This window comes from Rhinatrema bivittatum, unplaced genomic scaffold (assembly GCF_901001135.1).
Source record: "Rhinatrema bivittatum unplaced genomic scaffold, aRhiBiv1.1, whole genome shotgun sequence".
In the NCBI taxonomy this organism is placed as follows: Eukaryota; Metazoa; Chordata; class Amphibia; order Gymnophiona; family Rhinatrematidae; genus Rhinatrema; species Rhinatrema bivittatum.
The window spans coordinates 59001-203179 of record NW_021820749.1 but is presented as its reverse complement, the minus strand read 5'-3'; the positions used below and the strand labels follow the sequence as shown (position 1 = coordinate 203179).

Sequence of the window (144179 nt, the reverse complement as noted above, 5' to 3'; positions counted from 1 at the left end):
CTCTTCTCCTTTCTAACCTGCCTTCCCCTATCCAGCAGCTCCACGCCCGCCTCCAGCACAAACTAAAAGATAAAAAATACCTAAATCACCCTCAGCAGTGACAGCCGCAGGAGGCCAGCAGCTTCTTCTCTTCTCCTTTCTAACCTGCCTTCCCCTATCCAGCAGCTCCACGCCAGCCTCCAGAACAAACTAAGAGATAAAAATACCTAAATCACCCTCAGCAGTGACAGCCGCAGGAGGCCAGCAGCTTCTTCTCTTCTCCTTTCTAACCTGCCTTCCCCTATCCAGCAGCTCCACGCCAGCCTCCAGCACAAACTAAGAGATAAAAATACCTAAATCACCCTCAGCAGTGACAGCCGCAGGAGGCCAGCAGCTTCTTCTCTTCTCCTTTCTAACCTGCCTTCCCCTATCCAGCAGCTCCACGCCCGCCTCCAGCACAAACTAAGAGATAAAAATACCTAAATCACCCTCAGCAGTGACAGCCGCAGGAGGCCAGCAGCTTCTTCTCTTCTCCTTTCTAACCTGCCTTCCCCTATCCAGCAGCTCCACGCCAGCCTCCAGCACAAACTAAGAGATAAAAATACCTAAATCACCCTCAGCAGTGACAGCAGCAGGAGGGCAGCAGCTTCTTCTCTTCTCCTTTCTAACCTGCCTTCCCCTATCCAGCAGCTCCACGCCAGCCTCCAGCACAAACTAAGAGATAAAAATACCTAAATCACCCTCAGCAGTGACAGCAGCAGGAGGGCAGCAGCTTCTTCTCCTTTCTAACCTGCCTTCTCCTATCCAGCAGCTCCACGCCAGCCTCCAGCACAAACTAAGAGATAAAAATACCTAAATCACCCTCAGCAGTGACAGCAGCAGGAGGGCAGCAGCTTCTTCTCCTTTCTAACCTGCCTTCTCCTATCCAGCAGCTCCACGCCAGCCTCCAGCACAAACTAAGAGATAAAAATACCTAAATCACCCTCAGCAGTGACAGCAGCAGGAGGGCTGCAGCTTCTTCTCTTCTCCTTTCTAACCTGCCTTCCCCTATCCAGCAGCTCCACGCCAGCCTCCAGCACAAACTAAGAGATAAAAATACCTAAATCACCCTCAGCAGTGACAGCAGCAGGAGGGCAGCAGCTTCTTCTCCTTTCTAACCTGCCTTCTCCTATCCAGCAGCTCCACGCCAGCCTCCAGCACAAACTAAGAGATAAAAATACCTAAATCACACTCAGCAGTGACAGCAGCAGGAAGGCAGCAGCTTCTTCTCTTCTCCTTTCTAATCTGCCTTCCCCTATCCAGCAGCTCCACGCCAGCCTCCAGCACAAACTAAGAGATAAAAATACCTAAATCACCCTCAGCAGTGACAGCAGCAGGAGGGCAGCAGCTTCTTCTCTTCTCCTTTCTAACCTGCCTTCCCCTATCCAGCAGCTCCACGCCAGCCTCCAGCACAAACTAAGAGATAAAAAAGACCTAAATCACCCTCAGCAGTGACAGCAGCAGGAGGGCAGCAGCTTCTTCTCTTCTCCTTTCTAACCTGCCTTCCCCTATCCAGCAGCTCCACGCCAGCCTCCAGCACAAACTAAGAGTTAAAAATACCTAAATCTCCCTCAGCAGTGACAGCAGCAGGAGGGCAGCAGCTTCTTCTCCTTTCTAACCTGCCTTCTCCTATCCAGCAGCTCCACGCCAGCCTCCAGCACAAACTAAGAGATAAAAATACCTAAATCACCCTCAGCAGTGACAGCCGCAGGAGGGCAGCAGCTTCTTCTCTTCTCCTTTCTAACCTGCCTTCCCCTATCCAGCAGCTCCACGCCAGCCTCCAGCACAAACTAAGAGATAAAAATACCTAAATCACCCTCAGCAGTGACAGCAGCAGGAGGGCAGCAGCTTCTTCTCTTCTCCTTTCTAACCTGCCTTCCCCTATCCAGCAGCTCCACGCCAGCCTCCAGCACAAACTAAGAGATAAAAATACCTAAATCACCCTCAGCAGTGACAGCAGCAGGAGGGCAGCAGCTTCTTCTCTTCTACTTTCTAACCTGCCTTCCCCTATCCAGCAGCTCCACGCCAGCCTCCAGCACAAACTAAGAGATAAAAATACCTAAATCACCCTCAGCAGTGACAGCAGCAGGAGGGCAGCAGCTTCTTCTCCTTTCTAACCTGCCTTCTCCTATCCAGCAGCTCCACGCCAGCCTCCAGCACAAACTAAGAGATAAAAATACCTAAATCACCCTCAGCAGTGACAGCAGCAGGAGGGCAGCAGCTTCTTCTCTTCTCCTTTCTAACCTGCCTTCCCCTATCCAGCAGCTCCACGCCAGCCTCCAGCACAAACTAAGAGATAAAAATACCTAAATCACCCTCAGCAGTGACAGCAGCAGGAGGGCAGCAGCTTCTTCTCTTCTCCTTTCTAATCTGCCTTCCCCTATCCAGCAGCTCCACGCCAGCCTCCAGCACAAACTAAGAGATAAAAATTCCTAAATCACCCTCAGCAGTGACAGCAGCAGGAGGGCAGCAGCTTCTTCTCTTCTCCTTTCTAACCTGCCTTCCCCTATCCAGCAGCTCCACGCCAGCCTCCAGCACAAACTAAGAGATAAAAATACCTAAATCACCCTCAGCAGTGACAGCAGCAGGAGGGCAGCAGCTTCTTCTCCTTTCTAACCTGCCTTCTCCTATCCAGCAGCTCCACGCCAGCCTCCAGCACAAACTAAGAGATAAAAATACCTAAATCACCCTCAGCAGTGACAGCAGCAGGAGGGCAGCAGCTTCTTCTCTTCTCCTTTCTAACCTGCCTTCCCCTATCCAGCAGCTCCACGCCAGCCTCCAGCACAAACTAAGAGATAAAAATACCTAAATCACCCTCAGCAGTGACAGCAGCAGGAGGGCAGCAGCTTCTTCTCCTTTCTAACCTGCCTTCTCCTATCCAGCAGCTCCACGCCAGCCTCCAGCACAAACTAAGAGATAAAAATACCTAAATCACACTCAGCAGTGACAGCAGCAGGAGGGCAGCAGCTTCTTCTCTTCTCCTTTCTAACCTGCCTTCCCCTATCCAGCAGCTCCACGCCAGCCTCCAGCACAAACTAAGAGATAAAAATACCTAAATCACCCTCAGCAGTGACAGCAGCAGGAGGGCAGCAGCTTCTTCTCCTTTCTAACCTGCCTTCTCCTATCCAGCAGCTCCACGCCAGCCTCCAGCACAAACTAAGAGATAAAAATACCTAAATCACCCTCAGCAGTGACAGCAGCAGGAGGGCAGCAGCTTCTTCTCTTCTCCTTTCTAATCTGCCTTCCCCTATCCAGCAGCTCCACGCCAGCCTCCAGCACAAACTAAGAGATAAAAATACCTAAATCACCCTCAGCAGTGACAGCAGCAGGAGGGCAGCAGCTTCTTCTCTTCTCCTTTCTAACCTGCCTTCCCCTATCCAACAGCTCCACGCCAGCCTCCAGAACAAACTAAGAGATAAAAATACCTAAATCACCCTCAGCAGTGACAGCAGCAGGAGGGCTGCAGCTTCTTCTCTTCTCCTTTCTAACCTGCCTTCCCCTATTCAGCAGCTCCACGCCAGCCTCCAGCACAAACTAAGAGATAAAAATACCTAAATCACCCTCAGCAGTGACAGCAGCAGGAGGGCTGCAGCTTCTTCTCTTCTCCTTTCTAACCTGCCTTCCCCTATCCAGCAGCTCCACGCCAGCCTCCAGCACAAACTAAGAGATAAAAATACCTAAATCACCCTCAGCAGTGACAGCAGCAGGAGGGCAGCAGCTTCTTCTCTTCTCCTTTCTAACCTGCCTTCCCCTATCCAGCAGCTCCACGCCAGCCTCCAGCACAAACTAAGAGATAAAAATACCTAAATCACCCTCAGCAGTGACAGCCGCAGGAGGGCAGCAGCTTCTTCTCTTCTCCTTTCTAACCTGCCTTCCCCTATCCAGCAGCTCCACGCCAGCCTCCAGCACAAACTAAGAGATAAAAATACCTAAATCACCCTCAGCAGTGACAGCAGCAGGAGGGCAGCAGCTTCTTCTCTTCTACTTTCTAACCTGCCTTCCCCCATCCAGCAGCTCCACGCCAGCCTCCAGAACAAACTAAGAGATAAAAAAGACCTAAATCACCCCCAGCAGTGACAGCAGCAGCTTCTTCTCTTCTCCTTTCTAACAGGCCTTCCCCTATCCAGCAGCTCCACGCCAGCCTCCAGCAGAAACTAAGAGATAAAAATACCTAAATCACCCTCAGCAGTGACAGCAGCAGGAGGGCAGCAGCTTCTTCTCTTCTCCTTACTAACCTGCCTTCCCCTATCCAGCAGCTCCACGCCAGCCTCCGGAACAAACTAAGAGATAAAAATTAGGGATGTGAATCGTGTCCTCGATCGTCTTAACGATCGATTTCGGCTGGGAGGGGGAGGGAATCGTATTGTTGCCGTTTGGGGGGGTAAAATATCGTGAAAAATCGTGAAAAATCGTGAAAAATCGTGAAAAATCTAAAAATCTAAAAATCGCAAAACCGGCACATTAAAACCCCCTAAAACCCACCCCCGACCCTTTAAATTAAATCCCCCACCCTCCCGAACCCCCCCCAAATGACTTAAATAACCTGCGGGTCCAGCGGCGGTCCGGAACGGCAGCGGTCCGGAACGGGCTCCTGCTCCTCAATCTTGTTGTCTTCAGCCGGCGCCATTTTCCAAAATGGCGGCGAAAAATGGCGGCGGCCATAGACGAACACGATTGGACGGCAGGAGGTCCTTCCGGACCCCCGCTGGACTTTTGGCAAGTCTCGTGGGGGTCCGGAGGCCCCCCACAAGCTGGCCAAAAGTTCCTGGAGGTCCAGCGGGGGTGAGGGAGCGATTTCCCGCCGCGAATCGTTTTCGTACGGAAAATGGCGCCGGCAGGAGATCGACTGCAGGAGGTCGTTCAGCGAGGCGCCGGAACCCTCGCTGAACGACCTCCTGCAGTCGATCTCCTGCCGGCGCCATTTTCCGTACGAAAACGATTCGCGGCGGGAAATCGCTCCCTCACCCCCGCTGGACCTCCAGGAACTTTTGGCCAGCTTGTGGGGGGCCTCCGGACCCCCACGAGACTTGCCAAAAGTCCAGCGGGGGTCCGGAAGGACCTCCTGCCGTCCAATCGTGTTCGTCTATGGCCGCCGCCATTTTTCGCCGCCATTTTGGAAAATGGCGCCGGCTGAAGACAACAAGATTGAGGAGCAGGAGCCCGTTCCGGACCGCTGCCGTTCCGGACCGCCGCTGGACCCGCAGGTTATTTAACTCATTTGGGGGGGGTTCGGGAGGGTGGGGGATTTAATTTAAAGGGTCGGGGGTGGGTTTTAGGGGGTTTTAGTGTGCCGGCTCACGATTCTAACGATTTATAACGATAAATCGTTAGAATCTCTATTGTATTGTGTTCCATAACGGTTTAAGACGATATTAAAATTATCGGACGATAATTTTAATCGTCCTAAAACGATTCACATCCCTAATAAAAATACCTAAATCACCCTCAGCAGTGATAGCAGCAGGAGGGCAGCAGCTTCTTCTCTTCTCCTTTCTAACAGGCCTTCCCCTATCCAGCAGCTCCACGCCAGCCTCCAGCACAAACTAAGAGATAAAAATACCTAAATCACCCTCAGCAGTGACAGCAGCAGGAGGGCAGCAGCTTCTTCTCTTCTCCTTTCTAACCTGCCTTGCCCTATCCAGCAGCTCCACGCCAGCCTCCAGAACAAACTAAAAGATAAAAAATACCTAAATCACCCTCAGCAGTGACAGCAGCAGGAGGGCAGCATCTTCTTCTCTTCTCCTTTCTAACCTGCCTTCCCCCATCCAGCAGCTCCACGCCAGCCTCCAGCACAAACTAAGAGATAAAAAATACCTAAATCACCCTCAGCAGTGACAGCAGCAGGAGGGCAGCAGCTTCTTCTCTTCTCCTTTCTAACCTGCCTTCCCCTATCCAGCAGCTCCACGCCAGCCTCCAGAACAAACTAAGAGATAAAAATAGCTAAATCACCCCCAGCAGTGACAGCAGCAGCTTCTTCTCTTCTCCTTTCTAACAGGCTTTCCCCTATCCAGCAGCTCCACGCCAGCCTCCAGAACAAACTAAGAGATAAAAATACCTAAATCACCCACAGAAGTGACAGCCGCAGGAGGGCAGCAGCTTCTTCTCTTCTCCTTTCTAACCTGCCTTCCCCTATCCAGCAGCTCCACGCCAGCCTCCAGAACAAACTAAGAGATAAAAATACCTAAATCACCCTCAGCAGTGACAGCAGCAGGAGGGCAGCAACTTCTTCTCTTCTCCTTTCTAACCTGCCTTCCCCTATCCAGCAGCTCCACGCCAGCCTCCAGCACAAACTAAGAGATAAAAATACCTAAATCACCCTCAGCAGTGACAGCAGCAGGAGGGCAGCAGCTTCTTCTCTTCTCCTTTCTAACAGGCCTTCCACTATCCAGCAGCTCCACGCCAGCCTCCAGAACAAATTAAAAGATAAAAAATATCAAAATCAGCCTTAAGACACCCTCAGCAATACAGCTCTTATCTCAGGAGGAGATCTCTGTCAGCAGTGTCAGTCTTTCTTTCTTTTTAATTATTTAAGCTGACCATTGATAGTAGCTCAATCCTCATGGTTTATCTCTTCATCTGTTTATTCCTCCTCTGCCTTGTTCTCTCCAGTGCTTGTTGTCACTTCCTGAAATGTTTTCCATCATTAGCTCTGATCCACCTTGGTCCGGAGGCCTTTGCATTCTGGGTGCACGTCCTGCTCATTGCCACAAGCACTAATCAGTAGCTGATCACCGGCAACACAGCGCTGCTTCTGGGTAGCTGCAGTCCTCATCTTCTCTCACGTGCCCTCTCTCTCTCCTCAGTTCCGCATGGCCTCTGCCTCTGGCTGTCCCCCATAGCAGGACTGGGTGCTGTCTTCAGTCTCTGTCCTGCTATTGTCACTGCCTCTGGCACAACTCTGGCCACTAGAACATCTGAACCTTCTGGACTCTACTTGTGGAACTACAGGACAGGTAAGTCTTCTAACTATTATTTTATTTTATGTATTTATTTATTTTGCTCTGTTTATCCCTTTACACATGCCATAAATAATTATATCCATCCCAAAAGAAAACTACAATAAAAAAAACATTTCCTTATACACAATGGGGCGGATTTTCAAAGGCGCGCGAATAGCCTACTTTTGTTTGCGCTCCAGGCGCAAACAAAAGTATGCTGGATTTTAGTAGATACGCGCGGAGCCGCGCGTATCCACTAAAATCCTGGATCGGCGCGCGCAAGGCTATGAATTTTGTATAGCCGGCGCGCGCCGAGCCGCGCAGCCTACCCCGTTCCCTCCAAGGCCGCTCCGAAATCGGAGCAGCCTCGGAGGGAACTTTCCTTTGCCCTCCCCTCACCTTCCCCTCCCTTCCCCTACCTAACCCACCCGCCCGGCCCTGTCTAAACCCCCCCCTTACCTTTGTCGGGAGATTTATGCCTCCCAGAGGGAGGCGTAAATCCCCGCGCACCAGCGGGCCTCCTGCGCGCCGGGCCGCGACCTGGGGGCGGGTACGGAGGGCGCGGCCACGCCCCCGGGCCATAGCCACGCCCCCGTACCCGCCCCGACACGCCCCCCTCCGAGAACCCCGGGACTTACGCGAGTCCCGGGGCTCTGCGCGCGCCGGGAGGCCTATGTAAAATAGGCTTCCCGGCGCGCAGGGCCCTGCTCGCGTAAATCCGCCCAGTTTTGGGCGGATTTACGCGAGCAGGGCTCTGAAAATCCGCCCCAATATATATATATATATATATATATATATATATAATTCCTTTTCAATCCTCAGAGGGTAAATCTAGTTGAGAAAAAAGGAAAATGAAGAAACTTATTAGGAATATGAAGAAAAGAAAAGCTTAACCACAGCGTATAAAACTGACTACATTGACTAGTAGCATGCTTTCAAAATTAAATGCTGCATCTACCATCTGACAGATGTAACTAAGAAATCAGAAGCCAGAAATGCTCATTTCTCTTACACTAAAAACAGCTTTAATATTTAGGAAACCTCAGTTATAGTTAATGTATCTATTACTATAATATTTAACCATATATTCCCATGAGAAATGCTGAAAAAATTCCACACTCTAGATATGTGAACAAAAAAATCTTTTCTCCTATATTATGTCTTATAAAACTACGTCATAGACAATTAAATTCTATGCCCCCCCAAAAACAGAACTTTCCCTTAATGAAAAGTGGCTTCAAGGACCATTTGTTGTCTGGTTGCAATATAAAGAAACCAGCAATGTGGACCTTGATTCTGTGACTGTGTAGACTGGCAGAGCTATGACCCTAAAATCAGGAGCAGGTAGTGCACAGACAGGATGAGATTGATGGGTCCTAACTGCATCTCCAACAGGATGTCTTCTGCTTTCTCCTAGGATTAAGCCCTCAGATGCAGGTGGCCAGCAGGACTTGGGACAGGAAACACAAGGCACACATGGAGACAATGTAGAACCCAGAGCTGGAGGAATGAGGGCACCCAGAGAAGTAGTGTAGGATCATTGCAGAAACATAGGATACATGATGTAAATTAGGAAAAAACAAAAACAAGCACAAAGGTTTAAGAATAGGCCTAAATGTAAGACTGGAATCTAGGACCAAGTTATGGTGAATTACTGACTGTGACCTGGAATGTAACTGTATGCTAGACAGGAACAAGATGGCTGCCAGCAAGAAGTGTGGGCCACTGGAAGACTAACCAGAGTGTCCAAGGGGCCCTCCAAGGCCTTCTGTTGATGGAAGGTAAGAACTGGCCAACAGGGCCTCACATTACCCCTTCTAAAAGGGAAGACTCTGGATGTCCCCAAGAACTTCCAAGATCACAGACCCAACTCAAGGAGGCAAAGTCCCATATAAAGATGGGGTGAAAATCAGGCCCAGACATGGCTAGCTCAAAGACAGGAACAGATGCAATTAAAGTCTCTAGAATAGCTGTCAGTGGAAAAACTAGAATTACTAACGTGGCACTGAAGTCTGAAACACAACTGGGACTGGACTTTCCAGTGAATGATATGGAGTGAGAGAGATGAATAGAACTGGAATCTTTGGGTATGGGATCCGGATTTGCCGAGACTGGTACTGGACCAGGACTTTCTGATGCAGGATTTGGAGTTCCTGAGACTGGAACTGGATTCACACTTTCTGCTACAGGATCTGGAATCACTAAAACAACTGGAGTTGGAGAGATAGCTGGAGTCAGATTCTTTGATACAGGAACTGGAGTTGCTGAAATGGCCAGATCGCGATTCTTTAAAATAGGAACTGAAGTTGAATGGATAGCCAGGGCTGGCAGGAGGCAAGAACTGCCCAACAAGACCTCACAGATACCTGGATCCTCCTCTAGAAACTTAGATAATTGATCACCTCCAGATTCCTCTTCAATGCACTGAATTTATTCAATGGGAAATAGTAAATCCTGGTAGTGAAGGGGAGCACTTTGAATGGAATTTTCTTAATATATTAGAAAACTCTGGGAAATTTATAAACCTCATATTAAGTGACCAGGCTTGATTTTCCATGATCTCAAGCTTAAGTGTATTTCCATATTATCTTTGGCCCACTATTACCAGCTCTCTTCTCCATTGCTCTTTCTTAGTGCTTCCGTCTCTCCTCAGACTTGGCTGATTTCTCCATCAGTTTTTTTGCTATTTGGTTCTCTTCTCCCCCAAGAACCACTCCTTCTCTGGCTTTCTTACCACTTCCCATTATTCTCAAACTAACTCTCTCTCTTCCAACCATTTATTTTTATTTACTCTCTCTCATGTTCTCCCATCTCCTCCCTTCCAGTCTCACCCACTTATCCTCAATTATCCCCTGCAATGTGCTCCCCATCACCTGCTCTCATTCACTCTCATAGAAACAAATAAACAAGAAATGACAGCAGAAAAGGACCAAGTGGCCCATCCAGTCTGCCCAGCAAGCTTTCACACTTACTTTTCTCATGCTTATCTGTTACTCTGACCACTGAAGTCAGGGCCATTATTGGTAACTTTTTGGTTCTAATTTCCTTCCACCCCCACCTTTGATGTAGAGAGCAGTGCTGGAGCTACATCAAAGTGAAGAATCAAGCCTAATTGGTTATGGGTAGTAACTGCCGCAATAAGCAAGCTACTCCCATGCTTATTTGTTTACCCAGCCTGTGCAATTTAGTCCTTGTTGGTTGTTGTCTGAATATAAATCCTCCTTTCTTCATTCCCCTGCCGTTTAAGCAGTGAGCTGTGCTGTATATGTATTCAAAGTGAAGTATCACTCTTGACTGGTTCAGGGTAGTAACCGCCACAACAAGCAAGCTACTCCTATGCTTATTTGTTTATCCATCCTGTGCAATTTAGTCCTTGGTTGTTGTCTGAATATAAATCCTCTTTTCTTCATTCACCCCTGCCATTGAAGTAGAGAGCTGCTTGGATATGCATTGAAAGTGAAGTATCTGGCTAATTTGGTTTGGGGTAGTAACTGCTGCAACAAGCAAGCTACTCCCATGCTTAATTGTGAATGCATTTTCCCACATTTCCTCTTGCCATTGAAGCATAGAGCAATGTTGGAGTCGTATTAACCATGTGTATGTTTATTGAATAAGGTTATTAATTACCAAGTAGTAGCCGTCATTCCCACAAGCCACCCCTATGCCTCTACTCAAGCTCAATCCAGATGCACTGAACTTGCACAATTCTTAAAAAATAAAATCCTCAAGCTAATAGCACCTCTGGACTCGCATAATATAGAACCGCCTCCTCTCTACTCTCCCCCTTTCAGCCAGAAAGCAAACCTAGAATCCTTTGAACTCACTTCCTCACTCGAAATTGAATCGATACTCATCCGATAGATGCCATTCCATCTAAATTACTACTCACCATCCCAAACATCATAGTGAAGCCCTTAGCAGAGATCATCAACCACTCGCTAACCCAAGGATTAGTACCAGACAGGTTGAAACTAGCCACCCTCAAACCTCTCCTCAAGAAACCCAACCTGAACCCTGCTGACCCGGCCAATTTTCGCCCCATCGCTAACCTACCGTTTGTCGCCAAACTTATGGAGAGAATAGTTAACAAACAGTTGTTGGAATTCCTTGAAGACCACAAGATTCTCACAACAGCCCAATTCGGATTCCGCAAATCCCTCAGTATGTAATCCCTCTTAATCTCATTGACGGACAGAGTCCTCTCCGGCCTGGAGAAAAAGACCCCCTACCTCCTGGCACTTCTCGATATATCTGCAGCATTTGACACCATAAAGCACTCCATCCTCATCAATCAGCTCTCAGACATAGGCATCTCAGGATCAGCCCTTGAATGGTTCAGATCATTCCTTAACAACAGGACATACAAGGTCAGAATAAGCAACAAGGATTCGCACCTGATCAAGTCCACTCTCGGAGTCCCTCAAGGATCCTCCCTCTCCCCAACCCTGTTTAACATTTATCTTCTCCCTCTATGTCATCTGCTCTCAAGTCTAAAGATCACATACTTCATATACGCCGACGACGTCCAGATCCTGTTGCCCATCACTGAATCCATCTCCAACACCATCAACTTCTGGAACAAGTATCTACAGTCCATAAACTCCCTTCTCACTAGCCTTAACTTAGTTCTTCAAAAACGGAACTTATGCTGATCACCCTGGATGACAACATTCAGGCTGCCAACAATCTAATCACACCAATAACGATTTCCCGCACACACGTAAGAGACCTTGGCGTTACTATCGACAATAAACTGAATCTCAAAAAATTTGTCACAAACACTTCAAAAGAATGCTTTCACAAGCTACACATATTGAAAAAGCTAAAACCTCTCCTCCATTTCCAGGACTTTAGAACAGTCCTCCAAACAATTCTATTTTCAAAAATTGATTATTGTAACTCTCTACTAATTGGCCTCTAAGCTATCACCACCAAACCACTACAAATGTTGCAGAACTCGGATGCCAGGATTCTAACCAATTCTAATAGAGGAGAACATATCACACCTATACTAAAAAACCTACACTGGCTACCTATTAAATCTAGAATCATTTTCAAAGTACTAACTATAACCCACAAGACCATTCATTCCCAAACTTCGCTAGATCTAAGTGACCCTCTTCGTCCTCACGCTTCATTGAGACCAATCAGAACCAGCTACTTAGGCACCTTATATGCACCTCCAGCCAAGTCATCGCTCAAGAAATGTGCATTCTCAACTGCCAGCCCCTCTCACTGGAATGCCCTCCCCACGGACCTTCGTCTAGAAACTTGTAGTCGAACATTCAAAAAGAAACTCAGAACTTGGCTTTTCACAAAAGCCTTCACTTAAAGGTCTCTCACTTACAGATAGAATCAAGCATTTCATATTACAATACGATAGATGCCCGATGCCATAACCATTTAATCTTATAATTTAATCTCATTCTTCCCCTTTTAGCTGTATGTTATAATGCATTGATGCTTATCAAGTCTGCTGTAAATCCAAGTTTGTTGACTGTTATTTGTAATAATTTTAATTTTAATTTGTAATAATTTTAATTTTAAGTTTAATCTTAAGTCGCTCACTGTTTGATCCATAAGTTCTTACGAAGTTACCCTGTTATCTGTACCCACTTGTTTGATGTAATTTCCAACTTTGGTTCTATGTAAACCGATGCTATATGTACTAGTACATGAACACCGGTATATAAAAGCATTTAAATACTCTTCATTCACATCCTCAAGACTTTATGGATACACAGTGTTTATGCCATGCCTCTTTGAAATCCTTCACAGTTTTGGTCCTCACCACTTCCTCCGGAAGGGCTTTCCAGGCATCCACCACCCTCTCCGTGAAGAAATACTATAGCAAAATCAACCAGAGGTTGGTTGCCTTGCTTCAGGTCCACCAATGCAGAACCAGCAACAGTATACCGGGCAGGAAAATCAAAAACGGAGTTAAACAAGTCCATAAATCCGTCAATATCCTGAAGTATAGAGTCCTTGCGTTCCCACAGCGCGGAAGCCCAAGTCAAAGCCCTTCCATCCAGGTAGGATAGAATATAAGTAGTCCTGGCGTAGGCTGTGGGGAAATGAGTAGGTTGCAATGCAAAATGCATCAACACTGGTTTAAGAAGCCTCTAGTTCTGTGAATCTCTCCAGAAAAACGTACTGGAGCAGCAAGAGGCACAGTAGTCTTTATAGTTACTTCAGGTAACTGACTTTCATTACTGGATATAGAACCTTGATCTTCTGCGCGTACAGCTGATGAAATGCAGTAGTCAATTTCTCCAATGCGTTTTGTTGTTCAGCAACGCACAAGGCCAGGCCTGGAATGGCCTGCAAGGCGTTGAGCTGAGCCGGATCCATAGAGTTAGCAATCTGTTATGGTTAGTAGTGTTTGGGTGGCTCCTTGGACACTGTGGCAGCTGACCACGCCCATGGGGGGCAGTCCTGTGAGGGATCACAGTGTCAGGCTAAACTATGGACAGACAAACACAGATTTGAATCTTTTATTAAACAGTATATGGAACCACCAGAGGTGGCAGTAGTGAGTAGTGGTTGTAGAGCCCGGCTGGGCGTGACTCTCACAGGGCACTGGAACAGCGGATCCTAGGTAGGCAGTGCTGTAGTGGAAAGAGACTGAGAGTTATGAGCACACAATAAGGTTGGCATTCAGAGTCCCAAGAAAAAATAAAAGAGCTCCGAGACAGGGAGAGCAGGCCCTTGATGAGCGAGTACCTGATCCCTTAGAGCAGAGAGACTCAGTAGCATTGTACTCACTAGCAGTAGCAGAGATTCCACTAGAGAGGTCTGGCACCGGAGCAGAAAGCAGACCCTCGAGGAGTGAGTACCTGATTCCAGTGAAGCAGTACTGTGGAGAGAGATGGTGTCTGTACTCACTGATGGAAACTGTAGTTAGTTCTTCCAAGTAGAAGGTAGAGGTAGCAGGCAGCGACAAAGGGGACATAGGCCCTCGAGGAGCGAGTACCGGTTTCCTGATAGCACCTGAAAGAAGCAGAGAGGCCTCCGAGGAGCGGGTACCCCATTAGAGGCCCCGAAGAGTAGTAAGATTTCCAGTTAGTGCTGGAGTGGCAAAGTAGCTTAGGAACAGAGAGCGAATCCCATCCGTACGAAATCTGATCGTAAGAGTCCTGTTCGTAAGAGTCTTGATCTTAAGAATCCTGTTGCTAACTTAACGAGCTAGCAAATACTGTAGGCAGATATACCCTGGAATCATGACGTCAGAACAGGGGGATGTCCCTGAGGTTCGTGTCAACGTGGAAATAAAGATGAAGGCGGCATGCGCGTGCACGCCCTAGAGGTATCTTGAAGGAGAATGGCGAGAGGCAGCACCAAAGCTGGTCCGGGGACGCCAGAGAGGACGGCAAGCAGACGCCGCGGCGGCCATCAGTCCAAGGTGAGCGGGAGGAGCCGCAAGTAGAGAGAGATAGGCGGGGCGAAGCCATCGAAGACCAATGGACACAACACTGTCTAGTTTGTCTAATGCTTAAACGAGCCTCGAGAGAGATGGGGGACCAATAGAATTGCTGATCAGTAAGACAGGAGAGAAAAAAATCAAAGGTGAGACACCACATTCATTCCATTCATGCAGCAAACAAGTGAGAATATAATCCTTTTCACTGGTGTTGCTTTGCAAATAGTGTTAGGCAGATGTTAACAGATTCCTACAGTGAAGAATATATAGGTGAATTTAAATTGGATAGCTACAATAGAAAAGACACTGAAGCAATCTCTGTGTACACCATCACAGACCCCATAGAGATGGACTGGTGTGCTGAATCTCTGTGCTGTTATGTACTGTATATAAGATAAGTATTTTTATTGGTTTTTTTGGTATTATTAAGTTTTTTAAAGTAGTATGTTTAATTGACGTATTTATATTGCATTGTAACCTGCTTAGCACAATTGGTTTGATATCATTTTTAAATAAAAAAATAAATATAACACAGGTGGGTTTTGCGGCTGCACCACTGCTGATTCTGAATACCCATGAGATTTTCAAATTTTTTTTCTGACTGTGGAATTCAATCCCTGGTTAGTGCAGTTAGTATAGCTGGGTTCAAAAAAGTTTGGAGAAGTCCATTAATGGCTATTAATCAAGTTTACTTAGGGAATAGCCACTGCTATTAATTGCATCAGTAGCATGGGATCTTCTTAGTATTTGGTTAATTGCCAGATTCTTGTGGCCTGGTTTGGCCTCTGTTGGAAACAGGATGCTGGGCTTGATGGGCCCTTGGTCTGACCCAGCATGGCAATTTCTTATGTTCTTATGACTTTGTGCTATTGTTCGATGTGTTATATAAGAACATAAGATTTGCCTTATTGGGTCAGAACAAAGATCCATCAAGCCCTGTATCCTGTTTCTAACAGTGGCCAATCCAGATCACAAGTACCTGGAAGGATCCCAAGGGAAAGATAGATTCCATGCTGCTTACCTCGGAGATAAGCAGTGGATTTGCCTATCTTAATAATAGTTTATAGGCTTTTCTTCCAGGAGCTTGTCCAAACCTTTTCTAAAACCCAGCTATACTAACAGCTTTTACGAGGTCCTCCGACAACAAATTCCAGAGTATAATTATGTATTAATAAAATATTTTATTAAATATCTCAATCTAACTTGTATCTCTTTGTATATATTTGTAAATATGTGATCTTATTTATCCAATGTATACGCACAGTTATACGCTCCAGAATGCAGCGGCGAGAATTTTAACAAATACTAATCGGAGAGCGCATATCTCCCCCATCCTAAAAGATCTTCACTGGCTCCCAGGAAACTTCAGGATCCTCCATAAATCACTGACAATTATCCACAAAAATATTCACCATCAGACTCCATTAGATCTTTCACACCCTCTCAAATTGCACTCGACGACCAGACCCTTAAGAGATGCCTACAAGGGATCCCTACATGTTCCCCCAATCAAAATTGTTCACCACTCTAACATCAGAGACAGGACATTCTCTACCACAGGACCTGCCATCTGGAACGCCATACCTCCGGACCTCAGGCAGGAACCCTGTCTACTAACTTTCAAAAAGAATCTAAAGACATGGCTGTTCTGCCGAGCCGTCCCAACCGCTAGCCCAACAGCCTGATTTAAAATTATCATATCGCTTATGTAAATAAACAAACGCTAATCTTGCCTACAAGTCATCATGAGGCCCCTGCCTCCCCCCCATACTCCTTTGTATATAGTAATTTATTGTATTTAGTAATTTATTTTTTTTCGTTCTCCCCCTCTTTTTTTCCTTCTCCCAGTTAAGGCAACCTTGTTATAATGTAACTTTTATGCTCCTTCAAAATGTCAATTGTTGAATTGTTGGTTATAATTTCTGCTTAGTTCAATGTAAACCGAGTTGATTTGATCTGTATCAAGAAAGTCGGTATATAAAAGCCTTAAATAAATAAATAAATACATATCCTATTTACCCCTTTCCACCCTCCCTATAGTTAATTTGTTATCTCCCCTAAGTTAATTTTATCTGAAAAGCTCCGTTGCCTACTTCTTGTTTTGAGGCTCGGTTGCAAGTTTATGTTCTATGTAAACCGATGTGAAGTTACTAAACAAATGTCAGTATATAAAAACTGCAAATAAATAAATAAATAAATAAAATTTTCTCCAGTTTGTCATAAGAACATAAGACAAGCGATACTGGGACACACCAAGGGTCCATCAAGCCCAGCATCCTGTTTCCAACAGTGGCCAATTCAAGTCTCAAGTACCTGGAAAGTATCCAAACATTAAATAGATCCCAAACTATTTCTTATTGATTATATAGCAGTTCATGGACATTTTCTCTAGGAACTTTTTAAAACCTTTTTTAAACCCAGTTACGCCAACTGCCACAACCATATCCCCTGGCAATGAATTCCAGAGTTTACTTATGTATTGAGTGAAAAAGAATTTCTAACCTCTTTATCCTTTCCTCATTAGGGTGACCAACTGCCTGGTTTTCAACTGGACAGCCTGGTTTTGCAGCCTGTTGTACAGTGTCCGGTTACAAGGGTAACCAGATACTGTAAAACCCGGTCAGGCAAGGCCAAGGGCCAATCAGTGGTGGCAGCAGTGGTGTACCGAGGGGGGGGGGGGCAGGGGGCAGGAATGGCCAATGCCCCCAGGTGCAGGGCCATAAGAGGGCACTGATGACTGAATGGAGGCCCATGCGGCCGCCAGTGGACCTCATCCCACCGGCAGCTGAGCAGAGACTTACTGCTATGCTGTGTGTCAACCGTGCATGGCAGGAATGTCGGCAGGGTCTGGTGGAGCTCATCCCATCATGGTCTGAAGAAAAAGGTCACGTCCAAACCTCCAGGTGCTCCTCCTCCTTCCTGCCTGCATGGCCCCAGAAGAAAAATGTTGCTGGAGTCACACAGGCAGGAAGGAAGAGGAGCATCAACCACGTACAGAAGAGGAGCAGCATTTGTGGCAGGGCCACCATGAATTCCACCTTGCGATGGCCCGAGAAGAGGAGGCCTGGCAGCAGGGCTGCCGCAGATCCCATGTCACGGCGGTCCTAGAAGATCAGGGCTGCCATAGAGCCCATCCTGCACTGACCCTTAAAAAAGAGGCCCAGAGGAGAGAGAGAGGCTGAGGGCCTGTAGATGTGTATGAGAGTGTGGGTGTGTGTGAAAGTGTGGTGTGTATGAGAGTGAGTTGGGAGATTGTGTGTGTCTGAGAATGAGTTGAATGACCTCTGTGTGGGAGTGAGAGCCTGAATGTTTGGAGAGATAGCATGTAAAAGCTTCTATCTGTGTGTGAGAGACAGCATGTGACAGTGAGAGCCTGTGTATTTCAGTGAGAGTGAGACAGCAAGTGAAAGAGAGAGTTGGCATATATGTATGTACGGTATGTATGAGAGAGAGCATGTGAGAGTGAGAGCTGTGTGGGTGTGAGAGAGAGTGAGACAGAATGTGAAAGAGATAGTGTGTATGTATGTATGAGAGAGAGAGCATGTGAGAGTGAGAGCTGTATGTGCATGAGACAGCATGTGAGTGTGAGAGCCTGTGCCTGTGTGTATGTGTAAGAGAGACAACTTGTGAGAATGAGAACCTGTGTGTGTGTAAGAGAGACAGCGTGTGAGAATGAGAGCCTGAATGTGTGTTGTGTGAGAGAGAGAGAAAGCATGTGAGAATGAGAACCTGAGTGTGTGTTTGAGGGACGAAGGAAAGAAGCAGATGGAGAGAGATGAAATAGAAAAAAAGACCCTGTATAAGGAATTGGCAAAAAAACAAGAAAGGGAAGGTGGGAAATAAAGCCTGTGACCACCGATTAGAAAGCTAACATCAGATGGCAAAGGTAAAAAAAAAGAATTTTGAAATTTTTGTGTTTGTCAAATGTTAACTTTGGGAACATGGAAGAGTAGCACTTTCTCTATGCCGATCTTGCAGTTTACGAGATCAGCAGGGAGGAAGTGGAAACCCGCAAATTTTTACCATCGCAGGGCCTGCACAGAGGAGGCAGCAAAACAAGCTTCAGTGCCAGTAGCAGCAATTGGTGCATCCCCAATAGCCACACGGCAGCAGTGATAGGAGTACCAGAGGAGTGAGAGAGGCTCAGAGGTTGCTGGCAAAAGGAAGAGAGGGGGGTCTGCCTTCAGTGTGTGCATGTGAATGAATGGGAGTCTGCCTAGCAGTGTATGTGTGTGAATGAAAGGGAGTATGCCTAGCAGTGTGTGCATGTGAATGAATGGGAGTATGCCTAGCAGTGTGTGCATGTGAATGAATGGGAGTATGCCTAGCAGTGTGTGCATGTGAATGAATGGGAGTCTGCCTAGCAGTGTATGTGTGTGAATGAAAGGGAGTATGCCTAGCAGTGTGTGCATGTGAATGAATGGGAGTATGCCTAGCAGTGTATGTGTGTGAATGAAAGGGAGTATGCCTAGCAGTGTGTGCATGTGAATGAATGGGAGTATGCCTAGCAGTGTATGTGTGTGAATGAAAGGGAGTATGCCTAGCAGTGTGTGCATGTGAATGAATGGGAGTATGCCTAGCAGTGTGTGCATGTGAATGAATGGGAGTATGCCTAGCAGTGTGTGCATGTGAATGAATGGGAGTCTGCCTAGCAGTGTATGTGTGTGAATGAAAGGGAGTATGCCTAGCAGTGTGTGCATGTGAATGAATGGGAGTATGCCTAGCAGTGTATGTGTGTGAATGAAAGGGAGTATGCCTAGCAGTGTGTGCATGTGAATGAATGGGAGTCTGCCTAGCAGTGTATGTGTGTGAATGAAAGGGAGTATGCCTAGCAGTGTGTGCATGTGAATGAATGGGAGTATGCCTAGCAGTGTGTGCATGTGAATGAATGGGAGTATGCCTAGCAGTGTGTGCATGTGAATGAAAGGGAGTATGCCTAGCAGTGTGTGCATGTGAATGAATGGGAGTCTGCCTAGCAGTGTGTGCATGTGAATGAATGGGAGTCTGCCTAGCAGTGTGTGCATGTGAATGAATGGGAGTATGCCTAGCAGTGTGTGCATGTGAATGAATGGGAGTATGCCTAGCAGTGTGTGCATGTGAATGAATGGGAGTCTGCCTAGCAGTGTGTGCATGTGAATGAATGGGAGTATGCCTAGCAGTGTGTGCATGTGAATGAATGGGAGTCTGCCTAGCAGTGTGTGCATGTGAATGAATGGGAGTCTGCCTAGCAGTGTGTGCATGTGAATGAAAGGGAGTATGCCTAGCAGTGTGTGCATGTGAATGAATGGGAGTCTGCCTAGCAGTGTGTGCATGTGAATGAATGGGAGTCTGCCTAGCAGTGTGTGCATGTGAATGAATGGGAGTCTGCCTAGCAGTGTGTGCATGTGAATGAATGGGAGTCTGCCTAGCAGTGTGTGCATGTGAATGAATGGGAGTATGCCTAGCAGTGTGTGCATGTGAATGAATGGGAGTATGCCTAGCAGTGTGTGCATGTGAATGAATGGGAGTATGCCTAGCAGTGTGTGCATGTGAATGAATGGGAGTATGCCTAGCAGTGTGTGCATGTGAATGAATGGGAGTATGCCTTCAGTGTGTGCATGTGAATGAATGGGAGTATGCCTAGCAGTGTGTGCATGTGAATGAAAGGGAGTATGCCTAGCAGTGTGTGCATGTGAATGAAAGGGAGTATGCCTAGCAGTGTGTGCATGTGAATGAATGGGAGTATGCCTAGCAGTGTGTGCATGTGAATGAATGGGAGTCTGCCTAGCAGTGTGTGCATGTGAATGAATGGGAGTATGCCTAGCAGTGTGTGCATGTGAATGAATGGGAGTATGCCTAGCAGTGTGTGCATGTGAATGAATGGGAGTATGCCTAGCAGTGTGTGCATGTGAATGAATGGGAGTATGCCTAGCAGTGTGTGCATGTGAATGAATGGGAGTATGCCTTCAGTGTGTGCATGTGAATGAATGGGAGTATGCCTAGCAGTGTGTGCATGTGAATGAAAGGGAGTATGCCTAGCAGTGTGTGCATGTGAATGAAAGGGAGTCTGCCTAGCAGTGTGTGCATGTGAATGAAAGGGAGTATGCCTAGCAGTGTGTGCATGTGAATGAAAGGGAGTATGCCTAGCAGTGTATGTGTGTGAATGAAAGGGAGTATGCCTAGCAGTGTATGTGTGTGAATGAATGGGAGTATGCCTTCAGTGTGTGCATGTGAATGAATGGGAGTATGCCTAGCAGTGTGTGCATGTGAATGAATGGGAGTATGCCTAGCAGTGTGTGCATGTGAATGAATGGGAGTCTGCCTAGCAGTGTATGTGTGTGAATGAATGGGAGTATGCCTAGCAGTGTGTGCATGTGAATGAATGGGAGTATGCCTAGCAGTGTGTGCATGTGAATGAATGGGAGTCTGCCTAGCAGTGTATGTGTGTGAATGAATGGGAGTATGCCTAGCAGTGTGTGCATGTGAATGAATGGGAGTATGCCTAGCAGTGTGTGCATGTGAATGAAAGGGAGTATGCCTAGCAGTGTGTGCATGTGAATGAATGGGAGTCTGCCTAGCAGTGTATGTGTGTGAATGAATGGGAGTCTGCCTAGCAGTGTGTGCGTGTGAATGAATGGGAGTCTGCCTAGCAGTGTATGTGTGTGAATGAATGGGAGTATGCCTAGCAGTGTGTGCATGTGAATGAATGGGAGTATGCCTAGCAGTGTGTGCATGTGAATGAAAGGGAGTCTGCCTAGCAGTGTGTGCATGTGAATGAAAGGGAGTATGCCTAGCAGTGTGTGCATGTGAATGAAAGGGAGTATGCCTAGCAGTGTGTGCATGTGAATGAATGGGAGTCTGCCTAGCAGTGTATGTGTGTGAATGAAAGGGAGTATGCCTAGCAGTGTGTGCATGTGAATGAAAGGGAGTATGCCTAGCAGTGTGTGCATGTGAATGAAAGGGAGTATGCCTAGCAGTGTGTGCATGTGAATGAATGGGAGTCTGCCTAGCAGTGTATGTGTGTGAATGAAAGGGAGTCTGCCTAGCAGTGTGTGCATGTGAATGAAAGGGAGTATGCCTAGCAGTGTGTGCATGTGAATGAAAGGGAGTATGCCTAGCAGTGTGTGCATGTGAATGAAAGGGAGTCTGCCTAGCAGTGTGTGCATGTGAATGAAAGGGAGTATGCCTAGCAGTGTGTGCATGTGAATGAAAGGGAGTATGCCTAGCAGTGTATGTGTGTGAATGAAAGGGAGTATGCCTAGCAGTGTGTGCATGTGAATGAAAGGGAGTATGCCTAGCAGTGTGTGCATGTGAATGAAAGGGAGTATGCCTAGCAGTGTGTGCATGTGAATGAAAGGGAGTATGCCTAGCAGTGTATGTGTGTGAATGAAAGGGAGTATGCCTAGCAGTGTGTGCATGTGAATGAAAGGGAGTATGCCTAGCAGTGTGTGCATGTGAATGAATGGGAGTCTGCCTAGCAGTGTATGTGTGTGAATGAATGGGAGTCTGCCTAGCAGTGTATGTGTGTGAATGAATGGGAGTCTGCCTAGCAGTGTATGTGTGTGAATGAAAGGGAGTCTGCCTAGCAGTGTATGTGTGTGAATGAATGGGAGTATGCCTAGCAGTGTGTGCATGTGAATGAATGGGAGTCTGCCTAGCAGTGTGTGCATGTGAATGAATGGGAGTCTGCCTAGCAGTGTATGTGTGTGAATGAATGGGAGTATGCCTAGCAGTGTATGTGTGTGAATGAATGGGAGTATGCCTAGCAGTGTGTGCATGTGAATGAATGGGAGTCTGCCTAGCAGTGTATGTGTGTGAATGAAAGGGAGTCTGCCTAGCAGTGTATGTGTGTGAATGAATGGGAGTATGCCTAGCAGTGTGTGCATGTGAATGAATGGGAGTATGCCTAGCAGTGTATGTGTGTGAATGAAAGGGTGCATTCCTGATGCCTAGGCAAAGTCCTGGACTTGGCCTAGGTCTAGGCCAAGGTGCTGGAGTCACGCTTGGGCATAGGCCAGCATCCCTGTTTTTGGTTCTCGGCCTACTCCCTAGGTGAGGCCCCAGCTTCAGGCTAGGCCTAGTCTCGACAGATGACTTTTTTTTTTTTTGCAGTTTTCTAAACAAAACTTGAAAACAAATTAAATTTTGTTGGATTTTCAATTGTTTTGCTTTGAGAAAGAAATGACATGAAATAGGAAATTTCATCTATTTTCCTATTTTGTTTCTCCTGAATCACCCATCCCTATTATCTATCCCTCATCTAAGATGGGGCAGATGGAGAAAGAGACCTTCAAGATGAAGTGGCCTGGTGTGGCCTGGAGTGGTCAGCCTGCAGGGGCTCTTCCCCTCAAGGGGTAAGGAGATGAGGCTTTCCTCCTCTACTCATCTTAGCCACAAGTCTCTGCTTCTGTCAGCCGTGTGTATGATTTGCTCTGCTCATGGCCTGCCGAGTCTCTAGTCCTCTCGGCTGCAAGCTTGATTGACTCTGCTCATGGCCCCACATGGCTACTCTTTGCTGTCCCCTACTGGTTGGCGCCCTAGGTGACTGCCTAGTTCGCCTACTGGACGCACTGGCCCTGACTGCATCAGGAACAAAGAAATATTGAAATCAACTAACTGTGTGTAAAAGACCAAACATAACATCTTTGAAGACACTCATCCATTGCTTTCAAACCCCTGAGGAGAGAGAGTTTCTCTCTCTGAGCAGAGACTGTAACATTGTATCCTTGCCAGTTAGAGGGGTATCCTACCCATCTAAACAGCGACCCAAACATCTTGAGTAACTATAGACCTGTTTCAAACCTACCCATGCTCGCTAAATTAATAGAAAAAACGATACAAAAACAACTAGCCGAACATCTAGACAACAACAGCATACTTTACCCCTCACAACACGGCTTTAGAAAACACTATAGTACTGAAACATTACTTATCTCTCTAACAGACAATGTATTACGTGGGTTTGACAGTGGGAAACACTACATCATGATATTATTAGACCTATCAGCAGCATTCGACACAGTAAATCATAATATACTACTAAACAGGCTTGAAGAAATAGGACTTCAAAACAAAACAATTGAATGGTTCAGGTCCTACCTAAACAATAGATTCTTTCAGGTACAGATAAAAAACACTATTTCAGACAAAATCCAGCTAAAAACCGGAGTCCCCCAGGGATCAGCACTTTCGGCGACTCTATTTAACATTTACATGCTGCCCCTATGCCACCTCTTAGCCGGTCTAGGTATCATACATTACATATATGCGGACGACATCCAGCTAATTTTACCAGTAGACGAAACAATTGAAAAAACGTTGAACCTAGCAATGTTATACCTAGGCATAATTAAACAACTGCTGTGCCAAATGGAACTAGTAATTAACATTGAAAAAAAACAGAATTCATACACCTTGAACGAAAAACAACTGAATTAATCCAGAATCCCATCAAACTCAGAAACAATCAGATAGTGGAACTAACCGAAAAAACTCGAAACCTAGGAGTAATAATTGACAATGAAATCAACCTCAAACAACACATATCAATGAAAGTCAGAGAGGGGTACGCGAAACTAATGATCCTTAGAAGGCTAAAACCACTACTAACCCAAGCGCACTTTCGAACCGTTCTCAAAGCACTTATTTTCGCTAGCACAGACTATTGTAACACACTCTTCCTTGGATTACCACATTCAACACTAAGACCACTCCAAATCTTACAGAACTCTGCAGCCAGAATCCTAACTGGAAAAAGCAGAAGGGACCACATCACTCAAACTCTTGCCGAATTACACTGGCTGCCAATCGAACAAAGAGTACAATTTAAAACACTTTGCACAATCCACAAGTTAATTAATGAAGAAAATACTGATTGGTTAAACACTGCATTAAGACGACATGTTCCCCAAAGAAATCTCAGATCAGCAAATAAAGCCTTACTAACAATACCCTCTGTAAAGACAGCTAAACTGACACAAGTAAGGGAGAGAGCACTGTCATTAGCCAGCCCTATATTATGGAACTCAATGCCACCCGAAATAAGACTAATGAGAGATCAAAAACTTCAAAAAAAGCTTAAAAGCATGGCTTTTCAAAAAGGCCTTTCAAAGTGAGAATGGGAAATAGGTAGTACTAAGAAACAAGAAAAGGACTTATACACCCAGGCAAAAGTCACCTGAGAACATATGTGTGTTTTTATTTTTATTTTATCACACTTAAGTATTAAGTTAAAGAATTACAGTAAACCGCATCTACGGTTAGCCCATAAAGGGAATTTTAATACATTTTACATATAGCTTATAATATTGAATCATGTATCTGAATAACTGTGGCACCCCCTGGTTAAAGTACAATCCATCTCGAATTTATTTATGTGCCTATTTGTAAACCGTTGTGATGGTATATCACTAAATGACGGTATAGAAAAATTTTTAAATAAATAAATGATGACCCACTCACCTGGGGACTCTATTTCTCCAAGCCTTGGAGGGTAGAATTTTCCTTGGCTCCGGCAGCCGATATTTCTGCACGGATTAAAGAGGAGAATGTAAAAGAACATATTCTTTGGTACTGTGGATCAGTGTTGAACATATTCTTTCGTGCTGTGGATCAGTGATGAACATATTCTGTGGTGCTGTGGATCAGTGTTGAACATATTCTGTGATACTGTGCATTAGTGTTGAACATATTCTGTGGTGCTGTGGATCAGTGTTGAACATATTCTGTGGTACTGTGGATCATTGTTGAACATATTCTGTGGTGCTGTGGATCAGTGTTGAACATATTCTCTGGTGCTGTGGATCAATGTTGAACATATTCTGTGGTACTGTGGATCAGTGTTGAACATATTCTCTGATACTATAGATCAGTGTTGAACATATTCTATGATGCTGTGGATCAGTGTTGAACATATTCTATGATGCTGTGGATCAATGTTGAACATATTCTGTGGTACTGTGGATCAGTGTTGAACATATTCTGTGGTGCTGTGGATCAGTGTTGAACATATTCTGTGGTACTGTGGATCATTGTTGAACATATTCTGTGGTGCTGTGGATCAGTGTTGAACATATTCTCTGGTGCTGTGGATCAGTGTTGAACATATTCTGTGGTGCTGTGGATCAATGTTGAACATATTCTGTGGTACTGTGGATCAGTGTTGAACATATTCTCTGATACTATAGATCAGTGTTGAACATATTCTATGATGCTGTGGATCAGTGTTGAACATATTCTATGATGCTGTGGATCAATGTTGAACATATTCTGTGGTACTGTGGATCATTGTTGAACATATTCTCTGGTAATATAGATCAATGTTGAACATATTCTGTGGTACTGTGGATCAGTGTTGAACATATTCTGTGGTACTGTGGATCATTGTTGAACATATTCTCTGGTAATATAGATCAGTGTTGAACATATTCTGTGGTACTGTGGATCATTGTTGAACATATTCTCTGGTAATATAGATCAATGTTGAACATATTCTGTGGTACTGTGGATCATTGTTGAACATATTCTCTGATACTATAGATCAGTGTTGAACATATTCTGTGGTACTGTGGATCAGTGTTGAACATATTCTGTGGTACTGTGGATCATTGTTGAACATATTCTCTGATACTATAGATCAGTGTTGAACATATTCTCTGGTGCTGTGGATCAGTGTTGAACATATTCTGTGGTGCTATGGATCAGTGTTGAACATATTCTCTGGTGCTGTGGATCAGTGTTGAACATATTCTGTGGTGCTGTGGATCAATGTTGAACATATTCTGTGGTACTGTGGATCAGTGTTGAACATATTCTCTGGTGCTGTGGATCAGTGTTGAACATATTCTCTGGTGCTGTGGATCAGTGTTGAACATATTCTGTGGTGCTGTGGATCAATGTTGAACATATTCTGTGGTACTGTGGATCAGTGTTGAACATATTCTATGATGCTGTGGATCAATGTTGAACATATTCTGTGGTACTGTGGATCAGTGTTGAACATATTCTCTGGTGCTGTGGATCAGTGTTGAACATATTCTCTGGTGCTGTGGATCAGTGTTGAACATATTCTGTGGTGCTGTGGATCAATGTTGAACATATTCTGTGGTGCTGTGGATCAATGTTGAACATATTCTCTGGTACTATAGATCAGTGTTGAACATATTCTGTGGTGCTATGGATCAGTGTTGAACATATTCTCTGGTGCTGTGGATCAGTGTTGAACATATTCTGTGGTGCTGTGGATCAATGTTGAACATATTCTGTGGTACTGTGGATCAGTGTTGAACATATTCTCTGGTGCTGTGGATCAGTGTTGAACATATTCTGTGGTGCTGTGGATCAATGTTGAACATATTCTGTGGTGCTGTGGATCAATGTTGAACATATTCTCTGGTACTATAGATCAGTGTTGAACATATTCTATGATGCTGTGGATCAGTGTTGAACATATTCTGTGGTGCTGTGGATCAATGTTGAACATATTCTGTGGTGCTATGGATCAGTGTTGAACATATTCTGTGGTACTGTGGATCATTGTTGAACATATTCTCTGGTAATATAGATCAATGTTGAACATATTCTCTGGTACTATAGATCAGTGTTGAACATATTCTATGATGCTGTGGATCAGTGTTGAACATATTCTGTGGTGCTGTGGATCAATGTTGAACATATTCTGTGGTGCTATGGATCAGTGTTGAACATATTCTGTGGTACTGTGGATCAGTGTTGAACATATTCTGTGGTGCTGTGGATCATTGTTGAACATATTCTCTGGTACTATAGATCAATGTTGAACATATTCTGTGGTGCTGTGGATCAATGTTGAACATATTCTGTGGTACTGTGGATCAGTGTTGAACATATTCTCTGGTGCTGTGGATCAGTGTTGAACATATTCTGTGGTACTGTGGATCAGTGTTGAACATATTCTGTGGTGCTAGGGATCAATGTTGAACATATTCTGTGGTGCTAGGGATCAGTGTTGAACATATTCTCTGGTGCTGTGGATCAGTGTTGAACATATTCTGTGGTGCTAGGGATCAGTGTTGAACATATTCTGTGGTACTGTGGATCAGTGTTGAACATATTCTCTGGTGCTGTGGATCAGTGTTGAACATATTCTGTGGTACTGTGGATCAGTGTTGAACATATTCTGTGGTGCTAGGGATCAATGTTGAACATATTCTGTGGTGCTAGGGATCAGTGTTGAACATATTCTCTGGTGCTGTGGATCAGTGTTGAACATATTCTCTGGTGCTGTGGATCAGTGTTGAACATATTCTGTGGTACTGTGGATCAGTGTTGAACATATTCTCTGGTGCTGTGGATCAGTGTTGAACATATTCTGTGGTGCTAGGGATCAGTGTTGAACATATTCTGTGGTGCTAGGGATCAATGTTGAACATATTCTGTGGTGCTAGGGATCAGTGTTGAACATATTCTATGATGCTGTGGATCAGTGTTGAACATATTCTGTGGTGCTAGGGATCAATGTTGAACATATTCTGTGGTACTGTGGATCAGTGTTGAACATATTCTCTGGTGCTGTGGATCAATGTTGAACATATTCTGTGGTACTGTGGATCATTGTTGAACATATTCTCTGGTAATATAGATCAGTGTTGAACATATTCTATGATGCTGTGGATCAGTGTTGAACATATTCTGTGGTGCTAGGGATCAATGTTGAACATATTCTGTGGTACTGTGGATCAGTGTTGAACATATTCTGTGGTACTGTGGATCAATGTTGAACATATTCTCTGGTAATATAGATCAGTGTTGAACATATTCTGTTGTACTGTGTATCAGTTTTGAAATTCTGTGGTACTGTGGATCAGTGTTGAACATATTCTGTGGTACTGTGGATCAGTGTTGAACATATTCTCTGGTGCTGTGGATCAGTGTTGAACATATTCTCTGGTAATATAGATCAGTGTTGAACATATTCTGTTGTACTGTGTATCAGTTTTGAAATTCTGTGGTACTGTGGATCAGTGTTGTGCCATTTTCACACAGTCGCAACAGTAATGAATTATTTGGACACGAACATAGTGGGTCCATTGACTTTGGCACCTTCAGCACACATTGGGACACACAACTACCTCCTTTCCCCAGGATAAGATCAAAGGACACACAGGGCTACCCTTAGCACTCGGAGTCTTGGGAGTAATCTCCCCCTGCACTCAGCAAAGAATCCAAGCCCTGAAAAGAAGAGACTGTGCAAGAGCTGGCCTGGGAAGAGTAATACAAATACTCTTATTGCCTCATCAGGTAGAAATCGCACCCCTGTCTGCAGAAGCAGGGCCAGTGCAAGGGAATTAGATGTGGCATGCCCTAGGTGAGTCTCCAACCCTTTACACCATCCCCCCAACACACAGGTGCACAATATGCCAACTTATATAAAAGTATTTTAAAAAATCCTCAAAACCCAATAAAATATTTCAAATCAGCAGACATTAAATAAGATGAATAATATGCAATAATTAAAAATAATGATGAAAAAAATTCCTGGATCTCTGTTTCTCATCGCCGTCTGTCCAGTATCCCCCTCTCTCTTTCCTCCTGAACAACAATTATCCCCTTGCCCAGTAAAAACCTTTGTGCCACCAGCTGCAGTATCCTCCTTCTCTCCTTTCTTCTTACCACCTCATGTCTCCAGAATCTGCCTCACTATCTGCCCCAGAATCTGCCTCACTATCTGCCCCAGATTCTGCCTATCTCCAGCAGCATTCAGATTCCACTCTCATTCACTACCACCTCTGCAGCATCTTCCTCATCACCACCACTGCAGCATCTCCCCCCTCTCCCCCTGCCCAGCCACAGCAGCTTCCAGCTATCCCTCTCTCCCACAGCCCCAGCAGTGGCTGGAAGCCTTTCCTGCACCACACACAGCTCCTACAGCTCATAGCATACATGTGACTCTCAGGCTCCTCTGCTGCTATCATTTGCATCTGTGCCCCCATCTGGTCTAGAGAGTGGAGCATTGATGCAGCCTGACGCCGGGACTTGGGGGCGATAGGAGAGGATATGGAGATAAATGCTTCATTGATTCATTGATGTCAGACTCAGCATTGCCTTTGTGGCAGCTCCTTTTTCTTGGGCTGCAGGGTAAGGCCGGTGGATGGCCTGACCAATGCCAGCCCGGTTCTGCTTCTGATACCCCTCAAATTGTGGTGTGCTAGGTGCTTCCACCAGCCCTGTGCAGGAGGGACTCCATCACCTTGCATAGGTTTTACCTTGTGATCCAGTGAGAAGTATCACAGTCTACAAACAATCAAACAAAAAACCCTTTTCAATGTACTTGCTGTAAATAAAATACAATTGCAAAGATAAGTAATTCTAAAAGCAAAGACAACAACACTGGTTCCACTGTTGAAAAATGATTTAATGGCAGAAGCTTAATTCAAAACATGCTAGTAGGTACTACATTGATTGATCCAATGGAAGTATAGTTTGATGATTTGGCTTGGTGCAGTGTTTGAAAAGGAAATTTTCCAGCATCAAACTGATAATTAACACTGAAATGCAAGCAGATTTCTGCCCTTACAGTTCTGAATCCAGGATGTCCTTGAATAGAAACAGAAACAATATGTTGAAAAAACGCATGGGTGAAGCATGGCATAAAGGTACATTTTAGGTTTGGCCCTGTTCTCCTACTACATCTATCGGGAGCCCTCTCTGAACAGATTTGAAAACATTTGCTAGGAAAGCTGGAACCTCAGCAAGAGAGGTTCCTACAAAGGAGAAGCGTACCACACTTTTTCCCACACACCCACTGAAGCCTAATTTCATCTTAACTCATTGTACTTCACATTTCCATCTCAGGTCCCCAAAGCTCTGGGTCTATACTCGCAGCCTCTACCTAGCTTGATTGAACACATCAAGCTAGGTAGAGAATACATTGTACAAATCAACTCCTCTTTTACCTTTCATTGCTCCAAATGACAGAAAATCTTCACTGATGTCAACTTTGCTGTTCGTACCTCTGACTGTGTATGTAAAACTGCCCCTACAAACCAACCCCACCCCAAGTTAAAAGTGCCCTCTCTTACAGTGGTATAAATAGAAAAGGTACAGATCTCTCTCTCTCTCTCTCTCTCTCTCTCTCTCTCTCTCTCTCTCTCTCTCTCTCTCTCTCTCTCTCTCTCTCTCTCTCTCTCTCTCTCTCTCTCTCTCTCTCTCTCTCTCTCTCTCTCTCTCTCTCTCTCTCTCTCTCTCTCTCCCCCCATTTGTGATTAAAAACAGTAATGTGCCTGCGGTGGATTCATCAGCATGTGATGGAAAATTAGCACTGGTACAATAAATGTATCAGCAGTTTTCAAAAATTACCTGTGCAGTGAGTAGCAGGGGAATTAGCCTAAGCATGCACCCCCCCCCCCCCTTTTTTTTTATCACAGGTGTTATTTTCCCAATATTTATAGTTTTTTTTTATGAATCTAGGTCTGAGAACTCTAAATTTAAACCTACAATTCATTTACTAAAATTTAGGATACTAAGGGGTATATTTACTAAGCTAAGTTAAGCATTTACTGTGCAAAAAAAGCCTTAATGCAGTGATAACACACTGTAATTTCAATTGCACATTACTTTACCCTAAATATTGCAGGATGGTAAATACTTTGCAAATGCATCCAAAGCAGCTCCTTATTAGTACATTTTATAAAATAAAATTGCAAGTTGCATTTTTCTCCTGAAAATTAGCTAGCTACAACTCAAGACTTGTATCTAACTTTCCCTGGGTACATCAGGGCATTAATGCATATCCCAATGCTCCTGGGTAGCTTCTTAAAGGGCCAGATCAACCAGATTGATTCCCCCCACCCCCCTTCCTAGGGATCTTGTGAGACCCCTGCCCACTCCTGCCACCTCTAGAGGCAGGCCTGATAAAACAAATTTAAATTCATGCAGCAAATGCCCCTCCCTCTACCCAACCCTGTCTGTTTACAAAGAAAATAGCTCCCAGCTCCTAATATCCCTGACCCCTGACCCACTCTAGCCAATCTCCCTGGGTTTTCCTTTAAAACCTGGTGGTCTAGTGTGGCCCGGAGCATCCCCTAGCCTCTGGGCCCAGAATCATTTCAATTCAAAATGCTGCCATCCATGCATATGAAATGGGCATAACTAATATCGTGCTTGGCCAGTTCCATTTTGAATTTAAAAGGTACTGGGCCCTAAACCTAGAGGGCGCTTTGGGTCCCTCTAGACCAACAAGTCTTAAAGATATGCCTGGGAAGGGGGTGGGCTAGGGTAGGTCAGAGCTCTTAAAGGTATGCTGGGTGGGAGGAAGAGGTTGGGGGGTTGGAAGTAGCCTAAAGCTGAGAGAGTTTTAAGCTGGGGGCTTTTTTCTTGAAAAGGGACAGAGCTGAAGAGGGGGAAAGGGCATTTACCGAGGAAACTTAAATTTCTTTTGATGTTTTTAACATTAGGTCTTCCTCTAGAAGAAGTGGAGATCTCACAAGATCCCCAAGATACATTGGGAGGGGGGCTGCTGTCACAAGATCCCCAAGATCCCCAAGATACATTGGGAGGGGGGCTGCTGTCACAAGACGTTTGGGGCCTTTAATCCTTGGTATTTTAACACTGGGAAAAATACTGCAGGGGTTTACTAGTAAATCCCCGTGCTATTAGTCCCCCTGGGGAAAATATTGTGGCTTAGTAAATGACCCCCTAGGTTAGATACCTAGTGCTGAACGTCTAACTTTCCTCCGGCCCTATAGCTGCCCACTTCTTAGCATCCTGAATTTAGGTGCTCAGCCCTAGTCAGTTTTCAAAGAGGCCAGTTTAGGTGCCTAATTCCCAAAGTTAAACCTTTTGGAGATAGATCCCTGAATGTTCAAGTTTCAAGTAGATTTTGCTCATATTAACAGTCTCTGTATGAAATAGAAATGAAGTCCTTTACCAAGCACTGAGGGCGTTAGGATCCTGGACAATTCTTTTCACACACTTCAAGTCATCGGAAATGTTACTATCCAACAAGGCTGAAAAATTTGAAGAGATTAAAGATAGATTTAATTATTGTTGTGATTATTTTCTATTTCCATTATAGTGAACAATTAGATGACAGCAGAAAAAGACCAACTAATGCAGCATGTCTGCCCAGTTATCCCTGTCCATACTGCCAAAGATATATCCCAACTTCCAGCCAAAAAGCACGACTGCCTGCACAAGATGACTCCTTATCCAACTCAGGCTTTATGGTCTTCCTCCATTGTACTCTACCCTTCTGGCAAGATTTCCTTTCCAGTTTATACCCAGCACTCAACCTTCCCGATTCCAATCATAAACACTCACAATAATCCAAAAAGTGACCAACACTAGACTGCTGGTACTCAAATAAACATAAGAACATAGAACATAAGAAATGCCATACTGGATCAGACCAAGGGTCCATCAAGCCCAGCATCCTGTTTCCAACAGTGGCCAATCCAGGCCATAAGTACCTGGCAAGTACCCAAACATTAAACAGATCTCAAGCTACTATTGCTTATTAATTAATAACAGTGTATGTATGTTTCCTCTAGGAACATATCCAAACCATTTTTAAACCCACTTACACTAATTGTCATAACTACATACTCTGGCAATGAATTACAGAGCTTAATTATGCACTGAATGAAATTTAATTTTCTTCGATTTGTTTTATATGAGTTACTTGCTAACTTCATGGAGTGCCCCCCTAGTCCTTCTATTATCTGAGAGTAAATAACCGATTTACATTAACCTGGTCAAGTCCTTTTATGATTTTGTAGACCTCTATCATATTATATATTTTTTAACCTCCTAGATCTGGATGGCTTTTGCAGATGGTTTCCTGTCACCACTAGCCTGCCGCATGGACACGAGGAGTGAATAGCCTTCCAGACAGACTCAACTATTTGAGCGCCTATGTTTAAACTAGGACTTCTAGTTATTACTAGGGATGTGAATCGTGTGATCGATTGTCTTAACGATCGATTTTGGCTGGGGGAGAGGGAAATCTGATCGTCATGGTTTTTTTTGTTAAAAAATCGTAAATCGGGGGAGGGCGGGAAAACCGGCACACCAAAACAACCCTAAAACCCACCCCGACCCTTTAAAACAAATCCCCCACCCTCCCGAACCCCCCCCCCAAAATGTTTTAAATTACCTGGGGTCCAGTGGGGGGTCTCGGTGCGATCTCCCGCTCTCGGGCCATCTTTACTCATCAGCCCCTATTATAGAGTATAGTATAAGGAGCACTGGATGGCCGGCGCCATCTTTAAAGATGGCGCCGGCCATCCAGTGCTCCCACCATGTGACAGGGGCCGGCCAATGGCACGGATACCCTGTCACATGGTAAGGGCAAAGGGGCATCGGCGCCATTTTTTTTTAGAACAGCTGATGCCTGGGAACGGGAAATCTCTCCCCGAGAACCCCCTGGATCTCTCCTCTCCCCCAGGCCCCCCTGTATCTCTCCCCGAGGCCCCCCGAGGCCCCCCTGGACCACCAAGTAATTTTAAAAGGTTTTGGGGGGGTCGGGAGGGGGGGTCGATTTAAAGGGTCGGGTGGTTTGTTTTTTTTAGCGGCGCAGGCCTCCCTAAAAAAAAAGGGTCGGGAGGGTGGGGTGGGTTTTTTTTTTTTTATTGGGCCATCGGTGCCATTTTAATTAGTGGCAGCCAAAATGGCGCCGATGGCCTGAGAGTGGGAGATCGCGCCGGGACCCCCCCCCCCCCCCCACTGGACCACCAGGTAACAACATTTTGGGGGGTTCGGGAGGGTGGGGGAGGGTAAGGAATTGGTTTTAAAGGGTCGGGGTGGGTTTAGGGGTTGTTTTGGTGTGCCGGTTTTCCCGCCCTCCCCCAAATAATTCCCGTGCCCTATTTAACGATACAATACAAATGCCCCTGACGATAAATTGGGGGCATTTGTATTGTATTGTGCACTCTAATGATTTAGGACGATTTTAAAATTATTTGACGATAATTTTAATCATTCAAAAACGATTCACATCCCTATTATTGACTGTTCAGAATCAGACCAATGAGACAATCCGTAGAGTAAATGAAAATGAAGAGAATATACAATCATTACAACAAGTTAATGTTTGTTTAATTAAAGACCAGATTGCCAGTGCTAGACATTTGGAATTATTGGAGAATAGAGTACTGTTATGAATTGCGCTGCCCGCGAGTTCCCCCGCAAGCAGGTCACTTACCCTCGCTGTCTGTCTTCGCCGACGCGGCAGGACGCCGCCATCGGCTTGCCCACGCGGCCCGGAGGCCGCCCACCATCATCCTGGCTTCCGCGGCCGGAGCTGTGGCTGTCTTCGGGGCTGGGACCGCCCCCGACATCGATTCCACCTTTGCGGCTGGAGGCCACAAAAGCCCCAGGCTGGAGTAGTGGCAGGAGCCGCTCCCGGGGCCTCCGGCAGTGGCTGGAGCCGCTGCTCAAGTTGGAGCCTGCTCCCAGGCTCAGCCCTGCCTCTTCTGGCGTCTGCCACACAGACGCTGTGCAGGCCGCTGGCCATGGTCCTGCACAGCCTCTGCTTCCTGCTACTAGGTGCGTGGCCGCGTCTCCTTAAAAAACCTAACCTTCCACCCATGGACCCAGCTAACTTCAGACCAATTGCCAACCTCCCAATGATTGCTAAAATCATGGAGAAGGTTGGAAATAGACAACTATCTGAATTCTTACAAGAAAATGACATTCTTACTTCAAACCAATTCGGTTTTTGAAAATCCCTGAACATGGAATCGCTACTAGCCTCGCTTTCTGATAACATCCTCATCAATCTGGAAAAAGGTCAACCTTTCCTTCTCGTCTTACTGGACCTCTCCTCAGCGTTCGACACCGTGAACCATTCCTGCCTCCTTCAGCGTCTAGCAGATATTGGTATAACAGGTACAGCTCTCAACTGGTTCAATTCTTTCCTTGAAAACAGGCAATACAAGGTCAGGATTAACAACAAAGAGTCACTCCCCATCAGATCAAAGCTGGGGGTACCCCAAGGATCTTCCCTTTCTCCTACACTATTCAATATTTATCTCCTCCCACTCTGCCATCTACTAGTTAACCTCAAACTAACACACTACCTATACGCGGATGACATTCAGATCCTCATCCCGATAGTGGAATCCCTCCACAAAACGTGGTCGTACTGGAACAGCTGCCTTGCAGCAATCAAAAACTTACTAACAAGCCTCAACCTAGTGTTAAATACTAGCAAAACCGAAATCCTCATAATAGCGCCAGATAATTGCACTCTGCTCAACCCCCCTAGTTCTTCCCAACCCTCCTTCACATCAATCGACCACACGCCGCAAGCAAGAGATCTGGGGGTGCTTCTAGACAACCAACTCAACTTCACCAAATTCATAAATAATACTACCAAAGACTGCTTCTTCAAATTGCAAGTCTTAAAAAAATTAAAACCTCTTCTACACTTCCGAGACTTCCGCCTGGTACTTCAATCTATCATCCTCCCTAAACTGGACTATTGCAACTCACTCCTCCTGGGTCTGCCCGCCAGCACCATCAAACCACTTCAGATGGTACAGAATGCGACGGCCAGAATACTCACTAACACCAAAAAATGGGACCACATCACCCCGATCCTCCAATATCTTCACCGGCTGCCGATAAAATTTAGGATACAATTTAAATCCCTCATGATGATTCACAAGGATCTGTACAACATCTCCCCCCTCAACCTATCCTTCCAACTACAGCAACACATTTCCAAGAGACCAATCAGAAGGGCATACCAGAATATGCTTCACACCCAACCGGCGAAAACCTCACTGAGGAAACGAGTCCTGTCCACTGCAGGTCCCCCTCTTTGGAACCTGCTCCCACCGGACCTCCACCAAGAACCGTGCCTTCTGACATTCAAAAAGAAGCTAAAGACTTGGCTATTCACCCAAGCTTTCCCTGAGAGCTAAAACCGGTTGAAGTGATAGACAATATACTTACCTCTGTATTGTTTTCGAGTTTGAAACCCAGTTACATTTAATCGAGTTTACGAATGTCTCCCTAAAGGTTTTCCTGTCCTCCTGTGTTAATGTATACCGCCCCTGAGGCAACTGTTAATGTATTCCGCCAACTGTTTTAATGTATTCCGCCCCTGAGGCGACTGTTTATTGTATCCCGTCCCTGAGGCGACTGTTCAGTTCCTTGTAAACCGGTGCGATATGTATGCTATACAGGAACATCGGTATATAAAAATTAAAAATAAATAAATAAATATTTAAAGGGCCAGAAACAGGAAGTGTCTGGGCCCCACCTTGATGACTGTTTCCTGCTCAGCCCTATAAAGGGCTGCTCCGTCCATTGTTCCTGGCCTTGCATCATGGTCGAGTCTTCGCTCTGGAGGCCCCGGCCTTCCAGAGTCCATGTAAGGTCTTCTTCTCTTCGTGGAGCTCCTCGTCATGTTCATTGTTCCATGTTCAAGTCTTCGTGCCTGAGGTCCATGTCCAGGTGTCTTCGTTCTCCTACGTCCTGGTGTTCCTGCCTTCCGTGATGTTCCTTCCTACTCCATGCCTCGTCAACGCTCTCGAGCCTTCTGGTACTGGTAGGCTGGGGGTCCCTCAGATGCAGTACTCCTGGGTGGACTGCCTGCCGGTGGACGGTTGTCCTGTGCTCCTGAGCCGTCAAGTCCTGATGTGTGTTCCTGTGCTGTCCCGCTCCCGTCGTGATCCGTGACCAGTCTGCAAGGGCTGTGTAGAGCGCGTAACGGACAGGGTGGTCCGCGACTCAGTCCCGCAGGTGGCCTGAGTAGGGCACCCTGAGAAAGAGTGCCAATGTCCATGCCTTGTGTTGCCCCTGTGGATTTATTTATTTATTTAAAAACTTTTCTATACCGTCGCTAAGTTATATACCATCGCAACGGTTTACAAATAGGCACATAGACTAAGGTAAGTAAATGTAGGATATCTTACATTCTAACAGGTGCCAATAAAGTTCGGTTACAATTTCATAAATAAAATCATTATTTGAGTAATGTTGGTCAAGTCCAGGTATGGAGTCTCGTCTGGATGCCGTCCGCATCGATCCCAAGTGTCTACATCATGGATCCATTGCATCAGCCTTGTGTCCTCGCCATGGATGCCGTTGCATCAACCCCGAGTCTTCGTGCCTTGTGATGCCGTCGCATCTATCCACAGTCATGTCTTCATGTCAAGGCCCATCTGCCCTCAACCTCAGGCCAGGCCTGCTGCTCCATGCTGTTGGCAGCAGGTCCGAAAGGGCCCGGAATGGTTGGAGGACCATTCACCTTCCAACATCATCGGATGTTTGGCCATGGGAGCTTGCCAGCCTGGCCGAGGGCACAATTGTTCAGCCATGCAGAGCCACCGTCAACCCTTGGCTCGGTCCTGAAGGTTGGGGTCGGGCTGAGGCCCATGGGCACACGCAAACCACCCAAACACAACAGAATGCAAGGCCATGTGCCCGATGGTGTTTCGCCAATGGATCCGCCTTGTTTCCTTGTCTTGTTCCTGGACTGTTATGGGACCGGGAAAAGTTTTTCAGGATATTTTTGTGTGTACGACCTACTGGAGGCGCCAGTTTTGCCATAGTCACGACCTGCTGGAGGCAGGTCTCTTGGTGTTTCTGGGTGCTTCTTGTTGGTCCTTGCTTGTTGCTCGTTTGTCTGTCTTGTATTGTCCGTGTTGTGTGCTGCTTGCTTGTTTGTTTCCTCTTGTTTTCTTTCCTGCTTGTTGGGTTCTGCTTGGGTGTCCCCCATCCTCGTTCCCGCATTCCCGTTCCCTCGTTTCCCTTCCTTGCTCCTCGCTTTTCGCTTTTTCGCCCTTCGCTCCTTCATTTCTGCTCTCTCGCTCTTGGCTCTTTCGCTCTTGGCTCTTTCGCTCTTTGAGCTCCTTCGCTCTCTGCTCCCTTGCTCTCTGCTCCTTCGCTCTCTGCTCCCTTGCTCTCTGCTCCTTCGCTCTCTGTTCCCTTGCTCACTGGTCCTTCGCTTTCTGTTCCCTTGCTCTCCGCTCCCTCGCTCTCCGTTCCCTTGCTCCCTCTTTTGTGTTTTTGTGTTGTCGGTCACGCGGTCACCGTTCGTTCGGTCGCTGCTCGTGCGGTCACCGTTCGCTCGGTCGCTGCTCGCGCGGTCTCCGTTCGCTCGGTCGCTGCTCACGCGGTCTCCGTTCGCTCGGACGCTGCTCCCTCGGTCCTGTGTTCGCTTCGTCCCATGTTCCCTCGGTCTCATCTACCTCTCGGTCTCGTGTCCTTGGTCTCTCATCGTGTCTCTTGTGTCTGTGTGGTGTGTTCTGTTTTGTCTTGTTTTTGTCTGGTTTTCTGTGGTATGTCTTCTATTTTTCTGCTGCTTTGCCTTGTTTTGTTCATACTGTCCCCGGAGTTACCAGCTTCCATTTTTTGGACCCTCAAATACCTCCATCCGGTATGGACTGTTACCCTTATCCTCGAGCTGTTGACAGGAGGCTTGAGGAAGGGGGGCTTTGAGGAGGGGGTACTGTAATGAATTGCGCTGCCCGCGGGTTCCCCCAAGAGCAGGCCACTTACCCTCGCTGTCTGTCTTCGCCGACACAGCAGGACGCCGCCGTCGGCCTGCCCACGCGGCCCGGAGGCCGCCCACCATCATCCTGGCTTCCGCGGCCAGAGACGCGGCTGTCTTCAGGGCTGGGACTGCCCCCAACGTCGATTCTACCTTCGCGGCTGGAGGCTGCAAAAGCCCTGGGCTGGAGTAGCGGCAGGAGCCGCCTCCGGGGCCTCTGGCAGTAGCTGGAGCCGCTGCTCACGTTGGAGCCTGCTCCCAGGCTCAGCCCTGCCTCTTCTGGCGTCTGACGCACAGACGCTGTGCAGGCTGCTGGCCATGGTCCTGCACAGCCTCTGCTTCCTGCTACTAGGTGTGCGGCCACGTCTCTTTGCAATATTTAAAGGGCCAGACACAGGAAGTGTCTGGGCCCCACCTTGATGACTGTTTCCTGCTCAGCCCTATAAAGGGCTGCTCCGTCCATTGTTCCTGGCCTTGCATCGTCGTCGAGTCTTCGCTCTGGAGGCTCCGGCCTTCCAGAGTCCATGTAAGGTCTTCTTCTCTTCGTGGAGCTCCTCGTCGTGTTCATTGTTCCATGTTCAAGTCTTCGTGCCTGAGGTCCATGTCCAGGTGTCTTCGTTCTCCTACGTCCTGGTGTTCCTGCCTTCCGTGATGTTCCTTCCTACTCCATGCCTCATCAACGCTCTCGAGCCTTCTGGTACCGGTAGGCCGGGGGTCCCTCAGATGCAGTACTCCTGGGTGGACTGCCTGCCGGTGGACGGTTGTCCTGTGCTCCTGAGCCGTCAAGTCCTGATGTGTGTTCCTGTGCTGTCCCGCTCCCGTCGTGGTCCGTGACCAGTCAGCAAGGGCTGTGTAGGGCGCATAACGGACAGGGTGGTCCACGACTCAGTCCCACGGGTGGCCTGAGTAGGGCGCCCTGAGAGACAATGCCAATGTCTATGCCTTGTGTTGCCCCTGTGGATGTCAAGAGTCTCGTCTGGATGCCGTCTGCATCGAACCCAAGTGTCTACATCATGGATGCCGTTGCATCAGCCTTGTGTCCTCGCCATGGATGCCGTTGCATCAACCCCGAGTCTTTGTTCCTTTTGATGCCGTTGCATCTATCCACAGTCATGTCTTCATGTCAAGGCCCATCTGCCCTCAACCTCAGGCCAGGCCTGCTGCTCCATGCTGCTCGCAGCAGGTCCGAAAGGGCCCGGAATGGTCAGAGGACCATTCACCTTCCAACATCCTCGGATGTTTGGCCATGGGAGCTTGCCAGCCTGGCCGAGGGCATGATTGTTCAGCCATGCAGAGCCACCGTTAACCCTTGGCTTGGTCCTGAAGGTTGGGGTCGGGCTGAGGCCCATGGGCACACGAAAACCACCCGAACACAACAAGTACGACATCTAAATATAAGGATAACGAATTTTCCGCAGGTTCTGGGAGAGATACCTTATATATCTCTGAAAAGATATTTTAGAGAAAATTTATCTTATGCGGAGGAAGCAATTCCTCCAATTAATACTTGCTATTTTCTGTCTCAAAAATCTCCAATCCCTCAAACTTGACGAATTTCTTGGAAGATTCCACTTTAGATGTCGAACACAGAAATACACTAGTTGTATCCTTCATTACAACTCAGGATGTAAGCAGTGTTATGAAAATATATTTTAAGAAATTCCCTACGGTCTTTCACGGGCAGGTGGTCAAGTTATATCCAGATTTACCACCAATTACTACAACTTTACTAGATGTAGAGAATTTCTTGCTTTACGACAACAGATTGTCTCTTTGGGGTTTGCTTTCTTCTTACGTTATCCATGCAGATGCGAACTTAAGAAAGGAGAACATGTATATGTCTTCCATCAAATAGATCAGTTACAACAATTTGTGGAAGCCCAGCAATCTAGTGTAGGTGCAATAGAAGCGCCTATAGCAGAATCATCTCCCTCAAGTGCTTTACCGATAAGTGAGTAACTATGATAGGGCATAGAATTATAAACAGTTGGATTATGTAAGCCTAATGTTTTTTAGTTACTTTAAATATCTCCTTAATTCTCCTTAGTTCCTTAGTTCAGCCCTCCTTTTCTTCCTTTGTTTATAGTTATTATTTATAGTTTTTCCCTTCTTTTTGTTTAGAATTGTTGATTTTTGATATATGATAACAAGTACAGAAAGCTCCTTAAATCATTTTTTTTAAATAATTGTTATTGAATCTTGTTTTCATATATATAAGGATTATTATATGTTAGATCAATTGTGTTTCTTGTAAATTGTATGAAAAATGATAAATAAAGATATATAAAAAAAAAAAGAACTGAGAAATGAAATTGCGGATCTGATATTGGAAATTTGTAAACTTCCACTAACATCATCTGTGGTACTTGAAGACTGGAGGGATGCCAATATAACACCAATTTTTAAAAAGGGATCAAGGAGTAATCCAGTGAGTCTGATTTCCATGCCAGGCAAAATGGTAGAAACTATCATAAAGAAAAAAATTGCTGAACATATAGATAAGCATAGTTTAATGGGAAAAAGCCAAGGGAAGTCTTGCTTTACAATTTGCTACATTTTTTTGATGGCATAAATAAACATGTGGATACAGGTGAGCCAGTTGATACAATGTAGCTGGATTTCCAGAAAGTGTTTGACAAAGTTCCTCACGAGAGGAAACTTAAAAGTCATGGGATAAGGGGCAGTGTCCTAATGTGGATTGCCAACTGGTTAAAAGATAGAAAACAGAGAGTAGGGCTACATGGTGAATTTTTCCAAAGGAAAAAGGTGAATGCTCAGGAATCTATTCTGGGACCACTGCTTTTTAATATATTTATAAATGACCTGGAAATGAGAACAACAAATGATGTGATCAAATTTGCTGATGACACAAAATTATTCAAAGTTGTTAAATCGCATGATGATTGTGAGAAATTGCAGGAAGACATTGCAAAACTGGGAGACTGGGTATGCAAATGGAAAATGAAATTTAATGTGGATAAGTGCAAAGTGATATATTTAGGGAAGAACAGAAACCATGGTATACTCCTCAACTCAAAACCCAGAAACAAGATCTTAGAAGACTCGAACATGCATGGCGAAAAAATCCAGCCCTTTCAAACCTGGAAGCCTACAAATCTACCATGCATCACTACCGGTTATCCATCCTACAAACTAAGAGAGATTTTTTCTCACAGAAAATACACCACTTCATATTCGATCCTAAAGCTTTATTCTCCCTCGTCTCGTCTCTCACCAAATCTCCCCCCACGACCATCCCGGACGATCAAGCAGCCAGCAAAGCCTCAGAGTTAGCCACACACTTCAAGAATAAAATCTCTGACCTGCTCAGACCTTTAAACACAAATAACGCTCTCCCACCTCCACCAGCATACTACTCAAATACTCAACAGAAGACTAGTCTAGAAACCTTCGAGCAGACTTCCTCCTTAGAGGTTGAAACAGTCCTAAAGAAACTCAAACCTGCCTCTCACCCCACAGATGCGATCCCTGCCAACGTACTCATCGCCATTTATTTATTTATTTATTTTAGGTTTTTTATATACCGGCATTCATGATACAATCACATCATGCTGGTTTACAGTATAACAGGGGTGCAAAAAATTTCAAAAACAGTCTCCAAACCTATTGCCGACATCATTAATTGCTCACTAATGCAAGGTTCAGTCCCTGACCCTTTGAAACTCGCAATTCTAAAACCACTCTTGAAAAAACCCAACATGTTTCCAGATGACCCAGCCAACTATTGCCCGATTGCTAAACTCCCCTTCATCTCCAAAATCTTAGAAAAAATAGTCAATAAGCAACTCACGGAGTAATTAGAGGATAACAAAATACTATCCCCTACAACAACAGCAAGCGTGCCTCGATACCCTGACGACAACGGTACAAGCCTTAGCCGACCGCGTCAGTGGAGCCACGGCTGCCAGTTCCACAGCACCCAGAGCTGGGGCCTCCCCTGCAGCTACAGTTCCTATCCAGATGCTGGCACCTTCGCCATTTTCAGGAGACGTGATGCTCTGCCGAGGTTTCCTGAACCAGTGCTATATTCGGTTCGACCTTCTCCCACTTCAGTTTCCAACTGACAGGGTCAAGACCAGTTTTATTATTTCCCTACTGGATGGGAAACCTTTGGCCTGGGCCTCCAATCTTCTGGAGCGCCAGGATCCCCACCTGAACAATCTGGTCCACTCTGTTTCTGCATTTAGGCAGGTCTTTGACGAGGCCGCTTGCAAACCCACTGCTGCCTCCGAGTTGCTCCAGCTGCGGCAGGGCAACCAGTCCCTAGCGGAACATGCCATGGACTTTCAGACCCTTGCTGCTGAATTAAACTGGGGAAGTGACAGCTTAGATGGTATCTTCCTGGAGAGTCTGTCCCCGAGATTGCAAGATGAATTGGCAGCCCGAGACCTCCCTGATGATCTGAACGATCTTATTGATTTGGCCGGCCGGGTGGACCGCCTCATCCAGCTTCGCTTCCGAGAGAGGAGGGCAGCTCATAGGCCTGCTACCTCTGGATCTGCTCCATCCCACCATGGGAGTTCCCCGCCAGCCTCTTCTGGGACCCAAGATGTTGAACCCATGCAGGTGGGCCGAGGACACCTCTCCCAAGAGGAAAGAAGGAGATGTCGCTCGCTGGGCCTTTGCCTGTACTGCGGTAGAAGAGGTCACTTCCTTGCCTGTTGTAGCGAGCGCCCGGGAAACGCTCGGACCTAGGGATAGTTGGGGAGCTCACCCTAGGTCACACCACTACCGACTCCCCATGCTTCGTTCCAGTAACCTTACTTCTCCCGGAGGGAGAGTTTGAGACTCAGGCCCTGATCAACTCTGGGGCTGGAGAGAATTTCATCCTTCAGGCGCTAGCTCTGCAACTCCGGATTGGGGTGCAACCCCAAAATCCTCCACTCCGCATTTCCTCCATCCAGGGGAGACTTCTTCCAGGCACCATTGCTACATGCACCCAACCGCTCACCTTACGTACTGGCGTTCTGCACCAGGAGGAGATTTCCTTTCTCATTTTAGAGAGATCTATGCATCCAGTCATCTTAGGGCTGCTCTGGCTCCGGAAACACTTGCCTGTCATCACATGGGATTCCCTCCAAGTGGCTTCCTGGGGGCCTGCCTGCTTTAGCTCCTGTCTGACTAAGGTGCTTCGAGCCCCGGTGCCTCTCCTGATGACTCCCTTGGCGTTACCTCCGCATTATCAGGAGTTCTACGATGTTGTCTCCAAGGAGAAAGCCGAGATTTTCCCCGAACATCGCCCATTCGATTGTGTGATTAATCTTCTGCCCGGTACCACACCCCCATGAGGTCGGGTATATCCCTTGTCCCTTCCTGAGACCCAAGCTATGTCTGCATACATCCAGGAGAACCTGGATCGAGGGTTCATTCGGCCATCTAAGTCCCCGGCAGGAGCAGGCTTCTTCTTTGTGGCCAAGAAAGATGGGTCACTCCGCCCCTGCATAGACTACCGTGGCTTGAACAGCATTACCCGCCGTGATCGGTACCCTCTGCCTTTGATACCAGAGCTCCTGGACAGGTTACAAGGGGCCAAGATATTTACTAAATTGGATCTCCGAGGAGCCTACAACCTGGTGCGGATTCGTCTCGGGGATGATTGGAAAACCACATTCAACAAAAGGGATGGCCATTATGAATACCTGGTTATGCCCTTCGGCCTCTGTAACGCCCTGGCGGTTTTTCAAAACCTCATGAATGAGGTCCTCAGAGACATGCTACACTCTTCGGTCATAGTCTACCTAGATGATGTCCTTATCTATTCCAAAGACTTGGAAACACACCGTCAAGACGTCCGGCGAGTACTGCTCCGACTGCGAGAAAATCGGCTTTACGCCAAATTGGAAAAATCATTAGTGTTGCTACCTGTGCTCATTGTAGATCCTTTAGATTGAAAAGCCCTCCTTCTTTCTTTACCTTTGTTACTATTAGTGCCGTATCTACCTTTTGCTTCCTGTGGCATAATGGAATTTGATACAGTCTCTCATTCACTAGTAGTGGATAGGAGGTATTAGTGTTACAGTGAATGTACTGTACACCAGCACTAGAATGGTGTAGATACAAAGAAATAGTAGGAAAGAAAGAACACAGCGTCTCCTTGACTATGTAAACTTCCATTACGAAATGACAGTGGTTGTAAAGGAAGAGTCACACATGCACTCTGGTCAGGGTAAAGTGACTCCTTTTTCCAAAGAAGAGAAATGCTGATTTTCTAGCTGTTCATTGCAGTGGTCATTGGTCAGAGACACTGCAGCTGTTGAAATAGAAACACTGCAAGTCATACAGACACAATCTGACTTCTGCCTGTTCAATGATACATTAACTCTATAACAGATTAAATTGTAGTATCTCCTCTCTTAAAGTAACACTGTGACAACAGCGAACAGCACAATCCACCTTTTTTGATTTATATTCCTCCTTTCAGGCACTTGAACTCAGATTACATTTAGGTATTACAGGTATTTCCTTGCTTTAAGTTTCTCCTTCTGTGAAATTAGAATAGAAAATACCCTGGGGTATCTTAGAGTCTTTATTATTAGGTCAGTTCCACAAAGAGTAACGTTGGGGATCAAAAAGCAGAGCTAATCAATTTGTTTTTGCATGTGTTTAAAGTCTTATGATCTGATTAAGGATTAAGTCATATCTGAAATCAATCAATATTTTAAACCCGCACCTGGAGTATTAGATCATAAATGAAACTATAATTGTTTCCCATTTCGTAGGAGATAAACATGGTTTTCAGTTGAAAAAGTAAAAAAAATCACATGATGCTCCATCTAAGATGGAGGAAAAAAGGTTATCTTGTCCTTGTACCTAAAATGGTGGATAAGATCTAAGATGGAGGAAAGGAGCATATTATAGCTTACATCATACTGTTACGGGACCGGGCCGTGCCCCGGCCCCTCCACTCACCTCGGGGCCGGCCCGGCCCGCACGACGTTCTCTTCGGCCTCCAGGGCCTGTTCTGCAGGCTGCCGCGGCGTCTCCACCATGAGGGACACGCCGCCGACTCCCGTCGCTGGCCCCGCCCCCTAGACGCACACGTGCGCGCGGGGACTCCCTCTTAAAGGGGCCAGAGCGGGAAACCAAGGACAGCCCAGAAGATGATGTCAGACGCTGCAGGGTATATTACCCTGCAGCTGAGAGAAGATCTTCGCCTAACAACGAGGTTCCTCAGGTTTCCTGATCTCTAGTTGCTGCGTTCTCCTGGATTGCTCTCTGTTCTCGACCCGGCTTGACTCCTGACTTGTTCTCCGTCTTCGTCCCTTGGCTCTGGTATCTGCTTCTGACCTCTGGTTCTGACCCGGCTTCGTCCACGACTTCACCTTCAGCTTCTGTCCCTGGCTTGACTTGCTCCGACCCGGCTCCGTCCACGACTCCGTCTTCTGCCTCATCCCTGGCTTGGTTTCTCCTCCGACTCCCGGCTTCCGAATCAGCTTCCTTCCTGGTCTTCGCTGGCCCAGAAGATTCGCCTAAGTCCCAGCGGCCTGGCCCCTACGGGTGCCTCCTGGGGGGGCTCCGGCTTCCAGGGTGAATCTCCAAAAGTCCCAGTGGCTGGACTCCTACGGGCTCCTCCTGGGGGAGTACTGGCTTCCAGGGTGAAGACTCTTCAGTCACCGGGGCCCAACGTCGTCCGTCCTCTCAGCCTTTGCCGAGTCCTTGGTCGCATAGGAATCCACCTTGTCCCAGGGCCGAAGCCTTCCCTGAGTCCTCCGAGCCGCCTCCCGGTTGGGACGCTTGCCGTGGTTCCCCACAGCGCACCATCTTCTGTTCCAACCGGCCTAAGGGTCCACAACCGTAAAAGTTTGCAAGGCCATGGAACCGATGGACCTTGCAGGCTTGAAGGCCATCCCAGGTATAGCTCAGAAGCTACAACAACAGCAAGCGTGCCTCGATAACCTGACGGCAATGGTACAAGCCTTAGCCGACCGCGTCAGTGGAGCCACGGCTGCCAGTTCCACGGCACCTGGAGCTGGGGCCTCCCCTGCAGCTACAGTTCCTATTCATATGCTGGCACCTTCGCGGTTTTCAGGAGACGCGAGGCTCTGCCGAGGATTCCTGAACCAGTGCTATATTCGGTTCGACCTTCTCCCACTTCAGTTTCCAACCGACAGGGTCAAGACCAGTTTTATTATTTCCCTACTGGATGGGAAACCTTTGGCCTGGGCCTCCAATCTTCTGGAGCGCCAGGATCCCCGCCTGAACAATCTGGTCCACTTTGTTTCCGCGTTTAGGCAGGTCTTTGACGAGGCCGCTCGCAAACCCACTGCTGCCTCCAAGTTGCTCCAGCTGCGGTAGGGCAAACGGTCCCTAGCGGAACATGCCAAGGACTTTCAGACCCTTGCTGCTGAGTTAAACTGGGGAAGTGACAGCTTACATGGTATCTTCCTGGAGAATCTCTCCCCGAGATTGCAAGATGAATTGGCAGCCCGAGACCTCCATGATGATCTGAACGATCTTATTGATTTGGCTGGCCGGGTGGACCGCCGCATCCAGATTCGCTTCCGAGAGAGGAGGGCGGCTCATAGGCCTGCTACCTCTGGATCCGCTCCATCCCACCGTGGGAGTTCCCCGCCAGCCTCTTCTGGGACCCAAGATGTTGAACCATTGCAGGTGGGCCGAGGACCCCTCTCCCAAGAGGAAAGAAGGAGACGTCGCTCGCTGGGCCTTTGCCTGTACTGCGGTGGAAGAGGTCACGTCCTTGCCCGTTGTAGCGAGCGCCCGGGAAGCGCTCGGACCTAGGGATAGTTGGGGAGCTCACCCTAGGTCACACCACTACCGACTCCCCATGCTTCGTTCCAGTAACCTTACTTCTCCTGGAGGAAGAGTTTGAGACTCAGGCCCTGATTGACTCTGGGGCTGGAGAGAATTTCATCCTTCAGGAGCTAGCTCTGCAACTCCGGATTGGTGTGCAACCCCAAAATCCTCCACTCCGCATTTCCTCCATCCAGGGGAGACTTCTTTCAGGCACCATTGCTACATGCACCCAACCGCTCACCTTACGTACTGGCATTCTGCACCAGGAGGAGATTTCCTTTCTCATTTTAGATAGATCAATGCATCCAATCATCTTAGGGCTGCCCTGGCTCCGGAAACACTCGCCTGTCATCGCAAGGGATTCCCTCCAGGTGGCTTCCTGGGGGCCTGCCTACTTTAACTCCTGCCTGACTAAGGTGCTTCGAGCCCCGGTGCTGCTCCTGACGACTCCCTTGGTGTTACCTCCGCATTATCAGGAGTTCCATGATGTTTTCTCCAAGGAGAAAGCCGAGATTCTCCCCGAACATCGCCCATTTGATTGTGCGATTAATCTTCTGCCCGGTACCACACCCCCACGAGGTCGGGTATATCTCTTGTCCCTTCCTGAGACCCAAGCCATGTCTGCATACATCCGGGAGAACCTGGATCGAGGGTTCATTCGGCCATCTAAGTCCCCGGCAGGAGCAGGCTTCTTCTTCGTGGCCAAGAAAGATGGGTCACTCCACCCCTGCATAGACTACCGTGGCTTGAACAGCATTACCCGCCGTGATCGGTACCCTCTGCCTCTGATACCAGAACTCCTGGACAGGTTACAAGGGGCCAAGATATTTACTAAATTGGATCTCCGAGGAGCCTATAACCTGGTTCGGATTCGTCCCGGGGATGAATCTAAAACCACATTCAACACAAGGGATGGCCATTATGAATACTTGGTTATGCCCTTCGACCTCTGTAATGCCCCAGTGGTTTTTCAAAACCTCATGAATGAGGTCCTCAGAGACATGCTACACTCTTCGGTCATAGTCTACCTAGACGATGTCCTTATCTATTCCAAAGACTTGGAAACGCACCGTCAAGACGTCTGGTGAGTACTGCTCCGATTGCGAGAAAATCGGCTTTATGCCAAATTGGAAAAGTGCGTTTTCGAACGGGATTCATTACCCTTCCTGAGGTACATTGTCTCGGCTACTGGCTTCTTGATGGATCCTGAAAAGGTGGCTGCAATTCAAGACTGGCCACAACTCCAGGGGGTGAAGGCACTCCAACGATTCCTATGGTTCGCCAATTTTTATCAGCAATTCATTCCCCACTACTCTCAGATGGTGGCTCCTCTGACAGCCCTCACCAAGAAAGGGGCCGATGCCAAGAATTGGCTGATGGCGGCCATATGGGCCTTGCAAGACTTAAAAGAGGCGTTCCTTCAGGACACCTGCCTGCGTCATCCAGACCCCCAACGCCAGTTCTTCATGGAAGTAGATGCTTCGGACATAGCCGTAGGGGCAGTACTAAGCCAGTTGTCTGCAGGAAACAAGCTCCTGCCATGTTCATGCTACTCTTGTAAATTCACCCCGGCGGAGAGGAATTATGGTATCGGTGATAAGGAGCTACTGGCTATCAAGTTAGCATTCGAAAAATGGCGCCAATGGCTTAAAGGCACTCTGCACCCAATCGTCGTTTACACCGATCACAAGAACCTTGAGTACTTGTGCCCCGCTCAATGCCTTAACCCCCGGCAGGCACGCTGGTCACTCTTCTTTAGTCGGTTCGACTTCTCTCTCCATTATCGACCGGCGGCAAAGAATATCCAAGCGTATGCACTCTCCCGTACATCAGAGCCTGAGGATGCGCTCAACCCACCTCAGTACATCTTGGATCCAGCCAAGGTCTTGCTAGCAGCTTTCAAGGTGGCTCCGGCGGGCAAGACTGTGGTGCCGACCCGTTCCCGCAAGAAAGTTTTAGCCTGGGTCCACGACTCGCTGACAGCCAGGCATCCAGGGATCGCTGGGACTCTGGAACTCCTGACTGAGTTCTATTGGTGGCCGCGGGTCAAGGAGGACATATGCCATTATGTCCAATCATGCCCTACCTGTGCCCAACAAAAATCTCTGCATGGACGTCCCTGGGGGCTCCTACAGCCACTGCCCACTCCCACGGAGCCCTGGACTCACCTGGCCATGGATTTTATTGTGGATCTACCAGTTTCCGAAGGAAAAACCGTGATCTGGATCACAGTCGACCGCTTTTCAGAGATGGCCCATTTTGTGCCTCTCGCCAAGTTACCCTCAGTGCCAGAACTAGCCAACCTTTTCATTCAACATGTATTCCGTCTACATGGCCTGCCTTCGCACATTACCTCAGACCGTGGGCCGCAGTTTACGGCGAAGTACTGGAGGGCCCTCTGCCGGAAGTTCAGGGTGTGCCTGGATCTCACTACGGCCTTCCATCCCCAGGCCAATGGCCAGGCCGAATGGACTAATCGTACACTGAAGGCCTTTCTTCGAGCTTTTGTTGGGGATCTGCAGGATGACTGGGTCACCCTTCTACCCTGGGCTGAGTTCTCTTATAATCGACACAAGCACTCTGTTACTGACCAGTCCCCGTTTCAACTCATCTACGGGAAGAGTCCTAGGCCTCCATTACTTTTGCCCCTGACAGTCTCCTCTCCGGTGGTTCAGCTTACTGCCCAGCAGCTGCGCTTCCTATGGACGTCTACCCAAGAGAAGCTCCAAGTTGCTTCTGCCAAGGCAAAGAAGTACGCCGACAGGCTACGGTGGCCGGCTCCGGTCTTCCTCCCAGGAAGTAAAGTCTGGTTGAGTACCAAGAATATTCGCTTACGGGTTCCGTCTATGCGCCTGGCTCCCAAGTATGGCCCATTTTCAGTAGTGGACCGTGTTGGAGCAGTGTCCTACCGCCTGCGATTACCTTCAACTCTACGGATTCACAACGTGTTCCACGTGTCTTTGCTCAAGCCAGTGGTACTCTCCTCCTTTCATGAAAAGCCTCCAGAACCCACTACTAATGAAACGGAGGCCGACGGCACCTATACAGTAAAGGAAGTACTAGACGTCCGGTTCCATCGTCGCAGGTGGGGGTACCTTCTCTTGTGGGAGGGGTACGGCCCAGAGGAAAACTCCTGGGAACCCTCTTCCAATATTTTGGATAAAAACCTCCTCCGCCAGTTTCATCTCGACCTCCCAGGTAAACTCAGGCCTCCAGAGAGAGGGCGTAGGAGAGGGGTACTGTTACGGGACCGGGCCATGCCCCGGCCCCTCCACTCACCTCGGGGATGGCTCGGCCCGCGCGAATCTCTCTTCAGCCTCCAGGGCCTGTTCTGCAGCCTGCCGTGGTGTCTCCACCATGACGGAGACGCTGCCGACTCCTGTCGCTGGCCCCGCCCCCTAGACGCGCGGGCACAGGGACTCCCTCTTAAAGGGGGCAGCGCGGGAAACCGAGGACAGCCCAGAAGATGATGTCAGACGCTGCAAGGTATATTACCCTGCAGCTGAGAGAAGATCTTCGCCTTACAACGAGGTTCCTCAGGTTTCCTGATCTCTACTTGCTGCGTTCTCCTGGATTGCTCTCTGTTCTCGACCCGGCTTGACTCCTGACTTGTTCTCCGTCTTCGTCCCTTGTCTCTGGTATCTGCTTCTGACCTCTGGTTCTGACCCGGCTTCGTCCACGACTTCACCTTCAGCTTCTGTCCCTGGCTTGGCTTGCTCTGACCTCTGGCTCCGACCCGGCTCCGTCCACGACTCCGTCTTCTGCCTCATCCCTGGCTTGGTTTCTCCTCCGACTCCCAGCTTCCGACTCAGCTTCCTTCCTGGTCTTCGCTGGCCCAAAAAATTTGCCTAAGTCCCAGCGGCCGGGCCCCTACGGGCGCCTCCTGGGGAGGCTTCGGCTTCCAGGGTGAATCTCCAAAAGTCAGAGCGGCTGGACTCCTACAGGCTCCTCCTGGGGGAGTACTGGCTTCCAGGGTGAAGACTCTTCAGTCACCGGGGCCCAACATCGTCCGTCCTCTCAGCCTTTGCTGAGTCCTTGGTCACATAGGACTCCACCTTGTCCTAGGGCCGAAGCCTTCCCTGAATCCTCCAAGCTGCCTCCCGGTTGGGACGCTTGCCGTGGTTCCCCACAACGCACCATCTTCTGTTCCAACCGGCCCAAGGGTCCACAACCGTAACACATACTAATTACTAATCAATGCATCTTTGGCCATTACTGGCTCTTTGAAGTGATGATGTTATGAGAATATGATGAAAGGAAGAGGGTAATCAAAGAATAATGCATTGATTGGCTGTGTATGTGTGTAGTAAAAAATGAAAAGTAAATAGTGAACTGCCTGTGTAGGATGAGGGGAGCAAACTAGAGCTGTACCTTTTGCAATAAACCACATAAAAGAAGAAGTTTTGGTTTCATGTCAGAATTTCTTGGCTAAGAGTTTGCTTCTGTAGACAAATTTGGGACCTGTGAGCAGTTTTATTCAGAGATCAGGATTTTTAAAGGAAATATGGGACATTTTCCTAACTTATGCACTTCCTTTCCTTTCTAAATATTTTTTTACAACTTTTTTTTGGCTCTAAAATAGAACTTTAGAAGTGCAACCTTTCTGTCTGAAATCCAGCAGAGAAATGACTGAATACAAAATTGTGACTGCTCAAAGTTTAATATTCCTTTTCAGTTTCAGGTTAAAAAAAAATGAGGAGCTCATTGTCAATCCATACAGGTTCCAGCTAAGCTAGGCTGGTTGAAAAAATCCTTGACCATGATTGGTCCTGCTCCTTCTATGTCCCTCCCATCCTAGCTCCATTCTGTCTGTCTTCAATGGCTTGCCTTGTGTAGAAAAAAATCTATTCAGTTTTGTTTGCCCCATAGACTTTAATGGAATTAAAAAACAAATGCAAATGAATTTTCATTATTTTCAGGAGCACTGTCTATTCATTTCATTTAAAAAAATGAAAATCCCCAGTTTTATTGCAGTTTACCCACTCATTTTAAACAAATGCACATCCCTAGTCAATGTCTCAAATCTTTTATTTCTATGTGGGACACCTGTATCTCTTAGATTATCATTTAATTTAATTGTGAAAGATTTCAGATAGACCTGATTTTTGTCTTGGAAAACCATATAAGTAAATGAGGACTTAGGCTGAGTGGGTGGACTCTAACTGGCAAACAACCAGTTTGAAAGAACTTACTTTCTATGCTAATCAAACTTCAAAAAGCAACCGTGAAGGATCACCTTCCTCCAATTAGAAAATAGCCCATACTCTGAGGCAAAAAGGACTGGTGACTGTAAATTTGGGATTTTGCCTTGGGAATTATTGTGGCCCCAGTAAAGGTCAGGGAAAGGGAAACTTTGATAAAATGAGAAAAATATTTAAAAAAAACTGAAAGGAGCAGCTACAAAGGTAAAAAGTGTGCAAGAGGCGTGGTCATTGTTAAAAAATACCATCCTAGAAGCACAGTCTGTTGCGCGTCCCATCCGCGCTTGGCTCGCGTCTGGGCCTACTTACCCCACCAAAACTCCCACAGGTCCCGGGTCATCCTCCCCTGCTTCTGCAGCAAGCTCAGCTAGGCTTCGGTATCCCGCGGCGGTGGTCGCCTGGCCTTCCACCTCCAGCCAGGCCTCACGGTGGGGCTCGGCGTCCTCCGTGGCATTTGCCCCGCCCCTAGGCGCGTGCGAGCGGACCACCCAGCCCCTTAAAGGGCCAGGTGTGGATCCCAGTTCCGTGGCACGCCCTGATTGAACACTGCTCAAAAGGAAGTGCCTGCCTGCACTTCCTTGCCTTGGTAATCTGGTCGATCACGCTGTGATTTCTAGTTTGCCTCTGTGTTTCCAGTGTCTGTTCCAGCCTTGTTCCAGTCTCATTCCAGTCTTGTTCCAGTCCTGTTCCAGTATCCTTCTGTTCTAGCATCCTTCAGTTCCAGCGTCCTTCTGTTCCTGCGTCCTCCTGTTTCTTCGTCTCACCAGGTAGTACCTCTCAGACTGTGTTCTCGGTACTGACCTCTGCCTGTTCTTGACTACATTGATCGCCGCCTGGATTTGACCTCTGTTTCCTCGACCATGTCTGCCCGCTGCCTGGAACTGACCTCTGCCTGACCACTGACCACATCTGACTGCCGCCTGGAACATGACCCCCTTCTTTGGCTGACTACCCACGGACTGACCTTTGAAACTTGACCCCTGCTTTGGCTGACTATCCTTCTGCTGACCACTGGTATTGACCACTGTTTTGGCTGACTACGCTACCTTGACTCTGGCCTTGATTCTTGCCATACATTCAGAGACTCTATTCTGGCCTTCTCTGGCACCCCGGACTTCTAGCCTGAACATCGATCATGCACCCTTGATCGTGGTGGGCACACCTCTGAACTTTCTCTCACGGAGATCCTGCGAGGCCCACCTAAGACCAGGCGGACTGGTTAAACAAGGGCTCAACATGAGGGAACCCTGGGTTGCTATTGGTGAAGCTCCAGCTAGCCTCTGCCTCCTCTTGTGGTCTGCCTCCTGGGGGCAGGCGCTCTCTGGGTATGACGAGGGAGCCTACCAATCCTGCAAGGGTCCACCTCCCGGTGCAACAGGTTGCCAAGGCCATGGACTTGGTGGACTCTCCCGCCATATGGACCATTCTGGGTCTGTCCACAACTATCAAAGAGCAACGACGAGCCCTAGAGACACTAGCATCTTCAGTAGAAGAACTCCGCTCTCAAATGTAGGATGCAGTAATGGCTAACCCCACAGACCTGATGTCTACCTTGCTACTGAGAGCATTACTGGTGCTGCCAGCTCCACCTCATTTCAATGGGGGTCCATGCCTCTGCCGAGGCTTCCTCAACCAGTGCTTCATACAATTTGCCCTTCAGCCATCATTGTTCCTGAAGGAATCCACAAAAATCACTTTTATCCTCTCACCCCTTGAGGAGAAGGCCCTAGCATGGGCTTCCGCACTTAGGGAGTGTTCTGACCCCATCCTCACTCAACTGTCCCAGTTCATCACCACCTTCAAGCAGACCTTGGAAGATCCTGGTCATCAGGCGGTTGCGGGCCATCACCTTCTCCATCTCCGTCAAGGCTCAAGATCCCTCTCTGAGTTTACAGTGGAGTTCCGGACACTGGCTATGGAACTGGGATGGCAAGAGGACTGACTCCGGGCACTCTATCTAGAAGGCCTATCTCCTGCTCTCAAAGATGAGCTCATTGTCTGTGAGAATCCCATGTCTTTAGAGTACCTGATTTCCCTTGCTGGGAAAATTGACCATCACCTCCAGCAACAGCACCATGAAGGGAAAGCATCCCGGCCTCCTGCTCAATGCCCAGCACCTTCCCCAAGCCCTCAGTTGAAAGCTTAACCGGCACCACCTCCATCTACCAAGGAACCTATGCAAGTCAACCATGGGCGGTTGCTCCTGAAGAGCGTCTTTGGCACAAGAAGCAGGGCCTCTGCTTATACTGTGGTGTTTCCAGACACCTGAGGCAGTCATGTCCGGTCTGTCCAGAAAACCTCAAAGCCTAAACTCGGCGGGGACCTGAGCTTGGGCGTTACAGTCATCGGCCCCCAAGTCTGCCACCACCGTTCCTTCGCTACCACCGATCTTATTGACACTGGAGCAAGTGGCAGCTTCATCATGGACAACATCATCAACCTCTTGAAAATCCCCATGCAACTCCTAGAGGTGCCTCTCCGCATTGCATCTATCCAAGGGGAACACCTCCCTGGACGCATCACGCATCACACGGTGGCCTTCCACCTCACCATGGGAACCCTCCACGAGGAAGAAATATCCTTGTATGTTTTGAAACACTCCACACACCCAGTTATACTGGGCCTTCCTTGGTATCAAACACATAGACCTCAATTCTACTGGAAATCCCTCCAGCTGGTCCAGTGGGGCCCGCAATGCCAGAAACACTGCTTAAAACAAGTCTCCCCAGCAGTTATTGTCCTGAAGACTACAACCCTCGCCGGCCTACTGGGTCAGTACTCTGACTTTGAAGATGTCTTCTCTAAGCAAAAGGCAGATACACTGCCTCCACTCCGAAAATTTAATTGTCCTATCGAACGTCTGCCTGGCACTACACCTCCCAGAGGTTGAACCTATCCACTCTCACTTCCTGAGACCCAGGCAATGTCCGAGTACATCAAAGAGAATCTCAAGAAAGGGTTCATCATACCCTCTGACTCTCCAACAGAAGCAGGCTTGTTCTTCATCAAGAAGAAGGATGGAGGACTATGCCCTTGTATCAACTATCAAGGGCTGAACGCCATCACCCACAAGGATTGCTACCCGTTACCCCTCATCAGTGAATTGTTTGACCGCCTGCAAGGGGCCCAGATCTTCATGAAACATGATCTACGAGGAGCTTACAATATCGTATGCATCCAGCCTGAGGATATATGGAAGACCACTTTCAACACCAGGGTTGGCCACTATGAGTACATAGTGATGCCTTTCAGCCTTTGCAATGCCCCTGCGGTGTTTCAATGCCTGATGAATGAAATCCTCTGAGATCTACTTTATTCATTCATAGTTGTATACCTAGATGACATCTTGATCTTCTCAAAGGACTTGAAATCCCATCGCTCTCATGTCAGAACTGTTCTTCAATGCCTCATAGAGAATCACCTCTATGCGAAAATCTTTAAATAAATAAAATAAATAGAGAAATGCATCTTTGAACAAAAGCATCTGCCCTTCGTAGGATATATCATTTCCGATCAAGGGTTTACTATGGATCCTGAAAAGCTTCAAGGGATTCACGACTGGCCCCAGCCAGTAGGCCTCCGTGCCTTACAAATATTCCTTAGATTCACGAATTATTATAGGAGCTTTATTGCCAACTATTCCACGTTAGCTGCTGCACTCACTGCAATGACCAAGAAAGGAACCAATCTCTGTGTTTGGAGACCCAAGGCCCAAGCTGCATTCCATGCATTAAAAGAAGCTTTTTGTTCTGGTCCCTTTTTATGACATCCAGACCCATACCGCCCATTTGTCGTTGAAGTCGACGCATCTGCCATTGGAGCCAGGGCAGTGATGAGTCAGTACTCCTCCAAGGGTACATTGCTACCATACTCATTCTATTCCCACAAATTTTCGCCTGCGGAGCAAAATTACACAATTGGAGACCGTGAACTCCTAGCCATCAAACTAGCACTCCAGGAGTGGCGCCCATGGCTAGAAAGTGCACAACACAAAATTACTATATTCACAGATCACAAGAATCTGGAGCACCTAAAAGAGGCACAATTATTAAATCTGAGACAAGTCCGATAGGCATTATTCTTCTAGCGATTCAATTTCGAGGTTTTCTACCGGCCAGCATCGAAGAACCTCCATGCAGATACACTCTCGTTCTCCCTTGAATCCGAAGACACACTGGACACCCCAAGACACATTATTGATCCGGCTTGTGTGTCCTTTGCAGTTACCACTACGGTACCCGCCGGAAAGACAGTCATCCCACGCCGACTACGTGAGTGTGTACTTCACTGGGCCCATGACTCAAAGCTAGCCGGTCATCCTGGTTGAGCCAGAACCTTGTAAATGTTAAGACAGTTCTACTGGTGGCCCAGCATGGTCACAGATTCCCATAATTACGTTGATTCATGACCTGAATGTGCACAACAAAAACCTCCCACAGGTTAGCCATGGGGACTTCTCCAACCACTTCCAGCACCCACCGAACCCTGGTCCAGTATTTCAACTGATTTTATCACCGATCTGCCCCCATCACAAGATAACACCATCATCTGGGTCATCATTGACCGTTTCTCTAAGATGGGACATTTTATTCCTCTGTGGAATCTTCCATTGGCTCCTAAACTTGCTAAATTATTCCTGAGGCACATCTTCCAACTGCATGGCCTACCTAAGGAAATAGTTTTGGACCGAGGGCCACAGTTTGCTGTGAAATACTGGCGATCCTTATGCCAGAAATTTAATATCACCCTGAGCTTCACCTCGGCCTACCACCCTCAGGCTAATGGCCAAGCAGAAAGAACTAATTGGACACTAAAGACCATCCTAAGTTCTTATGTAAATGACCAACAGGACAATTGGGCCGACATGCTACCATGGGCCGAGTTGTCACACAACACACATATTGCTGCCACCACGGACGTCTCTCCATTTTCAGTGGTGTTTGGCCATCAGCCACGACTATCCTTGCCAGTACCCCTCTCCGTGCCTTCGCCAGTGGCTCAATTCACAGCACAGACCATCCACAATGTATGGAACCAAGTGAAGGAGTGTCTGACCCAAGCTGCCGAACATTCCAAAAAAGTTGATGTCGCTCATCGGCGGTCAGCTCCACTCTTCAGACCCGGCCAAAAGGCGTGGTTAAGTACCAGACACATTAGACTGTGACTACCTTCCCCTCACCTAGCACTGACGTATATTGGGCCATTCCCAATCCTCCACCGTTTCAGAGTGGTAACCTACCAACTCCAGTTGCCACAATCCATGGGTATCCACAATACTTTTCACGTCTCCCTATTAAAACCACTCATGCTCCTGGCCTTCTTGCAGAGATCCTCCACCTCCACAGGTCTTCACAGAACCTGACAACACCCTCCAGGTAAGAGAGGTCCTCTATGTCCGTCGCTGTTGAGGCCGCTGGGAATATCTCATTGCCTGGGAAGGGTATGGGGCCGAAGAAAACTCCTGGGAGACCTCACAAAACATCCTCGACAAGGATCTCCTACGGGGGTTCCATAGAGCACACCCAGACAAGCCTCGCCCAAGGAGAGGGAGGCCTAGGAGGGGGGTACTGTTGCACGTCCCATCTGTGCTCGGCTCGCGACCAGACCTGCTCACCCCACCAAGACTCCCACAGGTCCCGGGTCATCCTCCCCTGCTTCTGCATTTGACAAAGTTCCTCATGGGAGGTTTCTAGGAAAAGTAAAAAGTCATGGGATAATTGGTGATGTCCTTTTGTGGAATACAAACTTGTTAAAAGATAGGAAACAGAGAGAAGGATTAAATGGTCAATTTTCTCAGTGGAAAAGGATAAACAGTGGAGTGCCTCAGGGATCTGTACTTGGACCGGTGCTTTTCAATATATTTATAAATGATCTGGAAAGGAATACGACGAGTGAGGTTATCAAATTTGCGGATGATACAAAATTTTTCAGAGTAGTTAAATCAAACAGATTGTGATACATTACAGAAGGACCTTGCAAGACTGGAAGATTGGGCATCCAAAAAGCAGATGAAATTTAATGTGGACAAGTGCAAGTGTTGCATATAGGGAAAAATAACTCTTGCTGTAGTTACATGATATTAGGTTCCATATTAGGAGTTACCACCCAGGAAAAAGATCTAGGCATCATAGTGGATAATACTTTAAAATCATTGACTCAGTGTGCTGCAGCAGTCAAAAAAGCAAACAGAATGTTAGGAATTATTAGAAAGGGAATGGTTAATAAATGTAAAATGTCATAATGCCTCTATATCACTCCATGGTGAGACCACACCTTGACTACTGTGTACAATTCTGGTCACCACATGTCAAAAAAGATATAGTTGCGATGGATAAACAGCTCCCCTATGAGGAAAGCAGAAGAGTTAGGGCTGTTCAGCTTGGAGAAGAGACGGCTGAGAGGGGATATGATAGAGGTGTTTAAAATCACGAGAGGTCTAGAACGGGTAGATGTGAATCAGTTATTTACTCTTTCAGATAATAGAAGACTAGGGGGCACTCCATGAAGTTAGCATGTGGCACATTTAAACTAATCGGAGAAAGTACCTCTCATCCTTCATAAGTTGTACTGTAAACCGATGTGATGTACCATACAAATGTCGGTATATAAAAGCGTTAAATAAGTTGTTTTTCACTCAATGCACAATTAAATTCTGGAATTTTTTGAAAGAGGATATGGTTAGTACAGTTAGTGTAGCTGTATTTATTTATTTATCTATTTGTTTGTTTTTCTATACCAATGTTCATCAACATATCACATTGGTTTACAGTGTAACAGAGGAGTCTATTAGTGTAGACTTCTTGTTTTACAATGGAACATTGAGACATTTAAGATTGAACTCTTTAAAATTTTACATTGAACTTTGTAACATATTGCATTGAACTTTATAACTTTTAGAATTGGTACTTTATAACATTTTGCATTGAAACTTTGTAGCATGCATAACAGTTGGTCTGTGGGGAGTCATTCTGAAGCATATTAGAGGTAGAGGTAGCTGTGTTTAAAAAAAGATTGGATAAGTTCTTGGAGGAGAAGTCCATTACCTTCTATTAATTAAGTTGACTTAGAAGCCACTGCTAAAACTAGCAACAGTAGCATGAGATAGACTTAGTTTTTGGATACTTGCCAGGTTCTTATGGCCTGGATTGGCCACTGTTGGAAACAGGATGCTGGGCTTGATGGACCCTTGGTCTGACCCAGTATGGCATGTTTTTATGTTCTTTTGTTCTTAATCACCCTGAATAGGGGTTACCTCAATATTTCCTGTCTCGTATATTTAAAAAATAAAATAACATTTTACATACAACTGCATGATATTTTGCAAGCTTTGTTGTCTTCTGGATTGACATTGCACCACCAGTAGCTGTTAATCTGAAATATCCCAAATTCATGTGGACTTTTGTTTAATGATGTGTCATAATCACTGCTATAGTATGCCAGACAAACATCTGTGAAAACAAAATGAAAAAGTTATCAAAACGTAATGAGAACAGAAGCCTAAAATCTGTATTGGTCCAGTAGAGAACTGAATTCTCTAAGCATTGTGAAACCTTTATGGGATCAACATCAGATTTATCTAAAGATGTTGCATGTGCATGAGCTTTCAAAACAACATTTCTTCAGATGATTGATTGATAATCAGTATATTTCAATATCTCTTATGCTAGTCCATAAAAAGGTATTGTAAACCCCATAAAGAATCATAAGGCATTAAGAATTGCATTGGTAGTTACACACATGCACATATTATTAGGGCAAAAAGTAAATATCTTTCATTAATGTATATTCCCAAGAAAATGCTTCTGGGAGAAGAGTATCTGTGCATTTATAAAGAAAAGCCAGAAAATGAGAGATTAGGTGACAGAAAAGGGAAGATACAGGGGCCGATGCAAATGTGGGCATTCCATTTACTGCGGTGGTGAGCGCGTGATTGGAAGCACATTTTTTAAGCACCAAAGGAATGCCAATGCAATATCTGGATTAAGATGTCCATACCGCGCTCACAATATCTGTGTGTAGGGAATAGCACCAATAGCATGCTAATCTAATTTAAATGTGACAATTAAGTTTAATGGTCACTGTCCTGATCTCTAATCTATGATTGTTTGGTTATCAGTACTGACTGGATTACAGTGGTACTATATTTTCATGTTTGTTTCCTAAAGGTGATGTTGTATTGTGAAAATCAATAAAATAATAATTAAAAAAAACATGCGAGAATTGTCTATTAGTACCTGATGCAGTAACATGCACTATTAGTACCTGATGCAGTAACATGCACTGAAATTTTGTGCTTCCATAGTGAGTTTACTTACGTTCAAAATGTTGCGCCTGCCTTATCCTAGTGTTAGTGTACTGGAGCTAGTGGTAGTTGGTGTTATTGTGCTGAAGCTAATGGAGTTTCCTGAAGGTTTCCTGCTTTTCAATTGAAACTGTTTACTTCCTTGTCATGCTGACCTTCTTTTTGTGTCTGCAAGCAAGAATTAGGGTAGCCACAAAAGGCACACAAGCGAGGGTGATATCAAATAATCCTGCCAATGACAGAAGACCAAAGGACCATGTGATGGCAAAGGCACAGGTTAGCAAATGGCTTAAATCCTTTTAAATCCTTATTAAAAACTTGTCAATTGGATGTCCATTTCTGGGGCCATCACAAGACACCCTGGACTTTGGCGTTGGTAACATCATCAAAAAGACACCTAAAAGTTGATCGGCCATTACTAGAACAATGGATGCCAAATTCCAAGTCATCTGTGAAAACCTCAGGCCTTGGGTGTCTTTAATTAACAAGGACTTTTATGAACCCTGAAGTTTTCAGTGCTTTTGGATCCTACCCACCACATAGCTGTGATATGCTGAGGATGTGGTTGGTCTAACTGTGTTTAAAAAGCATCTGATGGACCCTTGGTCTGACCTAGTATGGCATGTCTTATGTTACTTATGTTGTTATGTTTTCAAGTGCAACCCAGAGCCAACTATAGACCCTGCAAGCAGCATCTTATTTGGCCATGCACAACTCTCCCTGGATTACCTGAATCAGAAGTGGTGTGAAGATACCATCTCGGCTCTAGTGCAATTGAGACCCTATATGAGGACTTGCGCAATGATATTGATCCAATTGCCTTTCACAAGCATGCGGTCCCTGGGTTGATGAAACTTCTGTGTGCCTTGCCTTTTTTCACTATAGGAAGTTTCTAGAATACAGTAGGACTGGTTTGCGGGATGAATCAGTTCTCAGTCTCACAGCGCTTTGGACAAGTCTTGAGGGCTAGGATGAAACATATGCAACAGTATATTTATTTCCCAGTGGACCCAGGGCAACTGCAGGAGATCTGGCATGGATTCTTTGACATAGCTGGGATGCCCAATGTATTAGGCACTAGGGATGTGAATCGTTTTTTGATGATTTAAAAAAATTATCAGATATTTTTTAAATCATCAAAAATCGTTAAGAGTCGCGATACAATAGAAATTCCCCTGATTTATCGTGAAAAATCATAAATCGGGGGAGGGGGAGGGCGGGGAAAACTGGCACACCAAAACAACCCCTAAACCCACCCCGACCCTATAAAACTAATCCCTTACCTACCCCCACCCTCCCGAACCCCCCCAAAACTTTTTACGAGTACCTGGTGGTCCAGTGGGGGCACGGGGACCGATCTCCCGCTCTCGGTCCATCGGCGCCATTTTGGCTGCCACTCAAAAATGGCACTGATGGCCTGATAAAAAAAAAAACACCCGACCCTTTAAAAACGACTCCTTAGCTTCCCCCATCCTCCCGATCCCCCCAAAACATTTTAAAATTACCTGGTGGTCTAGTGGTGGTCCCGGGAGTGATCTCCCGTTCTCAGGCTGTCAGCTGCCACTCATAAAGATGGCGCCGATGGCCCTTTGCTCTTACCATATGACAGGGTATCCGTGCCATTGGCTGGCCCCTGTCACATGGTAGGAGCACTGGCTGGTTGGCGCCATATTTAAAGATGGCCGCCGCCATCGTAAAGATGGCCACCGCCATCTTTAAAGATGGAGCCGGCCATCCAGTGCTCCTACCATGTGACAGGAGCCGGCCAATGGCACGGATACCCTGTCACATGGTAAGGGCAAAGGGCCATCGGCGCCATCTTTATGAGTGGCAGCCGATGGCCCGAGAACGGGAGATCACTCCCGGGACCACCACTAGACAACCAGGTAATTTTAAAATGTTTTGAGGGGCTTGAGAGGGTGGGGGAAGCTAAGGGGTCATTTTTAAAGGGTCGGTGGGGTTTTTTTTATCGGGCCATCGACGCCATTTTTGAGGCAGCCAAAATGGCGCTGATGGCCCGAGAGTGGGAGATCAGTCCCCACGCCCCCACTGGAGCACCAGGTAATTGTAAAAAGTTTTTGGGGGGTTCGGGAGGGTGGGGGAAGGTAAGGGGTCAATTTTAAAGGGTCGGGCCTCACTAAAAAAAAAATTATGTGAATCGGAAACGATTCCGATTCACATCACCACCGATCAGATTTTTTTCCCCCTCTAGCCGAACCCGATCATTAAGACGATCGGGCACACGATTCACATCCCTATTAGGCACAATAGACTGCAACCATATTGCACTTACCCCAGCTTGGAACAGGAGAGTACATTCCACAATCGGAAGTCATTCCATTTGATGAATGTGCAGATGATTTGTGATACACAGCAATGGATCCTGAATGTAGTATCGAGGTTTCTGAGGAGCTGCCATGATTCCTACATCCTTGCTTGTTTGTCACTTGGAACTGATTTTCCCAAAGGGAAATACGGTGATGGCTGGTTGCTTGGTAAGTAACAGTAGCTGTTAGATGTCTTGATAGACAACCGAGTGGCAAAGAGGAATGCAGGACACTGTACAAGTTAATTGTTTTAACCAGAAAGTATTTTGGTACAAAGTGGGTGTAGTATAAAATGAACCAGTTATGTATATACCATATGAATTAGTATATATAGGTATTTAGTGGTTTCTTTTCAGTGTCTTTGATGCAATATTGCTTTACTCTTTATTAGGTAATTGTGGCTATGGCTGTAAGCCGTGGTTGCTGACTCCGCTCCTGCCCCACACATTGCGGTGAAAGAAAGTACAATGAGGCCCATACCAGCACTAGGTCTATCATTCAGTGGACATTTGGTGTGCTGAGAGAATGATTCAGAAGCTTGCAACAGTCAGGTGGTGCCCTCCAGTACAGTCCTGAAAAAGTTGCATCTATTGTTATGGCCTGCTGCATGCTACATAAGAACATGCCATACTGGGTCAGACCAAGGGTCCATCAAGCCCAGCATCCTGTCTCCAACAGTGGCCAATCCAGGCCATAAGAAACTGGCAAGCACCCAAAAACTAAGTCCATTCCATGCTACCGTTGCTAATGGCAGTGGCTATTCTCCAAGTGAACTTAACAGCAGGTAATGGACCTCTCCTCCAAGAACTTATCCAATCCTTTTTTAAACACAGCTATATTAAATGCACTAACCACATCCTCTGGCAACAAATTCCAGAGTTTAATTGTGCATTGAGTAAAAAAGTACTTCCTCCAATTAGTTTTAAATGTACCACATGCTAACTTCATGGAGTGTCCCCTAGTCTTTCTGTTCTCCGAAAGAGTAAATAACCAATTCACATCTACCCGTTCTAGACCTCTCATGATTTTAAACAGCTCTATCATATCCCCCCTCAGCCATCTCTTCTCCAAGCTGGAAAGTCCTAACCTCTTTAGTTTTTCCTCATAGGGGAGCTGTTCCATTCCCCTTATCATTTTGGTAGCCCTTCTCTGTACCTTCTCCATCGCAATTATATCTTTTTTGAGATGCAGCGACCAGAATTGTACACAATATTCAAGGTGCGGTCTCACCATGGAGCGATACAGAGGCATTATGACATTTTCCGTTTTATTCACCATTCCCTTTCTAATAATTCCCAACATTCTATTTGCTTTTTTGACTGCTGCAGCACACTGAACCGACAATTTCAATGTGTTATCCACTATGTCGCCTAGATCTCTTTCTTGGATAGTAGCACCTAATATGGAACCTAACATTGTGTAACTATAGGATGGGTTATTTTTCCCTATATGCATCACCTTGCACTTGTCCACATTAAATTTCATCTGCCATTTACATGCCCAATTTTCCAGCCTCATAAGGTTTTCCTGCAATTTATCACAATCTGCTTGTGATTTAACTACTCTGAACAATTTTGTATCATCTGCAAATTTGATTACCTCACTCGTCATATTTCTTTCCAGATCATTTATAAATATATTGAAAAGTAAGGGTCCCAGTACAGATCCCTGAGGCACAACACTGCACTGCCCACTCCCTTCCACTGAGAAAATTGTCCATTTAATCCTACTCTCTGTTTCCTGTCTTTTAGCCAGCTTGCAATCCATGAAAGGACATCGCCACCTATCCCATGACTTTTTACTTTTCCTAGAAGCTCTCATGAGGAACTTTGTCAAATGCCTTCTGAAAATCCAAGTATACTACATCTACTGGTTCACCTTTATCCACATGTTTATTAACTCCTTCAAAAAAGTAAGCAGATATGTGAGGCAAGACTTGCCTTGGGTAAAGCCATGCTGACTTTGTTCCATTAAACCTTGTCTTTCTATATGTTCTGTGATTTTGATGTTTAGAACACTTTCCACTATTTTTCCTGGCACTGAAGTCAGGCTAACTGGTCTGTAATTTTCCGGATCTCCCCTGGAGCCCTTTTTAAATATGGGGGTTACATTAGCTATCCTCCAGTTTTCAGGTACAATGGATGATTTTAATGATAAGTTTCAAATTTTTACTAATAGGTCTCTACCGAAGCCCCTATAGTCTCCACTGACTGTGTTTCCAGGGTGTCCTCCTGCAAGGTTATGGTCCATTCTTCCTCAGGCTGGCTCTCCTCAATCAATTTGCTGTCAGTGGGAGGATGCTTATCAGAAATGTCCTGGAACATGAATTCCAGCATGGAAGGAGAGTCTCAATCTCCTTCCACACCATCTTTCACATTCTGAGTAGTCACGTTGTTCGACGGTGCAGCTGCAGGAAAGGATAAGACAGTCAATAATTTGTTATGTTAACCACCCAAGCACCAAAAAAAAGAATAGGGATGTGCAGAGGGACACCATACGTTGCATTTGGAATTCGTATTCGTCGGGGGGCAGATATGTTGCATTTAGCAAGGGGGGCCCCCGATACATTAATGTGTTTATTCTTATTCGTTTCCTGGCTAAAACTGAATTAACTACAACCCCCCACCCTCCTTCCCCCCTCCAAGACTTACCAAAACTCCCTGGTGGTCCAGCGGGGGGTCTGGGAGCCATCTCCTGCACTCACGTCCTCGGCTGCCGGTATTCAAAATGGTGCGAATAGCCTTCGACCTTACTATGTCACAGGGGTTACCGGTGCCATTGGTCGGCCCCAGTCACATGGTAGGAGCAATGGATGGCCGGTGCCCTTACTATGTCACAGTTGCTACCGGTGTCATTGGTCAGCTCCTGTCACATGGTAGGAGCACAAGATGGTGCCGGCCATCCATTGCTCTTACCATGTGACAGGGGCCGACCAATGGCACCGGTAGCCCCTGTGACATAGAAGGTCAAAGGCTATCGGCGCCATTTTGAATACCGGCAGCCGAGGGTGTGAGTGCAGGAGATGGCTCCCGGATCCCCCGCTGGACCACCAGGGAGTTTTGTAAGTCTTGGGGGGGGTCAGGAGTTTGGGGGGTTTGTTTAAATTTGCTCCTTTAGACGGCCGAATAATTCGGCGAAGATTCTTTGTATTTGTGGGTACTGTTGTGTCCATCAGTTCCCGACGCCCTCTCTCCACCCTCCTTACCTCTTTGGCACCTTCCTCTTCATCTGGAGGAAGATTGGCTGCCGTGGCGTCCTCCTGCTGAAGTCCTCCTGTGTCCCTGGATCAGCTCGACGCTGCGAACCGCCATGTTTCCTGGAGGCCTAGGGGTGCGCGTGAGGTGCGGTTCCGACTGAAGTACCGGCAATGGTGCGAACCTCAGGGATGTCCCCCGAAGATGACATCATCTGTGACGGGGGCGTGGTCATCTGCAACTGGTCCAAGGATCCACCTACAACTCTCCTAAATGCCAACACATTGCCAACTCCGCAACACTGAACACATCAGATTGCTAACTCCCAAGCAGTCTGCCCAGTACGAACACAACAGATTGCCAGCTCTGCAACTCCGAACACAACAAATTGCTAACTCCATGGATCCGGCACAACTGAGTGCGCTGCAGGCCATACTGGGCCTTGCCCAGTGCATTGTGGAGCAGCAAGACGCTTTGGAGAAACTTACTGCAGCATTTCATCAGCTACACTCACAGAAGGTTCAAGGCACAGCCTCCAACCAAGAAGGTCAGTCACCGGAGTTAACTTTAAAGACTGCTGTACCACTGGAGGCTCCAATCCGCTTTTCCAGAGAAATCCAGAAGACCCGGGCTTTTTGAACCAGTGCTGCATACACTTTGCATTACAGCCGTCTCTATTTCCTACAGCTCTCTCCAAGATTACCTACATCCTTTCATACCTGGATGGTAGAGCCCTATCTTGGGCATCCACCTTGTGGGAACGCAAGGACTCTATTTTGCTAGAAGGATTTATGGACTTGTTTAAATCCGTTTTTGATGACCCTGCTCGTATGTCTGTAGCCGGTTCCGCTTTGGTGGATTTGAAGCAAGGCAACAGATCATTGGCTGAATTTGCCATCGAGTTCAAAGCTCTTGCGGCAGAACTACGCTGGGACTCCAGATGTTTTAAGACTCTCTTTTGCAGAGGCCTGGATAACCGTTTGAAGGACTTGCTGGATGAATTAATAGCCTTAGCTACTCGGATTGATCTACGACTCTGGGACAAGGTGAAGGAACTCCGGCCTAAGGTGTTACCTGGGTTGAAACATGCCAGAGCTGCATCTGCACCTCGGATGGTTCCAGTAATCCCTGCTGCTGATACAGATGAACCTATACAACTTGGTCATGGACACTTGACTTCCAAGGAGAGAAGATTTTGGATGAAGCACGGCCTTTGCATGTACTGTGGTCAGTCTGGCCATGATGTCTCTACATGCTCCATTCGGCCGAAAAGACGGACTGGCCAAAGTCCTACTGGAAGACTGTTGTTAAGCCTTACTGCACCCTCTCGTACGCTCTCTCTCCCAGTCTCCTTGACCTATGGACCCCAGCCCTAGAGGACTCAGGGGCAGGAAGCAACTTCATTCTCAGAAGTCTAGTGGAATATTTGAGGATCCCCCTCATCAAGTTGAAAGACCCATTACGGTTATCCTCCATTCATGGAGAGCCCTTACCGGGAGATGTGACTTGCCAAACCGAATCAGTTAATCTCCGCACCGGAGCTCTTCATACAGAATTGCTCTCCTTCTTTGTACTGGAAAAGACTGTGCACCCTATCGTTCTGGGGTTACCCTGGTTGCAAGTACATCAACCCCATTTTGACTGGGCATCCCTAGATCTCGTCCACTGGGGCCCAGAATGTCATTGGAAATGCCTTAAGGAGATATCGCCTGTCACAAGCACGCCTGTGACTCCAGCAGTATCAGGACTGCTGCTCCAGTACACCCCCTTCGGGGATATATTTTCCAAAGAAGTAGTTGATGTTCTTCCTCCACTGGACCCCTATAACTGTGCCAGACAACAGAAGTCTATAACTGAACCCCCGAAAGGACAGGCATATTTTCTCTCAGCATTTGAGAACAAAGCAACGTCAGAAGATTGTGAAGAAAATCTCCGGAAGGACTTTATCCGACCATCTGAGCCACTAGCTGGTACGGATATCTGCCTTGGGGAAAAGGTAGATGAAGATGGTACACTAACCAGTGAATGTTCATCAATCCATCAAGACGAAGACAATACTCTACCCAGTGAATGTTCTTCAATACATGAAGATGAAGATGGTATACTAACCAGTGAATGTTCTTCAATCCATCAAGATGAAGACGATAATCCACCTAGTGAATGTTCTTCAATAAATCAAGACGAAGACGGTATACTAACCAGTGAATGATCTTCAATAGTTCAAGATGAAGACAATACACTAACCAGTGAATGTTCTTCAATATTTCAAGACGAAGATGATACAACTCCGAATGAACTATCTTCTATATCTCAAGACTCACTTATCTTCAATACAGAAGATGAATTAGAACTCAAGATCACAGAGATTCTGGATGTTCATAAAAGAGGCAAGACTTTTGAATACCTTCTAAAGTGGGAAGGTTTCGGCCCGAAGTGATCTCTTGGGAGCCTCAGACCAATATCCTGGATTAACAGATGCTTCGTCAGTTCCACCTCACGCATCCTTCAAAACGTAAGCCTGATACCCGAAGAGGAACTCACCCTTTGAAGGGGGGTACTGTTGTGTCCATCGGTTCCCGACGCCCTCTTTCCACCCTCCTTACCTCTTTGGCGCCTCCCTCTTCATCCGCGGGAAGATTGGCTGCCGCGGTGTTCTCCTGCCGAAGTCCTCCAGCGTCCCCGGATTGGCTTGATGCTGTGAACCGCCATGTTTCCTGGAGGCCTGGGGCATAGGCGTGGCGTGGCCTGACTGAAGTACCGGCAATGGTGTGAACCTCGGGGGCGTCCTCCAAAGATGACATCATCCATGACGGATATTTAAGGTCTCAGAATTTGCTAACAGATTGAGTTAGCAAGGGTTACTCTACCTCAGTTACTCTGCCTCCTCGGACTTACCAGGGGTATCTGCTCCTCGGGGGCCTCGCTCTCTTCTTTGTTTTTCAGGTGACAGTTTGGAACCGGTACTCACTCCTCGAGGGCCCTCGTTCCCAGACTTACTCGTACTCTCTTCTGCCTGGAAGTCTTTACTGCTAACTTCTTCAGTGAGATACCATCACTCTCTCAGAGCTTTCCCTGGAACAGGTACTCGCTCCTCGAGGGCCTATTACATTCCAGCTCCTGGGCTTCTATGAGACATTGTGTGAGTGTTACCATCTGGTTTGATACATGAACTCTGCATATCCTGCCTACTCACTATATTTCAGTTTCTCTACAGCTCAGCCTCCAGGGATCACTGTTCCAGTATCTGAGGGACTACAGCCCATCCAGGCATTCCAGCTCACTACTGCCACCTCTGGTGGTTCAGTATACTGTCTAATAAAAGAACTAGGGTGTGTCTGTCTCCATACTCTGAGCCTGACCAGTGATCCCTCTCAGGATCTTCCCCCGGGGGCGTGGTCATCTGCCACTGGTCCAAGGTCCAAGGCCACCTACAACTCTCCTAAATACCAACAGATTGCCAACTCCGCAACTCTGAACACATCAGATTGCTAACTCCCAAGCAGTCTGTCAACTACGAACACAACAGATTGCCAACTCTGCAACTCTGAACACAACATTTGTGAAGCCTCAATTTTGCCCGCCTTCTCTTTAAGCTCTCTGTGGGTGTCATGCCAGAGATGCTGAATCTGCTTCACATCCAATGTCTTGATCCCCCAGAGACTGACCTCTCATGCAATCCATGTCCAGATTTGCTTCTTGGTTGATGTGGAAGACTTGGATTTGAAGAACATCCTGTAGTTCATGCAGTTGCTCTAACACAGCTGCTCCTTCTCAGCATCGGAGAAGCGCACATCACATACACACTTCAGTGGACGTTGGAGACCACTGGGGCCTGCCTACTTTTCCTGCACAGCTTCCTTTCTATCCTCCTGAGGCAACTTTCATTTTCCTCCATTGAACTGTCTGTCCACTTGGACATCAGCATTGTGACAGTTGTTCTCCATTTCACTGGCTTGCTGCTAAAATAGAGACAGGGAACAAAAGCACTGTACTCCTGTTATTGGCTTCAAAAAGAGCAATGATACATGAGAAAACAGATGATCATGAAGAACAACAAAGACACAAGCCTCCCAGAAAGCATGGACAGAGAGAAAAAGGCCTCCCAGAGAGCATGAACATATAGAAAAACAGACTATCATAAGAACAGCAAAGATACAGGCATTCCAGAGAGCATGGACAGATAAGAAAAAGGGACTCACAAGAACATAAGACAGACAATCATTGAAATTACAATGGCTTCTCTGGAAGCACGAAAAAAGTGGGCTTTAATGGTATGAAAATCCAACCCTTTGGCGTACATGAATTGGGTGTCCTTTAAAAAAAGGCTTGTTTACAAACGACCATTTTTTATAAGCCTGTGGGGGTCCTTTAACAGGTATGGTACTGACGCACAAGGCCTGGGTCTGAAATCGACGTCCAAGACTTGGGTGACACTAAAGTGATTTCCGGGGGCTGGAATGCAAGGATGCTAAAAAAGCTGGATAAGAATGTTAGCGCCCAGAGGTTACCTGACCACCATTCATGTTAAAGTAGACATTCAGGATTCGGACATCAATAAAAAAAGACCCCGTTTGTGGATATTTTCTACCAATCAATGTCCAAGAATTGAGCATCGATAGCACCTTCAAGGCTCGACATCCAAGACTTGGGTGTCGCTAAAGCGATTTCTGGGGGCCAGAATTCAAGGACACTCAAAAAACTGGATAAGAATGTTAGTGCCCGGAAGTTGCCTGCCTACCATTCATACAATGTTTAAGTGGACATCCAGGAATTGGTCATCGATAAAAAAGACCCTGTTTGTGCTCGCTACCAATCGGTGTCTGAGAAGTGAGCTTTGATAACACCTTCAAGGACGTCCAATTGCTCCTCCAGGCCAACAAAAGGTAAAATATAACATGAAAAAAACCAACAAACAAGTCTGCGGACATACAAATAAGTAGAAAGCAACTACTTCTTACCTTTGGAAAATGAAGAAAATGAAAAAATTGAAGCAAAAATTGTGTGAATTCAAGGAACCAGTTCACACCAGTCTGTGGCAATAACAGTCCCAATTGAACTCAGCACAAAAGGAAAGTTTACTTCATTGCAGTGATTTATATACCATACAGATAGGATTGTGTTGTGCATGTTGACATCACATTGGGGGTGCAAAGCTGGTTTCAAATATTGCTTTTTTAATTAAAATATCATTAATTTTTTAATTTAAAAATATTACTTATTGTATTACAGTTGACAAAAGCCTTTTTGACAAATATACACATACACAGATTGCACTTGTGATGCAATATTGGATGTCTAATGCAATAAAATATATGGTACTATGAACGCTCTGTTTTGAACAACTCATGCCTTTTTCGCACGCTTTTCATTTTTGATTCCTTTAAATATTGCATCCGGGTTAATGACATATTCATTGTGCAAACATTGAAAACATGTGTGTTCCTAATGGACACATTTTGCTTATGTGTGTTTTATTGCATCGGCCCCCAAAATAGTTACTGCCTAAGACTGAGAAATAAGGAGTGAAAATTTTTGAAAGAGATAGAATAAAAGACAAGAATAGGAGGGAGCTCTTAAAAAGAAAGAGAGAGAATAACAGAGGGAGAGTGAAAGACAGAAGGCCTTATGAGAAAGGGAGGAAGAGAGAAAAAGGGAGTTTGCATGAGAGAGAGTTATAGAAAAATTAGCAGAGAGAGTAAGAGGGTATGATGCTCAGAAAAGAAAGAGGGAGATGGAGGAAAGAAGAACAAAAGTGGCAGCAGAATAAAAGACCATGTAAAAGCAAAAGAGATAAAGACAGAAATGAATGAGAAGGAGAGGAAAAAGAAGACTCACAGTTTGCTGCAGAATAACCTCTGTAGCCATCCAGTCCTGCATCCACCACAGCTTTATAAACTTCACATTTTTCCATAACTTCACTCTTCATGATGCAAATGCCAAGAAGGAGGACAAGGAGCGTGAGAGTCTTCATCTTGGCAGAAATGAGCTGAAAACTGAAAGAAGCAGCCAAGGTAGTCAAAATGAAATGGTGTTGATTGTAAGGATAGCTAGGTCCATAAAGTAAGCTGACAAGATTTTTCTCCATGTATGTCAATGAAAGGAGGCAGTGTAGAGGTAAGATTGTATGACTGAAAGGAAAAAGGAGGGATATGTGAAGAAGGATAGTTTGTAAAAACATTTCTGTGCGTAAAGTAATGCTCTATGTACAGAAATCACCTTTTATGTGGGTATACCTGAATGTAGAGGTCCTGTTCTCACTCGTTTACCTGGAATGAATAGAGGCATTCCTGACTGTGGCTTTGGGAAGGGGTTTGCACTTACATGCATACTTTTAGATTTTAAAAAGTATGCATGTAAAATTTCCTGAGATATTGAAGGTGAATTTTAAAAGCCCAATGCGTATTAATTAGGGGATGCACAAACGTGTCGGGCTGGCACACGCCGAGCAGATTTTAAAAGCAGCCCAGATACATGTGTAAATGCAGCTGTGCAGACATCTCAGAACTTTTCAAAAAAGGGCGGGGCATAGGCATGGTTTGGGCAGGGCATGGGTATTTCCAGACTTGAACCAGAAATTTGCACATAAATACTTAGGCAATCCAATGCGTGCCGAGGTCCCCTGACACATAACTTTACTTCTGCTATGGATGGTGTGTTAGTAAAAAAAAAAAAAATTAACAAGCCATTTTAGAGAAGAATAAAGGGTCTGGGGTAACTGGGGGGGCGATGGAGGAATACAGGCTACCAATCCAGGGGTTTTGTAGGACCTAGCCGTTAAGTGGGCAAACTGGGGAGGAACTGGTAAAACTGGCAATGGCATTGGCACACGTCACTTTTAAAGTGCCCCCACTTATATGGTAAAAGCACCCACTTAGAACTTGTATATGCAGCCAGGCTATTTTATAAATGCATGCATATACATGTGTGGTATAATATAGCCACATCCCTGGGTGCAGGCCAACGAATGCGCACACATGTGCGCTCGCATGCCGGTTTGAAAGTTACCGTCTACGTGAGGACATCTTAGGGGATGTTAGTATGTGCAGGTAGTTTCTGTGAGATCATTTTCACAATACCCCTTATTGACAAAGGCTGACCAATGACCATACCTGTTTGTGGATAGATAATCCTCCAGGGAAACACACACTGAGAACATTGAAGAACACAGCAGTTGTGTTTCTAAAACAGGTCTGTTTTATTTGCTGGTCACAATGAGGCCAATTTTCAAAGGATTTAGGCTCCTAATTTGGAGTTAGGTTCTTAAATTGTCCCTTTTCAACATTTACTAGGACTGAATTTCATTTGGTCTCTAAATTTAATTTAAGAGCCTAAAAGCTGGGTGACTACAGAAGAAGAGTTGTTGGGGAGATAAAGGAACTTAGCACTAATTTTCAGAGCTAGGCATCTAGGTTTGTAGCCTAACTCTAGGCAAATTAATAGAAACTTAAATTTAGGACCCTAAATTTATGTGAATTTTCAGTTAAAATCTTAGGCTTCCAACTTTGTCTGAAAAAAGGCACTTAACTTGGTCATCTAATGTAGGTGCCTAAATTTGAACATCGGCCTCAGTATATTTACAAGCTCAATCCAAAGAGAACTTAAAAGTAAATGCATATCATCCTCCTGCTTTGAGACACCAATAACAGCAGCAGAGCAAATAATTCCCTTAAGACATATTTTCTGGGTGAAGCAAAGCCAGCTTAATTTCCAGCTTGAAATGTTCTTTATAGAACATGTACAACTATAGACTGAGGCCTTGTTTCATAGTAGAAACCTAGAAACATGAGAGCAGAAAAAGACCATTCAGTCTGTCTAATCTGCCCATCTTTACAATTCCTACCATGTCCTCAAAGAACCCTTGTGTATATCCTATGCTTTCTTGAATTCAGATACTTTCCTTGTCTCCACCACCTCCTCAGGTAGACTTTTCCATGCATCCACTATTCTTCCTATAAAGAAATACTTCCTTAGATTACTTCGGAATCTATTCTCTTTTGCCCTCATCCCATGATATGCTTTAATGAGCAGATCACGAGGCTCACTTGCTTGAAAATCCTAGAAATGTAATTACACCTAAGAGTCCTAACTCAGTAGCCAGTATAGAAAAAGTATTAAATCACAGTCCCCTGATGTTGACAACAGATGGGGCTTCACTGGTAGTGCTGCATTGGTCTTCTAGGGTCAATAAGCATGCCATGTAGAGAAATATAGTGGGTTGCTGGAATTGTCCCTGATTGTACAGGATCAAGACTGGTGAGATGTTCCCTTTTCAGCTCACTCTATGCAGATTGAATCTGCAACTCTTTGAACTTGAACCACTAGGGAACTCTAACACATACAAAAAGATCTCCACACTAATTTACAGGGTCTCTACATACAAGGGTTCTATAAACTATAAGAACATAAGAACATGAGATAATCCATACTGGATCAGACCAAGGGTCTATCAAGCCCAATATCTTGTCTCTAACAGTGGCCAATCCAAGTCATAAGTACCTGGTAAGTATGCAAACATAAAAAAGATCTCATGCTACGAATGCCGGCAACAAGCCAGGTGGACGGTAGTATACTCCTATCGGTATACTCTTCCCAAACACACATGGGATTTCTATCCATAAAGATTCTATTATGAATTTAGTCTCTTGCAGGATATTTATTCTGTTGGATTCTATGCCATAATGGACATAAAGCGCCACTCCCCCACCAATTTGCTCTTCCCTGTCATTGTGATATAATTTGTACCCTGCTTTGGCACTATCCCATTGGTTCTCATTCTATTACCATGTCTCTGAGATGCCAATTAAGTCTATCTCATCATTCATTAAGTCTATCTGATCATGCATCAGCCCGGTGCATGTTATAAAATTGGCACGTCCATGTACATGTGCCAGGAAGCATGTGCACATGAATACCCATTCATTTCTTTTAAAATCTACCTTCAAATACTCATAGAAATGGGAAAAAGAATAATATTTGGAAAGCCATGTACACTAATGCACAAAGTATGGGAAATAAACTCTCTGATCTAGAGGCAGTCATGGAAGAAACTGATTTAGATATAGTGGTTGTTTTGGAGACCTGGTACATGGAAAACCATGACTGGGATATAGTTATTTTGGGATACAATCTATTCAGGAAGGACTAGGTAGAAAGGAAGGAAGGAGGCATGGCAGTATATATAAAAAACAATATTAAAGCAACAGCATTTTTGAGCTTACGAGGTAAGGAGTTGGCACTGTGGGTTCATCTGTAAAGAACAATGAAGCATCTGTTTATTTTGGTGTAATATAGAGACCTCCATCACAGACAGAAGAAATGGATAGAGATTTAATGGATGATATTCATAGGACTGCTGTGAAAGGAGAGATGCTATTGCAAGGGGATTTCAATGTGCCAGATGATGAATGGGACAACCCAGCTGCAGTGTCTTCTACAAGCAAGGAGATCCTGGATTATCTGCAAGAAGAACTGTTCTATCACCTGGTAATGGAACCCACATGGGAAGACTTGATTCTGGACCTGGTGCTTACCAATAGGAATAGTATTTCTGATTTTGTACTGGATGATCATATGGGATCTAGTGATCAATGGAAGGTGTGGTTCAGTGTAGGGTGCAAGAGTTGAAGGTTCATTCAAAGATGAGGGTCCTAGACTTAAGGAAAATGAACTTTCTTCAAATGGGGGGAGTACCTTAACCCACTATGTCCCAGTGTCCTATTTAAAAATTTGGAAGATAATGGGTTAAGGAGTCGCTAACAAGATGGGAAAATCTAGGGGACAAAGAAGAGCAGTGGGCAAAACTGAAAGGAGCTATCATAAGGGCAACTAATCTTTTTATAGGAAAGTAAATGAAGGAAAGAGGAAAAAGAGGCCACTATGGTTTTCTAAAGAAGTAGCTGAAAAGGTAAGGGAGAAATGGTTAGCATTCATAATCCACAAGAGGTTGTAGAAAGAGGAAGACAGACAACAATATCTGGAAAAATTAAGAGAAGCTGGGGAAGTAGTCAGGAATGCAAAAATGTAATTAGAAGAACAAAGGGATAAGATTTTTTTTTAGCTGCTAGTGATAGAAGGAAGTACAAAGTAGCATTGTGAAACCCAGAGGAAAATGGAAGGGAAATGTAGAGGTTGATAAGGAAAAAGCAAAATTGCTTAACAAATATTTCTGTTTAGTGTTCACTGTGGAAGGGCTTGGAGCAGGATCACATAAAACAAACAAAAATAAAAATGTAAGTGAGGTAAACCACAACTGATTTTCAGAACAGTGAGTTCATGAGCTAACTAAACTTAAAGTAAATAAGGTGATGGGATCAGATGGGATACATTCTCTGGCTGACATTTCTAATGCTTCTTTAGAGAATAGTTTCAGAGAATGGGTTTCTATTCATAAAAGTAAAAATAAGGAGAAGGCTGGGAACTACACACTGGTTAGTCTGACCTCTTGTTATGACTTGTGAGAGTGTGAACCCTGGGCCCAGGTGAGAGGTGTCTCCGCCCACAGGGAGGAGCCCTGTGAGCCTCACCATCGGTAGGTGAGGTCTCAGTGCTGTCAGACCCAGCTGTGGAATAGATACTTTATTTAAAAGAGGAGAAAGGGCACAGCCTGCGGAGCAGGAGGTGCAGTAAAGACCTGAGCAGAGGGGTATACCCAAGGGTGATACCTCCGATGAGAAGATCCGGTAGTAGTCCACAGAGCAGGGTACGCCAGGCAGTCTCTCAGTAGTGAAGAAATACCTCAGACATCCAGTAGTGGCCTGCAGAGCGGGGTACACTGGAAAGGTGTCCCAGTGGTGGTAATGGGAAGGTAGTCCGAGGTGCAGGAACCCCTAAGAGGATCCTGTAGTGGGTACTGCAGAGTGATTTGCAGCACAGGGTATACCAGAGAGAATCCCACAATGAGGTTGGATAGTTGAAGTCCATAGGAGTAAGGTACTCACAGGAGATGGTTCCAGGAGAGGTCCCAGGGAGTGGGATAGATAAATCCAAGGCATAAGGCCCTCCAAGGAGCGGATGACCAAAGAAGAGGAAGGGCCCCCGAGGAGTGGGTACCCAGAGCATCTCACGCCACGTGCAGAGTCAGTAACCGGAAGTCCAAGGTTGGAGTGGAACTTAGCAATGAGGGAACTCCTTGCTAACTCGTCAAACCGAAGGGCCAGCCAGCTTAAGTACAATAGATGAATGACGTCATCTGGAGGGGATGCCCCCAAGGTTCCCGCCATGACATGTATAAAGGTGGCCCGTGCGCACACGCGACTAGGAAATTCCTGAAACAAGATGGCGGTTGGCAGCGCCCATGCCAACCTGGGAACACCAAGCTGGTCGGCGGTGGTTGGCGGAGGCCGCCATTCTTCCCAGAGATGACAAGGCAGCATAGAAAGAGGTAAGCATAAGTGGTCACAGCCATCTGTGACCAAAAGGTGTAATAGTACCCCCCCTTCTTAAGACCCCACCCTGGGGGTTTTGGTTTCCTGGGATGAGAAATGTGGACTTGTCTGATCAAATCCTTGTCGAGGATGTTGCTTGCAGGCTCCCAACTATTTTCCTCAAGGCCAAATCCTTCCCATGAAATGAGATACTCCCAGCATCTTCCACGTTTTCTTACATTCAGTATATCCTCGACCTGATACGTGATGTCCTTTTCTGCTGAAAGAGGTAGAGGTTCAGGTGTTCTCTTGAGAATTCCAAAGGATGAGTGGCTTTAAAAGGGAGATGTGGAAGGCGTTGTGGATTTTAAGCGAAGAGGGCAACTGAATGTTGTAGGTGACTGGGCCCAGGTGGTGAAGTATTGAAAAAGGTCCTATGTATCTGGGTGCAAATCGAGCGGAAGGCAGCTTTAAGCAAATGAAATGGGTGCTGAGCCACACCTTGTCTCCGGGATGTAGCTGCGGAGCTGCTTGGTGGTGAGCACCATAGACCTTCTTAGCCTTTTGGCCAGCCTTTTGGAGGAGCTATTTGGTATGCTCCCAGAGTTTGTGCAATTCTTGCGCCTAAGCCTATGCTGCAGGAGATGACACAGACAAAGGCACCAGAAGAGGAGGCAGAGGCTGACGTCCGTAGACGATTTGGAAAGGTGAAGATCCAGTTAAAGCAGACTGGTGTGAATTCAACACAAACTCGGCCCAGGGAAGCAGCTCGGACCAGTCACTCTGTCTGGAGTTAACGTATGCCCAGAGAAACTGTTTTAGCCTACAGTTCATCCGCTCTGTCTGTCCATTGGCCTGCAGATAAGAACATAACAACATGCCATACAGGGTCAGACCAAGGGTCCATCAAGCCCAGCATCCTGTTTCCAACAGTGGCTAATCCAGGCCATAAGAACCTGGCAAGTACCCAAAAACTAAGTCTATTCCATGTTACCGTTGCTAATGGCAGTGGCTATTCTCTAGGTGAACTTAATAGCAGGTAATGGACTTCTCCTCCAAGAACTTATCCAATCCTTTTTTAAACACAGCTATACTAACTGCACTAATCACATCCTCTGGCAACAAATTCCAGAGTTTAACTGTGCGTTGAGTAAAAAAGAACTTTCTCCGATTAGTTTTAAATGATAAGCAGAAGTGAGATCCAGGGAGATGTCAAATTTTTACATAGGGATCTCCAGAATTTTGCTGTAAATTGGATCCCTCAGTCGGAGAGGATGTATCTTGGCAGGCCATGAAGGTGAAAGACGTGGCGGATAAAAAGCTTCACTAATTCTGGAGCTGAAGGTGACCTTGGTAGTGGCACAAAATGAGCCATCTTTGAAATGTGGTCCACAGTGACCCAGATGGTATTGTTGCCGTTGGAAATGGGTAAGTCAACAATGAAATCCGTGGCTATATGGGTCCATGGTTTGCTAGGTGCAGGGAGTGGCTGAAGAAGTCCCCAGGGATGACCAACCGGTGGTTTTTGTCACGCGCATGTAGGACATGACTCTACGTAGGTCTGAACATCTTTCTTCATGGTGGGCCACCAGTAGAACCGTTATAAATGGGAAGGTTTTCTGGCTTGTCCAGGATGACCTGCAAGCAGAGAGTCATGTGCCCATCTGAGGATCTTTTTCCTGAGTTCTTAGGGAACCACCATCTTCCCAGCCGGAACCATGTGGGTAGCAGAGAGGAGTACTCTTGTAGGGTCAATGATTTAACGCGGAGTATCAGGTACATCTTCCATGGAAAAGGAATGGGAGAGTGTATCTGCATGTGTGTTCTTGTCCGCAGGACAGTATCACAAGAGGAAGTCAAAGCGATTAAAAAATAGAGACCAGCAGGCCTGGCTGTGGTTCAGGCGTTGTGCATGACATAAGTATTCGAGGTTTTTGTGGTTGGTGTAAACCATGATTTGATGTTGTGCACCCTTGAGCCATGGACGCCATTCCTCAAATGCCAATTTAATTGCCAATAACTCCTTGTCTCCAATCCCGTAGTTTCACTCGGCAGGAGAGAAGTGTCGAGAAAAAAATGATAGGGTTGTAATATGTAGTTGTCAGAATGTTGACTGAGGACGGCACCAATCCCAATGTCAGAAGCATCCACCTCTATGATGAAGGGTCGTCGGGGGTCTCGGTGGCGTAAGCACGGCTCTTGAATGAATGCCTCTTTAAGTTCCTGAAAGGTGGTCATGGCTTCTGAGGACCATTGAGAGGGATTGGCTCCCTTTCGTGTCATGGCAGTAAGAGGTATGGTCAACGTAGAATAATGGTGAATGAATGATCTGTAGTAGTTAGTGAACCCTAGGAAACATCGCAGAGCCTTAAGACCAGTGGGTTGTGGCCAGTACCGGTTACTCTTGTTTTTTTCGGATCCAACTGGAACCCTTGGCTGGATACCACATAGCCTAAAAAGGGAACAGACTCTTGGTGAAAGGTGCATTTTTACAACTTGGCATATAGGTGGTTGTTTCTTAACCTCTGCAAAATGTTAATGATGACACATTGATGGCTCTGAAGATCTTGAGAGAAGACCAGTGTGACATCTAGGTATAATACTACACATCTGTAAAGCATGTCCCTGAAGATTTCATTCATCATGTTTTGAAAAATGGCCGAGGTGTTGCAAAAGCCAAAGGGCATGACTAAATATTTGAAATGTCCGTCGTGGGTATTAAATGCGGATTTACATTCGTTGCTCTGGAATATCCGGATCAAGTTGTATGCCCCTCTGAGGTCCCTTGGAGCCTATCAAAAAGTTCCGAGATCAATGGCAATGGGTAGCGATCCTTCAAAGTGATCTCATTTAAGCTGCGGTAGTCTATGCACGGGAGAAGGGATCCATCCTTCTTACCCACAAAAAAGAACCTGGTTCCAGCAGGAGACTTGGAAGCCCAAATGAATCCCTTTGCCAAGTTCTCTTGAATATAAGCGGACATTGCCTTAGTCTCCGTCAGAGAAAGTGGGTACACCCGTCCTCTTGGGGGGTTCGATGTTAGGTAATAAGTTTATGGTGCAGTCAAAGGATCGGTGAGGTTGTAAAGTATCTGCCGCTTTCTTAGAGAATACATCTCTGTAAGAAGAGTACTGTAGAGGTAGACCCGGAAGGGATGTGGTGGTGGTCAGGCGAGGCATAGGAGTCACAACCTCTAGGCACTTTCCATGGCAGGAGTTGCCCCATTGGGACAGTTGCAGGGTGCTCCAATCGAATTGGGGTGTATGCATTTGTAGCCATGGTAGTCCGAGTACCACAGGGTGGATGGCCTTATCCAAGACAAAGAAGGAAATGTTCTCCGTGTGCAGAGATCTAGTGCAGAGTCAGATAGGTTGAGTGGAGTAGGTGACTTCTCCAGGTAATGGCTCACCATAAATTGATGACAATAGCAGAGGTATAGGTGTCCAGATGGTGGGAATTCGTAGGTGTTCTATGAGTTGTCTGAGTATAAAGTTCCCACCGGTGCCGGAGTCCACCAGGGCTAAAGTGTGGAATTCAAGGGTCTCTGAGTTAATGGAGACAGGAAGTGTCAATGGAGGAAATGGAGAGGTGAGACCTAGGAGGAATCCTCTGGCAGATCCTAAGTCTGAGAGTTTCCTGGAAAGATAGGACAGATGGGCACAGCGTGCTCTGGCTGACCGCAGTACATACAGAGGCCTAATCTTTGCCGGTGACATCTCTCTTTAGCGGATAGGTGACTGCAGCCCATTTGCATGGGTTCTTCTTCCTCAACCCTGGGTGTGGGTGTAGTCTGGGTGACCGGTGTTGGACGAGAGTGCAGGACCCCCGAGGACATCTTCCTGGGCCCCTTAGTCTCCTGAGAATGCTCATGCAGGTGGCAGTCAACGCGACCAGTGAGGTCGATGAGAGAGTCCAAAGTCTCGGGGAGCTCACGTGCAGCTAATTTGTCTATGATAAGAGAATTGAGACCTTCCGGGAATATAGCACATAGACAACCCATATCCCAATGTAATTCTGAGGACAGTGTTTAAATTCAATCACATACTCAGTCAAAGGTTTGGTACCTTGTTGTAGGTGCAGGAGTGTAGATCCAGTGACAGCCTTGTGAGTGGGGTCATAAAATACAGAACAAAAGAGAGCAAGGAAACCTGTCAACTTATTGAGAATTGGATCCATCCGCTCCCAAAGGGGTGATGCCCAGGCCAGGGCTTTCCCGTTCAAAAGAGACAAAATGTACGTAGTTTTGGACACTATGTCAGGCAAGTAGGTGGGTTGCAGTGAAAAGTGCATAAAGCATTGATTCAGAAAGCCCCTACATAACAGGGGATCACCTGTAAAACGAGTAGGTGCTGGTAAGGGCACAGAGAAGAGAAGCGGAAGTGGGATTGACAGGCATCGAGGCAGTGTCTAGCTGAGCGCTTAACTGAGTAATGGCGTTAGCCATAGTCTCTAATATTTTTTGTTGCTCTGAGATTCGTTGGGCCAAACCAGGCATGGCCTGGATGGCTGAGACCTGAGCCGGGTCCATGGAGTGAGAGTGTGAACCCTGGGCTGAGGTGAGAGGTGTCTCCGCCCACAGGGAGGAGCCCTGTGAGCCTCACCGTCAGTAGGCGAGGTCTCAGTTGTGTCAGACACAGCTGTGGAATAGATACTTTATTTAAAAGAGGAGAAAGGGCACAGCCCGTAGAGCGGGAGGTGCAGTAAAGTAAAGTCTTGAGCAGAGGGGTATACCCAAGGGTGATACTTCCGATGAGAAGATCCGGTAGTGGCCCGTAGAGTGGGGTACACCAGGCAGTCTCTCAGTAGTGAAGAAATACCTCAGACGTGAAGATCCGGTGGTGGCCCGCGGAGCGGGGTACACCGAAAAGGTGTCCCAGTGGTGGTAATGGGAAGGTAGTCTGAGGTGCAGGAACCCCGAAGAGGATCCTGTAGTGGGTGGTGCGGAGTGATTTGCAGTGCAGGGTATACCGGAGTGAATCCCATAATGAGGTTGGATAGTTGATGTCCGTAGGAGTAAGGTACTCACAGGACATGGTTCCAGGAGAGGTGCCAGGGAGTGGGACAGATAAATCCAAGGCAGAAGGCTCCCCAAGGAGTGGATGACCAAACACGAGGAAGGGCCCCCGAGGAGCGGGTACCCATAACATCTCACGCCAAGTGCAGAGTCAGTAACTGGAAGTCCAAGGTTGGAGCAGAATTCAGCAACAAGGGAACTCCTTGCTAACTCATCAAACCAAAGGGCCAGCCAGCTTAAGTACAATAGATGAATAACGTCATCCGGAGGGGACGCCCCCAAGGTTCCCGCCATGACGTATACAAAGGTGGCCCGTGCCCACGTGTGACTAGGTAATTCCTGAAAGAAAATGGCGGTCGGTAGTGCCCACGCCGACCCGGGAACACCAGGCTGGTCGGTGGTGGTTGTCGGAGGCCGCCATTCTTCCCAGAGATGACAAGGCAACATAGAAAGAGGTGAGCATAAGTGATCACAGCTGTCTGTGACCGATGGGAGTAATACCTCTGTGGTGAGAAAATTAATGGAATTGCTGCTAAAACAGAGGTTAATGCAGTTTTTGGAATCCAATGGATTGAAGATCCAAAGCAGCATTGTTATGCCAGAGGAAAATCTTGTCAGGTGAATTTGATAAATTTATTTAGGTGACTAGAGAGTTGGATCTTGGAAAGCACTAGATATAATGTACTTGGATTTCAGTAAGGCCCTTGATATGGTTCCATATAGAAGACATAAATAAATTGAACACCATTGGTATGGGACCTAGAATGAGTAGCTGAGGTAGAAACTGGCTGAGTGGGAGATGATAAAGAGTAGTGGTAAATGGAGCTTTTTTAAGGAGTAGGGATCAAACCTTGGACAGCTCTTTTAACATTTTCATATTTTGACAATGTGGAAGGATTATCAGGAAAGGGTTGTGTTTTTGCTGATGACACCAAAATCTATAACAGGATAGACTGCCAGGAAGGTGTGGAAAATAAGTGGAGGGATCCAGTAAAGCTCAAGGAATTGTCTAGAGTCAGTCAGCTAATATTCAGGCCTATAAAGTAAAAGTCATGGGAGAGCGGGTGCTCGCCCACTCTCCTGGCACGCGCACAGGCCACTTTCCTGTGCATGCAATTCAGTAAAAAAAAAAAATTCAAATTAGGGCCTGTGGTAAAAAGAGGCGCTAGGGATACTAGTGTGTCCCTAGAGCCTCTTTTTTGACAGGAGCGGCGGCTGTCAGTGAGTTTGACAGCCGATGCTCAATTTTACCGGCGTCGGTTCTCAAACTCGCTGATAGCCACGGGTTCAGAAACCGGACGCCGGCAAAATTGAGCGTCCGTTTTCAACCCGCGAGCCGCGGGCCTATTTTTTTTTTATTTTAACTTTTGAACTTCCGACTTAATATAGATATTAAGTCAGAGGGTTTACAGAAACGGTCTATAGTTACCCGAGCGATCCGGATAACTATAGACCAGTGAGCCTGACTTCAGTCCCGGGAAAAATAGTGGAAATTATTTTCAAGATCAAAATCGTAGAGCATATAGAAAGACATGATTTAATGGGACACAGTCAATATGGATTTACCCAAGGAAAGTCTTGCCTAACAAATCTGCTTCATTTTTTTGAAGGGGTTAACAAAAATGTGGATAAAGGTGAACCAATAGATGTAGTGTATTTGGATTTTCAGAAGGCATTTGACAAAGTCCCTCATGAGAGGTTTCTACGAAAACTAAAAAGTCACGGGATAGGAGGCGATGTCCTTTCGTGGATTACAAACTGGTTAAAAGACAGAAAACAGAGAGGAGGATTAAATGGTCAATTTTCTCAGTGGAAAAGGGTAAACAGTGGAGTGCCTCAGTGATCTGTACTTGGACCGGTGCTTTTCAATATACGACGAGTGAGGTTATCAAATTTGCAGATGATACAAAATTATTCAGAGTAGTTAAATCACAAGCAGACTGTGATACATTACAGGAGGACCTTGAAAGACTGGAAGACTGGGCATCCAAATGGCAGATGAAATTTAATGTGGACAAGTGCAAGGTGTTGCATATAGGGAAAAATAACTCTTGCAGTAGTTACACGATGTTAGGTTCCATATTAGGAGCTACCACCCAGGAAAAAGATCTGGGCATCATAGTGGATAATACTTTAAAATCGTCGGCTCAGTGTGCTGCAGCAGTCAAAAAAACAAACAGAATGTTAGGAATTATTAGGAAGGGAATGGTTAATAAAACGGAAAATGTCATAATGCCTCTATATCACTCCATGGTGAGACCACATCTTGAACACTGTGTACTATTCTGGTCGCCGCATCTAAAAAAAGATATAGTTGCGATGGAAAAGGTACAGAGAAGGGCAACCAAAATGACAAAGGGGATGGAACAGCTCCACTATGAGGAAAGGCTGAAGAGGTTAGGGCTGTTCAGCTTGGAGAAGAGACGGCTGAGGGGGGATATGATAGAGGTCTTTAAGATCATGAGAGGTCTTGAACGAGTAGATGTGACTCGGTTATTTACACTTTCGAATAGGGATGTGAATCGATTTTTGACGATTTAAAATATCGTCCGATATATTTTAAATCGTCAAAAAATCGTTAGGGCCACGATATAATACCAATTCCCCCGATTTATCGTTAAAAAATTGTAAATCGGGGGAAGGGGGAGGGCAGGAAAACCGGCACACTAAAACCCCCTAAAACCCACCCCCGACCCTTTAAATTAAATCCCCCACCCTCCCGAACCCCCCCCCCAATGCATTAAATTACCTGGGGATCCGGCGGTGGTCCAGAACGGCGGCGATCCGGAACCCCCGCTGAACGACCTCCTGCAGTCGATCTCCTGCCGGCGCCATTTTCCGTACGAAAACGATTCGCGGCAAGAAATCGCTCCCGGAACCCCGCTGGACTCCCAGGAAACTTTTGGCCAGCTTGGGGGGGCCTCCTGACCCCCACAAGACTTGCCAAAAGTCCAGCGGGGGTCTGGAACGACCTCCTGCGTCGAATCATTTTTGTCTATGGCCGCCGCCATTTTGCGGCGGCCATTTTGAAAAATGGCGCCGGCTGAAGACAACACGATTCTATTGAGGGGGCCGTTCCGGACCGCCGCCGTTCTGGACCACCGCCGGATCCCCAGGTAATTTAAAGCATTTGGGGGGGGTTCGGGAAGGTGGGGGATTTAATTTAAAGGGTCGGGGTGGGTTTTAGGGGGGTTTAGTGTGCCGGCTCACGATTTTAACGATTTTTCACGATAGTTTACACACCCAAACGGCAACAATACGATTCCCTCCCCCTCCCAGCCGAAATCGATCGTTAAGACGATCGAGGACACGATTCACATCTCTACTTTCGAATAATAGAAGGACTAGGGGGCATTCCATGAAGTTAGCAAGTAGCACATTTAAGACTAATCGGAGAAAATTCTTTTTCACTCAATGCACAATAAAGCTCTGGAATTTGTTGCCAGTTAGTGTAGCTGGGTTCAAAAAAAGTTTGGATAAGTTCTTGGAGGAGAAGCCCATTAACGGCTATTAATCAAGTTTAGTTTAGTTTAGTTTATTGGTTTTTATATACCGACACATCAGACAGGCCTTCACATCGGTTTACACATAATAAAAAGTAGAAATACAAAGTTTACTTAGGGAATAGCAACTGCTATTAATTGCATCAGTAGCATGGGATCTTCTTAGTGTTTGGGTAATTGCCAGGTTCTTGTGGCATGGATTGACCTGTGTTGGAAACAGGATGCTGGGCTTGATGGACCCTTGGTCTGACGCAGCATGGCAGTTTCTTATGTTCTTATGTTTCCCTTGGCTGGCAGAAATTAATGCCTACCTTTGGGTGGGCGCTAATTTCTGAAAGTAAAATGTGCGGCTTGGGCTGGATTTTAAACGCCCTGCGTGCGTAAATCCGGCCGGATTTACGTGCGCAGGGCACTCGCGCGCCGGTGCGCCTATTTTGCATAGGCCGCCGGCGCACGCATAGCCCCGGGACGCACATAAGTCCCGGGGCTTCGTAAAAGGGGTGGGAGGGGGCGTGTCCAGGGGCATGTCCAGGAGTCAAGGGGCGGTTCGGGGCGGGACCAGGGGTGTGGCGCTGGCCTGGGGGCGTGGTCGAGGCCTCCGGACCAGCCCCCGGGTCGGGTGATGGCGTGCCAGCAGCCCACTGGCGCGTGCAGATTTACATCTGCTTTCGGCAGGCGTAAATCTGCCAACAAAGTTGGGGGGGGGGTTTAGATAGGGCCGGGGGGGGGGGGGGGGGGGGGGGGGGGGTTAGGCAGGGGAAGGGAGGGGAAGGTGATGGGAGGCGGAAAGAAAGTTCCCTCCGAGGCCGCTCCGATTTCGGAGCAGCCTCAGAGGGAACAGGCAGCCCGCGCCGGGCTCGGCACGCGCAGGTTGCACAAATGTGCACCCCTTTGCGCGCGCCGACCCCGGATTTTATAAGATACGCGCGGCTACATGCGTATCTTATAAAATCCAGCATACTTTTGTTCGCGCCTGGTGCACGAACAAAAGGGGTAAGCAAGGGCTGGTAGGAGGCGGCAGGTAGTTTGGGGTGGGGTCAGGGAGTATATATTTTTTGTTTATTTTGTGGGGGGGTTTACAGTTTAATGGTTTTTTTTTCTATTCAGCGAATGAACTGAATTAAATTAAATATTAAACAAACTGAATCCCCCTAAAAAATCCCAAAATGAAAAAAGCAGAACAGAAAGAAAATTATTTGTATGCATATCACTAGTCTGCATCGGTATCCTCCCTGAGAATGGGCTGTCGCTCAGGTCTGACATAAACATGCTCACCACCATTTCTCTTATGCAATCAATCTTTTCTAAACAATCTGAAATTTGATGTATTTACTAGAGATTTGCTTTCATTTGAAACAACATGGGGAAATATTGACAAAATGTCCTGTCTTAAGAACATAAGAATATGAGAACATAAGAAAATGCCATACTGGGTCAGACCAAGGGTCCATCAAGCCCAGCATCCTGTTTCCAACAGTGGCCAATGCAGGCCATAAGAACCTGGCAAGTACCCAAAAACTAAGTCTATTCCATGAAATCGTTACTAATGGCAGTGGCTATTCTCTAAGTGAACTTAATAGCAGGTAATGGACTTCTCCTCCAAGAACTTATCCAATCCTTTTTTAAACACAGCTATACTAACTGCACTAACCACATCCTCTGGCAACAAATTCCAGAGTTTAATTGTGCGTTGAGTGAAAAAGAACTTTCTCCGATTAGTTTTAAATGTGCCCCATGCTAACTTCATGGAGTGCCCCTAGTCTTTCCACTATCCGAAAGAGTATATAACCGATTCACATCTACCCGTTCTAGACCTCTCATGATTTTAAACACCTCTATCATATCCCCCCTCAGTCGTCTCTTCTCCAAGCTGAAAAGTCCTAACCTCTTTAGTCTTTCCTCATAGGGGAGCTGTTCCATTCCCTTTGAAAACAAAAGAAAAACAAACAAATATTTTTTGCTTTATATTTAAAAGCAAGGTCCTTGCCAGTACCCCCTCCCCCCCTCAAAAAAAAGCTCTTCCTTGAGTCATCTCTCCATTACCTTCTACCCCATGGATCCTCTTACCCCATCCAGAGCTTGAAAATCAGGTAAAAGTGATTCCTGTCGCTCCTGTCCCACTGGTGCTTGTTCCCCCATAGTGCAGGCCATATAAGAAAATGGCTCCAAATGTACCTGACTCAGGCATCCAAGGAGTAGGAGTGACTCAAGGTTGCTCCTGCCCTATTTTCAAGCTCCAGATGGGGCAAGTAGGACTGGGAATGAGAGAGAGAGAGAGCACATAAAAGGTTTTTATTTTTTACTGCGAGCCCAGACATGACTTTTTCTTTTTTGTGTTTTTTGTTTTGTTTTGTTTTTAAATTTCATCTGTTATTTTTTGTACAATTCTGTCACTGCATTTATGAAATATATGGCAGAATTAGAAAAGGTAGAAAGAAATGCAACCAAAATGATAAAGGGATGGAATGATTTCTCTATGAGGAAAGGCTAAAGAGATTATTACTCTTCAGCCTGGAGAAAAGACTGCTGAGGGGAGCTATGATAGAGGTCTATAAAACAACGAGTGGAGTGAAATGGGTTAATGCAAATCGGTTGTTTACTCTTTCAAAAAATGCAAAGACTAAGGGACACGCAATTCATTTAGTAGGTAATGAATGTAAAACAAATAGGGACACATTATTTTTTACTCAACACATAATTAAACTGATGTCGGCAAAAGCGCGCCAAGAGGAGGGGATTTAAATGGAGCCAGACCCGGAGGAGGAAGTACGACTGATACCCTGCCTAAGAAGACACCAAGGCCCCCACTAACCTGGTTGTTTCTCTTTTTCAGTGCCCGCTCGATTTCCTGCTTTTTTTTTCTCTTCTCTCTCCATAGGCGCTGCTGCTCGAGGCCCCAGAAGAGCGACCCGCACCCATCCCCCTTGGTCGACGCTGATGCTGACGTCACTGACATTGGCAAAAGCGCGCCAAGTGGAGGGGATTTAAACAGAGCTGGACCCATAGGCACCGCAAGCTGGTGTCATGCACTGAAGGGGCGCAACAAAGGGGCATGCCCCTTTGTTCGCTCCTTCATTCACCCCTGAGAAACCCCAAAGAAAACAGGTTAACAATAAATCCAGAGCATACAACACCAATCATAGACAATGAAAGAACTGTACCAAGAATACAAAACATCAAAACCTGCCTAAACAAAGGTAAATATGGAAATGCCTACTCATATCCCAGAAACTGAACGAATGTACTTTTAAATCTCCCTTTTGTGCAGGTAACTTCATTTCTGCTTGCTTCTGTTTGTGCAACTGCTCTCCAAGCCAGGATCCAGGGCTTGGATTGAGATTTCTCCTGTACCCAGCCCTCCATTGGACCCTTTCCTCCTCCTCCACCTCGTGGCTGTTAACCCCTCCCCCAGCTGGAAGACGTCCCAGAAACTGAACAAATGTACTTTTAAATCTCCCTTTTGTGCAGGTAACTTCATTTCTGCTTGCTTCTGTTTGTGCAACTGCTCTCCAAGCCAGGATCCAGGGCTTGGATTGAGATTTCTCCTGTACCCAGCCCTCCATTGGACCCTCTCCTCCTCCTCCACCTCGTGGCTGTTAACCCCTCCCCCAGCTGGAAGACGTCACAGAAACTAAACGAATCCACCTTTAAATCTCCATCTTACACAGGCGTTGCGCGCCTGCATCGCGCACCTAAGGAGCACAACAAAGGGGCCAGCCCCTTTGTGTGCCCCTTAGTGCACCCTCTGAGCACCCTCCGGTTGTAGCGCTGCTCCACAGGACCTGACCGCTGCTTGACCCTTCCTCTACACTCCACTGTCTGCCAACAGCTCTGTGACTCCAGGCACCCATTAAGGTTACCTGGCCCAAGCACCTACTTTCAGCAAAAACTTCACACGCCTCAGGTGACTTCTATCTTTTTTAAGCTTGCTGTTAGTGTATGTACCTTTAATACCTGCTCTTGACTCTTCTGACACCGTTGTATATGCTTCAACCTCTATTAATTCACTGTTACAGTCTCCGCTTTACACCGATATACTATCTGTGACCACAACCTCACTGTTTGTTTATTTCCTCCTGCTATCTGCCCCCTGCCTACAGCACTGACCGTTCCTCCTTATCCCCCCACCATGGCCTGCATTTCCAGCCTCCCTATCCCACGCATCCATCACCCCTCCCACAGAACACATTACCCCCTATTAACCACCCAGCCCACCCAGCGCAGATCCTTCCCCCTCCCTATCCTCGTCTCCCCTTTCACTCAGCTCCTCGGTCTCACCACCCTCTTCATCATGCTTATGAATGCTCAGTCCCTATCCAAGAAAACTGTCATACTGTCTGATCTACTAGATGACCATAAGCCAGACATGTGTGCCGTCACTGAAACCTGGCTCAAGGACTCTGATATTGTCCTCCTCAATCAGCTGCCTTCTGACACCTATGACTTTTTCTCCATCCCAAGACCGAAGAAACGAGGTGGTGGTCTTCTCCTCGCTGCTAAAAAGCACATGAATCTCAAACCTGTAAAAATCATCACACCACACAAATTAGAGATTGGGCTATTCAAATCTCAGAATCTCCAGGTCTGCCTAGTATATGCCCCTCCTAGCATTCTCGAACACAACCCCTCCCCCCTTATAGAGTTCATCTCCAACAACATTAACAGCGATGCCCCTGCCATTATCCTGGGGGATTTCAACCTCCATGTTGATGCCACCCCCCGCTCCACCTCATGTGAAGCCATCCTCAGCACACTCGAAGCCATCGGCTTTACCCAAGTTATCACCTCCCCCACGCACAAAGCAGGGCACACCCTGGACCTCCTCTTTGTCAACTCCAGCATTAGCCTACCCTCTAAACCACATTGTACCCCTGTTCCATGGTCCGATCACGCTATTGTCAAATCCTCCATCTCTATAAAGATACCCAAACCATCCAAATCCCCCTCCACCACATCTTTTGCCTACAGAAAATCCTGCCCCAGTGAGGACCTTACTTCAGCCTTTGCCAGCTCTTCTCTGAAACTCAACTGCTCGACTCCAAACACAGCCCTAGACTCTTGGAGCCACATCACCTTAGATATTGCAAACAAACTGTGCCCTATCACCACACATAAAACTAAACTATCTGCAAAAAAACAAAACCCATGGTACTCCCCAGACCTCAAACTAATGAAACATGAGCTCAGGCAGAAAGAACGCACAGAAAGAACCTAGCTTGAGGGACTCTCTACCTGGGTAACAACAAGCTAGGTTGAGAGAACCTTGCCCAAATCTCATCTTGGAGTGAGTTTCCTCACTCCGAAGGCCAGCACATCTTCACAAGAGACCACTGTTCTATTCGTACATCTCACGTTGAATGTCAAAGTGGCCCCTACCCCCCTACACTAATACTTAACCCTCACCTCAAGTTACTAGGTGGGCCTCCCATAGGGATACAAATACCTGTCTAGGGAGGAGGCACTATAGCAATGTGCTCTCTCTCTCTCTCTCTCTCTTTTTCTCTTTCTCTCTCTCTCTCTCACACCGTGATATATACTGGCAAGGTAGCCCAAATTGGGCTAATAGTGCAACTTGCAATAAGAGCTTTTTGCATAGCTGATATCGCAATTTGCGATACTGGAAAATGAGGCCCTAAAACCAAAAAATATATATCTCAGGTGTTACTTTTTTATTAGACTAACAATATATTTCTTGACTAGCTTTCGAATGCTAATACTCTCTTCTTCAGAATTTGAAAGAACAAACAATGACATTACCAGAAACATAAAGTAATGTGATTATGATGAATGAACCAGAAAAGGAATTCCAATGACAGGACGAAGGAGACATCAAAGGATAATTTAATACAATCCGAGAAAGCAAGACTTTAGAATGTAAAATGATTAGATGCTTTGGAATTGACAAAAAAAGGTAAAATTATACTGCCTGTCACTTTCTGATCATCCATCAAAAACCCCTCACCCCTTTTTTCCCTTTCCCCTTCACCCTCTGGTTTATTGATGAGCTTCTTATGTGGAACAGTTTCAAAATAATTATTGAAATACAAGTGTAACCCTAGATCTTTCCTATCCTCCCTCTTTCCCTGCTTTTCCAGATATCCTTCTCTGCTCTCCTTGTTTCTGAGATCCCCTGAAAGTGCTGAATGATACATTTTTGCCTTTAATTTTCATCCACCTCTTTTGAAAACCATAGTGGTCTCCTTTTCCTCTTACTTATTTAACATAAAGATTTCTTATCTTTACACGATTCCTTTTAGTTTTACTTTTCTGAAAAATTGTCCCAACCTCTGAATGCTTTCCAAAGGTGCTCTACCATCTTAATAAAACCAGTGCTTTTTCAGGACACTTATCAAAGCCCATTCCTGCAGGTCAAAAGCAAAAATGGAGTTTTTGAGAATTTCCTAGTCCATCTGTAGATACAATTATGTATGTAATGCCCCTACACACAACATTTTCAAAATGTTACCCTTGGGGTGAGGATGGGGGGGGGGGGGGGCTATTCCTGGGATCAGAGTTGGAGTGGGCCAAGAATATATGCAGATACTTCTGCACTTTCAAAAATAAATGCATACTTTCAACCACCTGCTGAAACTAGAAGCTGTTCTGATTTAATCTTCGGCTCAAGAGCAGATAAGCAGCAGATTCCTTCCATTTCATCAATGGAACAACTATTCCAAACTGATTAACCAAAAAACAGAAAGCTTATAAATGAAAGACATTTTGAGACTGCAGTAAACATACATATAATGAATAGATAATTCCTGCATAAAAGATGTAGGTGATTTAAAAAATTCTAGGTTTAAAATTAAAATCACAAACATATATAGAGATCCAGATATATGTAAAAACAATAAATAAAAAAGCAAACAAAAAACAGGGGAAAGAGAGAAATAGGCAAAGAAAAAAGGGGATAATTAGTAATTATAATATAAAATAAGCTTATATAAGCAAAATAATCTTACTTCTAGCTCTTCTTTGTCACTGAACTCTCACCACAAAAGAAGATAAATCTTCTAATCTCCTTTACCCTTTTTATCTACAGCTACCTCACTGACCAATAAATCAACACAAACTGGGCTGGGATATTTATTAAATTTGGCTGCCAACCAAAACCTTTTAGGAGCCAGGGAAATTATTTTGTAACTTTTCTATTTGCTTACTTTATCTTTTTTATCATTATTTATTTATTTTATTTATTTATTTAAAAGTATTTCTATACCATTTTTACAAATAAAATGTTATCAAAACGGTTCACAAGGATAGTATTAAAATAAAATCAAATTTAAAAAAAATGTATTATCGCCTAAAAGAGACTAGGCAATGTACAAATAAAATCATACATAAAATGCTGATTATACATAACGTAAATCTATCAACAAAAGACATGGACAAACGAGGGCTGAATAGAAAATGCCTGAAATGATGCCATAACTTAATAAAAGGCCTGCTTAAACAACCATGTTTTAATAGCATTTTGAAAGTTTTTAGACTGCTAGGCAAAATTCCTTTGGAAAGGTGTTCCATGTAACAGGGGCAGCAACAGAGAAAGCACAGTCCCTAGTGTTTCACAATCTGGCATGGGTTGGTGAGGGTACGTCAAGGAGGCCCCTTTGCGAGGAATGGAGTTGTTGTGTGGGGCAATACAGATCTAACAATGCATTGCACCATGTGGTGAGAATCTGAAATCAGTTTATAGGTAATGTCTTCAACTTTGTACTTAATTCGTTCAGTAATAGTATCAAATGTAAATCTATCAGAACATGTGAAATGTGATCACGTCTTTTTGCTGCTGGAAATGAGACAAGCAGCTGCATTGAGCAATAATTGCAAGGGTTTTAAAGTTACTGCAGGTAAACCTAAAAGAATAGAGTTACAGTAGTCAACAGAAGGGAGAATGGATGCTTGAACTACAGTCCAAAAATCGGACTTTTCCAAAAGGTGTTTGAGTCAACACAGGACTTGAAGTTTAAAGAAACCAGACTTTATGATATTTTCTGACATGGGGGGGGGGGGGGGGGGGCGAAAGGATAGCAAAGGATCAATTAGCACGCCGAGGTTACGTATACAAGCGTTAAGTGAAAACGAAGTGTTTTCAATGGCAATTGAGGATTGAGAAATCTTGGAATGGGTGCATTGGATAAAACACATTAGGGTAAATTTTAACACCCCCCCCCCCCCCACTGCGTGTAAAATCCGAGGGTTACATGAGCGGCTGGGCCTTATGCACACCGTGCACATTTTAGAAGGGGCCCGGCCACATTCGTAACCCCCATTATTCGCACCGGGCCTCACAAAATGGGTGGGGAAGGGTGGACCAGGGGGCGGGGTGAGGCGGAGCTGGAGGTGGTAAGTACAGTGGCCATTTGACACTGTGTCAGGGGATCGCTCGCCGGCAGCCTGTTGGTGTGCACAACTTACGCCAGGTCAGGAGCATGCACATGTTATAAAATACGTGTGACCATGTGCTTGCGCTGAGTCCCGCGTGCGTGCTTCTTTAAAAATCTACCCCATTGTGTTTTATAGATGTTCAGGGATAGTTTATTTAAAACTTACTAACTAAACTTAAAGTAGATAAGGCCATGGGGCTGGATGGGATAAATCCGAAGTGTCCTGGCATCTCCACTGGCTGACCTTTTGAATGCTTCTTTAGACTCCTGAGTAGTTCTGGAGGACTGGAAAAAGTGGATGTGGTTCCTATTCATAAAAAGTGGAAATAAGGAGGAGGCTGGGAACTACAGGACAATTTGTCTGATCTTGTGGTGAGCAAACTAATGGAATTGCTGCTAAAACATAGGGTAGTGCAATTTTGGAATCCAATGGTTTTACCAGTGACAAGTCTTATGAGACGAATCTGATCAGTTTCTTTGATTGGGTGACCAGAGAGTGGGATCAAGGGGAGCACTAGATGTAGTGTTCTTGGATTTTAGCAAGGCCTTTGACATGGTTCCACATAGATTTATAAAATGTGCGTCCTTGGTATGGATCCTAGAGTGACTGAGTTAGAAACTAGATGAGTGGGAGGCAACAAAGAGCAATGGTAAATGGAGTTTTCTCTGAGGAGGGGGTTGATACTAGCGGTGTACCTCAGGGATTGGTCCTTGGACTGGTTCTTTTCAACATTTTTCTGAGCGATATAATAGAAGGGTTGTCAGGAAAGGTTTGTCTTTTTGCTGATGATATCAAAACCTGCAACAGGGTGGACAGCCAGGAAGGAGTGGAAAATATGAGGAGGGATCTAGCAAAGCTTGAGAAATGGTCTAAGGTCTGGCAGATAAGATTTAATGCTAAAAAATACAGAGTAATACATTCAAGATGCAAAACCCCATGAGGTACAGTATGGGAGGTGAATTTCTTCTGAACACAAAAGAAGAGCAGGATCTGAGAAAAAGGTCTTAAGGTGGACAAACAGGTGGATAAAGTGATGGTAAAAACTTGGCTGCAAAGGAGATGAATAGTCAGCAGAACAAGGGAGGTGATATTGCCCTTGTATAGGTCCCTGGTGAGACCTATACAAGGGCGAAGAGAGAATTTGAAATGAAGTTGGCCGTAGAGGCAAAAACTCATAATAAAAACTTTTTAAAATATATCCAAAGCAAGAAACCTGTGAGGGAGTCAGTTGGACCATTAGATGAAAGAGGGGATAAAGGGGCTCTTATGGAAAATAAGGCCATTGCAGAAAGACTAAGTGAATTCTTTAGAGATGTGAATCGTGTGATCGATCGTCTTAACGATCGATTTTGGCTGGGGGGGGGGGGGAGGGAATCGGATCGTCGCGGTTTTGTTTTTTTAAATATCGTGTTAATCGTAAATCGGGGGAGGGCAGGAAAACTGGCACACTAAAACAACCCTAAAACCCACCCCGACCCTTTAAAATAAATCCCCCACCCTCCCGAACCCCCCCAAAATGTCTTAAATTACCTGGGGTCCAGTGGGAGGTCCCGGTGTGATCTTCCACTCTCGGGCCAAGGGTGTGTTGATAGAAATTGCACCGGTGCCATTTTGGTTCGTGTCCCCCGACGTCACGAGCATAGGAGATTGCTCCCGGACCCCCGCTGGACCCCCTGGGACTTTTGGCCAGCTTGGGGGGGCCTCCTGACCCCCACAAGACGTGCCAAAAGTCCAGCGGGGGTCCGGGAACGACCTCCTGCACTCGAATCGTGTTGCCGTATTGCAAAATGGCCATACGGCTGTATGGCCGGCACCATTTTGCGAGTATTGCAAAATGGCGCCGGCTGTATGGCCATATTGCCATATTGCAAAATGGCGCCGGCCGTATGGCCGTATGGCCGGCGCCATTTTGTAATACGGCAACACGATTCGAGTGCAGGAGGTCGTTCCCGGACCTCCGCTGGAATTTTGGCAAGTCTTGAGGGGGTTAGGAGGCTCCCCCAAGCTGGCCAAAAGTCCCTGGGGGTCCAGCAGGGGTCCGGGAGCGATCTCCTACGCTCGTGACGTCGGGAGACAGGAACCAAAATGGCGCCGGCGCTACCTTTGCCCTGCAGGGCAAAGGTAGCGCCGGCGCAATTTCTATCAACACACCCGTGGCCTGAGAGTGGAAGATCACACCGGGACCTCCCACTGGACCCCAGGTAATTTAAGACATTTTGGGGGGGTTCGGGAGGGTGGGGGATTTATTTTAAAGGGTCAGGGTGGGTTTTAGGGTTGTTTTAGTGTGCCGGTTTTCCTGCCCTCCCCCTTCCCCTCCCCCTTCCCCTCCCCTTTCCCCGATTTACGATTTTTGACGATAAATCGGAGGAATTCCTAGTATATATCGCCTCTAACGATTTTTGACGATTTAAAATATATCGGACGATATTTTAAATCGTCAAAAAACGATTCACATCCCTAGAATTCTTTGCCTCCGTGTTTACTAATGAGGATGGTGGGGAGATACCAGTTCTGAAGATCGTTTTCAGGGGTGATGAGTCAGACGAACTGAACGAAATCACTGTGAACCTGGAAGATGTAGTAGGCCAGATTGACAAACTAAAGAGTAGCAAATCACCTGGACCGGATAGTATGCATCCTAGGGTTCTGAAGGAACTCAAAAATGAAATTTCTGATCTATTAGTTAAAATTTGTAACCTATCATTAAAATCATCCATTGTACCTGAAGACTGGATGGTGGCCAATGTAACCCCAATATTTAAAAAAGTCTCCAGGGGTGATCCGGGTAACTATAGACCAGTGAGCCTGACTTCAGTCCCGGGAAAAATAGTGGAAACTATTCTCAAGATCAAATTCGTAGAGCATATAGAAAGACATGATTTAATGGGACACAGTCAACATGGATTTACCCAAGGGAAGACTTGCCTAACAAATCTGCTTCATTTTTTTGAAGGCGTTAATAAACATGTGGATAAAGGTGAACCAGTAGATGTAGTGTTTTGGATTTTCAGAAGGCATTTGACAAAGTCCCTCATGAGAGGCTTCTACGAAAACTAAAAAGTCATGGGATACGAGGCGATATCCTTTCGTGGATTACAAACTGGTTAAAAGACAGGAAACAAAGAGTAGGATTAAATGGTCAATTTTCTCAGTGGAAAAGGGTAAACAGTGGAGTGCCTCAGGGATCTGTACTTGGACCGGTGCTTTTCAATATATATATAAATGATCCGGAAAAGAATATGATGAGTGAGGTTATCAAATTTGTGGATGATACAAAATTATTCAGAGTAGTTAAATCACAAGCAGACTGTGATACATTACAAGAGGACCTTGCAAGACTGGAAGATTGGGCATCCAAATGGCAGATGAAATTTAATGTGGACAAGTGCAAGGTGTTGCATATAGGGAAAAATAACCCTTGCTGTAGTTACACGATGTTAGGTTCCATATTAGGAGCTACCTCCCAGGAAAAAGATCTAGGCATCATAGTGGATAATACTTTAAAATCGTCGGCTCAGTGTGCTGCAGCAGTCAAAAAAGCAAATAGAATGTTAAGAATTATTAGGAAGGGAATGGTTAATAGAACAGAAAATGTCATAATGCCTCTGTATCACTCTATGGTGAGACCGCAACTTGAATACTGTATACAGTACACCGCATCTCAAAAAAGATATAGCTGCGATGGAGAAGGTACAGAGAAGGGCAACCAAAATGATAAAGGGGATGGAACAGTTCCCCTATGAGGAAAGGCTGAAGAGGTTAGGGCTGTTCAGCTTGGAGAAGAGATGGCTGATGGGGGATATGATAGAGGTCTTTAAGATCATGAGAGGTCTTGAACGAGTAGATGTGACTCGATTATTTACACTTTCGAATAATAGAAGGACTAGGGGGCATTCCATGAAGTTAGCAAGTAGCACATTTAAGACTAATCGGAGAAAATTATTTTTCACTCAACGACAATAAAGCTCTGGAATTTGTTGCCAGAGGATGTGGTTAGTGCAGTTAGTGTAGCTGGGTTAAAAAAAGGTTTGGATAAGTTCTTGGAGGAAAAGTCCATTAATGGCTATTAATCAATTTTACTTAGGGAATAGCCACTGCTATTAATTGCATTAGTAGCATGGGATCTTCTTAGTGTTTGAGTAATTTATTTATTTATTTATTTATTTGAGGTTTCTTATATACCGATAGCCGTTTGCACATTGTATCGGTTTACATACAACTAATAACTTATGGGCAAAGCCCCTTACAAAGAACAGTAGAACAATGTGGAAACAAATATACAGGAGATATAATTGTAATAAATAGATCTATACAATAAAAATACAAGAGATTTATATGTATGTGCGAGTAGGGAGTATAGGAGTTACTTAGGGAACTATATTCATGAAGATATTTTAAGGAGAACACTTAAGCTGGAGGGGGTCATAATACTATCAATACAATAACTTTGAAACTATAACACATTGTAGGTAGAAGGTGTAATTGCCAGGTTCTTGTGGCCTGGTTTTGGTTTCTGTTGGAAGCAGGATGCTGGGCTTGATGGACCCTTGGTCTGACCCAGCATGGCAATTTCTTATGTTCTTATGTTCTTAATACTGTGTGCAATTCTGGAGACCGTACCTACAAAAGGATATAAAAACAGGATGGAGTCGGTCCAGAGGGTGGCTACTAAATTGGTCAGTGGTCTTTATTCTAAGGCATATGGGGATAGACCTAAAGATTAAAACATGTACACCCTGGAGGAGAGGCAAGATAGGGGAGATGTAATAGAGACATTGAAATATCTCAAAGGTTTCCATGCACCAGAGGTGAGCCTTTTTCAATGGAAAGGAGGCTCTAGAACGAGGGGTCATGAGATGAGATTGAAAGGGGGTAGGCTTTTTTGACTGGGTAACCAAGGAATTGGATCAAGGAAGAGCGCTCGATGTCATCTACTTGGATTTCAGCAAAGCTTTTGATACGGTTCCACACAGGAGACTGGTGAATAAAACAAGAAGCTTAGGAGTGAGTGCCGAGGTGGTGACCTGGATTGCAAATTGGTTGACGGACAGAAGACAATGTGTGATGGTAAATGGAACTTTCTCTGAAGAGAGAGCGGTGTTAAGCGGAGTGCCGCAAGGATTACATTGCGGACGGGATAGAAGGTAAGGTTTGTCTTTTTGTGGATCACACTAAGATCTGCAACAGAGTGGACACGCCGGAAGGAGTGGAGAGAATGAGATGTGATTTAAGGAAACTGAAAGAGTGGTCGAAGATATGGCAGCTTAGATTCAATGCCAAGAAGTGCAAAGTCATGCATATGGGGAGTGGAAATCCGAATGAACTGTATTCGATGGGAGGGAAAGGCTGATGTGCACGGAGCAGGAGAGGGACCTTGGGGTGATAGTGTCAAATGATATGAAGTCTGCGAAACAATGCGACAAGACGATAGCAAAAGCCAGAAGAATGCTGGACTGCATAGAGAGAGGAATATCGAGTAAGAAAAGGGAAGTGATTATCCCCTTGTACAGGTCCTTGGTGAGGCCTCACCTGGAGTACTGTGTTCAGTTCTGGAGACCGTATCTACAAAGAGACAAAGACAAGATGGGAGCGGTACAGAGAAGGGCAACCAGGAAGGTGGAGGATCTTCATCGGATGACATACGAGGAGAGATTGAAGAATCTAAATATGTACACCCTGGAGGAAAGGAGGAGCAGGGGTGATATGATTCAGACTTTCAGATACTTGAAAAACTTTAATGATCCAAAGACAACGACAAACCTTTTCCGTCGGAAAAAAATCAGCAGAACCAGAGGTCACGAGCTGAGGCTCCAGGGAGGAAGACTCAGAACCAATGTTAGGAAGTATTTCTTCACGGAAAGGGTGGTGGATGCCTGGAATGCCCTTCCGGAGGAAGTGGTGAAGTCTAAAACTGTGAAGGACTTCAAAGGGGCATGGGATAAACACTGTGGATCCATCAAGTCTAGTGGGCATAAATAAAGAGGAGGCAGCAAAACACTGCACGGAGCGGCAGTAGCCACAGAGGCATTCACGGAGCGGGATGCCAGTGGCCAGTAGTTGGTGTTCCACCTTCAGGCAGCAAAACACTGCACGGAGCGGCAGTAGCCACAGAGGCATTCACGGAGCGGGATGCCAGTGGCCAGTATTTGGTGTTCCACCTTCAGGCAGCAAAACACTGCACGGAGCGGCAGTAGCCACAGAGGCATTCACGGAGCGGAATGCCAGTGGCCAGTGGTTGGTGTTCCGCCTTCACGGAGGGCTGCCATCTCCAAAAAAACCCAAAAAAACAAACAAACAAAGCAGGGGTGGGTAAGAGTATGGGGCAGGGGTGTGGCCTGCTTGTTGCGGTGGTTGCTACCACTGATTGAGCTGGATGTTCACTGGGATGCGGATACGGCGCTGCTCTCTGCATGGTGGAGGGGTGGAAGGGAGTTGGGGCCCGAGGGAGCTGGAAGCCAATAGTGATGGGTGGGAGGGAGAAAAAGGGTGGGGAAAAAAAATGGATAAACTGCATGGCTTGCTGGGCAGACTGGATGGGCCGTTTGGTCTTCTTCTGCCGTCATTTCTATGTTTCTATGCTCAGGAGTAATATTAGGAAATATTTCTTTACAGAGAGGATGGTGGATGCATGGAAAAGCCTTCCAGCCTTCCATGCATCCACCATCCTCTCTGTAAAGAAATATTTCCTAATATTACTCCTGAGCCTACCCCCTTTCAATCTCACCTCATGACCCCTCGTTCTAGAGCCTCCTTTCCATTGAAAAAGGCTCACCTCCTGTGCATGGAAACCTTTGAGATATTTGAATGTCTCTATTATATCTCCCCTATCTTGCCTCTCCTCCAGGGTGTACATGTTTTAATCTTTAGGTCTATCCCCATATGCTTCAGAATGAAGACCACTGACCAATTTAGTAGCCACCCTCTGGACCGACTCCATCCTGTTTTTATATCCTTTTGTAGGTACGGTCTCCAGAATTGCACACAGTATTAAGAACATAAGAACATAAGAAATTGCCATGCTGGGTCAGACCAAGGGTCCATCAAGCCCAGCATCCTGTTTCCAACAGAAGCCAAAACCAGGCCACAAGAACTTGGCAATTACCCAAACACTAAGAAGATCCCATGCCACTGATGCAATTAATAGCAGTGGCTATTCCCTAAGTCAACTTGATTAATAGCCATTAATGGACTTCTCCTCCAAGAACTTATCCAAACCTTTTTTGAACCCAGCTACACTAACAGATTCTGAATTCAAGAAAGCATGGGATACATACAGGGGATCTTTAAGGTAGGGACGAGAATTATAATGCTAAATTAATTGGACGGATTGGCAGACTGGATGGGCCCTATGGTCTTTTTCTGCTATCATGTTCTATGTTTTGTGCCTACTTTTTTTTGGCTTGGAGGTATTGCATTTACTTTTCTCTTTTTGGGGGTTTATCTTTTTCTATTTTGCTGAGGTGTTATTTTATATTTTGCTCTTTTATTTCTTTAATTTTACTCTCCTTGTCTCATTCCTTCCTCCGGCTTCTATTCCTCCCCTCCTCTCCAGTCATTCTCACCCCTTCCCCTCTCATGTCACTATATCCCACTTTTTCCCTTCCTTCATCCTTCCCCTTCCAGCTTTTTTCCTTTCTCCAGCCACTCTCACCCCTACCAGATGCTCTCTCATATATCCCTACTTCTGCCTTCTCTCCAGTCACTCTTTCTACACTCTTCAGCTTTTTTACTCCACATTTATGTGGCATAGTGACAAGGCGCAAGTCTGGACTGTCGCATCTCCACTTGGGTGCAGGTCCATGCCTCAGGAGTGGTGGTGGCATTTATCCTCAAGCTTAGGTCAGCCACAGAAGCAGTGGCAGTATCTTTTCTTGGGCCTTGCTAGCACTGGGACAATTAGTACCAGGGATAGTTCTATAATGAGGCAGGGTGAGGTAACCACTTTAGGCAGAAACTGGAGAGATGAGGCTGGCAAGCAGTCAGGCAGACAGGAATGCAGCAACTCACACTACAGGAAGCTGTAGTCAACCCGTTCCTGAGGCAGTGATCTGTTGCATGGCTAAGGTTTAAATACCTGGTCATGTGATGTCATCATCCTGTGGTGGGAGAAACAGTTCCCACCATGGGGCCTAGAAAGGCAGGCGAGCATGGTGCACATGTGCTTAGGGGGAAGCGCTTGAAGGAGGATGGCAGCGATAGCCCCGTTGGAAGGTAGACTGCATCGTTGCTGGTGTCAGATGACTGTGCTGGCTTGCAGGGGCAGACCACAAGCTAGCAAATAAGAACATAAGAACATAAGAAATTGCCATGCTGGGTCAGACCAAGGGTCCATCAAGCCCAGCATCCTGTTTCCAACAGAGGCCAAAACCAGGCCACAAGAACCTGGCAGTTACCCAAACACTAAGAAGATCCCAAGCTACTGATGCAATTAATAGCAGTGGCTATTCCCTAAGTAAAATTGATTAATAGCCATTAATGGACTTCTCCTCCAAGAACTTATCCAAACCTTTTTTGAACCCAGCTACACTAACTGCACTAACCACATCCTCTGGCAACAAATTCCAGACCTTTATTGTGCATTGAGTGAAAAAGAATTTTCTCCGATTAGTCTTAAATGTGCTACTTGCTAACTTCATGGAATGCCCCGTAGTCCTTCTATTATTCGAAAGTGAAAATAACCGAGTCACATCTACTCGTTCAAGACCTCTCATGATCTTAAACACCTCTATCATATCCCCCCTCAGCCGTCTCTTCTCCAAGCTGAACAGCCCTAATCTCTTCAGCCTATCCTCATAGGGAAGCTGTTCCATCCCCTTTATCATTTTGGTTGCCCTTCTCTGTACCTTCTCCATCGTAACTATATTTTTTTTTTTAGATGCGGCGACCAGAATTGTACACAGTATTCAAAGTGCGGTCTCACCATGGAGCGATATAGAGGCATTATGACATTTTCCGTTTTATTAACCATTCCCTTCCTAATAATTCTCAACATTCTGTTTGCTTTTTTGACTGCTGCAGCACACTGAGCTGACGATTTTAAAGTATTATCTACTATGATGCCTAGATCTTTTTCCTGGGTGGTAGCTCATGGTCCTTTTAGTTTACCCACATTCTGCATATAAAGATTTTACTACATAGAAAAATAAAGCCCAATTTATTGTACATGCCCTTTTGGACATATTACCCATGATAACCTATAAATAAGTAATTGAAAGCAATAATTAGTACATGAGGTAGTCCAACAAAAAGTAAAGACCACAAAAGTACATAAGAACAAAATAAGTTGCCATACTGGGCCAAACCGAAGGTCCATCATGCCCAGCATCCTGTTTCTAACAGTGGTCAATCCATGTTACAAGTTCCTGGCAAGTACCTAAATTAAGTAGGATACCATGTTACTAATGCTAGTAATAGCAGTGGCTATTCCCTAAGTCAACTTGATTAATAGCAGTCAATAAACTCGTCCAGGAATTTATCCAAAACTTTTTTAAACCCAGCTACACTAACTGCCCTAACCACATCTTCTGGCAATGAATTCCAAAGTTTAATTGTGCATTGAGTGAAAAATAATTTTCTCCAATTTGTTTTAAATATGCTACTTGTTAACTTCATGGAGTGCCACCTAGTCCTTCTATTATATGAAAGAGTAAATAACTGATTCACATTTACCCGTTCTAGTCCTCTCATGATTTTATAGACCTCTATTAACTGGTTCTTCTCCAAGCCATCTCTTCTGCAAGCTGAAGAGCCCTAATCTCTTTAGTCTTTCCTCATAGGGAAGTTGTTCCATCCCATTTTGGTTGCCCTTCTCTGTACCTTCTCCAGTGCAACTATATCTTTTTTGAGATAAGGCAACCAGAACTGCACAAAGTGCTCAAGGTGTGGTCTCACCATGGAGCGATACAGAGGCATTATGACATTCTCAGTTTTCCCAACATTCTATTTGTTTTTTTATCACTGTAGGACACTGAGTTGACAATTTCAATGTGTTATCCACTATGATGCCTAGATCTTTTTCCTGGGTGGTAACTCCTAATATGGAACCTAACATCGTGTAATTACAGCAAGGGTTATTTTTCCCTTTTTGCATCACCTTGCACTTGTCTACATTAAATGTCATCTGCCATTTAGACACCCAATCTTCCAATCTTGCAAGGTCCTCCTCACAATCTGTTGCAACCGTCTCTGCCCGACGTCTCCAATCAGCTCACCTCACTGCATTGGCGACTCCCTCCGGGATCGATGGGAGGCTGGCTGCCACAGCGTTTTTTGGCCGTCCTAGTCCGGCGTCCCCAGACCGGCCCGACGCTGCAATCTGGCATGTTGACCTGATGCCTAAGGGCATGCGTGCGGCGTGGCACTGCCTCAAGTACCAGAAGTGGCACGAACCTCAGGGGCATCCCCCTGAGATGACATCACCGCTTCAGATATTTAAAGGTCTCTGAATTGCTAACAACTCGAGTTAGCAAGGATAAGGATTTGTTCTATCTACGCTACTCTGCCTCCTCGACTAACCAGGGGTACCCGCTCCTCAGGGGCCTCGTTTTTTCTTACTTTGTAGGTTGCAGTCTGGAACCGGCCCTCGCTCCTCGAGGGTCCTCGTTCCCGGACTTCTTCGGAATTCACTTCTTCTTGGAAGTCATTGCTGCCTACTACATCTGTGAGTTACCATCGCACTCTCAGAGCTTTCCCTGGAACCAGGTGCTCGCTCCTGGAGGGCCTACTTCATTCCAGCTCCTGGGCTTCTATGAGACATTGTGTGAGTGTTATCATCAGGTTCTGTCCATGAACTCTGCATACCCTGCCTACTCACTATATTTCAGTTCTCTACAGCTCAATCTCCAGGGATTGCTGTTTCAGTATCTGAGGGACTACAGCCCAGCCGGGCATTCCAGCTCACTACTGCCACCTCTGGTGGTTCAGTATACGGTCTAATAAAAGAACTAGTGTGTGTCTGTCTCCATACTCTGAGCCTGACCGGTGGTCCCTCTCGGGATCTTCCCCCGGGGGCATGGTCATCTGCCACTGGTCCAAGGATCCACCCACAACTCTCCTAAACATAGAAACATAGAAACATAGAAAATGACGGCAGAAGAAGACCAATCGGTCCATCCAGTCTGCCCAGCAAGCTTCACACTTCTTTTTTCTCATACTTATCTGTTTCTCTTGGCTCTTATTAACCTTAGGTTCTATTTCTCTTTCACCCCCACCATTAATGTAGAGAGCAGTGATGGAGCTGCTTCCAAGTGAAATATTAAGTTTGATTAGTTGATTAAGCGGCAGCATAGCTCTCTGCCATGAAGCAGAGGGCAATGCTGGATATGCGTGAAGTATTAGTTTATTTCTCCCCTGCCGTTGTAGCAGAGAGCTATGCTGGATATGCATTGAAAGTGAAGTATGCCTTGAAAGTCACATTAACTATCATCTAATATTGAAATGCCTAATAATTGGTAATACCTATAGCCCATGAACCCATCCCTGTTTTTTTGTTGTTTTTTTTTCTTTTTTTAATTTGGAGATGGCAGCCCTCCATCCTTCCGCTCCGTGAAGGTGGAACACCAACCACTGGCCACTGGCATCCCGCTCCATGAATGCCTCTGTGGCTACTGCCGCTCCGTGCAGTGTTTTGCTGCCTCCTCTTTATACGCTTCCTCTAGACCTGATGGATCCACAGTGTTTATCCCACGCCCCTTTGAAGTCCTTCGCAGTTTTGGACTTCACCACTTCCTCCGGAAGGGCATTCCAGGCACCCACCACTCTCTCCGTGAAGAAATACTTCCTGACATTGGTTCTTAGTCTTCCTCCTTGGAGCCTCAGCTCGTGACCTCTGGTTCTGCTGATTTTTTTCTGATGGAAAAGGTTTGTCATTGTCTTTGGATCGTTAAAGTTTTTCAAGTATCTGAAAGTCTGAATCATATCACCCCTGCTCCTCCTTTCCTCCAGGGTGTACATATTTAGATTCTTCAATCTCTCCTCGTATGACATCCGATGAAGACCCTCCACCTTTCTGGTCGCCCCTCTACACCGCTTCAATCTTGTCTCTGTCTCTTTGTAGATACGGTCTCCAGAACTGAACACAGTACTCCAGGTGAGGCCTCACCAAGAACCTGTACAAGGGGATAATCACGTCCCTTTTCTTACTCGATATTCCTCTCTCTATGCAGCCTAGCATTCTTCTGGCTTTTGCTATCTCCTTGTCGCATTGTTTCGCAGACTTCATATCATTAGACACTATAACACAAGGTCTCTCTCCTGCTCCGTGCACATCAGCCTTTCCCCCCCCCATCGAATACAGTTCATTAGGATTTCCACTCCTCATATGCATGACTTTGCACTTCTTGGCATTGAATCTCAGCTGCCATATCTTCGACCACTCTTCCAGTTTCCTTAAATCCCGTCTCATTCTCTCCACTCCTTCCAGCGTGTCCACTCTGTTGCAGATCTTAGTGTCGTCCGCAAAAAGACAAATTCTACCTTCTATCCCGTCCGCAATGTCGCTCACAAAGATATTGAACAGGACCAGTCCCAACACAGATCCTTGCAGTACACCACTTAAAACTTTCTCTCTTCAGAGAAAGTTCCATTTACCATCACACATTGATGGTCAACCAGTTTGCAATCCAGGTCACCACCTCGGCACTCACTCCTAAGCTTCTCATTTTATTCACCAGCCTCCTATGCGGAACCGTATCAAAAGCTTTGCTGAAATCTAAGTAGATGACATCGAGCGCTCTTCCTCGATCCAATTCCTTGGTTACCCAGTCAAAAAAGTCAATCAGATTTGTCTGACAGGATCTTACCCTGGTGAATCCATGCTGCCTCAGGTCCAGTAATTCTCCGGACTGTAGATAGTTCACTATTCTCTCTTTCAACAGTGACTCCATTACTTTTCCCACCACCGAAGTGAGGCTAACCGGTTTGTAGTTACCAGCCTCCTCTCTGTTCCCACTCTTATGAAGCGGGACCACCACCGCTCTTCTCCAATCACTCGGCACCACTCCCGTTTCTAGGGATCTATTGAACAGGTCACACAGCGGACCCACCAGCACATCTCTGAGCTCCTTCAGTATCCTTGGATGAATCCCATCAGATCCCATGGCTTTGTCCACTTTCAGATTCTTTAGCTCTTCCCATACATTTTCTGCTGTAAAAGGGTTTTCGTCTATTCCACTTCCTTCCAGTTTCTTGTTGTGTAAAGATGGTCTTTCTCCAGGGTCTTCTTTAGTGAACACAGAACTGAAGTATTCGTTTAATATATCTGCCATTTCTTCGTCTCTCTCCACGCATTGATCATTTCCACCTTTCAATTTCACTATACCACTTTGGACCTTTCTCTTTTCACTGATGTATCTGAAAAATGTTTTGTTACCATTCTTTATCTCCTTGGCAATCCTCTCTTCCGCTTGACTTTTTCCGACTTGATTAATTTCTTTGTCTCCCTCAGTTGAATCAAATATTGTTCTTTGTGCTCCTCCCTTTGGGATCTTTTATATTTCTTGAATGCTGTTCTTTTAGCCTTAATTTTGTCAGCCACCTCCTTTGAGAACCAGATAGGTTTCATTTTTCTTTTGCTTTTCTTTACACTTCTAACATATAGAGTAGTTGCCTTGGTAATTGCTCCTTTTAGATTGGTCCACTGCTGATCCACATCTCTCTCGTTCTCCCAGCCTTTTAGTTCTTCCTCTAGGTATTTCCCCATTTCTTCAAAGTCCATGTTTTTGAACTGTAAAACTCGGGTCTTTGTGCTTCTTTTCCATATTCTTTTAGTGATATTAAACCATACCGTTTGATCACTGGTGCTGAGGTGGGCGCCCACCTGGATATCAGAGACATTATCTCCATTAGTGAGCACTAAGTCTAGTATAGTTCCTTCTCTAGTGGGTTCCATTACCATTTGTTTGAACAAAGTTACTTGCATGGCATCCACTATCGCTCTACTATTTTTAGATTCTGCAGATGGGATTTTCCAGTCTACATCTGGCATATTAAAGTCACCAATGATCACCACTTCTTCCTTCTTTCCTATCTTAAGGATGTCTTCAACCAGGTCTCTGTCCAGCTCTTCCTTTTGGTTTGGAGGCCTGTAAACCACTCCAATATAAATGGACGCTCCGTCATCTTTTTTTAGGTCGACCCATAGTGCTTCTTCATTGCCCCAACTTCCCTGCAGCTCAGATGCTTGGATATTGTTTCTGACATAAAGAGCCACTCCTCCCCCTTTTCTATCCACTCTGTCCTTCCTTAACAAGTAAATAATAACATAATCCGTTTATGATTTAACTGCTCAGAATAATTTTTTGTTATCTCCAAATTTGATCACCTCGCTTATCATATCCCTTTCCAGATCATTTATAAATATATTAAAAACACCGGTCCAAGTACAGATCCCTGAGACACTCCACTGTTTACCTTTTTCCACTGAGAAAATTGACCATTTAATCCTACTCTCTGTTTCCTGTCTTTTAGTTTGTAATCCACGAAAGGACATCACCTCCTATCCCATCACTTTTTAGTTTTCTTAGAAGCATCCAAAATGCATTACATCTATCAGTTCCCCTTTATCCACATGTTTATTAACCCCTTCAAAAAAATGAAGCACATTTGTGAAGCAAGACTTCTCTTTGGTAAATCATTAGAACATAAGAAATTGCCCTGCTGGGTCAGACCAAGGGTCCATCAAGCCCAGCATCCTGTTTCCAACAGAAGCCAAAACAGGCCACAAGAACCTGGAAATTACCCAAACACTAAGAAGATCCCATGCCACTGATGCAATTAATAGCAGTGGCTATTCCCTAAGTAAACTTGATTAATAGCAGTTAATGGACTTCTCCTCCAAGAACTTATCCAAACCTTTTTTGAACCCAGCTACACTAACTGCACTAACCACATCCTCTGGCAATAAATTCCAGAGCTTTATTGTGCGTTGAGTGAAAAAGAATTTTCTCTGATTAATCTTAAATGTGCTACTTGCTAACTTCATGGAATGTTCCCTAGTCCTTCTATTAACCGAAAGTGTAAATAACTGATTCACATCTACTCATTCAAGACCTGTCATGATCTTAAAGACCTCTATCATATCCCCATGTCTTTCTTCAAACACCAGAATAATCAGATGGTACTTGATTCTCCAGGCCTACTTGTTTGAAGTGTGCTGCTGACTGGAAAAGGGGAATAAAAACACATTTCCTTTTCTGGAAGAGTGTATAAAGTTGGACTTTTTACAACAGTTGAATAAAACTGTCTGTAATTGTACCCTGGCATAACTGAGCACCCTGCATTCTTCGTTAGTCTCCCATAAAGACCTTTTGCTACAAGCATGCCTCGTTTTGAACCCCTTTGGGCCCTGCTCAGAAATGGATTTAGGGTTTTGCCTAGGTACTGCTGTTGATGTTGCGCCCTTCCCTCACAGGCCCTGTCATCCCTGATAAGGTCAGACCACAGGGAGCAGAAGGATAAGGTATAGCGCCACAGTTTGCTGCTACAGCTCGGGGTAGATTCTTTGGCAAAATTCCGAAAATTTAGAAGCACATTGGCAAACATTTCCATCTTTTATATTCATGTTATAACAGTTACTTAAATTTTCCAACCTTGCTAGTGTCTGTATAATTAATTCTTTTATTGGGGGAGGAAAAGGGATCATAAGTATCAGTATAGGGATGAGATCTCAGGAATGGGCAGAAGAGGAGAGGGTGACAGGACCAGGGACGGGGAGAGGAAAAGAGAAGAACTAGGAATGGAGTGAGGAGAAGGTGAAAAGCCTGGAGATAGAAGGAAGGAGTATCAGAAGGAAAGAGGACTGAGGATAGTGAGAAAATAGGTAAAAAGGACTGTGGATAGGAGATGGGGAAGATCAAGGAAAGGGGAAAATCATGAACTTGGGATGAGAGAAAAGGATGGAGGAAGGTCCTGGGATTGAGGAAGGGGATGAGACTGTAGGATGTGTTGGAGGATGGGTTCCTGGATTTGGAGAAAAGGGAGAGTAAGGTTCTGAGACCTGGAAGATAGAATCTGAGATGCAGTGGGATAGAGGAGGGGGAAGGAGAGGAGTCAGGGGTCCCTATTATTCTCTTGTCCTGCTCCCCTTTGCAGCCCTCTCTAACCTCTCAATCTGGCACACACACACACACACACTAGCACCAATCCCTTCTCTCTTACATACAAATACTGCCCTCTTCTCCTCCAGCTGATCCACTCTCAAACCCCAACCACTCCTCTCACCCCTAAATGATCCCCATTCTGCCCTTCCTAAGCTCTGACTTTGCTCTGTGTTCCCCAGGCTCACTCCCCTCCCATCCTCTTATCTGCATCCTGCATGAGAAGAGAGGGTCTAGATCAGGAAACAAATGACTGTTCTTTCTTCAGTGAGATTCAACAAAGCTGGGAGGCATTAAATCTTCAAGTGGTCTGCTGCCTCCCCAGATTTTTGCTGCCCTAAGCACAGGCCTTGTGTGCCTATTGACAAATCCAGGCCTGACCCTGCTACTTCTGATCTGCTATTATCGAATCAAATGTACATTATTCTTGTTGTATCCCTACCTCTAGGCTGCAAGGTGTTAATAGAGGTTCCTTTTGCCACTACCTTACTTGATCAACACAATTGCCCAAGGGGCCAATTTTAAAAACCCGGCGCAAGCAAATCCCAGGAGATACGCATATGGCTGGGCCGCGTGTGCGCCAAGCGCATTTACAGAGCAGCCCAGCCACGCGTGTATCACCTGGTACACGTGGAAAAGGGTCTGGGCAGGGCGGGGGCTGGCCAGGACAGCACATGCCGGCAGCTGGCCAGCGCGTACAACTTACTTCACCTCCTGAGTGGAACTAAGTTAGAAAACAAAGAAAAATTGATTAGTTAGTTAGGTGGGGATTAGGGGTTGGGGCGGAGAGGGGAAAAGGGAGGAAGGATAGGTAGGGTTTTAGGGAACCGGGGAAAGGCCAGATTGCATCGCCACGCATTTTTAATAAAATTTGCCTCCCTGCACACGCGAGAGAGCACCTGTGCGCACATGGACGCCTGCACATCCTTTTTAAAATTTACCTTCTTGATTTTATTTTACTTCATTTATTTCTGGAAACAAATGAGAATTTATTTATTTATTTATTTTAACATTTTTATATACCGATAACCGTTTGCATATTGTACCGGTTTACATAAAACAGAATAAGGTGCCAGAGGAGGGGCATATCCTTTACATAGAACATAAAACTGTAACAATATTATAACATTAAAAAGAAAAAGAAAAAAGAAAAGAAAAGAGTATAAGAAATGCATTGCACTCCTGTAAACATATGAATACTGAGGTGTGTATACATTGGTACTAATGGCAAGGAATTACAAGATATATGATACAATTAAATATGGAACTAGTTTGCCATGGTTTCATAGCTACGGTTGACCATTACTGGGTCATGGTTACCCTATAAGATTTGTTTTAGGAAGTTTGTTTTGTGTTTCTGTTTTCTCGTTACACAAAATGAACAGCAGTGAATTAAATATATCATTTTAATTATTCTCTGCAGACACATATTCAAGTTTTTATTCTATTCCTACTTCTTCAACTTCTTCTTAACAAGCTTCTTTGCAACTTTTGGCCTCATCTGATATTTAGAAGCTGACACCCTCTTAATAATGCCCTGAGCAGCTAATTTGTTAATTATAATTAATGATCTTCTTATTATATTGAGATGTGAGATAACCTATTGAGGAAACAACATTTAATTTGTTCAATCAGCTCTATTTTGCACTACCCCTTAGCATTGAAGCGACAATGAATCATCTTGATTTATCTGCACATCAAGGACATTGAACAAGGTACAGTACAGCAAGGTACATCTAAACCAGAATTTGAAACAGCGAGAGTTTTGGAAACATGGACTCCTATGACTAAGTGGAGCTTGTAGACAGAGGATGAGATACATAGATAGATAGATAGATAGATAGGTAGATAGATAGGTAGATAGATAGATAGGTAGGTAGAATTTGAGAAAAGGAATGATAGGAAAGTTGATAGGTATCCATCATGTGCGATGAGATAAGTATATAGTGATTTTCTGACTATTTAAACTAGGGCTTCCAAAACCTGTCCTGGGGACCCTTCAGCCAGTCGGGTTTTCAGGATATCCACAATGAATATGCATGAGATAAATTTGCAGATACTGAGTCTCCTTGGTATGCAAATGTATCTCATGCATATTCATTGTGGATATCCCGAAAACCCAACCTGCTGTGGGGACCCCAGGACAGGTTTGGGAAGCCCTGATTTAAAGAGTTCATGGATCAGTATAAAGAAACCTACTGACTTTTGGTGACAGGATTTGGTTTTGTATGGTTATAAAACAATTTTGAGTATAAATATTTAATAAACTAGGACCAGTTCTGCTAGGAATGGAGTGTCATAAATATGAAAGTTTTGTTACATAGACTCCTAACGATCATGTATCACTTATTCTGTGTGCCCATCACTGACTTCCAGTGCAGTGGCATATAAAATTTAAGGTCTGACCTTGATTTGCAAAGCACTGAATGTGGAGGGCAGTTTTGGCATTAGTTGGTGCTAAAGATCTATTAGATATCTGTGCATACTAAGATCAGCTGCGAGTAACTTACTAGATGTTCCTTCAGTTCAATTATTGCAACTATCTGAAACCAGGACATTTATTGGCAGAATAAAGAAATTCTAAAGTTTAGAAAGGATGTAAAGTCCTTGTTGATTAGATAGGCATTTGGATTTGATTGTCGAACCTGAGCAATTGAAACAATGGCTATGAGTTAGTTGATCAACTGAGAGTTTAATATTATGGCTAAAGGCATGCTTCTGCATGTAGGAAAATATATGTTAAGTGCTGGGTATGAAGGGAGTTAGAAGTGAGAGGAGTTTTAGTTTTATGTCCTGTTGATGTTTTTAATAGTTGTCTGAGAACCCAGATGGATAAAATTTTTATTTTAAATGTATTGTTGTACCCCACCTATAACTTTGGATAGTATAGGCTATATATCTCTCTGTATAGATTTCTAAATATTGTAGACTATACATGTCCAAATAAATATAAAAATAAACATTTTTAAAAATAAAAATAAATTAAATATCATGATTAAAACAATGTAACATATTTAACAGAAATGGCAATTTTATTTTGGTGTGTGGCTTATTAATGTATTGTAAACCATTATTCACTTCCATTTATGTTCACTGTTCTATTTTTTATTAAAAAAAACAATTTTGTAAATATTCTTTTAAAAAGGAGCTATTGCCTATAAAACCGAAATTCAGGCAATGAACTGTTCTGTATTAATGCACTGACACTGTTTTAAAACAGTTGCACAGGCAGGGGTGGGGAGGAAGAACATCCAAAAGAACATAAGTACATACGATTTGGCTTACTGTGTCACACCAAAAGTCCATCAAGCCCAGTATCCTTTTTCCAAAGGTGGCCAATCCAGGACACAAGTACCTGGTAGGATCTCAAAGGGTACACAAATTCCATGCTGCTTATCCCAGGGATAAGAAGTGTATTTCTGCAACTCAACCTTAATAATGGTTTATGGACCTTTCCTCCAGAAACAGTCCAAATCTTTTTTAAACCCATATAAACCAACAGTTTTTACCACATCCTCTGGCATTGAGTTCCAGAGCTTAAGTATGCAGTGAGTAAAAACACATTTTGTTCTATTTGTTTTAAAAGTAGAATTTTGTACTTTTATTGCTTATTCCTAGTCTTTGTACTTTTTGAAAGAGTAAACAACTGATTTGAGTTTACGCATTCCATTCCATTATTTTATATACAGCTATCAAATTTTCCCTCAGCCTTGCCTTCTCCAAGCTGTAGAGACCTAACCTCTAGCCTTTCCTCACAGGGGAAACATTCAATTCCCTTTATCATTGTGGTTGCCCTCCTCTGTACTTTTTCTGATTCTGCTATTTCTTTTTTGAGATGCAGTGACTAGAAATACACACAGTTCTCAAGATGTGGTTGCACCATGGAGCTATACAGAGGCATTAGGATATTATTTCTTTTATTCTTCAATTCTTTAATAATAATTCATAGCATTCTATTTTCTTTCTTGGCCACCATCACACACACTGAGCAGAGGATTTCAACATATTATCAATGATGTCTCCTAGATCCCTTTCCTGAGTGGTAGCTCCTAATGTAGAACTTTGCTATAATTTGAGTTGTTCTTCCCTACATGCATCCCTTTGCACTCATCTTTATTGAATTTCATCTGCTATTTGGATGCCCAGTCTCCCAGACTTGCAAGGTCCTTTTGCAATTTCTTACAATCTTCTTGTGATTTAACAACTTTGAATAATTTTGTACCCTCTTCAAATTTGATCGTCACTTGTTACCATTTCCATATCATTATAAATATGTTAGAAAGCAGTGGTCAAAACCGCCAAGCTGACTTCTAGCTTTGTAATTTTTATTCTAATTAATAATAATACTAATAAACAAATTTAAATATAAAAACCAGTGGTCTCAGTATAGATCCTTGGGGCACTCCACTATTCAACCATTTAGACCTACTTTTTGTTTTCTATCTTTTAGCCAGTTCCCAAATACACAAAAGTACATTACCTCCTATCTCATGATCTTTTAATTTCCTCAGAAGTCACTTTTGAGGCATTTGGTCAAATGCTTTCTGAAAATCCAGATACACTATATCAACTGTCTTACCTTTATCCACATGTTTATTCATGCCTTAAAAAATGTAGAAGATTGATGGGGCAAGACTTCCCATGGCTAAATCCATGTTGGCTTTGTCCCATTAAACACTGACTATCTACTGTATATGTTCACTGATTTTGTTCTTTATTATAGTTTCTACCATTTTGCCCAACACTGATGTCAGGCTTACCAACCTAGGCCTCAGTGATGGGACCTGGCCTCGGTCAGTCCATGACATTGGACCTAGGCCTGGTCCTGCTAGAAGCCTCTTTTATTAATAGTACACCCTTTTTTATAATAAAGTGCACTATTTCTCAAAAACAATTCAAAAATTTTTATTTTTGGGAAAATAATTTGGTTCATTTGAAATGAAACCAAAATAGCCTCATTGGTTATGTTTTTCAGTTTTGTTTCAAACAAATGCATATCCCTATTTCCCTATACACCTCTCTTCCTAAACTTTGTTCATTAGGTAAGCTGTTCCTATCTGTGCCCTATTCCTCTACCAAATTTTGTCTCCACACTGCTACACCAAATGCTTGGAGTACCCTTCCTGAATACTTGCACCAGATTCCCTTTCTTACCAGACTCAAAAGCAGTCTAAAAGCTCATGGCTTCAAGATTACATTTAATAACTGAACTTCAGTTCTTCCTGATCATGCAACAAATTTATCAATGTGGGCTCTAGTCTGGCAAGTGCATTTTTCAGTTTCTCAGACTGAAATAGGGTTGACATTCCATACATATCTCACATTATATAAAAAAATTAATTACCACCAACAACTTACTAGCAACAGTAACATGGAACAGACTTAGTTTTTGGGTACTTGCCAGGATGTTATGGCCTGGATTGGCCACTGTTGGAAACAGGATGCTGGGCTTGATGGACCCTTGGTCTGACCCAGTATGGCATGTTCTTATATATATCCAGTTTTCCTTGAAATATTTCCAGTCCCAACATCATATTTAATGTCACTTATGCTTACATCTTCAGTCATATTTTTGCTGTCCTAACCTAAAACCTGTTATTTGTTTTTGTTGTGTGTCTTGTCTGTCTTGACTTATTTATGTATTTATTTATTATTTTTTATATACCGACATTTGATCTGAGATATCACATTGGTTTACATTCAGGTATTATAGGTATTTCCCTATCCCCAGAGGGCTTACAATCTCAGTTTTGTCTGGCTTGATTGGAAGCTCAAAGGAGAAAGAACGTTCCATTATGGGGTCACTATTCAGCCGACTGTTCAATATTTCCCCTACTTATCTAGCTAAAGTTTAGCCGGATTACTTATTTTCCATCCAAAATGTAGCTATATTACATATAGATGTTCTGAGGGCCTTCCTGGGTGAAGTTAAGTTAGCTAAATACATGTTGATATTGTCCCATTAAACTATGTTTACCTATATGTTCAGTAGTTCTGTTCTTTAGAATAGTTTTAACCATTTTTCCTGGCACTGATGATAGGCTCACTGGTCTGTAGTTTCCTGAATCACCCTGGATCCCTTTTTAAAAAACCAGCATTATATTGGCCACCCTTCAATCCCCAGGTACTGTAGATGATTTTAATGATAGCTTACAGATTACTAACTGTCAGGTGATTTGCTACTCTTTAGTTTGTCAATTTGCCCTAATAAATCTTCCAGGTTCACTGAGATTTGTTTCAGTTCCTCTGAATCATCACCTTTAAATATCACTTCTGGCATGGGTATCTGCCTTACATCTTACTTGGTAAAGACCGAAGCAAAGAATTCATTTAATTTCTCTTCTATGGCATTGTCCTTTCTTAGCACCCTTTTTACCCCTAGATCATCTAATGGTCCAACTGACTCCCTCGTAGGCTTTTTGCTTTGAATGTACCTAAAAAAGCTTTTATTATGAGTTTTTGCTTCCACAGCAAACTTCTTTTAAAATTCTGTCTTTGCCTTCCTTCTTCTTTCCTGTTTTCTTCATTTGGATCACTTTTCCATTTTTTGAAAGATGTTCTTTTGGTTAGAACAGCCTCTCTCACCTCACCTTTTAATCATGTCAGCAGGCATTTTGCCTTCTTCCACATTTTTAAATACATGGAATACATCTGGTCTGGGCTTCCAAGATGGTATTTTTACCATGCCTGGTGTAAACTCTTGACTTTTGCAGTTGCTCATTTCAGTTGTTTCCTAACCATTTTTTTCTCATGTTATCATAATCTCCCTTTTGAAAGTTAAATCTATCACAGTAGATTTTGTTAGTGTCCTCCTTCCACTTATCAAGTAAAATGTGATCATATGATCACTATTTCCAAGTGGTCCTAACATTATTATCTCTTTCACCAAATCATGTTTTCCACTAAGGCTTGGGGCTAAAATAACTCCCCCCCCCCCCCCCCAACTTGTTGATTCGTCTATCAGCTGCTCCATGAAACAGTCATTTATTTCACCTTTAAACTTTACCTCCTTAGCATGTCCTGATGTAACATTTACCCAGGCAGTACTGGGATAATTGAAATCACCCATAGTAACATAGTAGTGATGGCAGAAAAGAACCAAATGGTCCATCCAGTCTGCCCAACAAGCTTCATATGTTAATATATGTTGCACCATGCAGGTTACCCCCAACTTTCTCTTAAGGATAGTCTGTGCAGTTAACCCAAATTTTATAAAAAGGGCAATAATATTTACAAGCAAAAAACAAGCAACTGTCAAACCCATGTGCCCCTCTTCCCCCCCCCCCCCCAGCTTGGTCTGGACTATGAATTACTCCTGTGCTTTGGGTGGGAAGTACCAGATGAGAAATTGTATTTACTAATATGATTTATCTTCGGTTTCAAAGACTGAGTGAGGGATGAGATAGGGTCCCAGTCACCTCAATACCACAATTCTGTGCCCTTCCCAAACATCCTCTCATTTGTGGCACCACAGACCAGAATAAAACAGTAATTAACCCTTTTACTCGGATTGTGTAATTAGACAGTAAATTCAATTAGAACATTAAATCATAAAAGTACAGTAGTGAAGTATAATATAAACTTGCAGTTTTCTTATTTTAAATCAAGCAATGTAAAAATAACACTGGGTAAGGTGTGCTAGCCAGGGTAACAATCATACTCATGTGGATTGTAAAAAACAATAAGGAACACTAATAGAGAAAGGTTGGGGGGAAAAGCAGTGAAGGCGCTGTTTTCAGAAATTGTCTTTACCCCTGAGTACTCAAAAAGGGGTGATGGGAACAGATCCACCCCAATGTCACCAGTTTGTAAAGGGTGCACCCTGTCCCAAATACAAAATTGTGTGGAAATACAAAGAATCAACAAAATGAAGAAGTCTCTGGTACTAAGCAGAAAGCTGGCCTGGTTTCAGCCTCTTGCAGAAAGACTATGATCCACTAGTTTCTCTTTTCCGGACTTTGGCTGAAAGGCTGAAGCAGTTAAGATGAGATACTGAATTTGTGACAAAAGGCAAGGAAATAACCCTTCTCCCTCCTTTGCTAACATACCTTCTGTGCAAAGTTTAAATTACACTGGTAAACAAACTTTTTGTTTCCTTCAGGCTTTTTGGTCCTCCAAATAGATTTTTTGATGCTAATCACAAATATTATTTAGAAATTTGTACATCACGTAAGGTTTTTGAGAAACGGCCAATTGTGTGTTATAATAATTGTAAAATTTTAAAACATAATCTCGCGTACATATATTTTCTTGCTGGTCAGTAGTTTTTATGATTTTTAAAATTCATGTTGTATATTTTACGGCCTAAGCAACGTAACATGTAACAGAGACTAACTTTTTAAAAAATTCACCAAGAAACTCTGCCTGATCATGCCAGAACTTGCTTGGGCAAGCCCCACCTCGGCTGCAAGATTCCAACTTGTTTCTATGATGGCGCAGCCTTATATACTCGTGTTCCCCAGTAAGTATTGCCACTACACTGATTGATATTCCTACCTCAGCCAGCACTCCATAGCATTCACCCCTCACCTCCTAGACAATCCCCGTGCTCACCCAGACACAGGCAATAGTCCCCTAGACAGCAGCTGCACAGGAACATCCGACCCATTCATCTGGCCGGACCCAGAACACCGCAACACCCAGCGAGAGGAAGAAGAGAGGGTAAAGAAAGAGGGGCCTCTAAAGAGTTAAACCTGCCCACCCCTGGGACTCCAGAGACCACGCTACCATAGCTTCTTCCAGACCGTCTAAAGAGACAGTCGATAGCAGACTCCATACGATAGAGCCCAACGCGGTTCATTCCACAGTACCGCCATTAACCAGACTTCACCCCTTCTCATAGCCATCCCCTTTGCATTTCACGCCCAATTCCCCCTAACGGAACTCCGGGAAGAAATGCTAACACATCAGATCCCCATCAGATACCACCACCACTGCTCAAGCACTCTTCCGGATCAAGAAATACCATCAAGAGTTTCCAAATCTCTCATCCCAATCATGCTCACCCCTCTGACCCAGTTCTTAGGGCTCGCTCTACTCTCGGTAACCCTTATTAATGCACAATCCCTGACTAAAAAGACACACATCCTCAACGACTACCTCCTGGATGCCAACCCAGACATCTGTGCCATCACAGAAACCTGGCTAAAAAACTTGGACATTGCTCTAATCAACCAACTTCCTACACACATATATGACATCGTCACCTTCCACAGACACAAAAAACGAGGGGGCGGTCTTCTTCTAGCCACCAAGAAAGAACTCAGACTTACTGCACATACAATCAGGTCTGACTCCAAATTGGAACTGGGTTTAGACAAATCAAAACAACTGCAACTACTAGAGATGTGAATTGTGTGATCGATCGTCTTAACGATCGATTTTGGCTGGGGGGGGGGAGGGAATCTGATCGTTGCGGTTTTGGTTTTTTTTAAATCGTTTAAATCGTAAATCGGGGGAGGGCGGGAAAACCGGCACACTAAAACAACCCTAAAACCCACCCCGACCCTTTAAAATAAATCCCCCACCCTCCCGAACCCCCCCAAAATGTTTTAAATTACCTGGGGTCCAGTGGGGGGGGGGTCCCGGTGTGATCCTCCACTCTCGGGCCACGGCTGTGTTGATAGAAATGGTGCCGGCGCTACCTTTGCCCTGTCATATGACCTTTGCCCTGTCATATGATGCCCTGTCATATGACAGGGCAAAGGTCATATGACAGGGCAAAGGTAGCGCCGGCGCCATTTCTATCAACACAGCCGTGGCCCGAGAGTGGAGGATCACACCGGGACCCCCCCACTGGACCCCAGGTAATTTAAAACATTTTGGGGGGGGGGGTTCGGGAGGGTGGGGGATTTATTTTAAAGTGTCGGGGTGGGTTTTAGGGTTGTTTTAGTGTGCCGGTTTTCCCGCCCTCCCCCTTCCTCTCCCCCTCCCCCGATTTACGATTTTTGACGATAAATCGGGGGAATTCCTATTGTATCGCGCCTCTAACGATTTTTGACGATTTAAAATATATCGGACGATATTTTAAATCGTCAAAAAACGATTCACATCCCTAGCAACTACTACTAGTTTATGCTCCTCCAGGAGTACTAGAAACCGACCCCTCGCCCCTTATAGAATCCATAGTGAAGCATATCAACTCAGACCTCCCAACCATGATCATGGGTGACTTTAACCTCCATATCGACGCCTTACCTCGCTCCTCTAATTGTGAAGCCCTCCTCACTGCCCTCAATGCAATGGGATTCAGTCAGATCATCAACAACCCTACACACAAAGCTGGACACACCCTGGATCTAATCTTCATCAACTCTAACTTCTCCTGCACAATGGAACCCTCATGTACCCCTGTCCCCTGGTCAGACCACTTCCTGATAAAATCCGCCTTCTCCACAAATAAACAGACACACACTTCACATCACCTTTCTACCATTCAATTCAGGAAATAATGCCCATCTGATATGCTTAGTGATCAGCTTTCCAAGGAACTCACAAACCTAGATCTATGCAATCCTGACTCAGCCTTATCTTCTTGGCATAAGATTACGGAAGCAGTTGCAAACAAATTGTGCCCAATAGTCTCCAAAACAATTAATCCAGCAAAAAAAGGAAATCAACCCTGGTTCACCTCTGAACTTAAACGGATGAAACAAGACCTACGTCACAAGGAAAATAGATGGCGCAAAACCCCCAACTCATCTACCCTTTCAGCATACAAAGGAACTTTGCATCATTACAGGACCTCTATTCTAACAACAAAAAGGGAATACTATGCCAACAAAATTCACCATCTCCAGTATGATGCCCAGGCTCTTTTCTCTTATGTAGCACAAATCACTAAATCAACCCCCCGTCTATACCAGACGAACAAGCACTATCCAAGGTTAATGAGCTCGCATCATTTTTCCAACAGAAGATCTCGAACACGCTTGCCCTCCTCCCTTCTATTACTACACCGCTCACTTCAGGCGTGAATCCTCACCCCCTCACGGGAGCCAAGCTCAACAGCTTCGAATCAATCTCCCCCAAGGAGATTGAATCCCTCCTAAAAAGACAGAAACCATCTAGCCACCCAGCAGACAATATCCCGTCGAAACTCTTACTTCTCATCCCAAACACGATTTCTGGACCTCTGACAAGTATTATAAATTGCCTTCTAACTCAAGGGATTTATCCAGACAGACTAAAAACCGCTTCCCTCAAACCCCTCCTTAAGAAACACAATTTAGACCCCAACGAATTAGTCAATTTCCGCCCTATCTCTAATCTCCCCTTCTTAGCCAAACTAACGGAGAAATTGGTAAACACCCAGCTTTCAGAGTATCTAGAAGATCACAACATCTTATACCCTTCGCAATATGGTTTCCACAAATCACGCAACATGGAAACCCTCCTCATCTCACTTACAGACCATATTATCATGGGATTAGACAAAGGCCACTCCTTTATACTAGTCCTGCTAGACATTTCGGCGACATTTGACACCGTCAACCATTCCATCCTCCTGGATCGCCTTACAGACATTGGTATCTCCGGATCAGCCCACAGCTGGTTCAAGTCCTTCCTCTGCAATAGAACCTTTAAAGTCAAAATCAATAATAAAGAATCACCCTTGACAAAGTCCCCACTTGGTGTACCACAAGGATCCTCCTTATCTCCGACCCTTTTCAACATCTACCTCCTCCCCCTCTGCCAATTGCTAACTGGTCTTAACCTTATTCACTACCTTTACGCAGACGACGTACAGATTCTGATCCCTATAATAGAATCTATCTCAAAAGCTCTCACCCACTGGAATAACTGCCTACTATCTATCACCAGCCTTCTCAACAGCTTAAACCTGGTCCTCAATGCCTCGAAGACAGAGCTCCTCCTCATCTCTTCAAACCAAGATAAAGTCCTCCCACCGTCCCCCGACAACACCCATCTCACCCATACACATGTAAGAGACCTCGGGGTAATTCTCGACAATCGCCTAAACCTAAAGAAAATGGTCACCACAACCAAAGACTGCTTCTACAGACTTCAGGTTCTAAAACGACTCAAACCACTCCTATTTTTCTATGACTTCAGGACAGTTCTCCAATCCTTGCTGTTTGCCAAAATTGACTACTGCAGCGCCCTCCTCTTAGGCCTCCCCAAATCTACCACCAAGCCACTGCAGATGATACAGAACGCTGCAGCGAGATTGCTGACCAACACTAACTGTGGAAAACACATCTCACCCATCCTCAGAAACCTACATCGGTTACCAGTTAATTTCAGAATCCTGCACAAATCAATCACCTTAATACACAAATCCATCTACAACCAACTTCAACTCGACCTCGAAATCCCCTTCAAACTCCATTCCTCCAACAGACCAACTAGAGAAATTCACAAAGGTACCCTGCAATTTCCCCCAACTAAAGCCACACGCCTCACTTCGACCAAAGACCGAGCTTTCTCGACAGCAGGCCCATCTATCTGGAATAACATCCCCTCAGACCTCAGATTGGAACCCTGCCTCTTAACATTTAGGAAAAAAGACGTGGCTCTTCCGCCAAGCCTTCTCAGATCCCCCAGATCTGAGAAGGCTTGGCGGAAGTTTGTCCTTACTCTCTGCCTGAACGATGGACCTATCCTCTGCCTGAAGAATGGACTCTGGTACTTCTAAGCACATTATGCTTTAACCTGTTTTCTCTATTGTATTATATTTATAATTACTGCCGGCTTTAACCTCTCTTTCCAGCTGATTAAGCTTCCAAGTTCATACCCCTTGTTGAATGTAACTTTGCCTCTTCCACTTCATTTGTTTATTTACTTTAGTTGTCGCTCCAGTTTTTTACCCTGTTCGATGTAAACCGATCCGATATGGTTTTACTATGAAGGTCGGTATAGAAAAGTGTTAAATAAATAAATAAATATAAGCAACAGCAATGAGTAGTGTCCTATGCAACGTCTGTGTGAATGAGCGAACTGTATCACTAAAACTGTTGAGTTTAAAGCTTGTGAATTTAATTTCATATATTTTATGAAATGTCGCACCAATGTCATAATAGCCATGACATGTTTTGTTACATCTGTAATGAATTTACTCTGAAAGCACAGAAAAGGAGTATGACTGCACTCATTAAGAAGGCATACGAGTTATACTTTGGGTGCAAAATTGGTGACCAGGACAGAACATGGGCTCCTCATATATGTTGCGCATCTTGCGCCAGTAGTCTGCGAGCTTAGCTGAAAGGTGTGCAACCATCCATGCCATTTTCCATATCAATGATATGGAGGGAACAGAAAGATCATATAACTGACTGTTACTTCTGCATGACGAATGTGTCAGGATACTCTTCAAAGAACAGGAAGTTTATTGAGTAACCTAACCTTGCATCGGCAATGAGACCAGTGCTGCCGGAGGAAATGATGAAGACTAAAACTATGAAGGACTTCAAAGGGACGTGGGATAAACACTGTGGATCCATAAAGTCTAGAGGATGTGAAGGAAGAGAGGGAGGCTTGCGGGAAAGACTGCTACTACCTGGAGATAATACCCTTATTCAATAGACATACACACGATAATGCGACTCCGACAGTGCTCTATGCTTCAACGGCAAGAGGAAATGTGACTTCGACAGTGCTCTATGCTTTAACGGCAAGAGGAAATGTGAAAAAAAGGATTTGCATTCACAAAAAATGCAGGGCGTAGCTTGCTTGTTACGGCGGTTTCTACCCCAAACCAAACAAACCTGATGCTTCACTTTCAATGCATACCCAGTGTTGCTCTCTGCTTCAACAGCAGGGGGAATGAAGAAAAGATGATTTTTATATTCCGACAACAACCAACAAGGACTGAATTCCACAGTCTGTGTAAACAAATAAGCATGGGTGTAGCTTGCTTGCTACGGCTGTTACTACCCTGAATCAATTAAGCCTGATACTTCACTTTCAATACATATCCAGAGAAGCTCTCTGCTTCAACGGCAGGGGGAAATGAAGAAAAGTGGATTTATATTCAGATAACAACCAACAAGGACTGAATTGCACAGGCTGGGTAAACAAATAAGCATGGGAGTAGCTTGCTTATTGCGGCGGTTACTACTCCTAACCAATTAAGCTAGATAATTCACTTAGAAGCAATTCCAGCACTGCTCTCTACATTAATGGCGGGAGTGGAAGGGAAATAGAACCAAAAGATTACACTAATGGTGGGGGTGGAAGGGATATAGAACCAAAACTTTACATTAATATCGGGGGTGGGAGGTAAATAGAACTAAAAGGTTACTAAAGGCCAAGAGTAACAGATAAGTAAGAGAGAGCGAGAAAAAAAAGTGTGGAAGCTTGCTGGGCAAACTGTATGGGCCATTTGGTCTTCTTCTGCCGTAATTTCTATGTTTCTATGTTTCTATGTCTTCCTGTTCCAAAACCGCCAGTGGACACTTGATGATGAGGATAAGTAGGTAGGTGATGATGGTGAGCCATCACAAATGGAAGATGTGGCTGATCCTGACTTTGTGCCATTAACATCCAGTGATCCTCATTTAATATCTTAGTCAGAGCTGAACAATCTGGTCGGAGATTTGGCTTTATTAAAGAGTCAGGCGGAGCTGCTTGGGTCAAGGCTGCAAGGATGGAATCTTTTGTCATCTGATACAAAAATTTCAGTATTTCGTAGCCATCATGAAGATTTGACAAAATATTTCAAACAAGCAGAAAGTCTGACTTTTTGCTGTGACATCAATGGATTGTTTTGTGCTCTCAGATGTGACCATGACCCAACAGTATGGCGACTGTTTATTGATTCGTCAATCTTAAGTTTGAAGGCTGTTTTGCTACACAACGGCAATATCTACCCATCAATACCTGTCAGACATGCCGTTCATATGAAAGAAACGTATGAGAACATGCAGCTACTGCTGAACCACATTGAGTACTCGAGGTACAACTGTAATTTGTGTGGTAATCTCAAGGTAGTTGCCAACCAACTGGGTCTGCAGCTTGGTTACAACAAACATTGTTGCTTCCTTTGTGAGTGGGACAGTCGAGCAAGAGATTCGCATTTCGTCAGAAAGGTCTGGCCTCTCCGCATGAAGTTGGTTCCAGGGCAGAAGAATGTTGCACACGGCCCATTGGTGGATCCAAGTAAGATATTTCTTCCACCTTTGCACATCAACTTGGACTGATGAAAAACTTTGTTAAGGCAATGAACAAGCAAAGTAAAGCCTTTGATTATTTGCGGCAAATGTTTCCATGCATAAGTGACACCAAGATAAAAGAAGGTGTTTCATTGACCCACAAATCTGAGCTGTGATGGAGGACAGCCACTTTGATGGTCTTCTGCAAGATACAGAATGTGTTGCGTGGACAGCCTTCAAGAATGTCATTTGTAACTTTCTAGAGAACTATAAGGCAGCAGACTATGTCAAACAGGTTGAAAATCTGCTTCAGGAATACAAATTGATGAAGTGAAACATTTCATTGAAGATACATTTTCTTCATCCCTACAGAGAAGGGCAACCAAAATGATAAAGGGGATGGAACAGCTCCCCTATGAGGAAAGGCTGAAGAGGTTAGGGCTGTTCAGCTTGGAGAAGAGATGGCTGAGGGGGGATATGATTGAGGTCTTTAAGATCATGAGAGGTCTTGAATGAGTAGATGTGAATCGGTTATTTACACTTTCGAATAATAGAAGGACTAGGGGGCATTCCATGAAGTTAGCAAGTAGCACATTTAAGACTAATCAGAGAAAATTCTTTTTCACTCAATGCACAATAAAGTTCTGGAATTTGTTGCAGAGGATGTGGTTAGTGAAGTTAGTGTAGCTGGGTTCAAAAAAGGTTTAGATAAGTTCTTGGAGGAGAAGTCCATCAACGGCTGTTAATCAAGTTTACTTAGGGAATAGCCACTGCTATTAATTGCATCAGTAGCATGGGATCTTCTTGGTGTTTGGGTAATTGCCAGGTTCTTGTGGCCTGGTTTGGTCACTGTTGGAAACAGGATGCTGGGCTTGATGAATCCTTGGTCTGATCCAGCATGGCAATTTCTTATGTTGTTATGTTCTTATGACTTCTTTCCAGACAACATTGGTGCTGTGAGTGATGAACATGGTGAAAGGTTTCATCAAGATATTGTTAAAATGGTGAAACGGTATCAAGGCAAGTGGAACCCCTCCATGCTGGGTGACTATTGTTGGACTCTCATCTGCGAAGCGTCGGATAGTGATTACAAACGAAAATCTGCAGCAAAACATTTTTAGTTTTGTTTTCTGGTGCCAACATTGCCATTATAGCTTATGCCGCTATAGACAGATAACAATGCTTAATGTATATCGAACTTTTCTGGCAAACGGTATGTGATAAGACATAAATGCATATTTGTGTTCAGCTTGTTAAAATCTACTTGTTTCACCGAAGGTTGTAGAGTAAACAAAATGTTCCCAGAAATTTGTTTACCAGTGTTTATTTATTTATTTATTTTATTTAAAATTTTTTATATACCGGCATTCATGTTGCAAACACATCATGCCGGTTTACATATAACAGGGGTGTACAGTAAACAATTCAATAACCTATTTGTGTAGAAGGAAGCAGTTACAAATAACAAGGTAATAGAACTGGGAGGAGAGAAGAAAAGAAAGAGAATAACATTAGGTATAGGTATTTACATTAGTAATAACATTTTTACATGTGGAAGTGGTAGAATCTGGCTGAATAGAATTAATCGGTGTCCGGGAAAGCTTTTTTAAACAGCCAGGTCTTAAGTCTCTTCCTGAAGGTTGGGAGGCTGGGCTCCTGTCTAAGGTCCGGTGGGATGGAGTTCCATAGAAGGGGGCCGGCTGTTGAAAAGGCCCGATCTCTCAAGGTAATGTGTTTGGTAGTTTTGGCTGGGGGCACTTGAAGAGATCCTCTGAGTGTGTCTCTTGTTGGTCTGGAGGAGTTATAAATTTGGAATGGGACTTGTAAGTCGAGTGGGGTGTGTTGATGGATGGTTTTGTATATTATGGAAAGAGATTTGTAGAGGATTCTAAAGTGAACAGGCAACCAGTGGAGATCTTTTAGGATTGGAGATATATGGTCCCTCCTCCTGGAGTTTGTCAGTAATCTTGCCGCAGCGTTTTGTAACATCTGGAGGGGTCTAGTATAGGAGGAAGGTAGGCCGAGAAGGATAGAGTTACAGTAATCGATCTTAGAAAAAATGATAGCTTGTAGAATGGTTCTGAAGTCCTGAGTGTGGAAGAGTGGTCTAATTCTTTTCAGAACTTGGAGTTTGTGGAAACAGTCCTTGGTGGTTCTGTTGATGTAAGCTTTAAGGTTCATCCGGTTATCAATTAATACTCCTAGATCTCTCACCTGTGTAGTAGTTGGGATAGTTGGAGGATTAGAGATGGCATTATTATCTGGGGAGATGAGAAGCAGTTCTGTTTTAGAGGAGTTTAAAACTAGGTTTAGGTTAGCCAGGAGATGTTTAATTTCGAAGAGACAGTTTTCCCAGTGAACCAATGTTTTTGTGTAAGATTCTTTAATGGGTATCACGATCTGGATGTCGTCGGCGTAGAGGAAATGTTTGAGGTTAAGGTTGGAGAGGAGTTGGCAGATAGGTAAAAGATAAATGTTAAAGAGTGTAGGTGACAGTGAGGAGCCCTGGGGGACACCTATGGATGCGTCCATTCGTGAAGATTCTTTGTTCTGTATCTTAACCTTGAAGCCTCTGTTGGAGAGAAAAGATTTAAACCATGAGAGAGCTGTGCCTGAGATACCTATAGAAGCCAGAATGGAAGTGAGAATGGAATGATTGACCGTATCAAAGGCGGCTGATAGGTCCAGTAGAATTAAGAGGAAGGATTGGCCTTTGTCAAGGCCCATTAATATGAAGTCAGACATGGAGATGAGGAGGGATTCTGTGTTCAGTGACTTGCGAAATCCGTATTGTGATTGGAATAGGATTTTGTTTTCTTCTATGTATTCGGAGAGTTGAGTATTGACAACTTTTTCTAGAATCTTGGCTATGAATGGGAGATTGGCGATAGGACGGAAGTTGTTGGGGTCTTTAGGATCCAAGTTGGGTTTCTTGAGTAGAGGTTTGATGGAGGCCAATTTGAGGTCGTCAGGATATAGTCCTTGGGAGAGTGAGCAGTTTATGATGTCCGACAAGGTTTTAGCGATGGAGTCAGGGATGGCCAGGAGCAGTTTGGTGGGGATAGTATCCAAAGGATGGGAGGAAGGTTTCATTCTTCTTATAAGAGTTTGTATCTCTAAGATAGAGATGGGTTCAAGTGTTTCCAGACCATTGTTGTTGAGGGATGATTGTTGAAGAGACTGGTAAAGAGCAGGGTCGGTGGGATTAGAAGGCAGATGAGTTAGAAGGCTGTTGACTTTGTTGTGAAAATGAAGAGCAAGTTCTTCAGCTTTGGGTTGTGCTAGGTCGTTGGGAATCTCCTGTGGGATGATTTGGGTGAGATTGGAGACATAGGCGAAGAGGGCTTTTGCGTCGAAGATTAAGTGGTGAATCTTGGATGCATAGTAGTCCCTTTTGGATTTAGAGGTAGTTGACTTGTATTGATGGAGGGTGGCTTTGTAGATGGATCGTGTATTGGTGCTTGGGGATTTGCGCCAGTCGCTCTCTTTCTGTCTTAGATTTTGTTTTAGCTTTCTTAGTTCTTCCGTGAACCATGGTTGTCTTTTGGAGGCGTTTGGGAGTGATTTTTTGGTTGCTAGCGGACATAGCTTGTCGGCTATGGAATCTGTGATGGCTTTCCAAGAGCGGAGAGCTGTGTTCGGGTTTGAGAGATCAATGGATGGAAGTTGAGAGGCTAGGTGGGAGCTGAGGTCTTCTGTAGAGCAGGATCTTCTGTATGGGAAAGATGGTGAGGGCCCTTTGGAGGTGGAGGGTTTGTTCAATGAGAATGCGGTTGAGATAAGTGAGTGATCAGACCAAGGGACCTTCTTGCTTTTGAGGCGTGAAGAATGTTTGATGCCTGGGTTAATAAAGATAAGATCCAGCGTGTGGCCTGCTTTGTGTGTGGGTTTGGTAACTAGTTGTTTGAAACCCAGGGCTGAGAGGGCAGAGAGAAAGGATTCACAGCTGGATGATGGGGTAGGATTGTCCACATGCAGATTAAAATCTCCTAGGATAATTGCTGGAGCGTCCAGTTTGATGAGGGTTGTGTTACTTAACTCAGTCTCTTAGGAGGCTGATCCAGCATGTGCGCCTATCCAGCATATGCTCCTATCTCTAGAAAGTAAGTCTCTCAGCTCCTGGCTCTTCTGTCCCTTGTTGGGATTGTTCATGTAGCTTGGAAGAACAGCTGTTAACTCTCTGTTTCCTCAGAGTGCAGACTTCTGTCTATCCCTCTTAATAATTATCTCTTCAGGAGAAGAACTGATTGTAGGGCTGCCAGATGCACTCCTGTCTTCCTGGCTCCAACTCCTGGCTGTCCTCGCCCCTTTTCTAACTTAAATGGTCCCACACAATCCACACAATCCTTTGGCTTTCTCCTCTGCTGGTTATGTAGTAGGGATATGAATCGTTTTTCTGACTCGTCAGAATTCGGGGGGCCATTAGCCATTAGTGCCATTAGTCGGCCCCTGTCACATGGTAGGAGCACAAGATGGCGCTGGCAATTCATTGCTCCTACCATGTGACAGGGGCCGACCAATGACACCGGTAGCCCCTGTGACACAGTAAGGTCAAAGGCTATCAGCGCCAGTTTGAATACCGGCAGCCGACGGCGTGAGTGCAGGAGATGGCTCCCGGACCCCCCGCTGGACCATCAGGGAGTTTTGGTAAGTCTTGGGGGGGTCAGGAGGGTGGGGATTTGTTTAAATTCTCTCCTTTAGATGGACGAATAATTCGGTGAAGATTCATTGTATTCGTGGGGAATCGTGATACATTTCACTTCCCCACGAATACAACAAATATGGCCCTATACGTTGCTGATTACCAATACGTTGGAAACGAATGCACATCCCTACTTCTCCATTCTTTCCCACTTTTTGGATCATATCTCTGTCCAGTTCTTCTGTTTGAGTTGGAGCCCTGTAGATCACACCAGTAAAAATGGAAGCACCATCTTCTTTTTTTTTATATGGTCCATAATGATGCTTCTCCTTGCTGCGTCCTTTGCAATTCAGTTGCTTGGATATTGTTTTTGACATAAAGAAGAGCTACACTTCCCCTTTTTTGTCCTCTCTGTCCTTCCTTAACAAGTTATAGTCCCGGATGGCCATATTCCAACCATGAGACTCTATGAACCATGTCTCCATAACAGCAACAATGTCCAAGTCCATCTCAACTATTAGGGCCTGCAGGTTTGGGATTTTATTGCTCAGACTACAAGCATTTGTGGTCATAGCTTTCCTAGTCACCTTTTCTGTTTTTTGAACTAATTAATGTTATTACTTTCTCTTCCCACTTCATCTATTGTTAAGATGTAATATACCAATTTCACTGGCCACCTCCTGCCACTCTCGCTCCCTAGTTTAAATACCTGATAATTTATGATTTGAATTTTTCACTTAGCATCCTCTTTCGTGCCACAAGCAAATGTAGGATATTCTTACAATACAACCTTTTATTGCTCCATACACAGCCCCTGCCTCCAATGTATCCAAAACCAATTTCCTTACACCAGGTTTTGAGTGGAATTGAATTTATCTGTATGGCATAGCCTTTCCTTTCTATTTCCAGAAAAGACAATAGTTTTGCCAAATGACTAATCCTCTTCCCTAGATTTAGGAAATCTTCCTATACTTCTAGGATACAATTTCTAGCAAGGTCATTGGTCCTCAGATGGATGATAACATTAATATCAAAGTCTCTACCTTATTTTGCGATTGCATTGACTATCTTTTTGGTAGTTCTACTGGTTGAAAATCCTGGAAGGCATTTAACTGTTGCGTCTCCATCAAAATGATTTCCCAAATTGGTTCCTCTGATGACCAAGTCTCCCAGGAGAAGATGCTTCCTCTTATGACATTTAATAATGTTTAAGGGATTTTGAGTGACCTCATCCCTTTCAGACATCGCTTCATTTTCTGTTGCTGGGGCTACTTCGTTATCTATTATTCCCATGTTGCTGTTTTTGTTATCTTCCCTAATTTCTGTTAGCATTCATTCAGCTGTCTGTTTATTCTGGCCAGGTAGATGGCAATACATCCCTACTGTTATTCTATTCCACTTTTCACATGGAATTTTTATCAATAAAGATTCTAGAGTGCATGTTGTTTCCTGTAGAGCTTTTATCCTGTTGATTCTATGCCCTCTTTAACCTATTACGCCACCCCTCCACCAATTTGATCCATACTATTAGTGCAATACAATTTGTACCCTGGTATCACAGTGTCCAATTAGTTAACCTCAGTCTACCAGGTCTCTGCGATGCCAATTATATCTACCTCTTCATTTAATGCTATGCATTCTCCCATCTTATTTTTTAGATTGCTAACATTTGTTTACAGACATTTCAAAGAATGTATTTTGTTGACAGGTGGAATCTGGAAATTTTCTTCTCTGTCTGCTCTTTGCATATAGGCACATAGACTATTTTAGCATTTATTGCATCCTCTCTTACAGGTTGCCCTAACATTCCTGTTTTGTTAGTATCCTTCAAAGATAAATTATTCCAAACAATGCACTTCTGAGCGACTGTTGACTTTCCCATCATTTAGTTTAAAAACTGTATTATCTCCTTTATAAAGTTTTTAGTGCCGGAAATTTGGTTTTACTTTGTTTAAAGTGAAACCTGTTGTGGAGGTGGACCTTGGCCCGAGGTGGTGTTGGCACCACCCATGAGGGAAACCCCCACAGGTCCCCAGTGTCAGGAGGTGAGGACAAGCGGGAAGCGGAGGCCAACTGGAACTTTGCCATTACCAGCCCTTGTTCCTTGCAGGTTGAGCCCTTGGGTACCGGGGCCGGCTGGACTTAGGTGGGCCTCTGTGTGGTTGATCCCAATGGAGGTGTCCAGTGGCAGAGTGCTGGGAGGCATTGGAGATGGAGGGTCCCAAAAGAGCGAGGCGAGAGCCGAAGTCGAGTCCAAACAGAGGGTCGAGGCTGGTGGCTGGAAACAGGGTCTGGTTCAACTGAATAGTCAAGGGCAGGAGACTAAAGGCAAGGTCAGATCCGAGCAAAGGGTCGAAGGCAGGTGGCTGAATGTGAGGTCAGGTTCAGGTTCAGGTCCAGGTCCAGGTCAAGCCAAGGAAGTATGTCCGAAGGTAGAGCAGGAACAGGAGCAGGAACTGGAGCTGGAATGGGTATTGGATCAGGAACTGGAACTGGAACAGCTACTGGAACAGGAACTGAAACTGGAACAGGTATTGGAACAGGAATTGGAGCAGCAATAAAGCACAGGGCAGAGAAGTGTGGAGACCTGTTGCCAAGGCAAGCGCTGAGCGTCTGAGCCTGCCTTAAATAGTGGAGCTGGTTGATGTCATCAATTGGGGCCACAGGAAGCTTTCCTGCCACGGCTCCTTTAAATCCCAGAGAGGCGCGCACATGCGTACCTAAGTCCGACAGACTGGAGAGGAGAAAGTAGCGGTGTCTCCCCTCGCTGCATGTGGGGAGGTCTTGTCAGCCCTGGAGGAACTCGCGGCAGCACAGGAGGGTCCTGGGAACATGGAGGGAGCACGGACACAGAGGCGACTGCCCACCACCACCAAGGAGGTTGGGCCAGCTCCGTGGGCCCGGCATAGGGGGTGAGTGAGCCTGACTGTGGGCCTGCCATGGCCAGGGAGTGCAACAGTATACCCCCCTTATGCCCCCCTCCTGGAGGTCTGGGCTTACCCGGATGGGTCGTATGGAATTGCTGGAGGAGACCTTTATCAAGGATATTAGTAGTGGGTTCCCAGGAGTTTTCTTTTGGGCCGTATCCCTCCCAAGAGAGGAGATACTCCCAACAGCAGCCGCTCTTTCGGACATCCAGGACTTCTTGCACCCGATAAAGATTTCAGTTTCAGAGACAAGGTGTGAGGGCTCAGGAGTTCTGCGAGAAGGCCAGGATAGTACCAATGGCTTGAGTAGGGACACATGGAAAGAGTTGTGTACTCCCAGCGTGGGCGGAAGATGGAGCTGATAAGTCACTGGGCCTATGAGTCGAGTGACTGGAAATGGACCAATATATCTGAGGGCGAAACGCTGTGAAGGAAGCTTCAGATGAATATGGTGTGTACTCAGCCATACCTTGTCACCAGGCTGGAACTTTGGGGCTGGTATTCGAAGAGCATCTGAAGATTTTTTGGCACGTTCAGCCGCTTGTTGCAGTCTTTGGCTCATGAACGTTCACAGAGCATGAAGAACATCCGCAGTTGCTTGGGCTGCTGGAGAAGGGACTGTGAAGGGTATCGGTAGAGTTGACTGTGGATGTCTCCCATATACTATGAGAAAGGGGAGCTTCTGTGGCTGTAGAGACATGTGAGTCACGGGAAAATTCTTTCCATTGGAGCAGTTGAGCCCAGTTATCCTTTGGTCATTGGAATATGAACGCAAAAACAACTTGAGAGAGTGATTCATATTTATTTATTTATTTATAGAATTTTATATACTGACATTCATCAATGATATCACATCGGTTTACAGTGTAACAAAAATAAAACAAACGCTTGGAGAGCATTTGACATAGAACAGTAGTGGGTAAATTAAACATCAAACTGGTAAATGGGATGGGGTAGATTATTTACAGGGATTAAATGAATAAAACTGTAAAAATTATATACATTATATACAGTTGAAGGACTGTGAAATTATATAAGTTACTGGTAGGGATGTGAATCGTTTTTTGACGATTTAAAATATTGTCCGATATATTTTAAATCGTCAAAAATCGTTAGGGCCATGATACAATACCAATTCCCCCGATTTATCGTCAAAAAATCGTAAATCGGGGGAAGGGGGAGGGCAGGAAAACCGGCACACTAAAACCCCCTAAAACCCACCCCCGACCCTTTAAATTAAATCTCCCACCCTCCCGAACCCCCCCCCCCAAATGCCTTAAATTACCTGGGGGTCCAGCGGCACACTAAAACACTGCACACTAAAACCCCCTAAAACCCACCCCGACCCTTTAAATTAAATCCCCCACCCCAAATGCCTTAAATTACCTGGGGTCTGTAGCCTTAAATTACCTCCGTAGCGGCGGTCCGTAGCTAAATCGGGGGAAGTGGGAGAGCAGGAAAAGCGGCACAGTAAATCGTGTAGTCTTCAGCCGGCGCCATTTTGCAAAATGGCCGCCGCAAAATGGCGGCGGCCATAGACCAAAACGATTCGACGCAGGAGGTCGTTCCGGACCCCCGCTGGACTTTTGGCAAGTCTTGTGGGGGTCAGGAGGCCCCCCCAAGCTGGCCAAAAGCTCCTGGGGGTCCAGCGGGGGTCCGGGAGCTATTTCCTGCCGCAAATCGTTTTCCGTACGGAAAATGGCGCCGGCAGGAGATCGACTGCAGGAGGTCGTTCAGTCCGGAACCCCCGCTGAACGACCTCCTGCAGTCGATCTCCTGCCGGCGCCATTTTCCGTACGGAAAACGATTCGCGGCAGGAAATCTCTCACAGACCCCCGCTGGACCCCCAGGAACTTTTGGCCAGCTTGGGGGGGCCTCCTGACCCCCACAAGACTTGCCAAAAGTCCAGCAGGGGTCCGGAACGACCTCCTGCGTCGAATCGTTTTGGTCTATGGCCGCCGCCATTTTGCGGCGGCCATTTTGCAAAATGGCGCCGGCTGAAGACTACACGATTTACTGTGCCGCTTTTCCTGCTCTCCCACTTCCCCCGATTTAGCTACGGACCGCCGCTACGGAGGTAATTTAAGGCTACGGACCCCCAGGTAATTTAAGGCATTTGGGGTGGGGGATTTAATTTAAAGGGTCGGGTGGGTTTTAGAGGGTTTTAGTGTGCAGTGTTTTAGTGTGCCGCTGGACCCCCAGGTAATTTAAGGCATTTGGGGGGGGGGGGTCGGGAGGGTGGGAGATTTAATTTAAAGGGTCAGGGGTGGGTTTTAGGGGGTTTTAGTGTGCCGGCTCACGATTTTAACGATTTTCACGATACTTTACACACCCAAACGGCAACAATACGATTCCCTCCCCCTCCCAACCGAAATCGATCATTAAGACGATCGAGGACACGATTCACATCTCTAGTTACTGGAGCTAAAGTGCTCATATGCTCAGCTTGGCCATTGGCCTGAGGGTGGTAGATTGTAGTCAATCCAACCAATATACCAAATTTCTTGCACAGGGAACGCCAATAGCGGGTGACAAATTGAGGTCCTCTATCCAAGGTGATATGTTCAGGTAGTCCGTGGAGATGGAATATGTGCAAGAACAGGCATGCCAGCTGAGGTACAGAATGCAAGCTAGGAAGCAGAATAAAGTGAGCCATTTTGGAGAACCTGTCCATAACCACCCAGATAATGGTATTGCCATTAGATGCAGGAAGGTCCACCACAAAGTCGGTGGACAGGTGGGTCCAGGGCTCCCTGGGGGCCGACAATGGCTGTAACAGCCCCCAGGGTCGACCCAAGGGGGATTTTTGCTGCACGCACATGGGGCAGGAATCCACATAAGCTTGAGTATCCAAGGACGTGGTTGGCCACCAATAGTAATGCTGAAGAAGGGACAATGTCCATGCGCATTTGGGGTGTCCAGAAACTCAAGAGCTGTGTGCCTACTGTAGCACCTTTTCATGGAGTCTGCGGGGTACCACCATCTTCCCTGCAGGCACTGTCTCGGCAGCAGACAGGTAAATACAATCTGGGTCAATAATATGCCAAGGCTGTTCCTGGGAATCTTCGGGCTCAAAGGAGAAGGATAATGTGTCCGCTCGCAAATTCTTTTCTGCAGGGTGATAATGTAAATCAAAATTAAATTGGGTGAAGAGCAATGCCCAGCAGCCTGGCATGAATTCAGATGCTGGGCATGTTGGAGGTGCTCCAGGTTCTTATGATCTGTAAATACTGTAAACCGATGATGGGCGCCCTCCAGCCAAGGGCGCCATTCTTCCAGGGCAAGCTTAATTGCAAGGAGCTCAGAATCCCCAATACTATAATTTTGTTCAGTGGAGGAAAACATGTGCGAGAAGAAGGAGCACAGATGCAAGGAGCCCTTAATGGAACATTGACCTCAGACTGCACCTGTTCCAATGGCAGAAGCGTCCACTTCAATTATAAATGGATGACTTGGGTCAGGGTGCCGTAAACAAGGTCCATGTACAAAAGCCTCTTTCAGAGCCTGAAAGACTGCAATTACTTCTGGAGTCCAATTCTTGGTATCTGCTCCCTTACGAGCAAGTGCCATAAGGGGGGGTTGCGACAAGGGAGTAGTTTGCTATAAAATGTTGATAATAATTTGTGAAACCTAGAAATCGCTGTAATGCCCGTAGACCCGTAGGTCGTGGCAAATCTTGGATTCTCTGCTGTTTACTAGGATCCATCTAGAAGCCGAGTCTAGATACAATATACCCAAGGAAAGGCAGGCTCTCCTTCTCAAACAGACACTTGTCTATCTTGGAGTAAAGGCGATTTGAATTGAAGCACAGCGCGGACATCCTGATGATGGGTGGCAATGTCTTTTAAAAACATGAGTATGTCTAAGTAGGTGATGACTTTCGTATACAGATCATGGAATATCTCATTTATCATGTGCTGAAACACCACAGGGGCATTACAAAGGCTAAACGGCATTACGAGATATTCGTAATGCCCATCTCTAGTATTGAAGGTGGTTTTCTAGATGTTTTCTGGGCATATGCGGATCAGATTGTAGGCTCCTCGCATGTCTAATTTAGTGAAGATGATGGCCCCTTGAAGACAATCAAATAGTTCATTAATTAACTGTAGAGGATTCTTGTCCTTATGAGTTATGACATTTAGGCCACGATAGTCAATACGTAGTTGTAAGGACCCATCCTTCTTAGTAATGAAAAAGAAGTCTCCACCAGCAGGCGACGTGGAAAGGCGAACAAATCCCTTAGCTATGTTCTCATGGATGTAATCTGACATAGTTTGGGTTTCCGGTACAGAGGATAGGTTCTGCCCCTGGGAGGCGACATTCCAAGCAAGAGTTTGAAGAGAGAATCAAACTCCCGATGCGGAGGAAGGATGTTGGCCTTCTGTTTGGAGAAGACATCCTCAAATTCAGTGTAAGGCACTAGAAAGCCTGAGTCGATAGCAGCCAGCGGGAGCACAGAGGGTGGTTCCACCTTTCTTAAACAGGAGGGGTGGCAGGAAGGACTCCACTCCAACAGTTGAAGAGTCTCCCAATAGAACCACGGAGAGTGACACTGAAGCCAGGGTAGACCTAGCACCACCGGGTGGATGGATTTGTCTAGTATGAAGGATTCAACTTCCTCCTCATGCAAGGCTCCAGTCTGACAACGAACAGGAATGGTAAATTGTGTAATCCTCCCAGGTAACGGGTCACCATGAATAGAGGCGATAAATAAAGGTATCTCAATGGAGTGAGTAGGGATACTCAAGTGTACGGCTAGATCCTTCATTAGGAAGTTTCTGCCAGCTCCTGAGTCAACCAAAGCCAGGGTAGGAAAAGAGCAGGAATTCCATGTCAGGGTAACTGGAAGTGTCAGCTGGGATGCCGGAGAAGTAGCGCCCAAGTTCAGGACCCCTACCAAACTTAGACCAGCAAGTTTCCCAGACAGATGGGACAAGAAGCAGATGATGTCCTTTAGCCCTGCAATACAAGCACAGGCCTGAATGGCTCCTCCTGAAGCACTCTTCTGGGGTAAGACGTCCACGCTCTAGCTGCATATGCTCCTTGAGTTTGTTAGGAGGTGGAACTCCACTAGTTGCAGGGCCCTCAGAGGGACTAGAACGGGAACGTTCCGCAGCTGGGCAACAAGGCACTAAGACTTCCTGGAGGCGATGGTCTATGCGACCCATGAAGTCGATGAGGCCCTCGAGAAAGGTCGGTAGTTCAGAGGCTGCAAGCTCATCCTTGAGCTGAGGTGAAAGACCATCTAGGTAAATGGATCGGAGGCAGTATTCTTGCCAGCCCAGCTCAGTTGCTAGGGTGAGAAATTCAAATAATATATTCGTTAAGCATCCGATGGCCTTGCCACAGGTGTAGAAGGTCCAAACTTGCCATTGCCTCCCTTCCTGGATCATCAAACGTCCGACGGAAGGTGAAGACGAAGCATGGTAACTTTTGGAGAAGAGATTCTACTCGTTCCCATAAGAGAAAAGCCCAAGCCAATGCCTTGCCTTCCAGGCGAGAAAGGATGATGTCATCCTGGAATACCTTTGTGATGTCATTTTAAAATATGGAAGGCTGCAAAGTGAACTGCATGTAGCACTGGTTTATGAAGCCCCTACAAAGCTTCAGGTTGCCATTAAAACGGGACAGAGCAGGTAGAGAGAATGAAGCTCTGACTGAAGTAGCCGGTGCCAGAGAACTGGATGAGACTGGCATGGAAGCCACTGGGGCTGGATGAGAGTCCAGACATGTATTGAGGAACTCTATGGATGTAGCCAACACCTCAAGAAACCGCTGCTGTTCCTGGATCTTCACAGCCAGACCCGGAATGGCCTGGAGGGCTGATGGCTTCGCCGGGTCCATGGCCTTGGCAAACTGTTGTGGCGGTGGACCCCTGGCCCAAGGTGGTGTTGGCTCCACCCATGGGGGAATCCCCCATGGGTCCCCAACATTGGGAGGCGAGACCAAGCAGGAAGCAGAGGCTGACTGGAGCTTCGCCAATACTAGCCCTCGTTCCCCACAGGTTGAGCCCTTGGGTACTGGGGCTGGCTGGACTTAGGTGGGCCTCTACATGTTTGATCCCAATGGAGGTGTCCAGAGGCAGAGTGCTGGGAGGCAGCGGAGATGGAGGGTCCCAGTAGCAAAAGGCGAGAGCCAAAATTGAGTCCAAACAGAGGGCTGAGGCCGGCAGCTGGAGACAGGGTGTGGTTCAGCTGAGTAGTTGAAGGCAGGCAGCTAAAGGTGAGGTCAGGTCCGAGCAAAGGGTCTAAGGCAGGCGGCTGTAAGCAAGGTCAGGTTCAGGTCCGGGTCAAGCCAATGAAGTCCATCTGAAGGTAGAGCAGGAACAGGAACAGGAGGAGCAGGAGATGGAGCTGGAACGGGTACTGGATCAGGAAGCTGGAACTGGAACAGGTACTGGAACAGGAACTGGAGCAGCAACAAAGCACCCAACAGAGAAGTATGGAGAACTATTGCCAAGGCAAGCTCTGAGTGTCTGAGCCTGCCTTAAATAGTGGAGCTGGTTGACTTCATAACCTGGGGCCTCAGGAGGCTTTCCCGCCGTGGCCCCTTTAAATCCCAGAGAGGCGTATGCGCCTAAGGCCAGAGAGGAGGAAGTAGTGGCATCTCCCCACGCTGCATGCAGGGAAGACTGGTCAGCCCCGGAGGAACTCGCAGCAACACAGGAGGGTCCCAGGAATATGGAAGGAGCACGGGCACGGAAGGGTCTGCCCACTGCTGCCAAGGAGGTCGGGCCAGCTCTGGGGTCCTGGTGTCAAGGGTGAGTAAGCCAGACCATGGGCCTGCCATAGCCAGGGAGCACAATAGAAGCCCAATCCACTGGTATAGGCTTCTTCTTCCCCAGAATGTTCCCCAGTTTCTAACAAATATAAAACCCTCTTCCCTGCATCACTGTCTCATCCACACACTGAGACTCTGGAGTTCAGCCTGCTTCTGGGATCCTGTGCCTAGAAGGAGGAGCATTTATGAAAATGTAACTCTGGAGGTTCTGGACTTCAGTTTCTTATGTAAGAGCCTAAATTTAGCCTCCAGAATCTCCCTCCTGCACTTTCAAATTCATCGGTATCCACAAGTACCAAAACATTTAGCTCCTCATTGTAATCTCTAAAATCATATCTAGGTGGCACATGAGGTCCGCTACCTTTGCACAAGGCAGACAAGTTACTAAATGATTCTCACACACATCAGCCACCCACCTACCTTCATTTTTAATGATAGAATCACCCACTATAATGACCACCCTCATCCTTCCTTCCTGGGCAGACAGGTCTGGAGACACATCATCAGTGTGAAAAGATAAGGCATCACCTGGAGGGCAGGTTATAGCTACAGGATCACTTCCTGCCACATCAAGCTAATGGTCTACTGTCAGGTGATCTTACTCCTCCAAAGCAGTACAAGGGCTGTTTGAATGCGGTTGGGACCACTCTACTACATCCATGAAGATTTCCTCTATATGCCTCTCTCTATCTCAGTTCCTCTGGGTCTGCCACTCTGGCCTACAGAGATTGGATTAATTCTCTGAGAGACAGGAGCTCTTTGCACAAGGTAAATGTCATAACAGGAGATGCTAAGGAGGTAAAATTTCTAGGTGAAATAAATGACTACTTAATAGAGCAATTGGTACAAGAACCGACATGGAAAAGGGAAGCTATTTTAGATCTAATCCTTAGTGGAACACATGATTTGGTGCAAGAGGTAATGGTCCTTTGGCAGGTCACTTTACCCTCCATTGCCTAAGGTACAAACAGATTGTGAGCCCTCTGGGGACAGGGAAATAATTATAGTACCTGAATATAATCTACTTTGAAATAATTAAAAGCAGAATATAAAAAAATGGTCACTTGGCAATAGTGATTATAATGTAATCAAATTTGACTTGATCAGAGGGAGGACACTAGGGACAGGCAGAAGAAAAAATATTTTGTTTCTTTCAAACTGTTATCACATTAAGAACATGTAATTGGTTTCTAATGAGTGTGGTTTGATTTTTCTGGTATATTGTAAGGGTTGCTTTATTTATTTATTTATGTATTTGTTTATTTATTTTTAGTGTATTAACCACCTATTAACATTACTAATGTGGTTTCCATAAAAACATTCACAGTATAAAGTAAACTATTAAACAATACAATAAAAACAAATAGCCAAATAAAATATAAACATATCACTCACACCTTCTTTAAGATGTGTGTCACAATACCAACTCTGTACTGTGGAAATTACAGGTGACACGAAATTGAATGTGTTGTCCAAATTTGCCTTTCTTATTTATCAGCTTTGACAGGGTTCTTGGAAATATGGACCTTTTACTTTCTCTCACAAATATGTACATCCTTGAAAAGTAAAACTATGTAGCAAGATACAGTTTTCCTCATATCCTGTTATTGAATTCTGGATGTTACATTTCCCGATTTTCTGGTGTTGCATAAGATCTCTCTCACTACTGTAACTTTTTTCAGATTCAGAAAATCAAAATGGTTTCTCTTGAGGATTTTTTTTCTTTTGCCTGTATTTCTTCCTCTTGACTGAGTGTTTCTGTGGACAAACCAACTCAGTATAATCAACCATCAAACTGGGAGCGAGAATCAGGCTGGAATTATAGAGGGGTAGGAGAAAAAGAAGAATAAGTGCCATGATAGTAGAAACCTGTATCTTGTTTTTTCTCATTTTTGTTCTGGGCACAAACTAACCCAGTATAACAAACCAAGAAGAAAGCTAGTGTTTGAAAAATACCCAAGGCTCCAAAAGAGGGCACCAACAACAGTTTTCTGGTAAATTGTGAGGGTTGCTGTATTGAGAAAATGTTTCCCATATTCTGTAGCTGAATTCTAGCTGTTCCATTTCTTGAGTTTTTTTGTTTCCTTGACTTTCTGGGATATAGAAGATAGGCAGCAAGTTCTGTATGGTGGTATTAGGAGGTATTACAAGTAGGCATGAGGCAGCATGTGCCCTATGATAGTATTAGGGGTATGGCAGCTGGGCATGAGGCAGCAGGTCCCTGGTAGGAGAAACTTGTTTCTTTTTGTCTTTTTCACATTTTTTTTTCTGGGGACAAAACACGCAGTGCAACCAAAACAAGGTGGAAGAACCAGTCTGGGATCATTGTAGAGGGGTTAGAACAAAACAAAGAACCATAAAATAGGTGTAGTAGGGGAGAATTGTTTTTTAAAAATCTCTTTTTTCTAAGGAATAATAAACATCTCAGTACAACCAAGAAACTAACAGCAGCAAACATGGAGGCAACAAAACTCCCACACTCATACATAATAAGCAAAGCAGGTAGGTGAAGCAGTAACACCAAGACCTTTGTGGTTGTATAAGGGGCATTGAAGGCAGGCAAAGTGGTAGCAAGGTCGTCAAGATGCTTTCAGTCCTTGTGCTATTCACATGGAAAAACTGGAAACCCAAGCAATAGCAAGTTGATTTTCAGAACGACCAGCTTTTTCATTAACAGTGCTACCAGCCTTGAGCAATGAGGGCTCACAATGTCCCCTCTCATTGAAACATACATTCACTGGGTAGATTGATTGGTGGGCAGTAAAGATAGTGCTGTACCACTTTGGCTAGGTCTGGCCAGATGATGGACTTATGTGCCCAGAATGCCAGTGCATCTGTGCCCGTATCTTCAATGGGCTTTGTGAGTTAGTATATACAGATTTTTGCTCTGAATTCCACTTTACCTGAGCCAAAAGTCTTTCTTCTTGCCAGATGCTTTTGCTCTAGTCTGTGCCAGGGAAGATACTTCTTTGCAGGCAATGTGATTTTGGCATATAGTGGTGGGGGAGGAAGTGCTAATTGTCAGGGTGCTGCTCCTGTTTGCACTACTATGAGGTGGCCACTGTTTCCTCCTGTGCTAAATCCTTACTCTACATCTGCCTCATATGCTCCTCCTGACAGACCTTCTGTTCCAGCATCTCCTTCATGTTTGTGAGTCATTGGGACTAGAGGGTGAGAGTCCCTTTTGCCCAGGGATTAAGTAGTGTAGCAAGCATGTATGTATTGTTTTTCATCAGAGATTTCAATCTCTCTTGCACTTTATGCTACAAGACTTCCACAAACTGCAATACCTCATCTCCCATTCTCTCATCCTGATGAAAGCCCTCCAACATTTCCTCCAGATAACATTGCCCTAGGTGGTGCTTCTGGAACTGAAGTCCTCCATGGCATCCTTGAAGGCCTTCAGGATTTGTACCAGCTGTTTCATGACTGCCTAATCATGAAGCTCCAGGGGAAAATTTTAAACCTATCCCTATTTCCTGAGATAGATCATAAAATAGTGGCTGCTTCTCCACTAAAATCTTCAGCACCATGAAGGTGGAATTCCAGCAGGTTCCAGTATTGACAATGAGATGCTTGTGATGCATCCCAAATTTTTGTTTTTCCTAGAGAAGCTGCCCCACTTTCACATTTCTATGGAAGTGCCCTGCTATTTTTCTGCAATTCTCTAAAAGCTCTGGCACGTATTCATTCTCGTGATCCTTTGATCTCAGCCCC

General features: G+C 45.3%; 1 protein-coding gene across 1 annotated transcript; it reads right to left on the bottom strand.

The window, feature by feature from the left end:
• Window positions 1-29725: 29725 nt before the first annotated feature.
• LOC115082076 (lysozyme C, milk isozyme-like) lies at window positions 29726-93556 on the bottom strand. The gene is made up of 5 exons (XM_029586342.1): window positions 93478-93556; window positions 72471-72628; window positions 60117-60260; window positions 32261-32339; window positions 29726-29928 (listed from the first exon to the last, which is right to left on the bottom strand). Exons 2-5 carry the CDS (start codon window positions 72604-72606, stop codon window positions 29874-29876), a joined length of 414 nt encoding a protein of 137 aa, XP_029442202.1. The 5' UTR covers window positions 72607-72628; window positions 93478-93556; the 3' UTR covers window positions 29726-29873.
• Window positions 93557-144179: the final 50623 nt, after the last annotated feature.

Coding starts and splice junctions, on each gene's coding strand:
- LOC115082076 (XM_029586342.1), bottom strand. CDS start 72,606: ATGAAGACTCTCACGCTCCTTGTCCTCCTTCTTGGCATTTGCATCATG. Junction 60,261..72,470: donor AGGTTATTCTGCAGCAAACT/GTGAGTCTTCTT, acceptor TTGTTTTCACAG/ATGTTTGTCTGGCATACTAT. Junction 32,340..60,116: donor TTGCAAAATATCATGCAGTT/GTATGTAAAATG, acceptor CAAATTTTTCAG/CCTTGTTGGATAGTAACATT.